This window comes from Protopterus annectens, chromosome 5.part1, assembly GCF_019279795.1.
Source record: "Protopterus annectens isolate FY-2018-M chromosome 5.part1, PAN1.0, whole genome shotgun sequence".
Taxonomy (NCBI): domain Eukaryota; kingdom Metazoa; phylum Chordata; order Ceratodontiformes; family Protopteridae; genus Protopterus; species Protopterus annectens.
The window spans coordinates 247,426,081-247,570,259 of NC_056736.1; the positions used below are offsets into that span (position 1 = coordinate 247,426,081).

The following is a 144,179-nucleotide window of genomic DNA, read 5'->3' on the forward strand; positions in this document are numbered from 1 at the left end:
GGATCAGCTTAAACCTCCGGTCCTTCAGTGCCCTGGGGTTGAACGCCATGCAGATGCAACACCCAGAGGAAAGGTGTTCAACCCCAAGGCACCGCACACACCGAGTGTGGCCATCCGCTGTGGAGAGCTTATGGCCACACTTGGTGCACTTGGAAAAGATGGATTTTGGGAACTCAGACATTGTAAAGAAAAAAACACTCGTTAGGCCCCAAACACACAATACACAGAACGCTACGACCAGCGAAGGAGAGGGAGGGTAAATTTAACTAAAAAGGTATAAACTAAGGTAGTTTAGTCAAAAAAGGGAACCTGACCACACAACACTCACTCGTACACTTAAGGGGATAATAAAAAATTGAAAAACTCTCACAAAAACCCTACAACACCAGGAGCTCAAAAACCTAGCTGCTGACAAGAAGCGCGGCAAACTAGATCTGGGGTCAGTCAGGGTTGGCAGGGGATTATGGGTGAAGGGGAGGAGCTAGGAGCTCGGATCTAAGCTATGAAAGATTGCCAGCTCGGATCCGAGGTCGGATCCGATTCCCAAAGGTTGCCGACAAATGAAGTTAACTACTTCAGATTAAGCATGTGCAGGTGTTAGGGCTAAGCAGAACCATGCCTTGTGGCTGCCCGAATGACTGCATCCCTTGGTTGTAGGAGAGAGTTTGGTATCTAAAAAGGAGTAAGGGCAACAGAGGAAAAAAAAGGATTACTTGGGGAGTTTCAATTTGCCTGCAGTACGTGTGGAGGGAACATTCTGTACTGACAGTGCACTTGCTGGGCTGATGACTGGTGCTGGGAGCTATAACTCTGGATTTTTTGTTCCTGCTGGATTGTTATTTCAAAAAATGTATATTACTTCCCATTCTCTTACTCGGTCAATGACTCAAATTAATTGTAGAAATGTTTTAAGCGCTTCTTATTAATTCTGGATTTGTCAGTGATTCTGCTCAGATTTGTCAAAGCTCCATGGAAATGGTGCATTTTTGATCAGTGCGAAAATAGTATGTTGCATATGTTGTTTGCTAGTCACACATTGCTTGGCTTTGTTTTCCACACTGGCCTCTTAAAAGGTTGAGACCTATACCTCTGCCACACAGTATGTAAATTTGTGTGTGTGTGTGTGTGTGTGTGTGTGTGTGTGTGTGTGTGTGTGTGTGTGTGTGTGTGTGTGTGTGTCTACTCGCAAATGTACTTAAAAGGTATAGTTTTCATCTACCATAACTCACTATGATCTCCCCTTTCAGTAAGAATGAACAAACCAGCTGTTAGACATCAGTGAGTTATTGATGTTGTTTGACAAGAAAGACACGAGTTTTATTTATAAGACAATCACACACATATGTTATTTACTTGCCATGAGTAAACAGCAGAAAATGATGCCCTCATACACTCGTATTACAAGAAATATAGTAAAGAAATTTATTCTCTAAACTAAGGCATAACACACTCTGCTTGTATCCAAACTAACCAGCCAGTGTTAGAAGACAATGTTTAATAGTCAAAGTCAAAGTAAACTTTACTGTCACTTTCATGCATCAGCTCAATTCTTGAGATTACAAAGGATAGCGAAACAACACATAGAAGTAGAGGAATAAACATAACTAACAAATGCAGTACTACTCCCAATACGCACAAGAAAGAGCAGAAACATTTGCCAACATTCATATATGAAAAGAATCCCTCCCCTGAGTTAAATTAACTACCCTACTTAAAGTAATACAAAACACACTACAAATTGAAATACCTAAGTTGTTTGCCTAATATTGCACTTGAGTGAGTTAAATAATACTGACTATGGATATAATAAATAAATATTGCATGTACCTGGAATATATATAAGTATATATTGCACAAATAAATAAAAATTGACTTAAACATTGACTTATGTGTCCAAAGCCCTGAGGCTAGTGCTCAAATTCAGAAGTCTAATCACTGTAAGGTAAAAACTGTTACTGAATCTTGTAGTCCTGCAGTGGATGCTGTGATATCTCCTGCCTGATGCCAGATGCTTAAACAGTTCATGCGTAGGATGCATGTTGTCCTGTATTATTTTGGTGGCCTTTCTGATGCTTTTTGCAGAATAAAGATGTTGTATTGATGGAGGACTGGAACATGTTACCTTCTCTACAACCCTCACCACTCTTTGTAGCACCTTCTTTTCTGTAAATGTGCAGCTTCCAAACCACACTGTGAAACCTCAGGTGAGGATGCTCTCTTTTGCACCTGTACAGAAGGCGGAGAGAATATGCGGAGGAAGCTTAGTTCTTTTCAGTCTTTTTAAAAAGTGGAGGCATTGGAGTGCTTTGTCACATTTGATGGTGTTTCCTGACCATGAGAGATCCTCTGATAATGTGTACACCCAGGAATGTCATACTCTTAACCCTCTACACACTCTCACTATTGACCCTGAGATCTGGGTTGTTTGTTCTCCTTTTCCTGAAGTCGATAATCTCTTTACTCTTGCTTACATTCAGGTCAAGGTTGTTCCCCTCACACCAACTGATCAGAGATGCCACCTCCACTCTGTATGCCCTTTTATCCTCTTTTGTGATGAGCCCCAGGACTGTGGTTTCATCAGCAAACTTGATGATATGGTTGGACTTGTGGTTAGCATAGCAGTCATGGGTCAGAATGGTGAATAACAGTGGGCTGAAAACACATCCCTGTGGAACCCCCATGTTAATAAAATAAAATAATAAAAAAGTAATAGATAAAAAATAATAAAAAGTCAAGAGAATTTGTTACAAAAAATAACCAGAACTTCAAAAGAACAGTTCACAGCATTATTCACTTCATTTAGATAAAAAAAAAGAAAAAAAATAATGGCTGCAATGGTGCAGCGGTTAGCATTGTCACCTCACAGCAAGAGGTTTTTTGGTTCGATTTTTGGTTGCAGTTTCTTCTGTGCAGAGTCTGCATGTCCTTCCTGTGGCTGAATGAGCTTTAAAGACATGCAGGTGTGGGTGTGCTTCCATAGCAACTGGCAACTTGGCACCATAAAAGTCCACTGCCAAACAATCTGTGGACCGGTCATCTGCTGTGGTGACCCAAACTGGGAAAATCTGAAAGACATTGCTTTTTAGATAGCTAAAAAAAATCACATAACAACAATTACCTGACAGCTGCAATACTACAAAAACTGATAAAAAATTGCAATCTACTAAACATCTGTACACACACACATATATATATATCTTTAAAAAATATTAAAGAAACATCATACTATGAAAATTTTTGTATGTATTGTTTAGCATGAATCCATACACATCCCCTTTTCCCATTTTTTTGCACATAGAGTTGGGGAGTCACTTCAATAGTGACAATCATCTAGAGCAAAGGTTTACACCACCTGGTGGGTAGTGCTACCACAGTAGTTCTTCCACACCACACACTCACATGCACATTCATGCCTATGCCCAATATAGAGTGTCCAGTCCACATACTGTATGTCTTTGGAATGGGGAGGAAACCAAAGCAACTGGAGAAAACCCATGCAAACACAGATAGGACATGCAGACTCCACACAGAAGGCATCTCAGCCAAGAATCAAACAGAGGAACCCCTTGCTGTGAGGTAACAACACTATCTGCTCTGCCACTGTGCCACCCATTGTTTAGCATAAATATATTTATAAAATACATTTATAGTACTCCCTATTTTTTTAACACTCTCCTTGAGTAGTAAGCTAAACATATGTACAATAAGGTATTAATCCTTCTAGTGCTCTAGCATGCATCAAAAGGTTTGGCGCTATCAATTAGTTTACATACATTTACATAACTTAGTGTATCATGTTGCACGGTCCTGGTCATTTGATCTTTAATTTCCTTTGTTACATGATTCTATTACCAAGCAGAAGAAATCCAGGGTTCTTGTTATGTGTTCCTTTCTGTTCTGTGTAACATGTTCAGAAAGCAATGTTGTCACTGTATAGATACATTCTTTTCCTTGGAAAAGAATCAATCTTCTGGTCAACATAAGCTGTTCTTCATAATACATTCAGTTACATTCTGAAGATTATTCAGTATTTGCCTATCTCCTAACTGTAGTATATTTCTTTAGTTAAAAAAATGCATGTAAAATCCATTTAAAGAGACAGATACATAATATATATCCACAGAAAAGAATAACATCCATTAATTATTTGACAGGTCCTGTTTTGGACTTGTGTTTTGTTTAATGTTACCACTTTCTTGCCTCAGGAACTATGGCTCAGATACCATAGACAGTTGTAAACAACAGCATATCAATTACAATGAGTTAGACCAAGGTACCCCTGGTCAACTGTGTATCCATTAGCTTATGGAACCAGGGATATAGGCAGAACAAATTAATTATTTATCCATCACAAGCCTTAACACATTCCCTCATGGAACTCTGGAAGTTTGAACAGTAACTTACAATGGATGGAGCCTAAGCGGCTTTATTGAAATATAAGGACCTGATTTGATTCTAACAAATCATCTAGAGCCAAGGTTTACACTGCCAGGTGGCTAGCCCTGCCACAGTAGTGTTTCACCTGCAAAAAAAGGGAAAAAGGGGTTGTGGATGGATAGTTCAAACAAATATACATATAGTTGGAATCATAGGGAGTTACTAAAGTGTAAATGGCAAACTTTTTAGCACAAAATATTTTTGAAGTGATAGTATTCTTTAGTTTCTAGGTTTTAAACTGGATTTTATAAGTCACAGTAAACACAGTAACTATTACATTTGTAATATTTTGTAAACAACTTAACAATATCTCAAAAGCCACTCAAGTTACACACATACTGTCATAGTAGCATTTTGTTCATCCTGCTAATAGCTTTCATATGAGGCCAAGCAGTTCTGTTGAGATGTTTAGAAAACATGAAATGTTTATATAGTATTTATTTATGTTGTCATACAACAATTAATATCTCTTTACCTGCACTAGACACAGGTCAAATATCACAAAGGTATGTTTGAAATTGTGCAAGCTTTAAGATAAAGTTTTTTAATATCTTTCATGTAGAGTGGTTTTGAAATTATTAATGCAAATATGAGGAAGCAATATTTGACACCTAGAGGCATCAGTAGGATGTAACTGCAGAACACCTACAGGCATCACCCAGCTGTAATGAGTTAATGTCAGGCACAAAACACTTCCAAGAAATACATTTGATTCCATATGAAATTCCAAATTATCTAAGTATGGATAGCAAATAGTTGCAGCTTCCACTCGGGTCTATATCAGATCATCGAAACGGCTCATTATTGAATGCCATAACGCCTAACTGCAAAACCCGAACCCTAACAATACTGAAACCTCAAAACAGCAAATTTTTTTCCCAGGGAAAAATTTGCTGTTCCGAGAAACACACACAAACCACAAGCACACTAAAAATCAGCAATCCACACACATACATTTAAAAGTTACATCTAACCCTACACTACACTGCACATACACTACTATCTATCCATATACCTTAACCCAGACCCTAACCCTAAGGTCTGTCTCTATCACACACTCACCTCACCCGCGCCCTAACCCTAACTCACTTAACCTGCCCCAACCCCAAATTCTCACTATCGCACACTCACCTTACCTGTGCCCTATCCCCAACTCACTTAACCTGCCCCTAACCCCAAATTCTGTCACAATCGCACACTTACCTGACCTGCACCCTAACCCTAACACACCCAACCTGCTCCCTAACCCGAATGTCCGCACAATCACACACTTACTTTAACCCATCCAGTAACTTTCCAGCACATCACTGAAAACAGCGAAGCCACAACAACGGCCAACCAAATTCTTTCCCTAGGAAAGAATTTGGTTTTGTGCAGCTTTGCTGTTTTCAGCATTCGTGATACTGGGTTCGATATTAGATCATTCAAAATTCTGCCGTTTCGATGATCTAATATAGACCCCTTCCACTCTGCTAAACAGAATAAGAAGATGTTGATTTATTTTACTGTGTAAAGGATTCTTCATTAAATATACTATTACAACAAAGCATATAGGTGTTGACTGTGTTTTAAGTTGGTAACCTCAGGGATACTTGGAAAAAATACTTGATTTTGCAGAATAGGATTTTATTTTTAAATGAGAGTATTTAATAGAATTACTGGGTCAGGAAATATCATTGCAACTAATATAGAAAGTTATGCAGATTGATAAGATAGTGCTTCCACTTTTCAAACATTAGGTTTTTGTTTGGGTATCCCTAATATTGTTTTGTATAAAGCAACATTATCATCTTCCACTAATCATCTACTGATTGTGACAGTCTGTATGTCAAATTTTGGTGATCTCTGCAGCAAGCTCATGCTATATTTTCATTCAAATGTCCAGATACTTTGAAATAAAATCAGATTTTCCTTGTAGAACTACTAATTATTCTAAATCTGTAAATGACCTCTTCTCTAGACAAACAGTTATGAAGCATGGATATAACAGAAGGAAGGGTTGTACTCCTTGCAAACCAGGATCTCACTTTTTCAAATATAAATCAAATAAGTTCAAGTTCTATCCAGTAAGCAATATAATTACCTGACTGTACTTCAATAATTATCACAAGGTCTATCACCCAACAGTCTGTCCTCAGACTCAATCGATCCAATAACCTCCTCCTCCTCCCGGCCAGCTGGGATTACAGGCACTTGCCATCATATTCCAATGCAATGGCCCCCAACCACCCGGCTGTGGACCAGTAGTGGGCCATGGAGAACTTGGTACTGGGCCATCAGGTAAGAAAGCTAATGCCTGTATGAGTGTGTTTATGTGTCTGTCTGTGTGTGTGAGTGAATGCATGCATGAAAGCAAAAGAATGTGTGTGTGTGTGATCGTACGAGTGAGAGCAGTGTGTGAATGAGGGCATGTATGAATGAGGAAGTGACTGTGTGTGTGTATATGTGTGAGATTGGTGGAGTGAGAGCGATGTATGAATGAATGCATAAGTGGGTGTGTTGCGTGTGGGTGTGACAGTGAGAGTGATGTATGAATGAATGTTTAAGTGGGTGTGTGGCATGTGGATGTGACAGACAAAGTGATGTTTGAATGAATGCAGGTATGAATGAGGAAGTGACTGTGCGTGTGTATGTGTGCGATCGGGAGAGTGAGTACGATATATGAATGAATGTGTAAGTGGGTGTGTGGCATGTGGGTGTGACAGACAGAGTGATGATTGAATGAATGCAGGTATGAATCAGGATGTGACTGAGTGTGTATTTCATTGGGATTGAGTAAGAGTGATGTGTGAGTGAATGCAGTTATGAATGAGGAGTAACTGTATGTGAGAGATCGGAAAACAGTGAGAGCGATGTGTGTGAGTGAATGCATGCATGAATGCAAAAGAGACTGTGTGTGTGTGTGTGTGTGTGTGTGTGTGTGTGTGTGTGTGTGTGTGTGTGTGTGTGTGTGTGTGGTATGGACAAAAGGCTTACCAAGTTTGAGCTTTCCTAAAAGATTTATGCACAATATTCTGTCTGGTCAATTAAAATGGGTATGAACAGTTGATTGGTCCAGGCCGTTCAAGGAAATAAAGTGATCCGTAAGTCCCCAAGACGTGTTCAGAAGCCTTACTATAATACAATACTCCCCCTATGTTTTGTTTTCTTGTATGTTCTGACCTGTGTTTATGAATACTGTTTAAGGCAAAAGTGTTCTCTTTTTGACAGTAAGGTGTTTTAACCAGCATGGCCAAATGCTGAGCTCTTTGGTGGCTCATCTAAAATAAATCATTATTTTAACTTACTGTGACATCAGAGGTCTAATCTTAAAATCTTGCCTTTTTATTGCATCTGAAATGTGTGCAAAAAGGAAATAAATAAAGTCAATTATGTGGTGCCATCAATAGCTCTTCCCAAGTTTATATTACAATGCCTCTTAATTTCTGCCCTCTAATAATAATGACTTGTTGTTAGAAAAACAAGCTACAAATGACATAACCTTTTGGATGACAGTTATTGCACTCTTACCATGCCTGTTCCTCTAAGAATTACAAAACCATACAGCCATACAAGCTGTTGAATTATTTCATTTTAAAGCTTACACAATGTTCAACAAAATTGCATTAATACTTAACTTCTGTCTAATGCAATTAAAAAAGATAGTAAGTGTTGTTCAAATTATGTTTATTAATAATGATGTGATTTTCTTATTTCTCAAAATATTTCAACAACTAAATAACACTGGCAGAAATGCTTAGCTACATATGAACACTTGCACCTGGATGAACAAACTGCTGGTGTCAGTATACGTGTGTAGCTTGAGTGGTCATTCACATATTTAAGTTGTGTGCAAAATATTATAAACATTAATACTTACTTTGTTATTGTGGCTTATAAAATCCAGATTAAGATTAAGAATATAATGAATGTGATCACTATAAAGATTACTTTCTGCTGAACAGTGTGCCATTTACACTTCATTAGTTACATGGTTCTAGGGGTACATATGCACATTTGTTTTGACTGTGAGGATGCAATTTGATTTGTCAGAAGGTGCCGTATACACTCATTGGATGTTGAAGTACAGAGTTTCAGAGTTTCATTTGATGGAACGAGATAATAACTTTACACAAGCCTCACTGCTGCTGCTGCCAACAATCACTCTCACTCTTCACTCACCCCTCCCTCTCTGACAAACACACACACACACACACACACACACACACACACACACACACACACACACACACCATACCTCTCAACCTCTTAGTAGTGCAAGAAATCTGGAAAAAGCCTAACAGAATGGGGGGAAAATTAGGGACAGATTATAAGGAGACATGCGTGAATGGGCGTAACTTTGTTGAAGGTTGTGCATCAGGCCTGGCAAGCTGGTACGTAAAAATCCACTGCCAATCATTAGCGGACTGGAGTTCCGCTGTGGCGACCCCTAACCGGGAAAAGCCGAAAGACACAAATAAACAAGCAAACAGTAATCATAGAAAGATGCTAGAATAACAGGATTTGTCTTATGCATTTTTCTGAAGGCTATGAGGTCTGAAATACAAATGTATATCATTATTTAGTGACTTCAGTCCTCAGATTATCCCAGTGATTTGCCAGCAAATCACAAAAGTTATGAGGAACAGACCAAAACTCAGAGGGAAAAATCTGGATATTCTGCAAAAATCTGTACAGTTGAGAGGTATGAATACCTCTCGGCCTCTTAGTTCAAGAAATCTGGACAAAGCCAAAAATAATGGGGGGACAAAGGCCCAAAATAGGGACCCTTTAAGTACTGCTCTTACAAACTTCAAAAGCTGATAGAAATACAGGTTTTGCATTAGCGTGAATTTTCTGAAGGGTATGAAGTATGAAACTCAACTGCCTTTCATTATTTTCTGACTTCATCCTCAATGATCTGCCAGTGATTTGCCAGAAAACATTTTATGAGAAAAGGGGCAAAAATATGGACATTCTGTGAAAATCTGTACAGTTGAGAGGTATGCTGGACAGAGCCAAATAATAGGTACAGATTTTAAATATTGCTCTTATAAACATAAAATCAGTAAGGTTGCCATTAGGTTTATTTACCTCTCAGCCATGATAGATCAATGTTATGCTGTTAAGCAGAATGTACACCTTTTTTTGGTAATTATTGCCAACTGTCTTTTTATTGTACTTTGGAGCTTTTCTCCCTGTGTCTGGCCTCATCGTTAAACAAATGTCAAATAAATAAATAAATATCTATTTTATTATGCAGGCTGTGAGATGGCCGGTCCGTGGAAAATTGTCTTAAATTGATACCGGTCCTTGGTGCAGAAAAGGTTGGAGACCACTGGTCTAATGGATATGAACATAGATCCAGATGATATTGTGATTCTTCCTCTGAGTTACATTACATGATTGCCAAAACCTGTAAAGACACATTCCTTCTAAACAATAAAGACACATTCCTTATAAACAATTATTGGAACAGTCCATTCAAAATGTAAACTATAAGCAACATGTGGATGCTTGCACTACCCTGTTGGGACATTTAATTTATTTAGTGGTTTACTTTGACCAATCTATCTTTATACCCAGAATAATTCTGAGATCTAGGTGAGCAACAGTTACCCTGTATATTAAGGTGAGTATAAAAGTGTGTAGACAAAGTTTAGTAACCGTGTGTAGAAAAAAGAAGTTATGTACTCACCATAACATTCCATCTGAGTAGGTAACTTCATTTGTCTGCAACCTGTGGGTATCTGATCCGATTCGGATCCGAGCCGGCAGCTTTCCAAGCTTACAGATCTGAGCTCCAAGCTCCTCCCCTTACCCATAATACCCTGCTACCTCCTTGTAACCTTCAGATCAAGTTTGCCAGAGAAGGCAATAGAAAGTTTCTATAACCTAGTAACTCTTATCACTTTGCAATGATGATGACTGAACAAGGTATACACAGGCTCGTAACTAGCAAACCATAGGTCCGGGGGAAAGAGGGAGGGTCGGTTGCAGACAAATGAAGTTACCTACTCAGATGGAACGTTATGGTGAGTACATAACTTCTTTATCTGAAATAGTTAACTTCATTTGGTCTACAACCTGTGGGACAGAGTCCCCAGCTACCAGTAACTTGGGAGGCCCTTATGGAAGGATATTCCGGAGCACTGCAGAGCCAAAAGAAGCGCGTTCTCTGGATATGAGATCCAATTTATAGTGTGAAATGAAGGTATGTAAAGAAGCCCAAGTTGCTGCTGTACAAATGTCATCTAACGAGACCCTTGACCAGAATGCCGCAGAGGTAGCCATAGATCGTGTAGAGTGAGCTTGCATGTGTAGGGGCTCAGGATGACCAGAACTTTTGTAGGCGAGGAGAATACATTGGGAGATCCACCTCGCTAATATAACTTTAGTGACTGGCTTCCCAAAACGTGATTTTGCAAAGGACACAAAAAGTTGATCAGATTTTCTGATATCTGCTGTTCTGTTCAGGTAGAAACGTAGTTGTCTGTGAACATCTAAACAATGGAGTCTGTAGTCTCCTTTATTCTGAAAATTTGGAAAGAAGACCGGTAGATTGATAGACTGATTGATATTGGCCTCTGAGGATACTTTGGGCAGGAAGGAGAGATTGGTCCTGAGGGAGACTCTGTCCTTATGAAAAATTATGTATGGAGGTTTACAGCACAGAGCATGAAGCTCCGAAATTCTACTGGTGGAATTAATGGCAATCAAGAAGATTGTCTTCCAAGATTCATACTTTAATTCCACTGTGGCCACCGGTTCAAATGGGGGCCCAGTTAAAGCTTGAAGAACTATGATAAGATCCCATGGAGGTACTGTATCTCTGATCGGGGGTCGTAACAAGAAGGCTCCTTTCATGAATGATTTACAGATCTTGGATGAAGCCAGGGGTCCTGAATTGTTACCTATAAGATAGTGGGAGATAGCTGCCAGTTGGACTTTAATAGTGGACGCACTAGCTCCCTGCTGAAAAATATGTGAAAAAAAGTCATGGACTGCTGGGACGGGGGCTGTGAAAGGATCTAGATTCATCATCTCTGCCCAGAGGGAAAAACGTTTCCATTTACTCTGGTAGATCTTTCTGGTGGATTGTTTGTGCACGGCCAATAGGATGGCCTTAACAGAGGAGGATAATCTGGGAGTCCTAGCCATTAGGGGAACTGGATCAACCAAGCTGAGAGCTTGAGATGACCCAGGTCGGGGGTCTTGAGCCGCAGTGGATGGGAAATCAGATCCGGACTGGGATCTAGGATCCATGGAGGATGTACTAGATGAGACCATATGTAAGGGAACGAGGTCTAGCGAGGCCAGAATGGGGCTATAAGGATAACTCTGCTCCCCAACCAACGAGCTTTCTGTAGGAACTTTGTTATCAAGGGAAGAGGGGGATAAGCACACAGAAGACCGGATGGCCAAGCATGAACTAGAGCATCTATGGAGGCTTCCCCTGGTGGGGGAATCAGAGCGAAGAACTCGCTGCACTTTGTGTTTGAAGGCGAAGCGAAGAGATTGCAGCAAGGTTGTCCCCAGGCGAGGAATATCTGATTCGCGACTGAGTTCAGAGACCATACGTAAGGTGAGAGAATTGGTCGACTCAACCTGTCTGCCAAGATGTTTAACTGACCCGGAATGTGCATTGCTATGAGAAAGCAGTTGGTGGAGATCGCCCATTCCCACACTCTCATGGCCTCCCTGCAAAGAGGATAGGATATGGTTCCCCCCTGTTTGTTTATGTACCAGACTACAGACATGTTGTCTGACTGAATTGCAATCATACCCAGAGGAAGAAGGTGATGGAGAGCCTGCAACGCTAAAAGCACCGCCCTCATCTCCAGTGCATTGATATGCAGTGAGGTCTCTGTGGGAGTCCACGTGCATTGGATGGATCTGCCCCTGTAATGCCTCCCCACCCGAGGAGAGACGCGTCCGTGGTCACCGTGACTTGTGGGGGAGGTAGGACGAAAGGACGTCCTTCCCGAAGGTCTTTAGAATGAAGCCACCAGAGAAGTGACTCCTTGCACATCCTGCTGAGAGGAATAGGGATAGATAGGGGTTGAAAAGGAATAGACCATTGCAATTGAAGAGTCCATTGAAGGATTCTCATTTTCAGATGGGCGAATGGGGATAGAGAGATGGCAGCTGCAATAGATCCCAGGGCCCTCAGGACCAATACGGCAGGTGGCGCAGGAGACTGTGAGAGGTCCAAGATTTGGAGGCAAAGATTGCGTAGCCTGTCGGTTGTCAAGAAAATTCTGGATTGTGTCGTGTCTATCCTGGCCCCTATGAAATCCAAAATTTGAGTGGGTTGCAGAGATGATTTCCTGAGGTTCATTGAGATCCCTAGTTGGTGAGCTAGTTGTAACAGGTAATCTCTGTTTGAGCAAAGTTGATGCCTGGTGGGGGCGGTAAGGAGCCAGTCGTCCAGGTATGGAAAGACCTGTATGCCCTGAAGTCTCAGGTGGGCCGCTACTACTGCCATGACCTTGGTAAACACCCTGGGGGCTGTGGTGAGACCAAAGGGTAGGACCCTGAACTGGTAATGACTGGTTCCTAGCAGAAAGTGGAGAAACCTCCTGGAACATCTGTCCATAAGAATGTGGTAGTACGCATCTTGGGGGTCTATTGAGCACATCCAGTCGTTCTCCTGTAACAGTGGGAGAATGGATTGAATAGTGAACATCCAGAATTTCTCTTTGGGTACTGACAGGTTCAGCATTGATAGGTCGAGTATGGGTCTTAGGTCCCTCGTCTTTTTTGGCACCAAAAAGTGCCTGGAGTAAAACCCTAATCAGGCCTGCTCTGGGGGGATGGGCTGGATTGCTCTTTTTCTTAGCAGCCCTTGAATTTCTTTAGCTGTTGCATCCCTCTGACCGGGTGGGACATCGGGGATTCCTCTTGATCGAGGAGGGTAGGTTAAGAAGGGGATTGAATATCCTCTGGATACAATTCAGAGCACCCAGCGATCTGCGGTGATGGACTCCCATTTGGCTAGGTGTTCCAAGAAGCGCCCCCCCGACTGCCTCCAGAGAAGAGCAGTTGGGCAACCCCTCAGGGCTGCTGCACAGGTCAGTCCGAGAAAGGTTCTCTCGACCCAAAGTTCTTTGGGCCCTCTCTGCCGGCATCCACCTTGTCCTCCTCTGCCTCTGAAGGATGAGGTCTCCGGAGCGAAACTGGGTTGTTGAGTCTTCCGGAACCACATCTTCTTCTGTCCCTTTTGGTTCCTGGAATAGGACCTCTGGGGAGCCGAGAAGCAGATCCCGATGGTAGACAACGTCTTCCCATCTTTCTCGCTCTGGAGAAGCGTATCACGGACAGTCTTGCCAAAGAGCGTTGAACCGTCATAAGGGGCATTTGCGAAGGAGGCCTTAAAGGGTTCCGCAAAGTCACAAAGATGGAGCCAGGCCTGTTTTCATAAGACGACGCCCGTTCCTCTAGCCCTAGCCACTCCCTCTGTGGCATGGGAGAGGAGCCGCATGCATGTGTTTGTGATCGACTTGAGAGTGGCCATTCGGGACGAGAACATATGCTTGTCCTCGGCCGACATGGACTCTAGGGGTGATCCATTGTACTCCGTAATCAGGTCTCGCTGAAGTCGAATAACATGTGCCATGTAATTCAGAGACCTTACCGAGAAGGTTGCTGAAGAGATCATCTGCTTTCCCAAACAGTTCATCATCCGAGAATCCTTATCTGGAGGATGCACCGAGGAACTCTCCTGTGCTTGTTCCTTCTTGGTGGCTGCCGCCACCACCATAGCATCCACAGGGGGACCCTTACTCCAACGTGCCTTGTCCGAGGGGGGGCTCCACAGTGTCCAGCTCCTTCCACGCCCTGGTAGTAATAAGATCTGCCAGGGGGTCGGCGTGGGTGGTCACCCAAGAGGTAGATAGGCCTGCGTCAAACGCCTCCACAAACACGGACTCATCCGAGGAAGGCTTTTGGGTGGACCACCCTCCCCTGATGTGTAACATTTCCATGATGTCTCCAAAGGAGACGTCTTCGGGGGGTGATCTTGGGGAACCTTCCCCTTCCTCCAGGTCCGTGTCCTCTGTGAGGGATTCAGGTGAGTCTAAGTGCCTCCTCTTGCACTTCCGCTTGTGAGGCACCTCCTCGGGGGGGCTGTCCGAAGAGGCCTCACCAGAGATGTCCTGTTCCTCCAAGGGAACCATCTGGGATGTAAGCGCAGGCTGTCCCTGGGGGGCGGATGATGGAGGATAGGCTCAACTGCATGGGAGCGACGGGCTGGTCCATAGCAAGAACTGGGGATCTTGAGTCCCTTGAGAGGACCCTCTCCACTCTCCACTAGATTGAATGCCAATGGTGAACTGCTCTCCCTTGGAACTGTGAGCAGTTCCCTCGGCTCCGACGTACGGATCGGTGTCGAAGGCGACCCGATCGGATCCGAAAGTGTAGTGTGATCCGACCTGGTTGGAGCCGAAGTTCCACTGGCCCCTCCGGATTCAATGCCCACCCCACGGCTCTGAGAGCTTGGATCCGACAAGAATCCTGGATCCAATAGACCCGAGGGCATGGCCGGTGCCGAAGACGTAAACATTGTCGGTGCCGGCCCCACCCTGGCTCCGAAGCTAACCGGATCCGACAGCTCTAAGACCCAAAAGCAGGACGGAGAAGGAGCAATAGGGGCAAAAAAGGGTGTCAAGCTCCCCCCCAGAGGGGGGGAGGCACGAGCACTCCCAACTGCATTTGAGCCTGCAAAAATCGATGCATCATCTGATCCATATCTGCATCCGACAAACTCCTAATAGACCTACTAGAGGCCACCGAAGGTGGCCGAGACGGTCACCTTGATGACCTAGAAGGAGACCTAGACTCTTCCTCCGGCTCCGGGGAGAAACGAGGGGAGCGGAGCCGAGAGGGGGGTAGACTCGGAGACCTTCAAGGGAGAAGCATTAACTTTAAGTGGCAGAGCCGAGTGAGTCGACTCCGACCGCCTTTTATGGCTCCGGTGTTTCTCTTTTTCTCTCTCCCTGTCTCTCTTATCCTTTTTTCTGCCCTCCCTTTCCTCCTGGGCCAAAGAGGGAGGGTGAGTCCCAGCCAGGGGATCGGGAGTGGTGGGTGGGACAGCCGTGGTGACGGCTGGCACCACAGCATAAGCCGAACAAGATTCTGGTGGCAGAAGGCCTGCCAAAATCAGCTTGGCCTTTCTATCTTTTAATGCTCTGGGATTAAAGGCTGCACAAATAGTGCAGCCTGTGGAAAGGTGTTCCACAAACAGGCATAACACACACCGAGTGTGGCCATCCACTGGGGACAGCTTATAACCACACTCGGTGCATTTAGAAAAAATGGCCTTAGGGCCTTCGGCCATTGTAAAGGAAAAAGGAAGCAGCACATGCCTTCACACACTCTAGTGGGGGAGGGTAACTAGCTGACTAAACAATTAAATAAGCTACAGCCAAAGAAACAGGAACCACTATGATAAACTACCTGAGGTTCACACACACACAAATGGAAATATAGTGAAAAATAAGAATTCTATTATTAAACTACTCACAAACCAACTCGGAGCTCATTCTGAGAAGCTATCTTAAGCCACGGCAAATGAGATCTGAGGGTTACAAGGAGGTAGCAGGGGATTATGGGTAAGGGGAGGAGCTTGGAGCTCAGATCTGTAAGCTTGGAAAGCTGCCGGCTCAGATACGAATCGGATCCGATACCCACAGGTTGTAGACCAAATGAAGTTAACTACTTCAGATTCAACAATTTCTCCCCTAACAGCTGTGGAATGCCACACTTCTAGCATCTAACATACTTCTTTGAACTCAGGAAAACTTCTGAACAATAAAATTAAAAAGCATAAGCAAGGAAAATGTAAACAATTTGAAAACAGTACATGCTATTTAAAAATGTGTAAACATAAGTGTTGTTAAGCAAATGTGCCCTTTGCAATGATAACAGTTAAAGCACTTGTGCAGTTAAAATCAATACTTTAAAATATTAGTATGTAAATAGCAATAATAATAATAATGATGATGATGATAATAAAAATAATAATAATAATAGACCAGAATTATGTACTTTCTCCAAATATTTTTGTTTAAACCAAATTAAACAACCTGCTAATTCTGACATATGGGGTCCTGAGAATTCACAGTCAGGTAGAGAAACTGAAGAGAAAATAAAGACTGGGCTAGATACTCTTCCAAACATTACATCAAGCAATACACCACCGGTCTAATAATCAATTGTTGAACTATTGCATTCTTGTTCTATCAGTGGGTCAAATTAGAATTATTAATCTCACATTACTATCGCAAGAATTTACAACCAGGGAAGCCACAATGTAGCTGTCCCTAGTGCACTCAGCATACCTGAGGAATTCAGTTATTGCCACACTCTACATTAACCTTTCTAGGTCTATTACTATTGGAGACACCTGAGATTTCCAGTACCTTGTAAATGCCATTTTTTTGTTAGCAAGAAAATCAGATATAAAAGGGGACTTTCATGCTGTGTTAATCTATCTCTCTCTCTCTTTAAAAACCCATCAAAAATATAAAAGGAATTAGCATAATTTAAAGGTCTAAAAGGAGAGCTTGCAGCTGTCTCTTATAATGCTCCAATTTGGGACAGTACAAGAAGATATACATTCATATAATACAGTTGCCAGACAGACAACTCTGACAACAGATCATTCATTAGGATACATTGTATTATATGCTGGAAACTGTAAAACATATACATGTAGTAATAGCACCATCTTGTTCAGTCAAAACTGAGATTTCACATGATTGCACAAAATTCATGTGCAGGTATATGACTGATGAAATATTTGCAGACAATGTCCAGTCATATAATTAGCATTCTAAGCAAAATTCATCTCCCAGTCTGTAAAATGTATAATGCACTCATAACTGAATGCCTCTTTCAACACCATTGTTTTTTTTCTGATGTCACACAATACTTTTTAATCAATTTGCTTGGAAAATATTAATGTACCTATGGAAATATTGCTTATATTCATAAATACTTGCAAATAACTACCTATACCTCCAGTACAGCATATTATACATGGATACTGACAGTGTATATTTGCCTCCACCCATGACGTTTTAAACTGTACTTCTCATTAACATGTAGCTTACTAAGCTATAAAAATGGCAATGTAAATGACAAACTATAAATAACAAATAGTTGTAATATCTTTATAGCAGTGCTTCCTAGATTAACAGTCTTTGTGACACTTTGTTTCTTACTATGATTCATGTACTGTTTATTATTAATTGGGAAGTTACACGGTTAAGCAAGTAAGAAACAAAAATGTCATGATGCCATAAGGAAAAATTGGTGTTAGACTAAAATATGAAAAAAATGGTCTGTATGTGGGAATGAATTAACAAAGATGTAAGTAAAATGAAAATAAATGGTTCTTTTGGTGAAGAGGCCATGTATTGGCATATACTAAGACTGGTGGAATAAGTACAATATAAAACAAGTACCACAAATCCCTTTAATACAGCTGTTAAGATCCTTGGCATCCATCATCAAGTCCAGTAATGTCAGTGCTTGGGTAATATATTCTGTATATTAAAATTGCAAAAAGTATAATTGTAAAATAATAAAAAATAGCTTGCCACCTCTAGATCACTTTAAGGATAATTGTTTCATTATCATAATTAATACAATGATGAAATACTTCCCTACATTACATAAAAAAATGCAAATATAACCCAGAATGATACTTCATATTAGCATTTACCCTCCTTCTCATAATGTGACAGACCATAGGAAGCCAAGTCACAGTTTGTTACTATTTGAGGTAAGTAATAATTATTGTTCAGAACAATTGATATCCCTACTTATCCAACAATTTCCAGACATTTAGAAGGAAATGCTTTAAGGTGGAGATTTGTTACTTTTCAGGCTGATTTTGGGGTAACACTAGATAGATCTGTGGGTAATGTCATTAAAATGATGCCTATCTGTGATTTTTTTCAATGATGATTAGAAATGGATTCAGTTCATCTGTGGTAAATCCAAGTTTTGGCAGAAAGCCACACAATGATCACTGTCAAATGTCGGAGGTGTACCCAGTCAGAAAGTGGTAATTTGGGGTGAAGGTTGAGGAGGTAGACAATGTGAAAGTAAAAGATAAAGTTATTTTATAATTATAAAACAACTGGCAGCATGAACTGTCAAAGGACTTTCTGATGGAAGCAACTTGAAATAAATGTCTGCAGCTTCTATTTCTTCATATGATCATATTCAAATACTTGAGTTATACATAGTCAGTAAACTGCTACCTTGGAGTTGTGGTTCCAGGAAGCAGACTATGTTTGAAAACCTTGTAGAGCTACTTGATCAAAGAACACTAATCATATGACTTGAGAGCATAATGTATAAAAGCCTGTGAGAATGCTCAACAAGCAACAAAGGAACTGGGGATGACCTACCGTTTATGATATGTCTACCCAGACTGCCTGTATACTACATCACATACAGTTGCCTCTAGCTTGGCATGAGCATATAAAAAACTATACCATGTACTACATCCTATTTTTTTCTCTTTGCAGAAAAGATTTATATTATACATATTCTATAATGTAGCATGCACTATATTCCACCTATTTTAAATTAGCATTAACTCTGTACTAGCAAGCCAAGGCCCTTTTGTATCAAATTCAAACTTTCATTCACATTAACAGAAGCAACATTTCAGTTTTTGGTATCATGTTCAACACTTAAACTGTCAATTTTTATGTCTAGTTTGTTCAATGATCTTACAAATATAAAATATTTGACAGAGCTGTTATCTTTGAACATCTTATCTTCCTTTTGGAAAGTTCTTAATGCACTATAGGTTTGATTAAAGACAAGACTAAAACACCCCCCCACACACACACACAACTCTTGAGTTCATGGCATCTCTTTCCTTGTGACACTATTGTTTGCAACAAGTTTGGTCACTCATCTTTCTTGAACATTGGCATACTTGTGTTACACAACTATCTACGATTCATTATATATGGCTTTTCATTTTATGGTGAATAACATATAACTATGGTTCAGTAGTTGACCAACTAATTGCGTTTCAGGCTGTGATCTTACCCTGACTTGTTATTGTTTTATCTCCAAAATGCAAAATCTGGTAGTTTATTACAATTTTTTATTATAATACTATTTCTGCCATTTAGTTTCTTTCCAGTGTCTCCATTACTTTATATTAATTTTCTGGCATCAGTATAGTAGTATAAGTCAGTAATTTACCTTTTAATCCTATACACATTAACAACCGAACTGATAAGAGTTAGGACACCTCCAACAGTGTAGTGTGATATTACAACATTGTATAACTGTTGTTTCTGGAGCTACTGCTACTTTCCCATGAGATTGTGACTTGGCTAACTTTCCCTACTTATTTCTGTGTCTCTTATCTTGAGAATATCTGTTTTAAAGCACTAATCACCCTTACATTTGTGTTTGTCACTTTAGTTACTTGCAGATATGTAAAATAATGATTTTCATGAATTAAATAAATGAGTCTTTCAAATGAAACACATCACTGCCCACTCTGTTTCACACTGTCAGGATGGAAATGGGATGTCAGTTTGTATTCTTCTGTAATATTATCATGGTATCCACAGCAAATGTCACAGCTCTTTGCTATTTGTTTAATCTGAGTTGATATAATTCGTTAACTCAGGAAATATGTTGTTTTTTCTTTGCGCTTCTTTATTGCCAGATGTGACAAAGATTTCTTAAAATAATTTGCCTTCTTGGCTGATTAAAAGCTATCATTTTTGTCAAATTTAATTATTATGCCTTGGATGGAATATATTTAATCCTTGGAAAAAGTAAGGCTGAATTTCTTTCTTACAGATTATTCTGAGTTTTATTTCTCCCATAGGCCAGCTTTTCCTAGTAACTTTGTTCAGTAACTGAAATTTTAAGTCAGTGTCACTTCAGCTAATTGTTTCATTTTTTCTTTTGCCATTAGTGATTACAACAGGATCTACTGCAGGTACTTGAATACTAGGAGTTCATTGTGCACTTGCATACTGCCACTTGCTCACTAAAGCAAGTGCTCACACTCTCACCAACCCAGTTTCTACACAGCACTCCCTACACCTGACTCTTTAAAATGGTATAGCCCTACCTGAATATAAACTCTAACCAGAAAACTCCAACCCAGTTCTAAACATGAGTGTTTGCTCCCCTAATCTTAAAGCCCCTGATCACTTACTAAACCTGAAACTCTAACCTCCTCCATAAACCTAATTTCCCCAATCACTTCCTAACCCTAAAACTCCCTTCCTGTTCCCAAACCTTAAACCACCTTACCACTTCCTAACCCTAAGCTCCTTTCCTGCTCTGTAATTTTGAAATGTCCTTACCACTCTAAAATCCTAAAACTCCTTTTCTTTTCCTTAACCATAAAATCCCACGCTGTCACCAACTGTAAGATCCCCTCCTGCTAAACCCACACAGCTGCTTACCCAATTAATTTTAGTGTTCTAGCATAAGCTACAGACTACATGAGCTATAAGACAATTGAGTCCCTTGCTTTGACTCAATTGTTTTTGAGAGCTTGTTCTCCTGTAAAATTGTCCAAAGAACATCTAAGTATAACTCTGAGCAAGTCATATCTGAAAGTGTGTTTGTGTTTAAGTATGTTTATACAGTTAACAAATAAAATGTATAAAAATCATTCCTTGTAGTGTGCAGAAATGTGCCATATTTTACCTTTTCATGTTTCTAAGACAATTTGCTCACAGTGATAGATAAAGTGAATCTCTGGATCTAGAGCTTCTAGTTGTCTACTAAGCTGCTTGCAGATGAAGAATTCATGGTGGTTGTATCTGCAGCTTTTTTACGAAGACTTACATGACAGTAATTCCAAATGCTTAAAGTATTTAGAACCAATGCTTTTCTTCACTTTTGCATGTAACATATTTGTTTGGCAAAATGCTCAGCAAGCAGCATTGCCACTATGGTTGAGTTTTAGCATCCATTACGTGTCTGTTTATATTATCTAAAATAAGAAGTGTGTATTACATGACACACAGCTACCTATTGCTAGTCATTAGGATATTTAAGGTTCATAGGTGAAGATATAAACTCCCAAGTACTACAGTCACAAAGTGCAGGTCCTGTGAGAAAGAAACAATATGGATTATATTGATGGCACCACTATTTCTTTCAGTTGTTTATGCTGAGATATCCAAACTGTACATGGTGAGAAAGTAATTACTTTCGGGTAAGCATGATGAGCCATACTGAGACAGAAACTAAAAAAAAGTTACTTGATCGAACTTAAATAGTAATCCATGTGGTTATTAGTGGAGCAGTGCTGTTGTGAGATAGCAATGCAAAATACATTACTCTGGACATTCCGTTCACTTGATCATAAACATCCAATGTGTACACAATCTGAAAGTGGATATGCTGAGGTTGAGGTGAAGTGTCAGCCTGTGTGTGAAAGCAAATAAAAATGATTTAATCACAACTAAACAGCAGTCAATATGGCTTCCAGGAAGAAAGTGTATCAGCATAAGAAAAACAAGGTGAAATAATGTATTCTAGCAATTATCGCCTTCATTTGATCACATGTAAACAGCTGAACTGCACAGTGAAAAAAATTACTATTTAGGTGAGGGAGTGTGGAGTGGAAAATGTCATGCATCAAAGTGAAACAATTTGAAATTAATAGCTGTGGCATTTATTTCTTTCACAAGATTATAATATAACTTCAGAGTTGTATGCAACAGGAAAGCCATTATTTAGGAAGTTGACATGGAAGGAGGTTGAGTGAAAGCAATGAACATCACATTTCCTTTTACTTGATTACAGTTAAATGATCAGTATAACTTGTTAGGCAAGGGTAGCACTTATGTGTCAGCTAATCTTGTGTTTCAGCATAATCATCAAACATAGTTCTGCCCATGTCTAACAAGCAATATTGACCATTGTTTCTTTCAGTTGATCACAGTCAAACTTTAGAGGGGCACACAGTCGGAAACAGATTATTTGGGGAGGGGGGGGTTAGGCTACAGGTGAAAGAAAAAGAATCTACATTTATCTTATACTATCCATGGAAAGGCACTGCATGAAATACTTTACTTTGATCATTATTTATTTATTTCTAGTCAAAAATTGCTGTTTAGGGTACTGATGGGGTAGGTTGTTAGTAATAGCAAAATTACCACGGACAATGTGAATGTGTTTTGTGGGTGTGCAGGGTGTGTGTGTGTGTGTGTGTGTGTGTGTGTGTGTGTGTGTGTGTGTGTGTGCGCTCACGCGCGCATGTGCGTGGTGCATAATATAATTCTCTTAATCAGCCATCAGAGATTTATCCAGTCAGAGGAAAGTAGAAACTGTGAGGGTGGGTGTGAGAGAGGAGGTGTGTGAAAGCAATCTGTGTATAATAGCAACTGATCATTGATTTGGCATGTTGGGAGAGGAGTATGTATTTATATATGAGTGAGTCTATGTGTGTTTGTGACTGGGGGAGAAAGACAGAGAGAAGGAGAATACGTATGTAATGTATAAAATAAGCTGATTTACATTATTATAACAAAATGGTTTAACTAACTCAATCCTATAGTGTCTTTTTGTATACTTCCAGTTGAGACCCATAGCTCCTTATGGTATCCAAACTGTTTTGGGTCTAGCTTCTTTAACTAAGAGACTTTTCAGCTAATAATAGGCAGTATTAGAAAGGGCAAGAGTTTTTTAACAGAATGACACTTCTTCTTCTTCTTTCGGCTTTTCCCGGTTAGGGGTCACCACAGCGGATCACCTAACATTGTTAATTTAGGATGTACAGCGGTGGAGAAATCAATCACTGTTTGCCACTTATTATTCACATTTTCATATTTATGTTCACACTTTCATAACTGAGAGACCTGCATGCTATAATGAGACATGGTGTGAAATACCATGGTGGCAGACAGGGCAATTTTTTGTCAACTTCCATTTATTTCACACTATACACCAGATATTGCTAGTTATTTGTTATTAATTATGAAAATACACAATATTTGTACATATACTTAATATTTCAAAAAACAAGTGACTTAAAAACTATTGCATGGCATCAAGTGAAGCCCTAGATGTTGTTGAAGAAAACTGCCCTTGATATTTGCACTGTAAGTAGCACATCTTGAGAGATACTCAGTGTTATTTAGAGGGCTAATTAGAAAATTAAACTTATGCTTTCATATTTCTGTAAATATTTCAATAAATATGTAATCAAAGAGGAATTTCTTGCTGTCATGTGTAAACTTACATCTGGGTAAAAACTGCTCTAACAGTATACACACAGGTTGCATATAGGTTGTACAGATCCCAAGATATGAAAGTTTAGCAAAAAATATAATTATAGGTTTGTGTGAATTCTTCATATAGTGTAGTATTTTGGAAAGACTCTGACTAGTATCACTGTAAAGAATAATTTTACTGAAAACATTACTATATGTGCAATCAATTTTAATAGCTTTTATTCTCCATAAATTATTTACATTTATTTATGTTATGCATTTCAAGCTGAATTTTTAGAAAGTCTCTAGAATGCAACGATGTGTGTAGGCTCCTAGAAGTGTGGCATTCCACATTATAGGTATTAATGAGTTAAGCAAAATGTTTTAATTTATTTTAAATATCAGAGGTCAAAAGCAACTAATCATCAAATTATTTTTCCAGTGGAAGTCTGTGTGTGTGTGTGTGTGTGTGTGTGTGTGTGTGTGTGTGTGTGTGTGTGTGTGTGTTTAACATTTTTTTTCATACAAAAAGTACATAGGTATGCATGTGAAGGTGTGGTTATTTAATGCAGGGGCAGTCTCTGTATAAAATAGTTTGTATATTTTATGAACATGTATAATTCGTTTTTGTCTTTTAAATTATTACTTAAATATTATAATTTGACAATATTCTTGTTGCAAAGGGATTTGTAGTCAGTTGACAACAGACAAGACACATTTCCTTATTTTAATAGGGACAAATATATAATGTATAAAATCATAAATATATATGCTTTTATAACAAAATTAAAGTTGCTTTCTATACATACAGAGAGAGAGGCAGATCCCTAACATTTGGTTAAATGCCCATTTTGCTGAATAACAAATCATTGAATCCAAAAGGCTGAAAGTCTATTTTACTGAATGTGACATAGCAACACATATTTCTGTAATACAGAAATAGCAATCTGTAAAAGTATGTGAGGAAGCTCTGTCTAGTACTTGAGGTTACTTATACACAATCCTTGCTGATGTGGTTTCTATTTGAAACCTGCCTGTGATTTCCTGTGCATGGTATTTTCATTTTTCTCCACAGTCATGTAACCATGGAGTTAATATATTTGCAAAAGGCTGTATGGGGGTGCAGAAGGCTAGTCCCCCTTGGGAAAAAAAAAAGCGTTTTTGAAAACTTTATCTTTGGAGTGTGTGTGTGTGTGTGTGTGTGTGTGTGTGTGTGTGTGTGTGTGTGTGTGTGTAGGTAGATATATAGATATAAATTATATAGATAGAGATATATAGATGCAGCTATATTGATAAAGATAATACTAAGCTGGCATTCAGAAATTCAACATGTAGCTATTCCTTTACCTAGCTGTTTAAAGTAACATCCATGCATTGACTCTACCTGAATATTCAGGCTTGTTGTCTGAGAAAGTTACTAGAAAATGTCAAACCCTCTATTCCTAGGCAGCAACAACAGGACTACATGGCAGACAGAATGTGCCAGACTGACAAACTGCACTAAATCAATTATCTGTAAACTGTTGATATATGACTTTAGTTCATGGTGAAGATTATAGTACATGTCCAGCATATATCTGTAATGAGTTGCCATTATACAGGTTTCTGTAAAATTATAAACTCAGTGTTGATACTTGATAATTACAAGATCTGATACTTTTTTAAATTTGCTTTTCTCTGCTCATCAAACTACTGTGATCAAACAGCCCATATTAAGTAAGGGATGAGCAGCTGATATAGGGGATAGTAGAAACAGCTGCCACCATCTTTTCCATTATTAACCATGGCAAAGTGGTGAAGTCAAATTAATCACTGAGCTGTATTTAAATCATTAAAGAAGGAATATCAGCTTTGTGCATTTTTGTACCTGAATATACAAACAACATGTTCTAAATGGCTTACTTAGAACTTCCTAGTAGACAGTAAGCTACCTCCTCCTATTCACAAAAGCTAAATGTAGGCTCTACAGGAATTTGACACTGACAATACTATATGTTGCAGTATAATCAGCATTCAATATGGTGGGTAGATTACTTCAAGGCTGGAATGTAGTGTATGTGGAAAACGTTGCTATATTTATTTTTTCTATATCAGAAGAAATAAATAAGCATTTTTCTTAGGAACAGACAACAGGTTTATTCGTTGACAGGAATCAAGCCACCACCATACCCTCTGTACTGAATGTGGCAATGTGGTAAGATTAAATTCAAGCAATTGACAGACAAGTCAACAACTGAGGTTTGTCTGACTGGCAGTAATGTGAAACAATTTTATTGAAAGCCGCTTTCAGCAAATGTGGAATATGCACTTTTCAACACTGTTGTGCAACTACGGAGTTGGTGTATATAAAAGTTGGGGGGGTTATATCCAGGGATATCACCCCCTGCAAGAAAAAAAGGCTTGCATGTATATTTGCCGAAAGTGGATTTCAGTGAAACTGTTTCACAGCATTTGTGAAAGAGGGGAAACAGTAATCAATACATCATCATCATCTATCCTAATCCTCAAGGGTAAAATGTCAGTCTTAGATGCATTTTATATCTGACCACCCAAGCATAATTTCTTGAATGTTTTGCTAATGTATGGCTTTTTATGCATACATACTGAATGCAGAGTTTTAACCTTGGAGGACAAATCCAAATGTCATAAGATAAAGTAAATTACATTGAAAACAGGTCACATTGCTGTAGTGTGAGAATCGATAGCCTACAAGAAACTGCGCCACACTCAGAAATGAGGGACTGGTAAGATAAAATAATAAATGATGCAATGCTTATACCTACAAATATTTGCACCAAAACAGCAAAAATCGAGGGGATCAGTTGGGTAACAGCAAATTCATAATGTCCAAGCCATATACTAATCAATATGGAATCCTTTTATAAAAAATATATATTTAGTTATTTATGCATGCATATATGTATTCTTTATTACTACTCGATGACTGCGTAGGTGAACAAATCAGCTGGCCCTTTTCAATCATGACCATGGCTCATACAGCAGTAAGCAATATTAAAAACAATTAATAATAGATAGTTCAATATTGGTATTTACATCACACTAATAATCATTATCAGTGCTGATAGAATACATAGATTCATAAGGTTACTAGCCTAATGGCCTTAGAGCCTTTACAGGCCTAACCAGATTTATCCCGAGTGGCCCCAATTGTTAGTGGTTAGGTGAGAAAAGTTCATAGAGATAAGTGTCTATGATAATTAATACCGACTGCCTCTGTTAATGAGGGACATGGGCGCTATCCCTAGAGTGAATCTGCGGTCACCCATCCATTAATCAAAGCTGCATTTGAAGAGGGCCAGGGGGGAGCTCTGTTTCACATGAACTGGAAGCTTGTTCCAGAGAAGTGGCAGTCTCGGGGAGATGTATCTATTTCCCCAGCATGATCTGTTCATGTCAGAGACTAGGTTAAGATCCATGGAGTGAGTGACCCTTGTGCAATTTGATTTACGAATGTGCAGCATTTCCATCAGGACTGGGTCAGAGACTGCCCTGTAATCCAGACACAGGTCACCCCTTAATAGCCTATAGGAGACAGAATATAGTGACAGGGCTTTCAGTCTTACCAAGTACAACTTGTTTTGTGTGTCCTGTATTTTCTTGGCGAGACATTGCTATGTTCTTTCCAACTGTTGCAGGTGTCTGGTGAGGTCATATAGGACAATGATTAAACTACAGCAAGAATAAGAAATATAATACAGAGCTTAAAATACACTGACGATGATATATTACATGCATAGCTGATAGCAACTGACTCTAAAGCATTTTGAAGAAGATTCAGAGGAGATGGAATTTTGCTTTTCTTCTTTTGGAATTTGTAGTTAAATGGTTCTAGATTGTGGGTCCCATTATAAAGAAAACTATCTTATTCAGTACGATATTGTATTTTGGGCAATGGTGAGAAAGTTGCCTTGGGTATTTCATAGTGCACATGTGCTATCAAGAATAGGAAGTTTTATTTTAACAGGTGGGCAGTACCCTTTTTAGGACCTTCAAAATTAATGAGCTTAAGAGAAAGATAGCTGTCTGTCAGCAATAGTCAGTTTGCATTTTTAAGTATCATGCAGTGCTAGAGGAAAGGGTCAGCAAGGAGGATGCATTTACAGATTTTGCTTTTTCTTTTTTGTATTCTGTGTGTATTGTAAGCCAAATGTCAATCTATGAAAGGTAGGTCATGTAAAAGCTAAGGAATTAGTATATTATGTAGCAGAGTTGAAGACATTGAGATATCCTTTGGTTCATAGGTGTTTACTAGGTTAACGATCACAAGGGCCTTTTTAAGCCTAGCCATGCATCCCAAATCTCTGACAACTTCTGATACCCTTGATAAGTGTAAGCATGGGCCTGGGAGATGAACCATTTACAGGTTACCTGTTTGCATCAGAGACATAGGTGCCAAACCAGGGATGAGTTTCCAGTTTCCCATCCAGTTGTCCAAGTTTCACTTGAATTGGATTAGGGAGGAACTCTGCTTCACATAGATGGGGAGTCAGTTCTGTACATGGGGTAGTCTCTGGGATACATACCTATCTGTCCAGCAGGTCCTATTTATATCACAGGCAATGTTTACGTCTTTAGAATGGGTAATTCTGATACTGTTTGTTTTGTGGATATACAGGAGGTCCATCAGAGTGGGGTTTGACAATGCCCTGTATGCCAGGCATAGATATCCCCTCAAAAGCCTGTAGGAGACAAAATACAGGGATAGGGCCTTGAGATGGTCTGCATAAGACATATTACTTACGTCCTGTATTCTTTTAGTGAGGAACCTCTGTGGACATTCCAGTTGTTGGATATGCCTGGTTAGGTACATACCAAATGGGGCATTTTACTTAAGGTTGCGGACATAGCTAAAGAATGCTTTGTGGTTGTCCTTGGCCTAGGAGGCCAAACTTACCTCAAATTTGGCTTTGGTAGACTTTCTTTGTCCTTTGAATTGTTTGTTAAGTTTAATGAGAGTGCTTTTATCCTGCCGGATGCTGCACCTCCTGTTGCCATGATTTTCTTCCTCCTGTTATAGATCTGATTGATCTGGCCGACATTTACCTTTAAATTTTAGAGGACCATTCACCAACACTAAACCATAAAGTTATGTAGACCTTAAAGACTGTTCATCTCTTGTGGTACCACAGCATTGACTGTACACCCACTGGACATGGTGGTACTGAATAATGGAGAAATGGAGTTTTAATTGTAGATCAGGGGTATAGAGATTTCTGAAAAGACAGTATGCACCAAAATAAAAGAACCACTGAAGTGGCCTGGAACACAAAGATTATGAAGAAACTGAGTGGGAAGCAATGAAAGGGAAGAGGACAGAGAAGCACATAAGCTCACAGCTAGACAGTAAAACTGTAAAATCTGAATTTACAAGGGCAAAGGAATTCCCTGCAGAAAAGCTGGACTGACTGCGAAGGAAGGACTGCAGAGATAAGTCAAAACACAAGGCAAGGTTACTGTTCAAAGAAAAATCATTGGATACCCCAGTATTAGGGATAATACCAGGTGCAGCAGGCTGTTTTCTGAAGTAGTAATAAGCACATACAGCAAAGAAGTACATAGGAGGTAGAGACTCTCAAACACTGAGATCAGAAAAGTATGGCAACTCCAATTTCATAGTAGAACATTGCAACAACTAGATCATGGGGTTCCATCACATCATTCTGACTGCTTGACTAGTGCCATGAAAGACAGTGGTCCAACAGTTAAGAGGAATGGACATCAATACAGATATTACTGACAAAAGAGTTCAGTGCAAATGATTACTAATTTAGTTTCTCTTTTCAATAGGCATTTTAGAAGACTTTCAAAGGACTAAGGATTGTGTGATGTTGTGCATTAACAAGTACAGCACCTCAAGACATTATTGGTCCCATGTTATATAGAGTTGAAATGCTTCTTCCACATATGTTTTTCATCCTTACAGACCCATCTATTTTTCTTTCTTGCAGTCCAGCTTTCTCCAGCAGCCCAGTGCAGATTCTTTGATGCAAAATGTATACTCCGGATGTAAAGGAATAGTACTCCTGGTAATGGGCATGACTATCTCAACTCTTTCTGGTAAGGCATCCTGTTGAGTGGGAAGTACACCCAACACCAAGCAGTGTACATGGTGATCAGCAAGGGTCTATGGTGAAAGGAACTTTATTTTACAAAATGCAAACATGCATGCTCAAACTGAGAGGGCTAACATGTAAGAATTAAGAGGAAGAGCTGTAAATGTATTAAATTTTATTAGTATCTTGTTTTTTATACTAGAAGTACAGATATAAAGTTATGTTTACATTGTAAAGGTTTAAGACAAATCTAGCAAAGGAGATGGGGTATCAGAGCAAATTATTAATGGAAACAGGCAAAGGACATTAGGATCATAGAGATGTTCTGTAACTTATAGGAGGGAAATACATCACATAAACTCTAACATTGGATATTATGTTTCATCTGTCTCTCTCTTTCTCTCTCCCTCACTTTCTGTCTATCTAATCTATCTCTTCATCCATCTATATATTTTTATTCATTTCATATCCCTATTTTCATGATGCTAATATAGTGTATCTCCTATGAAACTCATCAGCTGACATTGGATGTTCCCTGTGAAATTCATCAGGTCAATACTACTTCATGAATAAAAGTATTCAATGCATGGTAAAAAAAACATGACCTACAAGTAAACATGCAATTTGCTAATTGCATGGATAGCACGAGTTTTGAAATTCAGTGAACAGTGGGGATGCATGCATGATGCATAGAAGGAATGAAATACACACACACTGCATGAGTATGGAAGATGAAAATAAGTATAGTTTAAAATATGCATCAGCATGGAAAAATACCTATAAAAAGTATAAAACAGGGTAAAGAACTCTGAGGTGCTTATAGAAGTTGAGTTTTAGCTAATTTTAGTTATTTAGTGGTTATAGACTACAGTTAGACAAATGGTGAAAGGTGAAAGAATACTGGGATTAACAAATAAAAGGGACTGTGGTGCTTTTTATAGGGTCATAGGAGGTTACTAAGCTAATGGTCCCAGGGCCCTTACAAGCATAGCCAAGTTCAACTCATGTTCTGTGTTTTTGATGTCTTTTTTCTCCTTTCTCTTACCAGACTTATTTACCTATGCTAGAGGCAGAAAATAAGACTAGAATCAATGTCATTACTAAGAAAAAGCTATACAATCCTCTTATAATTTCCAGCATGGACACAGATATTATGAATATGGTTTTTTTTTCAAATTACATTCATCAAATCTGTATGTCAAGATCTAAGAATATTACTAGTCATTAATGGATGTATTTGAAATACTGCAACATAGGAAAGGAAAAAAATAGGCGGGGAAGGGGGCATATCTAGCCAACTGATTCTTACTCAGTCTAAGTATAGACAAGCTATTGTTGAGAAAGAAGCTTACAACTCATTTATGGGAGGAGGACCTAGAAACATTGTGGGATGATGGGGTCCAGACACAGGCATGCAGAAAAAGGATCTTATAGGGCAAAATGGTGAGTTCAGAGAGGAATATACTAATAGAATCACAGCAGCATGAGAATCTGAGTGCAGATTCATACCATGGAACACAGTGGGAGGAGTGTTATTTACATCTAATTAAAAAAATAAAATTTTCTAGAAAATCAAAAGAAAAAAGGACCATTCCGGAGACTAAACTAAAAGTTAGGGATGTATATAAACTGAAGACCAGAAATTTTGAAGTGGTGTTTATGGACCAGAAACAAGGGCAGAAATAAGAAAGAAAGAAAGAAAGAAAGAAAGAAAGAAAGAGAGAGAAAGGGGAGTTCAAGATGGCCGCTGTTCTGTGAGCACTGCAAGCACCTAGCTCTTTGAAATACCCTGGCTTAGAATAAACCCAGAAGACAGCGCAGACTAAAAAACAAATAAATACGACTGAATATTTAATCCAGACAACAAACAGCATTCAAATGAAGGGGAAAAAAGCAACAGCTTCCTTTTAAAACAAAAGGATTAACTAAGATTCTAGAAATCATCTGTAGCCGTGTGGTGCTGTGGCCCTGCAGTCAAACATAAGTCTGCAAAACTTACCTAAAAGCAAGATGTCGAAAGAAGAAAATACTATGGAGACTTTAACAACTAAAACCAAATTCTTGATACTAGCCTCACCAGACAAAGACACAACTCCAAAAAGACAGAGGACAAATAAGCAATCTGACAATTCTAAGCCTGCAAATAAAACCAAGTCAGAACAGCCAGCTAGCCTGGAAGATATAAAAACAGCTTTATTGCCCATTCAACAAGCAATACAGGACTTATCCACACAGTTTCAAACATTTGGAGACTCATTTAATCAAATTCTAACCAGAACTGAAAAATCTGAAGCAAAAATATTAGAAAATGAAATAAAATTAGACTCTATATTTCAAAGAACTGATTCCCAAGACAAAGAGCTGCAAAGTCTACAAGCAAAAATAATAGATTTAGAAGCAAGAGCTCAGAGAAACAATATTATCATAAGGGGAATCCCTGAAACTGTGTCACACATTGATCTAATACCAACTATCAAACTCATACTAAAATCTTTACTAGATGATTCTGAAGCAACACAACAGATAATAATAGAGAGAGCCCACAGAGCTCTGAGAGAAGCTCAATCATCCTTGAGACCAAGACCTGTGTATGCCAAAATCTTAAACTATCAAGATGTAAATAAAATACTCTTTGCAGCAAAGAAGAAAGGGACACTCACCTGTAATAATAGTGGAATTTCCTTTGCTCAAGATCTGCCTATTCAGATAAGGCAAGCAAGGCAACTTTTATCTCCATACTGCAAGTTTCTGATAGAAAAGAAAATAAAGTTCCAGATGAAATACCCAAACCTTCTAATTTTCAATGTAAAAGATGCTAAATACATGATTGCTAACCCCAAGGAAGCAAAGAGACTTTCTTGTCAGTTTTCAAGCAGATTCCACCTCCAGAAACTAAATAAAATGCCTGAAAATTAAAAATTACCCCTGAGTAAAAATCAAACCGATGTATGAGTGTTTTTGATAGGATACATACCCTGAGAGCTTTCCCTTACTGCCTAGGCCCTTAAATCAATGATAGGAGCGATGAAGAACACAGGAAAGGGAAATGAAAACCGGGTAGGAACTAAAATTCAACTGCCATTTCTGATGTGCATAATATAAGGTGACACCATTTCCCAGGAAACTGGTTTGTTAAAACAGTCCCCCTTCGAGCTCAAAATCTTCACTATAAAACCTAAACGACCAAAAGGGAAGGTACAGCAAGACCAATAAGTGATTTCTAACTCAAAATCACAAAAATTGACATAAAACAATTAATAAGACAACAACCGACTGAAAGATGACTAGTAAAGCCTGCAAACATGCCTTTGAAGAATCAGAAGAATAAGGTACTGTTTTACCAAAACAAAATTGCGACTTTGATTCTCCAATACAAGCTTATTGTAAAGAATCCAGTCTTAATTTCTAGATGTGAGTCTGGTAGAACCAGACCAAGTAAATGGTTCTTGATTGAAATAATGATGTTTAACTGGAATAACTGCAGGAATGAGAGTTTAAGCAGTTTAGAGGAGAGGAATTATATGACAATATGAATATAACCTAATTGACTGCAAAAGTTATAAATATCTAAACATGCAAGACTTAGCAGTATATATACCTGCCTAAGCTTGCAATCTTTTTTTCTTTTCCCTTCATATATCCACTTATATTTAGATGCCAATAATGCAATCTGAGTTTGTTATAGATTGCTACAGAAGAATGCCTGAACACAGAAGCTGGGTAATTTATATATATAAGAAGAGGGAAGGTAAGAGAACTATATGGAGAAGGATCATTTAGATATGACATGTCTGGCTTAAAAATATAGGTTACATTGTTGTATATTTTTCCATATCTAATTGAGAATTTGATCATTAACATTTGTTTAAAAATGCACTTTTAGGAGGAATAGATCATAAACTTATAAGCTGTATGTCTTGTACTTTAACCGCTGCACTCTAATGGTATAATAGTTTAAAGGTTGAGACTAGGGATATGACGCAGCAGTGTTTTTTGTAGAGAACTAGTCTGTTAAGCTTTGTCTGCATTGTATTTAGTAACATAAGGGGGATACCATGTCACAAACTTATATGTAAAGAAAAAAACACAATTTAATACTAGTGGGAATCTTATGGTACATAGTAAAATCACATTGTATTCCCCCGTTTATTCCTGGTCCAGGGGAATAGTGGGTAGGCACAGTGTAGGGACAGAAATAGATGCTTTCCAATGACACACTATAACAACACATACAAAAACCATAAATCTAAATTAACATACAGATCAGTTAAAACAAGCATATCTATCACATAAATGGGGGAAATTGAAATGTGGAACATTAAAGGACTACAAAATAAAGAAAAAAGGAAACTATGTTTGCATTTAGCCCTGAAAAACCAAAGCTAATCTCATCTTAATACAAGAAACGCATTTAACTTCAGAGCAATGGGCAGATATTGGGAAAAAAATGGATACGACAAATTATAGCTTCTGGGGCCAGAAGGTGCAGGGGTTTGATTCTCACATGGGGTAAGTGGCTAGGCTTAAATGAACCTATGGGGACAAAACTAACAGTGCTGGGGTGGCCATAATAATTAAAAAACATTTTCAGGATAAAATACTTGAAACTAAGGCTGACAAAGAGGGAAGGTGGTGCTATGTAACATTTACTAACATGGTATTTCCAAAACCCATACTGGTGTTAAATGTATATGCATCTTGTAGCAATCAACATCTCTTTTTCATGTCACTGTACCCAATTCTAAACCAACTGGAAGATCATTATCTAATAATTGGTGGTGACTGGAACACATATCAAAACCCACGAAAGGATAAATCAAACCTGACCAAACTACATAATAGACAAGCTACAATAGCTTTAAATGAACTTAAACAAGACTTCAAACTATATGACCCCTTTAAATATGAGGATAAAGATAACAAAACTGGGAATTACACATTCTACTCCCAATACCATACAATGTGGGCGAGAATAGACTTATTTTTAATCTCAGACATACTCATTAACATGGACCCTACAATAGTTATACACACTAGATTTCTGTCGGATCATTCCAAAGTTATACTGAGTATCAACTGGGACAAAAAAAGGTTTTTAGACAATAGGGCTAATAACTGATCATTAAATCCTAATCTGCTCTTCAAAACAGATGTAGTAAAAGAGATTGAGGATATATTAAAAACATCTCTTGTAAATATCTTCAATTCCCAAACATCAATGGATATAGAATGGGCATCGACCAAAACACAAATCAGAGGAACTTTCATTAAAAAAGCAGCATATCATAAAAAAATTCAACTGAAAGAGGAACATAAAATAAAGGAGAAAATAGAACAATGTGAGAAAGAATTGATAAATAGCCCTAATAATCAAATGGAAATGGATCTCCTAAAACTACAATGAGAACTATATATGCTCAAAAACAGAAATGTATCTTTTTATGAGACAAGACAGTTGGCTAATTACGCAGAAGAAGCCCAAATTCCTTCCAGAGCATTGGCCAGAATTTATCGCTCAACAAAAATCCACCTCATTTATAGCACAAGTAAATTACCACAGGAAAAACTATACAAGAAATGAGGAAATGATCAAAGTATTTGAACAAATATATACTCAAACATATGGAGAACAAACCCTACAAGCCTCGAAAGGAGGATAGGGATCTTTTTCTTCAAAAACTAAAATTCCCTAAACTAGATTTAGATCAACAAAAAAACTAACGGAGCCCATTTCTATTAACGAGATAACCACAACAATTAAACATCTAAAACCACACAAGGCCCCAGGACCGGATGGTCTTACCTCAGAATTTTATAAATCCTTCAGTCCACTAGTTACCAAATTATTATACCACGTGCTGAGCTATATAATAAATAACAACATACATGATATTCACTTTAACGCCTCTAAAACTATTTTTATATTAAAAGACCAAGCAGACCCTAAAAATCCAGATAGCTATAGACACATCTCTCTTCTAAATATAGACACCAAGATCCTGACCTCAATACTCGCAAACAGAGTCAAAAATCTGATAGAGAAAATCATTTCTCCAGAACAATATGGGTTTACACCACGTAGACAGACCAGTGACAACACACTAACATTAGAAGCGTTAATATCCTTTGCAAATCAGAGAAATACCAACATCTTCACAATGATAGTAGATGCCCACAAGGCTTTTGATAGGGTCAATCTTGAATTATTGCTGCAAACGTTCCCTCACTTTGACATAGCTAAAAATGTTATACAGATCATTCAAATTCTCTATAGCAATCCATATACATCCCTATATATAAACAAAACATGGTCAAACAGAATTTCGATAAAAAATGGAACAAGACAAGACTGCCTGCTATCACCCTTTCTTTTCAACCTTTACCTATAACCCCTATTTCTATATATTAAACAAAATACATACCAAAATTCCCCCTCAATACATAACTTCAAAGTTTATCTCTCAGCATTTGCAGACGATTTAAACATATACCTTACTACACCAAGTTCAGACATGACCAAAATAATAAACACAACTGAACAATTCTCATACATGTCTAACTACAAATTAAACATTAATAAAACTAGTATATTCCCCTTAAGGCCACCTAGACTCATCTCCCTAATACCTCTCTTAGACAAAATAAAAATAAAAGAAGAAACCAATACCTGGGGATAACTTTCTTTCAGAATAACAAGGAGGTCTACCAACATAACGTAACTCTTAAATGGCAAAACATAACACAAGATTGTACAAGATGGAATAACTTTAAGCTACCATTTTTGTCGAAAGTATCAATAATTAAAATGAACATACTACCTAGATTAATATATCTATTTATGACATCTCAGATAACTATACATAATAAATTCTTCAAACAAATTCATACCTTTCTAGCAAAATTTGTATGGGAACCTAAAAAGACCAGAATCTCCTATCAAAAACTAACACTTCCCAATCACAAAGGGGGTCTGAACTTGTCAGATTTCAAAACCTACTACTCTATTATCAACACTAATAGAATACTGAGAATAGCAGAGTATGACCCCTCGGCAAAGACTGGTTCACCGGCCTGGGTAACAATATATTATAGGTACATAAAACACTAGACATCAGTCACAAAGCACTTCCCTTCTTAAATAAAAAATATTTTACAAGCCTATAACAAAATAGAACCACTAAAACATTCTATAAATATAACATAAAAACTTTTTCACTCCTTAAACCTTGGACAAGCTATGTTAATACTACAACCCCTCCATAAAAATCCTAACTTAAAAATAAATAACAAGATGCTAAACCTAGACTCCTTCCCTCAGTTAAAACATAAGAGAATACAAGATATCTACTCATTCCTCAATAGCACAATTCATGAATTAAGAAGTAATCTAAACTTGCCTAAAGTATATATAATAATTTTAAGACAAATCAAAGAGGTGTGTTCCAGTTACCTCCAAAACCTTACCATACTCGAGAAAGTGACATCGAAAACTGTACCCTACTTTGAAAGACTATGTTAATGTCAAGGAAAGCAATAACGAACTCATACAAAATGATAGGGGAAATAAAATTTCAGATAGACCTTCTCTTCTCTAATTAATGGAGAAAATTAAAACCTTATATATGATTTGAATATGGATGACCAGCAAATAGAAAGGGCAATCAACTTAACATTGAAAACTATTCCACTTAAAAAAACTCTCTTACACGCAACTCATGATTAATAATAATGCTTATTTCACCCGAGCAATTCTTCACAAATTCATTGCAACTAAGTCCCCATGCTGTCCACACTGTAAAGACCAGATTGCAGACCTAATACATAAATTCTGGAGTTGTAAATGCATTTTCAAGCTTTGGAATTCCCTTAAGTTACAACTGCAAAAAACGGGGTATCAAGCATCAACACTAGCATGGGAATTTACTCTTTTACACATCCTCCCGGCCAACATCTCAGGAAAACAAGCTAACCCACTTATAACGATTTTCTTATTAATGAAGCTATATATAGCTCGTAAATGGTTAGATCCTGTAAGTATCACTTGGGAGGAATTCAAGAAATCTGCTATTAAACATCTACTAGCACATAAAATAGTACTGGACAAAAGAAACAAAAATATGAAAGCCCGAGCAATCTGGGAACAGTCCTCTAACATCTTATTAGCATAAAGCACCAGGTACACCATATCTTTTGAACTGGAAGTATTCCCAAGAGTACATAGCTTAACTATGGATGAAGTATCATTTTTGTATATGCTGTTTTTAGACTAATGACATTAATTGGGAAAGCATCTTTGTATATATTGTAATTAGGTATGTTGTATGACCTACATGTTTCTACTTTATCTGCAATGTATAACATGCAAATATGGTCATTTTGTAAATATGGAATGGTTATGTTTTTTGTAAATGTAAAACAAAAATAAAAATTATTGAAAAAAAAAAAGAAAGAAAGAAGTGATTTTAATTTCAGCAGAAATGTGGGAGCGTGGGAGCACTGGCGGATGCTGTTAGGAATACATAGCAGAAGAATAACATGGAGAAGATTTTGTAGAACAAAAAAAGTGTCAACAGGCACCATATATTCATCAAATGAAAACAATCCTAGATTTTTTTAAGGACTAGAGAGACATGGTCACAATGGATTATTTAAAAAAATAATGGGGGAGGCAGGTTTTAATGTCCCATTTGACATGCATCTAGATAACGTACATGGGAAAAGGGGAATATAATAGTATGAGCTGAAGAGTGGATAAGCACATACGGATACCTACATGAAGAGCAGGTAATCATATCTCGTCGTTGTGTAGTTATTTCCATGTGTTTATTAATTCCTCTCTTTCCTTCACTAATTTCAGAAACAAAAAGGCACAGGTAAGTACATTAAATTCCTTCTTGTCACATAGAGGGATATGAATAATGTTAGAAAGGTAGCTATTAAAGGACAGGAATAGCTCAGACCAAGCAGTGGTAATTCTGGATACAATGTTAAAAAATGAATGCGCAAGACAAAAGAATTTGTAATGGGTGAATTGCTACTTGTGTGTCAGCATGTGTGTACATGCTATGATGGTCCAGTTTCCAGTCCAGGATTAGTTGTCTGTTTTATGCACAACTGAATAATAAATAGAGACCACACAAGCAAAATACAAATTTAAGGGAAATAATAAAAAGAGTAATCAGGAAAACAAAAATGAAAACAAAGATATAGGGCCAGTTTGGTGCGGGTGGAAATAATAACATTCAAGTTTTAGAGAAAACAAAAATTATATATATATATATATATATATATATATATATATATATATATATATATATATATATATATATATATATATATATATATACACACACACACACACGCACACACACACATACATTAATTTGTGTGTGTGTGTGTGTGCATTGTGTGTACCTATCTACACACATACATGCGTATACATACATACATATATATATATATATATATATATATATATATATATATATATATATATATATATATACATATATATAAAAAATGCAATACACTAAAAATACTGAAATATACAAGTATATCATGGGTGGCACCATATGTTGTGGTTAATGTAGTACTTCTCTGGTTTCCCTGTGTAATCAGTATGTTTCCCTCTGTTTTTCTGAGAGTTCCTCATAGGGTAAATGGTTTACTCCTAAATCATAAATGCATGATAATTAGGTAAATTCTTGACTCACTATGCTATCCATAGGTCTGTTCTATGTATCAGCATGTGTGTGCTGCTGTGATGGACCAGTTTCCAGTCCAGGATTAGTTGCCTGTTTTACGCACAACTGAATAATGAGATAGCATCTCACTTCTGTTAGTAGCATCTCACTTCTGTTAGTCTTGAAAAGGATAAACCAGGCATTGCACAACAAATCCACAGAGGTTCTTCACTAAAGACAGGGCATAAGTAACATGTTCTATGCAGACCGCCTCAGGGCCCTATTCCTGTATTCTGTCTCCGATAGGCTGTTAAGGGAAGATCTATGCCTAGCGTACAGGGCATTGTCAGACCCCACTATGATGGACCCCCTGCATATCCACAAAACAAACAGCACCAGACTTACCCTTTCTAATGACTGGAACCTTCCCTATATTATAAATAGGACCTACTGGAGAAATAGGTATGTATCCCAGAGACTACCCTGTCTCTGGAGCAGACTCCCCATCCATGTGAAGCACAGTTCCTCCCTAACCCAATTCAAGTGTAACTTGGACAACTGGATGAGGAATGGAAAATTCATCCCTTGTTTGGCTCCTATGTCCTGACCGTCTCAGAAAACTCCAGCTTTACTCCGTAGCACATCACCTACTCTGAGGTGATCTCTGCCTAACATATAAAGCTATGTCAAACCCAGAGCTGTTGGACATGCTACACCCCAAGAATTCCCAATCTCTCCGAGCTACACGTTCTAGGGACCTAAACCTTGTCACCACAATAAACAGGACATGCTGGAAGGATAGATTCCTGTCCCAGAGACTTCCCATACTCTGGAATAAGCTACCCATCTATGTCAAGCAAAGTTCCTCATTAGCACTCTTCAAGAAAAATATTGATGAGTGGATGAGAAATAGGAAATATACCCCAGGGATCACTTCTGTGGCTCTGCTCGACAGTGGCACAGGAAAATAACTTTCTTGGGTGGCATAAGCCAGGGAACCTTGTTGGCTAGGCTTACTTAGGCCCTTGGGCCGATAGCCTAGTACCTACCTATGAACCTATGTCTCTAATGGACACAGGCAACCTGGAAATGGTTCATCTCTGAGGTCCCTGCTTGTAAACCTTTAATCTCTCAAGCCCCTGCTTAAACTTATCAGGGGTACCAGAACTTGTCAAGAGATTTGGGATGGAGAGCTAGGCTTAAAAAGGCCTTTGTGGTCATCAGCCTAGTAAACACCTATGGACTGACTAGGTTTAGCAGGAAGAAATACTTTGAGTAGGGTAAAATATAAATTATTATCACTTCATCTTCACTCCCAAGGTTACAATTACTACTACAGGTTTATAATGCTAGAATCTTATCTCATTTTGTCTAGATGCAAAACATCAAAACATTAACATCTACAACTAATAACAGAATAAACCCTACAAATCACACTTAAAATCCTGAAAATCAATAAAATACAATGGCTTTGCATGGGAAGTAAACTCCTGATCTTAAGGCTCTACCTTCACATCTGCGATTTGCATGTATCTTCAAGGCCAATCAGTCTCAAGAGATAAAGTGGGGATAAGAATCACCTTCTCTCCCTCTTCTCTGATGCAACTTCTCACTAAGTTGTAACACTTGCATCAAAGTGAGCTTTGATGTTTTGAAGCATTTACAACAAAAGAAACAGTATCACAAAACTGAAATGTTAGCTTTCAGCAAAGAAGTACACAGTAAATTGCAGTTGTCATTATTACTACACACCTCAACGTTACCTAGTAAAACGTACGTTAGTCATTATTTTTATTTTCTGATACCTACTTAATCCATTTCAGTGTTACACAGGAGACAGAATCCATCTTGGCTCTCAGTGGGTGCAAGACAAAAAAAGTAGCTATGGATAGAAAGCCAGTCCAGGTTCCTCTACAGGTGGTCAAGGTGAAACGCCTCAGGTATCAATATCCCGAGGAAACTATGCTGAAGAAGGAAATCCTTGCCAGAGTGATTTCTAACTGTGCCCTAGCAAAGATTCTTTTTTTTTTTAAGAATTGTCTCTTCTTTCAGTTAGTGCAACTGTGGAGTTGATATATAGTAGTTTGGGGGGAAAGGCTTGCAGGGGGGGGGGGGGGGCATGCCTCCGGCAGAAACATTTACATTTTTCACCTGTATGTTTTGGTGCATTATTTTTACACATTTCTGATACTCACCATCGTGTATATTAGTGATTCAAAGCCGAACCACCTGAACATCACCTGCATGCACTTTGAAGTAATTTGGAGGATCTCTAGTTATTTGGGAAATAGAAAGAAACTGCAGCACCTGACAAAACCCTGTGTAGGCATAAAAAGAACATACTGCCTCTTTACAAAGAGAACCCCCCACCAAGAACCAACTATTTACTATGTCTACTGTGCCCACATGTTGAGAGCGATTGCTCTTTGTATATCTGGCACAGATTCAGTGCACCTAGTACCTAAACCAGCTAGCCTATTTCTCTGAAACAGCTGCACTATGAATGTGAGCTGCCTATACATTTTAGTTCTATTGAAGCCTGAGATCACAGAAAACATATGACATACAGTCATTTACATCAGAGCTCAACACTGATTTCCCAGATGTGGAACAGTGATTCCACAAAGTAGAGCAAAGTGGCAAAATATGGAATAGCTGGGAACAGCAGATCCAGTATGATTAATCTTGAGTCATTAACTCAACACTTTATTAATTGCTACTATCACATTCCTAAAGACTGACGCTACAAACATCACACAAATCTAATACACATGGGGAGAAGTCTGCTGTACTATCTCATGTACTAGCCTATACTATGTAATGTGAAGTTGTACAAACATTGAGTAGAGTTCACCTACCCCCCTTAAAAAGGCAAACGGTGGAAGACAAAAATAAAACCCACCTTTTCACTCTTCTCTAAATCTCACCACTACACCTCTCAACTGTCCAGATTTTTGCCTCATGGTTTTGGTCAATTCCTCCTAAAATTTGTGGTTTTCTGACAAATAACTAGGATGATCTGAAGTTTGAAGTCACTAAATAATGACATATTGAATCCCTATTTTTGGGCCTTTACCCCCCTCCCCATTTTGTCAAGCTTTGTTCAGATTTCTTGCACTAACAGGTTGAGAGGTATGCCACACTTCTCAAGTATACCTCACTATGAGAAACATTCCTCATTTTGAGTCTTAACATGTTCTACACTGTCACTGAACAGGTCTGTCATACCTTCAGTGTTAAGAATATTTCTCATATCCATTGTAAATAATATTGAATCATTCTAATTCAGCAAAATAATATTTTGTACATATAAAGTAGCACATTTTAAACATCCTGTGAACTTTTTTGTTGACGTTGTTAATATGATGTTGGTACGTGTTTCACATTTTGCCCATTTGTTCTTCATTTGGGCGGGGGGGGGGGGGTAGAAGGCTGACAGCAACGTCGACTACAAAAAAGCCATATTTTTTGTTGAAGTTGCAAGAGTTGTCTTTTCAACCGCTAACAACACCAGCTACGAAGCCTGAAATACGGAATTGTAAGTCGACTAATGTTTGCAAAATGCTGAGCTAATAAAGCGCAATTATCTTGCAGTTATGTGCTTAAAACTTTTTAGTGCTTAACATACCTCTCAACTGTACATATTTTCGCTGAATGTCCAGATTTTGGTCCCTTATGTTTGGTTTGTTTCTCATAAAATTGGGGTTTTCTGGCATATCTTTGGCAAAACATGGAGGGCTGAAGTCAGAAAATGACAGAAATTTGAATTTCAGATTTCGTACCCTTCAGAAAATTCACGCTAATGCAGAACCTGTTATTCTGTCAACTAAGTTTGTAAGAGCAATATTTAAAAGTGTACCTATTTCTGGGCCTTTGTCCCTTCTTTACTTATGGCTTTGTCTAGATTTCTTGCTCTTAGAAGTTGAGAGGTATGGCGCTTAATTTACATCAAACCACGATGTGATAACTTTTTTATGAAGCAAAATGAGAACCATTTAATGAATGACTGTGACATCAAATTCATCTGATCGCTATAGTCGATAGTGCACGACGGCACTTTTTTTGACGGGTGCAAGCTACACGTTTTAAAGGGATCAAATAACACTCTCTGATATTCGGCTATATAGTGGTTTTCTATATGTGGTCTTATTCTAAAATGTGACGCGAGAAGAATGAGGATGCTAAACGCAAATAGTGTATAGCCACTGCTGTTATTTACACCTGCCTGGAAAAGAATACAAAATACTTGTTTTGACTGGGTGAAAATATTGTACGCCAGCAAATAAATCAGTGATAGTACACTTTTTCTACACCCAACTTTCTCCACAGAAAATGGCCTCTCCATTGCGTCGCCACCCGAGGCATCAAAATAAATAAATAATAATACTTGTATATTTTTGTTTAAATAGGCCTCCGGGGGCATACAGATTCTGTCAATGCCTGGAAAATTCTCAGAATAGAAAGTACGGACAATAATTACAAGTTCATATTTCCAAAAGCTAAATGCTGTCCAGCTGACTGGAGTATGAGGCTGTCACACGCAAGTAATCCTGGAAACGTAGTCTTAATATTTTAATAACATTTTCTAAGCATCCAACGCTGTTGTCGTCTGTTAATACTAAAACTGTCGTCGCGACTCGCGCCACATCTCGGTACTCTTTGCTTCATTAGTTACCTGGGGTAACTTACCCCCTTGCGTGATGTAAACGTTTCGCCTGGAGCCGCGGCTTCTGTCGGAAATTTAAGTTCAAGTTCAGTGCTGGGTTTCAAAAACAGCGCTTCCTCTTGTTTTACAACAGAAAGGCGAGCGATACACGCGGTGCTTCTGTGTGGCGCCAACAAGTATTTGCCTTTCCTCAGTGTAATGGCGACTTCGGATGTGATATAAAGTACCAGGGCCAAGGGGGTGGGGGCAGCGAGCGGGGGTGCAAAAAGGTTTCAAGTTTTCAGATATCATCTATACTCTGAGTGGAACGCTGTACAGTTAAACCAGAGTATTCAGTTGCTCAATATTTCCGCCAACAGTTAAACCAGAATACTGAATATTTCCGCAAGACTTTAATTCGACCCTCCGCCCTCTCCCCGCTTTACAAGGGCAGTCATTTAAACTGATAACTGACAGGTGAATGCGGAATGGTCGTTGTTGTATATATGACATTTTTAAGCACCCCCTAAACGATGTAGCACGAAGGACAGGATGCTCTGCTGAGAACTACACAGCTTTCAAGCATTTTCAAAAAATGCAAGTGATGGAATTTCCACGCAACTTTTGAGAGGAGAGGGAGAGAGAGAAGGAGACAAGTAAACGTAATAATGCAGATTGTCGTGTTCGCTTTAACTGGGCTCCTAGCAATGTAAAATTAATCCGCCGAGCCGAAGGATATTACGTGAAATGCCTTAGGTTTGTATTAGTTTTGAATTCCATAATTATGCTCTAGCCCAGAGATACGAGATTTCTAGACTCCGCTGAAACTCTGGATTCTCAAAAGGTTAAAACAAACGCGAGTCTTGTTTTTTTAATTGCTGAAACAGTCATTTAAATATTATACGAATTGAATTTGTCTCAAAGAACGGAGGCTACAGAGATGGGGATGACCGCGCAGTATGAAACCGCAGCCTGCAATTGTATTAGTGTGATTATGTGAGTGGGAACGTATTACAAATCAATGGCATGCAGAGTGCTTTGTAAGCAACAGCAGATAGAGCCCACTGTGCAAGTGCGGGTTTTCGGATTCTACCGTCTGCATCATTGTTTTAATTATACAGAGACAACGTGAGCTCAAGTCTGTACCTCACGTAACGGAAACCCACTACCGTAATAAAGCTAACGGGACCAACAATGCAGAGAGGGGTGAGAGCCAAATGTCAAAATTATACTTAATGATACAATACAAAACATGTTGTGGCATATAATTAATTACCTCACATTTCTATTGGCCTGACCGCCAGACAATAACACTGGCCAAACTCCTAACAACAAACATCAGCACCTGATGGCAAATATGCAAAGGGGAAAAATAAAAGCCTAGAAGCCTAAAGTAAATCCGTTTAGGATAAGCGTCTAAACAGATCGACAGTTTTTAATGCCAACGTTTTTAACGCTTGCTCCAGTACGTGGATTGATTTGTTTCCAGCATTCCCTCAGCAGATGGATTTTTGCCACTGCAGCTCAGTAGAGGGTGTCAGATCTTCTAGAGTGCACCAGGCTGGAACGAGCTGAGCTTCTTAGCAACTCTCTGTAATTCGGAAATACAAAAAGGTCAGTAAAATAGGGGGAAGCATAGTGGGGTGAAAAGATGCAGCGATTGCGGAAATCTTGCGGCGCCATTTGATCAGCAGCAAAGCCTTTTGTCTGGGGAGGGATTTCGTTGGCGAGGAAACCGAAGCCGCATTCTAAAGAAAGATGAACACTGGAAGAACCCCGAATTCTGGAAAAAATGTGCAAGGTCAGATACATTTCAAAGGAAAATTGATCGCTTCTGCACAGATCAGTGCATAAGTGTAGCCTTTTTTGTCTAGCTGTTCGATATTACACACAGTGCTACAGGGATCTAGTTAGTGGTCCGCCTTTGGGGAAGATTTCTGCATGCTTTGCACTACGTGCTTGCATAGTTTGAAATAATTGAGCAGCTTCTGTACTGCCGAGGTGGATGAACAGTGCAAAAAATCGCCATTTGGACGCTTAATGTGTAAATTAACTTTCTGTCATGAACTGGGGTACGGACTGCGGTGTCTGAAGATGTTGCTTTGGATTTTGTTTCTGAAGGCGTCTCTTTGTTTGGCTGCTGGAAATGTTACAAGGGACGTTTGCAAACAGGGGATCTGTGCTTGCAACGAGGTTGAGGGGGATATGCATGTTGACTGTGAAAAAAAGGGGCTTTTCCAGCGTACAGCACCTAACAGCCCCAACCTCGCAGTTTTATCATTTATTCCTGCACGGGAATTCCCTAACCAGGCTTTTCCCCCAAGAGTTCTCTAACTTTTATAATGCAGTCAGTCTGCATTTAGAGAATAACGGGTTGCATGAGATTGTTCCCGGTGCTTTTCTTGGTTTACAGCTCGTGAAGCGCCTACACATAAATAACAACAAAATCAAATCATTCAAACCGCAGACGTTTGTGGGTTTAGATGATCTGGAATATCTCCAGGCTGACTTTAACCTATTGCGGGATATTGACCCAGAGGCATTCAGAGACTTGAACAAGCTGGAAGTTTTGATTTTAAATGATAATCTAATCAGTGCTTTGCCAACCTATGTCTTCCAGTATGTACCCATCACCCACTTGGACCTTAGAGGGAACCGATTAAAAACATTGCCTTATGATGGAGTGCTGGATCAGATAATAGGTATTGCCGAAATTCTGCTGGACGACAACCCTTGGGACTGCAGTTGTGATCTAATTCCTCTGAAGGAATGGCTAGAGAGGATCCAGAAAAATGTTTTGATCGGGAGAGTTGTGTGTGAAGCTCCCACTAGGCTACAGGGTATTGACCTGAATGAGACTTCGGTGGAAGATTTGTGTCTTTGGAAAAATGGTGTAGATTCTAGTCTAGCAGCACCTCCAGTCCCAGGGGAGACGCCAGCGCCTGGGCCTAACCCAACGCATTTCAGACTGAATGGTCAGGAAAAGGCCCCCACTTCAGAGGCCAGTCACAAAGGAAATACAAAATTCAGAGAAAATTGGAAGCACAAGATTAGACCCACTGCTAGAATGGTATTGCCAACAGTTAATTCAGTGTTGAACAGACCTTCTAATTCTGTGCTGAATAACCCTTCCAGTGATATCCCTTGCCCAGCGATATGCAGCTGCGATCTGCAAACCCCTGGTTTTGGCTTAAAGGTTAACTGCAATGAAAAGGAAGTGGGGAGTCTCGCTGATTTGAAGCCCAGGCCCCTGAATGTTCAAGAACTATTTCTGAGAGGAAATAAAATACCCAGCATCAAGCGATCACACTTCATGGAATATCGGAGCTTAATCATACTGGATCTGGGGGATAATGACATCCGAATAATAGAAAACAATACTTTTCAGAATCTGTCAGATCTGCGATGGTTGTATTTGGATAACAATTACTTGGATGTACTTAGGCAAGAGTTGTTTGCTGGAATGCACAACCTAGAACTACTCAACCTAGGGTTCAATTTAATACATCTGATCCATCCAGGTACATTTAATCATTTGCCGAATCTTAGGGCCTTGATGCTGAACAACAACGTTTTGAAATCCTTGCCGGTGGATGTGTTTTCAGGAGTTTCACTTTCTAGTCTTAGTCTGCACAACAACTATTTAAGCTACATCCCAGTCGCTGGCGTTTTGGACCAGCTTACGTCTATTATAAAGGTAGATTTACATGACAACCCATGGGAATGCTCCTGCAACATTGTGCCTTTGAAAGAGTGGGTGGAGAAACTTGGCCCTGGGACAATGCAGGGTCAACTGAGTTGTGCTTCGCCAGAGGAGTTTTTAAGAAAGGATTTTAAAACTTTGCCAAATTATTTGATCTGCCCCCAACTTTATACAAAAATGTATCCCACGTCTGCTTCATCCAGAAACAGCAGTGGTTCTACAGAAACGGGCACACATGCCAATTCCTATCTCGATACCAGTCGTGTTTCTATCTCTGTGCTGGTACCGGGACTTCTGCTTGTTTTTGTTACTTCTGCTTTTACAGTGGTTGGTATGTTGGTGTTTATACTGAGAAACAGAAAACGAACAAAGAGGAGAGATGCAAATTCATCTGCGTCTGAAATCAATTCATTGCAGACAGTGTGCGATTCTTCCTATTGGCATAACGGGCCTTACAATACAGATGGAAGCCACAGAGTTTATGACTGTGGCTCTCATTCGCTGACAGACTAATAGCTAGAAAACTATGTAAAAAGGAAAAATAAATATGTAAAAAATAGATTATTTTGAAAGAAGTATATATATCATGTTGGTTTATACATCATTAAACTGTGCACTTACAATTCTTGAGCAAAGTTAAAACACTGCAATTTTCATTCTTAAGAAAGCAGTTAAAATAAAATAAAAAATGCATACTGCAAACAATAAACACTTGTGAACCCAACCCACGTGTGAGCGAAAATGGCAGCTTACTGTGCATTTGACTAGCACTTTAAAAAAGGAATGCGAGTGGCTAGAAATAGACTTTATTATACTTTGAAACAGTTGCCATAATATAAAGAGACATTATCTGGAAGCAAACACTGGCACTGGTATTTTTAAAGGGAGTCAAGTTGCACGAACGCATGAATGTAATGTAAATAAATCACTACAAAAACAAGTGCTGCATGATTCGCATGAATTCCACACACCACTGGGACCCACTAAGCTGGAAGAAACCAACATTCATATTATTGTTAACATCCTTCTTCAGCGCAAAATCCTAGGAAACGCTATGTACAATATAATCAGATTTTCATTCCTCTATTTTTCTGTGAAAAAAAAAAAATAAATGGTACTATTTGTACTTTTATTGCTGAATTGTGAAAACGTTTTATTTAAAATACGCATGGGTGTTCATAGTTTGACATTTTTTTGGGATTTTTGATATTTAATATAGTTATTTCATGTTTTTTGCTTCATTTATTTATGCAGGTACTATGCATTCTCTTCTGAAAGTAAAGTAAGTAGCACCGAGTTCTGTGTTCCACTAGTGAAAACATTTGCAAATTTCAATTTCCGAGGCAGTTTAAGCATGGTTTGTTAACTCATTCCAATCCGTAGGTAGCAGGCAAACATATATAAATATCTTATACGGTATTGTAATGAAACTGTTAAAATGTATACTTAGTGAGACAACAATGAAACGTGCCAATTATATACATATATACATATGAAATACTTTTATAATGGCATATTTTTTCAAAATTAAAATGAAACTTTTCAACTTTTCAAATTTATTTAACTGCAGTTATTTTTGTATAGTTTTTGTGTTTTGGGGTGGGGGTCAGAGGATGGAAGGAAATGAGAAACTAATGATAAATACCTGGAAGGAATGAAGGTGGGTGTCACTGACAGAAAAAAGACCCCATAGTGATTCAGGTCTGTCAGTACAAACAAAAAGTTGTGGTGTGAGAAATGAGTATTATTGGTTGCATTCATAGCTAACCCATTATTAATGCAGTGGAGATTTGTTTGCCCTGTGTCCAGGAAAATACAGTTCAACATAACTGCAAAAAGTGAGACATTGTAAACAAATTCTGCATGCACTATACTATTAGCATGCACATATCTAGTGTAAGGGGTGAGCAGGAATGTTTTAAGGCACTAGTCACAGTTAACAATTTTTGTTCATCTTATAAAACATAGAAACATGGAAGGCAGTCACTGCAGGTAAATTAGAAAAAAATAGCTGATAGACAAATCAAAACTATGTGCATAATGCAGGCATCTGATGCATTGCTATATGGAACCATAAACTCACAAAAGAAGTACAGCTGATCTTAGGAGATTAATAACACTTTTGCAACTCTTTCCTTGCTATTTGTGACCTGTGAGTTGAATTCTGTACATTCATTTGCAAAGTCAAAAGCATTTCACTTATTTGTATATAAGCAGCTTATTACTGTTTTATGAGAAACTTTTTCAGTAGCTGATTTTCAGTTTAAGCTTCTCCAAGAAATGAACTAAAAAATAACACTTTTTTCATTTTATTGCTGTCTTACATTAAAAACTAACAGTATGTTTATAATACCAGAACAAGTCTTTCACAGAAATTGGTGTTTTACATGCGGAGCTTTTTAAATATTCCGTCAAACTGTAATTTGAAAAGGAGAATTTGACCAAAAGGAACACCTGCACTATAAAAGAAACTTAAAGGAGATGGATCCATTGCTTGCATCATTAGGTGGCCACTGACTTTCATCTCAAATAGGGGTGATTCAGTTAGTAATAATTTACCCACCTAAATACTTGCTTTTTTGCTGGCTCTTGCAACACAGCATGGAGAGCTGTACTTTACAAATTAACAGTCCAGGTAGCCATTTTTAATCTTTTCTGTATCTCTATGTCCCTGTATTTCTATCTCTCTATCATTCTGTTTCTGTAGCTCTCTCATTTGTGCCAGATAAGGGTATATCATTATTTTCAGTTTAAGGTTTTCTGTGATGTAAATGGACATTGAAAAGCATTCTAGTTGATAGTTAATTCTAGTAAGTAATGCAAATATTTAATACAAATCTATATTTAAATTGTAGCTATTAAATGTGTGTGTGTGTGTCTCTCTCTCTCTCTATATATATATATATGCGTCTGTATATCTATGTATCTATATACATATATGTATATATATATATATATGTATATATATGTAGATACATATTTAGATATATATATATATATATATATATATATATATATATATATATATATGGTTCTACTACGGTTGATTGAAAACTCACTTGACTGAAAATAAAATTACTAGGACCACTTCACTGAAAGCTCGCTTCACTGAAAACTCATTTCTTTGACACTCATTTCATTGAAAGTCATAAATGGCCTTTTCTGCACTGTAGTGCGACCCTGGAATTAGTATATAAAGTAAGGGGGTGTGTGGGGGGCACAGCCACATTGGGGGGGTGTGAGGGCGTAGCCCCCCACATATTATAAACATTATAAACTATACACAGTGATACTTACAAGTGCAATAAATAACTGTTTCCAAAAGAGAATATATAACCAAGATATATGGGGGGGTTGTGCCCCCCACCCCCCTTACTTATATACTAACTCCAAGGTCGCACTACAGTGGGGAAAAGGCCATTTATTACTTTCAACTAAATGAGTTTCAGTCAAGTGAGTTTTCAGTGAAGTGAGCTTTCAGTGAAGTGGTCCTAGTAATTTCATTTTCAATCAAGTGAGTTTTCAATCAACCGTAGTAGACCCATATATATATATATATATATATATACACACACACACACACACACACACACACACACACACACACACACACCTGTGAGAGCTGGGCAAATATTTATGATAGTGGAATAACACACTTGAAGAGAGCGATACAGTATGGCCACAAAGCTAACTGTAAATTAATTATAAGGATCAAATACTGTCAGAAGTTAGGAAGACTTGACAAAATGAAGTAGATGTCTTCACTAGCTTGTTAAGGAGAGGCTAACATGGTTTGCAGTGTGCAGCATGACATACCTCAGAAGTGTTCTGTGCTTTCTCCTTTGTACTTATAAGGCATTACTACAGATGCTGTGCACCACTACGTATCTTCAGCATGCATAGTTTGCCATTTTGCCTTTCAGATTTACAGTCAAATGTTAAGAACAAAACAAAAGGTTTATTTGTTCAAATACTAGTGGGTAGTTCTTGTTTCAGTCATTTGTTTTATTCTCATATCCTCGCTTTCTCTGTTAGTAATTGAGACAGAATATTAGTGAATTCTAATGTGTATTTCCCCAGAAAGACACTTTAACACTGATCTATTAATAAATTCACTGGGTACACTGCTTGCCATATTCTTCAATGTATTGAGTTTGCAAACATTCCACACTAGGACAAAAAAAAAACAGAAATAGAAGTTTTCATCTGAGTCCCAGTACCTCTTCAGTATGTTGATTGCACATACATGGATATGTGTTTCCCATGTTCCAAGCTTTTAAATCCCCATGCACTCTCTCTCTTTCTTTCACTTGAATACATATACATTCATAGACTTTACAGTAGGTGCATTACTGTGGAAGAATGCTTGCTTGTTGACTAATGAATTAAATTTAAACGGGTGTCCTGCCTCACGGTAGATCTAGCAGCAGCATTTGTACTTGATTTATTCAGCTGCATGCACAGCTCATTCTCGTTAGACGTATTTTGCATTCTACAAGTCAGCACTTCACTCTGAAATGCAGTACAGTTTACTGACACACTTTGTAGCTAACGTTCTTCATCATCTTTTGAAATGCTGAGATGCAGTTGCATTAGCTCCTTTTTTTCAATATAGTATGCAATAATTACTGATTTATTTCTTTATTATAAATGTATAGGTAGGAACAATTGGAATTTCAGACATTTATTTATTTATCTATTTATTCATTCATTCATTTTTTTTAATTTAAATCATTTTGTAAGTAATCATAATTGCTAAGTCTTATCAGTAAACACTGAATGAAGTGTGTATATTTGTCTTGAGAGCTCACACAAAATTGGATCACATTGCAATAACAAGGCTTTTGAAAACCTTTTTAATGGTGTTTTATTTAAAAAAAAGTGGTGGCATATGATTGCCTTGTGAGGAAGTGTTTAAAAATGAAGGCAATGCTTGTCATCTAATTAAAGATTGACAGAAAAGGATGAACATTTAAAGTCAAGTAATTGCATCTAACAACTAATTGGAACTGTCAACTTTATCTGACTGAGTTGTGCAAAAAAATCTTGTATAAATGTATGTGTACACATACATACATTTATACATACATGTAAGTGTAAATACATGCATGCAAACATGTGTATCTATGTACATATCTATTTGCATAATCATTCAGGCAAATGAGTGTCATTACTCCTGGCAGACAACAAATCCTTAATTTTTGAAAATAGATTTTTTTTCCTAGCTTGTCAAAGAAAGGAGGAAGGTAGCTGCTTTGCTTTTTATTGTGGTCACTGAATGACAATTGTCCTAAGCAGCAGGGGTTGAGGGGGCTTGGGGGATGCTCCTCACATGAAACACAAATTTCAGACAGATCAGTTCCCAAATTTTGAATCCCAGTTGTGTGCATTTCAGGCAGACTCTTTAATACATTAGGTAGCTCATTAACAAACATATAAAATATATACCTTTCTATCAATGAATTTTCTGCCTGAATTATATATACCTATGTATATACATATACGTTGTGTTAGGAGGTATACACATATTTCTCTCTCTCACTCTGTGTGTGTGTGTGTGTGTGTGTGTGTGTGTGTGTGTGTGTGTATATATATATATATATATGTGTGTATATATATATATATATATATATATATATATATATATATATATATATATATATATATATTGTGTGTGGGTGCCTATATATATATATATATATATATATATATATATATATATATAGATATATATGTAAAGTTGTACTAGGAGGTATTCAAACTAGGCATTTGCCTTTGGCTGTCCTGACATAGGCCCCCTGCAGTGATATATTCTACTGAAATGCAGTAATGCTAACTGTCCTATACTGGACTGAAGAGGCATATCTACAATATGTTAAAACTACATCAGTAGTGTCTTATACTGTTTTTTGCAACATAGTTGTGAGTATTGTCATATCATTTGTTTGTTATATCATTATGTAGCTGTATTATGTGGGTCCTTACTTGAGTGATATATCCACTTGACTGCATTTCAGCTTGTGCTGTCGTATTTTTTAGTCAGTCATTATAGTTCTAGGCATTGCAGTTTTATTACTGAGTTGAAATTAATTAATCTTGCTTAAATTACTATCAGGTGGTACACTCTCCTGAATTTGCTTGTTGAGCATATTCACATATTTTATATATTTAAATAGTTGATTTCCATATTACTTTTTTGATTCATATCGTAACAAGACTTTTAAGTAAGCTGTTATTTACCTCAGTTCTGTAGGATATTTCTTGGGACATGGTTTCAGAGAGTAAACATGAGCAATATGAATGTGTAGTTATGTAGTCTGTGTTATAGTAAACCCATTTGAGTTTTGCTTTGCACAGTGCATATCACAACTGCTGAATTTGAAAAAAAAAGAAAACATCAGATACTCTATTATAGGTGAATGCAATTTTATTATATTCTTTTCTAAAACATGAATTGCTTGCAAGCAGAGAGTATGTAATGTTAGGGTAGTGCCTACAGAAAAGCTGTAATTATAATTCTGCATCTTGATGACCAAGTTTCATAAATTGCTGTATGCTGCATTCTGCATCGCCATCTTACTTATTGCTGAAGTGCTGTGCAATACTTTAGTATTTACACTACAAATCTTTTCTAGGTCATCCACTATTTATTTATTTATTTATTTTTATTTTTTATTTATTTATTTATCATTTTGTTAACCGGGAAAGTCTGATACTTTTTGATCAACATGTTTTTAGTTTTAGTGATGGAATATGACATACAAATATAATTGTTGAGTTGTTCATGTGTACAAACCAGCCTTTATGTTACGAATGCCTTACTGAGGGTTTAGGAAATTGCGTTTATGGTGGATAAAGAAATTGTGAATGCATGGAGGAATAGTCACATGCAATATGCTGGCAAGACAAAGTATGTTTTTTATATAGACTGTAGTCATGTAAAAATATGTGTGCAGTGCAGACACAAAACAACAGACATTAATCCATAAACAGACTATTTTATATCATCTTCAATAAATCCTGCTAACCTAGCTGTTTATTTCCAAACAGAAACAAAACAATTTGGGAAACAGCTTTAATCCTTATTTCCAGTTACCTGGAATGAAGTGCAAATAAAAATATGCCAAGAGAAAATTATAAAAGATTAAAAGTTTTTGGGAATGCAGCACAGAGAGCTGTTATTTTACTGTCATATTAAGTAATAAGTAATGCTGTTATTTAATAACTTTCTTTATAATCACTTAAGCTGTTTTAAGCATCAAGGCCTGTTGCCTTGAGCGCAGATGTTGTTGTTTGTCTTTTCGGCTTTTCCCAGTTAGGGGGCGCCACAGTGGAACTCCAGTCCACTAATGATTGGCAGTAGATTTTTTATGGTGCCGAGTTGTCAGCCCAACGCCCAACCCTCAGCAAAGGCACACCCATTAAAGCATGTTTTTCGGAGGCCACTTGACCGCAGGGAGGACATGCAGACTCCACACAAAAGGTACTCCAGCTGAGAATCGAACAGGAAAACCTCTTTTTGTGAGGCAACAATGCTACCGTTGTACCACTATGGCTTGTTCTCCCTAATACACGCAAACACACACAGCACACACACATACACACAGTCCTTTTTTTTATTAGGTATACAGTCTCCCCTTTTTTTAAATTTCTGCATCAAGAGCTCTGAATGTATTAGTTACCATTGCCGCCATCTTCAAATTTAGATTTTTTTTTTCCAAAATTAAAATATACATTATGAGTGAACACATCAAGACATAAGACATGGTACATGGTGCTCCATTTTTTTCTGAAAAAAATATATTTTGTATATTTTATGGAATTATTTATTGATTTCATTCTTTGTCAGTATGTGACTAAAGAAGAAAGCTATCATGGTGGGACCATATTCAATGAATTGCATTTCATATAGGCTTGATATTGACAGCCTTTCCATTAATCCAAACATACTTAACTTAGAATACTGAAATGCATGGACTGCAACTTTTGACATATTGTTAAGTTTTTTTGATGAAAGGGGCTAATGTATAGTTTTGCTATTTTGCCCTTCATCTTTTGGGCATTTTTATGATTCCCTTTTTTATGTTTCCTCAGTTGATAAGCCAAGAAGAGAGATAATTGTTCTTATTTTTTATTATGTATGTAGTCAATGAATATGCTATCATATGTTAATACCTTGTACAGTTTGGTGCCTTCAAAGTTATTCTTAAACAATATATCTGCAAATGCACACACATATCCCCAGCCATGTATATAATGTGCATATGTGCAGGTATTTAGAGCTTTTGACCCAAACAGATGTATATGAGTGGGTGTAGATACATATATATATATATATATATAGAGAGAGAGAGAGAGAATGACACAGTGTTTATCATTCCTGCTTTACATCTTGTGGTTTTCCAATTTGTTTTAAAGCTGTGTGCCTTCAGTGAAGAATTTTCACATGTTCCTTGTGTATTGGAGTATTTTTTTTGGGGGGAGTGGTTGTTCCAATTTATTCATACATCACAAATATATGCTGTAGTTGATTGTGCACTCCTTAAGACTGCCCATAGATATGAGTGCTGTCAGTAATATGGTCAAAGAAAGAGAAAGACAGACAAAGAGTGCATGTGCATCTGTGTGCATGCATCTGCCTGCTTCCTATGAAGGGCTGGTGACCTGTCCATCCATGACTAGTTTCTCTCCTTTGTACTCAGTGTGTGCTGTAAGCTCTTCTATTTCATGAACTTGAAGTGGATTAAGTGGGTTAATGGAGAATGTATGTGTCATACATATATATATATATATATATATATATATATATATATATATATATATATATATATATGGGTCTACTTCACATGATCTAAATTTAATTTCTCTGAAATTAATTTGACTGAGACCAAAACAGTGAAAGTTCAAAAGAATGAAAACTCATTTGACTGAAACTCATAACACTGACACATTAAAATAAAAGGTATATGCCCTTTTCCCCACTGTAGTGCGATCCTGGAGTTAGTATATATAGTTAGGGGTGTGGTGGTGAAGCCCCCCACATAGTTTAGGTAAATATTGTTTTCTGCAAAGAGTTATTCATTGCAGCTATAAATATCCATGTGTATGGTTTAAAATGTATAAAGTATGTGGGGGGCTTCACCCCCCCAACTATATATACTAACTCCAGGATCACACTACAGTGGGGAAGAGGGCATATACATTTTACTTTAATGTGTCAGTGTTATGAGTTTCAGTCAAATGAGTTTTCAGTCTTTTGAACTTTCAGTGTTTTGGTCTCAGTCAAATGAATTTCAGTCAAATGAAATTTCGGACATATGAAGTAGACCCATATATAAATATGTAGGTGTGGAACATTTTATTTAGGACAAAATTTATCTACAAAAAGTGTCAAAAATTACTTAATCTCATGTGATAGAAAATTCTCTAAGACTATAGAAAATGATTGACTGCTGATTAAAGAAATTACAATGCAGATTCGTTTTGATCAGTATGTGTGCCATGCTTATGCTCACTGTTATGTTGCATCTCTATCTTTAGAAGTTTGTGTTTTTGCACCTGCAGTAATTTACTGTTTCTAAGTTTTCTTTTTTCTTTGCAGTTGTGCGATTGTGATGTTAGAATATTTAATTAAGGGCGGTGTGGGGGCAACCCCCCCTTCCACATAGGAGGCACAGGGGGTTGCCCCCCTGAAAACAAGAAGTTCTGAAGAAGTATTTGCTGTGTATGAATTTTTAGATGTAATGTGGTTTGACTAAGTGTGATTTACATTAAATGTGTATTAGATTTAGTTTTTTCCTGTTTGATTCTCAGCTAAAGCTTCTTCTGTGTGCAGACATGCGTGAATGGGTTGTGCGTCAGGGCTGGCAACTCGGCACATATAAATGTACTGCCAATCATTAGCGGATGGGAGTTCCGCTGTGGCGACCCATAACTGGGAAAAGCCGAAAGACACAATATTTAGTTTTTTTAGGAAATTTGTGATTACACGAAAAGCAGCTTAGATAAACTCGTGTGTGTGTGTGTGTGTGTGTGTGTGTGTGTGTGTGTGTGTGTGTGTGTGTGTGTGTGTGTATATATATATATATATATATATATATATATACGTATGTATTTTTTTTTGAGACTTTGAACAACTGTACAACTACTTCTAGTTCAAGTCTGATCAGAATCACCGAAAACGCCTTTCAGTACTCATTGATTTTCCCATGTCTTCACTGTTTTGCAGCTCTAGACTTAGTATGTTTTAGTTGTGTTGTGGGAGCCTTCTAGATACACACTGACACACACACACACGCACACGTGTGTATATATATATATATATATATATATATATATATATATATATACATGTGTATAAATGTGTTTGCATGCACACATTGCATACACACACACACACATATATAAAAAAAAAAATATATATATATATATATATCTGTTGTTGTTTTCGGCTTTTCCCAGTAAGGGGTCGCCACAGCGAAACTCCGGTCCGCTAATGATTGGTAGTCGATTTTTTTTTTATGGTGCTGAGCTGCCAGCCCGACGCCCAACCTTCAGCGAAGGCATGCCCATTCACGCATGTCTTTCAGAGGCCACTCGTCCGCGGGAAGAACATGCAGACTCCACACAGAAGGCACTCCAGCCGAGAATCGTCTTGTGTAGTGGTATATTAATAATTTCCCAGTAGAGTAGTTTTGTATTTTAAATACAGCAGCATCACCGTGACCATCATAAGGGATGTGCCTGCTGTGCTACAGCGGGAACGTCATTGTTCCTATTTAGGCCTGCAACATTGTATTTTCTACTTAGGTGTTGCTTTTTGATGAGTTTTCCCCATCAAAGGTTGCTGATGTTTTCTACTCCAAAAGGCTGAGTTCAAAAAGTCACATGCATTTCATTGTCTATTGTGATTCTTTGTCTGAAATTATCTTAGTCTGTGTGTAAAAAGTGGAACACCTGTTGGCTGTGCTTTCTGGGTAATTCAGAAGGATGCTGTTATCCTCTTTTCTTTATGTGACCTATGATGAAATTGTTCCCAAACAGATTAAAGATTTGCAGAGAATCTCTTTAAATCATGTTGATTTGCATTGCTTTGTATTCAGATTCTTCCACTACTGATTTTTATGCTATAATTCTGTTACTGTGTTTTAGACTCATTGAGTTGTGACTTCTGTTTCAGTTTTCCTGTGTGATTTGATGATTAATGTAACATTACAGGAGAAGGGTTTGTGGGAGTTAAAGCACTTGCCAAAATGAATGAGAGGCAGTGAGGACAAATGTGTCTTGAGCAAATATAGTAAACCTGTATTACACACTTCCTTTTAGTGAGTAAAGAACCAAAGATTCAGAAGGTAGCAGGGAAATCACTGTTTTTGGTAACACGCAGGATTCATATCTGTTATCCTGAAACAACACTTGGTGAGTGTTTAGCGTGACAAATGCAGAATGTAATCTTTCTGCTTCTTTGTATTTTCAAATTGCAAAATGCTTTGATATAATACAACATGCAGTCTCCTAATTTGAATGCATACAGTTGTTTTACTCATATCATGGGCTCTGCTTTGGGTAACAGCTTCATATGTGTTCATAGTCTTGAAATGGCGATTTCTGATAAGGTGTTTTTTTGCGTATGGAATGTTAGGGTTTGTGTAATATGAGTGACATAGTGTTATGCAAGCTTCCATATTGTAGTTACACAGTTTCTTTTACTGGTCTCATCTAGTACCTGATTGTCCTAGAAAATGGAAAAGGTTGTTTTACAGGGATTTTCTCCTTAACAGAGAACTCAAGAATGACTTCTGGATACCACTTGTGCCTGAAAATGTACACTCTATAAGCTGGAACTGTCACCATTCAGAAGTGATGTTTACAACTTACTTAATGCAATGCATGAGTTTTTTTGTATATATTTTATTTTTATTAGCTTTTCAGTTATAGTGAATAGTGTTGATGTGATTATGAAGCTTTTTGGTTTCATCATGAAATTTTTGTTAGTGGGAGTCTGTATGTTTTTTGAAAATGCAGTTATAGAAATGTGGTTATTTAATGTAAGAAATTATCCTGTGTATTCCATTTTACATCTGCTCTTTTGTTGATTTCTGCATATAACAAAATACTTTATGCCACATTTCTTTATATTATATATTAATATGAAACCAACCCAGATCTGGTAGTTGTCCTATGTCTTATATACCAGCTACTTCATTATATCACTGAAACACTATTTAAGGAAAAATAATTCCATTCTACATCACATACAGGATTTTATACATCAGTCATGCTCTGGTGTTCTTTTTAGCAGTGTTTACTTTGGCATCTCACCAATGACTATAGTAAGGGGCCTGTAATATTAGCATATGTTTTTACAGCAGGCACTCATTTTTTTCATTGTTTGGGTGATTCCAGGGTACAGCACTCTGGCCAGATTTTAATTTCATGTATAAGGTTTACCTGATAGGAGAGAAATGTGAAACAGATTGGATTAAAAATGTATGAGTTAGCTGTAATTATGTGTTACTGGCCTGAAGCTGTTAATTTACATAATATGCTACAAACTGTTGTGTAGTGATAAGACGTTTGCCACTATATGTAGCCACCGCAAAGCAGGACTATATACTGGTGCTGTCTGTTGATGTTTGGCACATTATAACCTCAGGATAGTTTGCAATAGACCTGGTAATATATTACGTGCACATAGTTTCTTTTTGTCACCATTTCATGTTTAGCATAGGTAAATAATTTGCAGTTGTTTTTAATAACACTTCCAAGTCTTTAGGCATTAATCATATAAAGTACTAAAATGTAATAGTAAGCACAGTATCCACAAGTGACTTATCAGTTTGAGCTCTAATAGCAACCTTTGATTTTGCAAAAGTGCATCATGTGCTTTGCTGTGAATAGTTCCTTTAACATTCTGCAGTGATATGTGGCCAGCTAGTGTAAAACTGCGGATGACGTCATTGATGCAGGCACAGTAGATGAAGCTTTCATTAAACTGAATCAGTGGGTTTGTTTAACTTCTGAGGATAACTTTCTACAAAATAGTTTTATTCTACTTTTAGTTATATGTTTCTATTATTTTTTCTGATATTTTTGATTTGTTTTTATCCTTTTTTATTGTTCATACACTTCCTGTCCTTTAGATATGTACTCAACATCGGTACCCCATCTGAGAATGAAAAAAATCTAGTGATGTTTCAAAAAAATTGTTGAGAACATGAAGTGCAAAAGATTTGTATCAGGTACTAATTGTCTTTTTATTTTGATTTCATAAAATTTGTCTAAAAAAGAACTGATTTGAGGATGGCAATTTTGTTTTATAAGACTGTAGTTTTGAGGTTCTGTAGTTGTATGATTTATCACAACACCTAAAGCTTTCTTATTCATGTCCTGTTTAGCAAACAGAATTGTTTTTTTTTTGTTTTACTTAAGCAGTTTGTTTATTATTAAGACTGTTTAGATGATAAATGAGTTATGTAAGTATGTATAAATGTATTTATTTATTGTTTGCTAACTTGGTGTGCGGACTGGTACACTATTCAGCCACCTCATGTGCTATATAACAAAAGAGTAAGTCTTGTATATTTCAACAATTAACAGTGAAAAGTAGAGAATATAATATGCATGGAGTGTAAGACATGACATTGCAGGTACAATGGTATTTTGCACAGTATGCTAAATGCAAAAGAATCAAGTAATTCATTATTTCTATCTGCAAAAAATTCTAGATGATTTATTTATTTACTTATTTATTTTGCATTTGTTGATTGGGGAAGTCTGGCTATGTGCAAAGGTCCCTTTTCAGCGGAGGCCTGTGGAGAAAAGCTCTAGTAGATGCAGTAGAATGAAAATCTTTTAAGTTATACACTATCAACAATGCCAGCCATAAAGCAATTAAAATAAATTTTACAATGTCAAAATAGGTAAGATAGCAACTATACATAAAAAAGTGTAGGTAGACTCAACATAAATGAACTATATGACAAAAAAATGGAACACTCTAATGTGTTGTAAATTAACCAAGTATCTGTATTCTTCATGTAGATGAAATTTAGTGATTTATTTATTTTTTAGCAGAAACAGATGGTTAAGATCTGCTATATGTTTAAGAAATGTGTTCAACTCGAAGAAGATGTTTTATGGAAGGATCACAAGTTGCTAGGGTGAATATAAGTCTGTTTAGTTTTAGGTTATTGCTGTTACTGTTATGAGGAGAGTAAATTTGCTTATGAACAGATGTGTTTGGGCAATGTCTTTCTTTTAGTAATTTAAATATCAGAGTGCTAATTAGTTACATAGCTATACCAACAATTGGTGGTCATTTAGCCCGAATGTTTTGTGGGTTTGACAAGGTTTAGGAATCTGAGAATCTTACTTTCTATAGTCTGTTACAGGTTATGTTTTGGCTAGACAGGGTGGCTATGATGGAAGAGATGTATACAACACTCTGGATATTAAGGCATTGATAGCAGTAAACTCTCCTGCTTCATGTGTAAGTGTTATGTACTACAGGCTGCTTTGAGCTGTTGTTAAGACTTTATTGATTGTATGTTCTGTATGGCTGTAAAATGATGGAGAACTGTGTATCTGAACTCCACAGTATTTGTACTGCCAGGTATAAATTAAAAGGTATTGTTTCCATTTAAGAATATAATTTGAGATTTGAGTATAAGGATGACCGTGTGCACTATTTGAAATGGAAACCATGGTGTCTACCAGATAGAAGATCATATGTTTGCATACAATTCAGCAGTTGACTATGGCATTTTTAGAGTGCTATAATTTCTAATGGCTTTAGAAATCTAACCTTCAGGTACTTTATCCCCATGCCAAGATTTTACTTTTTTCTGTTTTTTTTTTAATGATACAGAATAAATTCCACTTGTCAGTGCACTGTTCTTCTAAGTAGTTGTTAATGGGATGTACTATAAAAGTTAACTGTACTGCAACACTGTTCCTCGTGTTATGCAGTCTTATTGAGGCAGTCATATTTGAGGCCTCCATATGTGCAGTATATCCACTTATATTGATATAGTAATGTTTCTTAAACTGGTATTACAGATCTTGCAGAATTTAAGTTTTTAAACACTGCACAGGTTTCTTAACTTGACATTGACAACAATGCCATAAATTCATTCTGTTATCCTTCAGGCATATTTCTTATTGTCATAGTTTTTTTTTTTGTTCCATTATGTGCATCTTTTTTTCACTTTGCTGTTTGCTTTCTCAGCCACCTAGCATACTTTATGGCACAAAACAGACCTACTGTGTTTCTGAGTTAGTTCACTTCCTCAGTTTACATCTTTAACTTCCTTCTGTGAACTCTTCTGTTAAATGCCTCTCATTTTCATACCTGCCTTTCTAAACATCCAGTTTATACTTTCATAAATGACACTTGACCTCTGATCTTTGCAAGTCTTCTTCAAAATAATAGTAAATAATCTGATTTCAATTCAAAACTACTTTATGCTTGTCTTACTTATGCTGTCCTCATCTATTATGATAACTACATATCATATTTTACTGCATGCTTTACTTTAAACATGGTGACTGTCATTATCCAGATTAGCATGATTTCTGCCTTATTACTATTTACCTTTTACATTAACCTTAGTAATGCACCAGTCACTGACTGCAGGTGTAATAATGCACCAATCACTGACTGCTGGCCTGTTAAACATGCATCTTAGCATTCCTCCAGTCTTCCTTTTTAGTTTCCAGCACCTCTTCTTAGGCTAATGCTATAACATCCTCATATCTGAAATGTCTCGCTATCAGCAAGGACATTCTTTCCTTTATTTGAGAGGATAACGTATATGTTTTGCTGTGTTATAGGAGACATTATATACAATGTCAAACTGTGCCTTTAAGGATCAGATTTTTTTTACTTCATTGTTAATTTATGTCTTTTTGTTTTGATTGGATTTTCATAAAAAATATTGACTAGTTTTTTTCCATTGCCTTGGACAGTAACTGTACTGCAACTGTGTTGGCTTTTCTGCCTTGTTTACACAGTCTCTGTCAAGAAAGAAATAATTAATTGATTAATTAATTAATTTAATTAATTAATTAATTAACATACATACATGGTAGTAGCTTGTCAGCATGAAACAGTAGCATGTGTTATCATATGTTGTGTTTTCTAGTTTTCTGATATAAATGGGATAGGGATACTAGTAGGTTTGTATGGTAAACTTATTCAAGCTTAGTTTTAGGAAAACAAAACAATTGTAGTAATATGCACAGTAAACTACATCTGCAAATAAAATCATGAATACAATTTGATTGATAGGGTGAATACATTATGGTTTTAACTAAACACAACTACAACCAGAAATGCTTTTGCATAAGAACTATTTAATGGCCATGACTACTGATTCTCTGTGTTTACAGAACCTTTTATTTCCATTACAATTAATAGTATTTTCCTGAAGAATAATGGAGAACTTCAAGTCTCATTCTTAAACACTATGTTAGTTATACTGTCATCACTTATAGTTCCCTACGTTAGCAATGTGAAGTCAGAGTTTAGGCATTCCCAATAACAATATGTCTAAAATTACAAATACTGTATTTATTTGCTTTCTGTATATTCAGAACAAAGTTGAAATACTAAATGCAGTGTCTTGTTTTGCCCCTTCTTCCTAATTTATTTATTATTTATTTATTTATTTATTTATTTCAGTTTGATTACCGGGGAAGTCCACTGGGCCAAGAAGTACCCATTTTCAGTGGAGGCCCGGGGAGAAAAGCTCCAAAGGCAGTACAATCAAATAATACAAATCTCTATTAGTTCATTTACTTTTTGGTGTTTTATTTTTATTTGGGTTGGTACACAGTGGTGGGGTGATACAATGGTACAGCAGATAGCATTGTTGCCTCACACGGTTTGATTCTTGGCTGGGATGCCTTCTGTGTGCACTGGTTCTTCTGGGTGCTTAGGTTTCCTTCCATATTCCAAGGACAAGCAGTTGGTGGATACAGCATTCTAAATTGGCCATATTGACACATTGACTGTGTGTGCAACTGTGTGGTGTGGAAGAGCTACCACTCAGCCACCCAGTGGTGTAATCCTTGGCTGTTTATGATTGTCACTCTTGAAGTGACATCCTGATTCCATGTGCCAAATGGGAAAAAGGGGTTGTGGATGGATGGATGGTACAATTAGTATATAGAGATTTGAAGAGATAACTGTAGAGAAGGATGATATGTGAAGTAAGGCAGTATTAAACAAGGGGTGACAGACTGAAGTGGGATACGTGGTCAGAAAAGCTAAAATCTTAACCAGAATAGAAGAGTAGATAGTAGAATTCTAAAGTCATTAGAAATTATGGAATTTGATTTATAAAAGAGTAATTTATTTAGTTAAGCAGTTCTTTGGATACAGACTTTTTCTGTTATCCATAACATCAACTGATTAAACACTTCCAAAATTTGGTAGACATTCTCTAGATTTTTAAAAATACTGATTTTCTGTCTTATTCCCATTGCTGCCAAGTATAGACTTTGGACACCTGCATCCCTGAATATAATAACCTACAAATCAGAAAACGACTAAATAAATCTCAGACGTTTTGCCATGGAGGCCATACATGGTATTACTAAGGAAAATGCCTTTTGCTTTCAAATGTATATTGCTTTTTTCTGTTTTTTTTTTAAGCAATACTATATTACATTATGGACTTTGAAAGTACTAGTAATGCATTATGTGCAAGGAATGTTACAAAAGCAGAAAGGAAAAGAAAATGTATCCTTTCTTCAAACACAGACATAAAGTCTTGCAACTTGTTTTCCTTTAATTTTGTCCGTAAAAATAACACAAATTAGAAGATCACACCTTTATTTATTTATTTTTTCATTGAGTCATAGCCTTGAAAGGCAAAATAAGATCATTCACTAGGTTCATATGTTAATATTTGGTTGTTGACCCTGGACCATTAGAAGCCTAGTTATAATATCCCAAATTGTAGGTACCCACTGACATGCCTAATTTATACCCAGTTTCAACCTCTTTCAGTGACAGCTTTAGGGGCAGACCTGGGATGTATTTGCAAATGCCCATCTATTCTTCCAGGCTATGTTTAAAGAGGGTCAGGGAACTACTGTGCTTTGTATCCGAAGGAAGCCTATTCCATAAAAGAGAGATTCTCTGGGATAAACGTCTGTCTCTATAACTGGCGCTCATTATCATTCTGAGAAAGTTATGATCTCTTGAGCAGGTGTTTAGGGTATTATTAGTTTTGTGGATGAGAAAGGTCAAACAGGACTGGATCCTTCAAAGCTCTTTCAGCTAGACAGATGTCATCCCCCAAGAGTCTGTAGGAAACAGAAGAGAGAGAGAGAGAGAGATAGCTTTAATGTGGTCTGGGTAGCTCACGAAAGAGATGCTCTTGATTATCTTAGTAAGGAGACACTAAGGTCTCTCAAGCAGAGTCATATGCTTAGACTAATGCATACCAGAGTGGGCAGTATAATCTATTATGGGCCTGGAAGAAAAATAGGGAATTGTTGTAGGGCTAGCTTTATAGGCCCTAGGGCTGATAGCCTAGTACTAACCTATGAACCTATGAACCTATGAAGGAAAAGTAGAGAGGGATGATAACTTCTTTAGATCTAGAAGAAATACACATGGTGATTAGTTAATACTTGGTGATTAAAGGATACTTTGCTGTCAGTGAAAATGCCAGGTCACTAATGACTGGGTCAACTTTCAAAGGGGTGTCACGTGTGTGGTAGGTGCATGGGTACATAGTTTTGCCAAATGACATAGTGCTGCTTTTGGGGCATTTAGCTTTAATCCGTGGTCCAGGCAGCACTTAATTGGTGCATGTTAGCTTCTCTTAAAGAAGCTTGAAGTCAGATGGAGAGTTAATGACAGGTCTGAATCTGCAGTCATCTGCAATGTGGACAATATCCAGTATTACAGAGCTTATAAATAAGAATGTTAATCAGTAGCTCATTTCTTGCTGAAACTGTAGGCCATCTAGCATTCCTTATTGTAGTGCAGTGATGTTCTCTGTTGTTAGCTAGGTTGATGAAGTGTAGTATTTTAGTCTTGGTTTTTGTAATAATGTGGTATAAGCAACTGAATTTGCAACAATAAGGACAGTCTGTTTTCCATCCCAGAAATGAGTACATTGATGGCTGTGTAGCATCTGGCTTTTAGTGTTAGAAGACAAGGTATTGCATAGGCTGCTTTAAGTTGTCTTACTACTTTGTTAACCTTACTGTCTATGTGAAGAGTGAAAGAGAGACAAGGGTCTAACACAGTTCCTAAATATCTTTGAGAGGTGGTTGTAGGCACAATGTCAGAAGAGAGATCAGTGATAACACGCATAGTTACACATTTAATCTTCTGAACTGTAACAAACAGCATGATAGAAGTCTTACTTTTGAAGAATTTTATTTTGTTAACAATAACCTTGTTTAGACCAACAGGGTTGTTAAAAAAGAAAGTGGTATAGCATAAATCATGGTATAGATATGAATGTTGCTGACTGGTGTTAATAAGTTGCTATCTTAAATTGTAGAGGGAAAGGTTGTATTAAAAGTAATTCTTAGGGTTTGCTTTTCAGTAACATGCAAAGCATAGTGTAATTGCTAGCTGATGCATTTCTACAGAAATATTCACAAAGCTATAATTTCTAATATAGATCTGTATCAGGGCCAGAAATTTTTAGCATTTTCCACTAGTTTAAGGAAATTGTCTTTGTGTGTGTGTGTGTGTGTGTGTGTGTGTGTGTGTGTGTGTGTGTGTGTGTGTGTGTGTGTGTGTGTGTGTGTGTGTGTGTGTGTGTGTGTGTGTGTGTGTGTGTGTGTGTGTGTGTGTGTATGTGTGTATATAAATATGAGTCTAGGACACATACTCGACTAGCATATGTCCGAATCACAAAACATTGAACACACATACACAAAATCGCTTAACATCAACAAGTGCTTCCGTGTATGTGTAGTTCAAAAAAAAAATCTACGTTTCTGCAGGGGGGCTTCACCCCCCACACACCCCCTACTTTATTATTCTCACTCTGAGATCGCACTACAGTGGGGAAAAGGGAATTTTCCCTTACCCGCACTGTAGTCTGATCTACGAAACAGGCACACATACACGGAAGAGTTTGTCGATGTTAAGCGCTTTCGTGTATGTGTGTTCGATGTTTTGTGATTTGGACATATGCTAGTCGAGCATGTGTCCAGATCCCATAAATATGTATATGTATACATATATATATGTGTGTGTGTGTATATTGTCACCAACAAAGGTGTTGTGATGTTCATTGTAATCGAGAAGATGCATTTATTCATGGCAGAAAAGAGCACAAAATACATTCCCACGTGGAAGAAAGTCTTAACTGACATTGACATCATATTAAGGACTTTACATTTATGTCATTTTTAGAAATGGCATGCAGCACAAGTGTCATAGCTGCAAAGTGAGGTGTCTAAAAATTTGTAGCAGATGAATGTATTATATTGTACTATGTATAGCTTAAAAGCTGATAAAGTAAAAATGTTATTAAAATTTTTGGGAGATCCCCATTAGAAACATGGCAATACACATACCTGTTTTACTTTGATATAAACCATCCTTTTTGTAATGTGCAATCATGACATTTTTATAACATCATACTGTTTCTTGCTTGCATATTTTGAATGTCAGTGCTTTGAGCAGAACAAGTTATTACTACATTGATACTCACCACATTCAAGTTACATTTTAAATTATATTGCTTTATTAGCTACTGTATAGTTTGTAATCATATTTTACTAGCACTTGTTTTATTATAACGATGAAAAATTTAAAACTACAAAGCAGGTGGATTTGTGGATTTATTTGCATGTATGTTTTGCTTTAACATAATTTTTGGAGTCGAAACATTTTTGAAGTTAGCCATTTTATATTAAGACAAATGTGTTGCAGTGATATGGCATTGTTGTTAAGCATAAGTGACCTTCATATGGAAAAAGAGAAGGGTCAGCTGTTATTTCTTTCGGGTTTTTTTTGATGAATGCTGATTCTATGGTAGAAACAGAGACATAAGGCACACGGATTTACTGTCTTGACTGCTCTTGCATGTTGACAAGGACTGTAGCATATCCTTGGAGGTCATACTGAGTTGATTGATATCACATTTTGGAATAAGAAGTTTGCTGTGCTAAAGACAGCAACCAAATGCTTTTCTTTCCTGTTTGTTTTCTATCTTGAAACTAATTTAGAACTAATATACTGGATATGTACACAACAAAATATTAATTTGGCTTACAGTTTACATAATTCTGTGATGTCATTGCTTTCCTTATTATGCATTTTGTGTTGGAATGCAAGCAGTCATTTTACACTATACAGTGTGTATATTGTTTTTGTTAATTTTGTGATTGCTGTTGCTTTGTTCTAATTAAATAGCTTCCATGAATTAGCATTTTTATATGCATAGGTTTCCTAGTAACTTTATTTTATTTAATTTAGATTAAAATATGACTGTACATAAATGATTAACTCAAATGTCATCTCAGGTCAGTAATTCCTGATTCACGATATAAATAAGCTTTGCATCTATTAGAGAAAAGCAGTACAGAGTAACAGTAACATGTTTTAGTGTTGTTTTTGGATAATGTTCTTTTCATGTTCAGAGATGGTGGGATAAACAAGCTGTCCTGGGGGAGTGGAGGGTCATAAACAGGGATTTTTTTATCAGGTTACAGTATGACATGATTTTAGTAGGGTATATCTATGGGGCGGTAACACCTAGCTGCCTGAATGTCATTTTTCAGAGGTACACGATGCCATGCAACAGAATGCTGGTAACGTTTTTTCATAATAAATCACTGCCAGTGAGATTGCTATGTGCCTGCAGTAGGCTTTGTGTTTCTGGAACTGTGAACTGGGTATATATAAGTTTGTGAATTATAGGTGTATAGATGCCTGCAGGGAGGGTGGAGGGGGGCTTGCCATCCTTGTGGAAAAAATACGATCAGAAGTTTTTTTTTAGGGGATGCTTAGGGCACTTAGGGTGTTTGCTGTTTTGGTTCCTGTGCATCTTGACATTCAAACTTTCATAACAGAACATTTTATGAGGTATTGGTGTTTAACATAAGAGCAGTGTTCACATTATGTCTCAGTGCTGGCAACAGAAAGCTGTTTTAGTGGATTCTGTTAACAGTATGCTGCTTTGACTGTATTTCACCAGTTTTATTTACTTATTTTTTACTCCTATGAAGTAGGGCAGCTGCACAGACTCTACATTGTGTCCTGTAGGGGAAATAGTAGTATAGACCAGCTGCATTGGGCATCTACTCTTTTGTGCAGTATCCTTGATATTGGACAATAAGGATCACAGACTGCAGCCATGGCAGGGCCACTCGGTGTAAAATATGGCTGTAGGTGATTTGGTCATGTTAATTAATGTCGCCAAATGGGCATAGGTATCTGCCTGAGATAAGTAGGTTGAGGACATGCCCTACTACAACCTATGCCAGGGACCCATGCTAACAGAGTGAGGGTTATATGTGTTCTTATTAACCACTGTATGACTGTCATTAAGCCCAGCAGCCCTGCATCAGTAAGCTACTGGTTTGCCATGTGTAGTTGTCCAGCTTGTGTTACATGGGATGTTTCTGTTGAGTGAAAGTTGGACAGAAACCCAATCAACCTGTCAAACGTGAACTAAGAATTAAATTAAAAAAATAAGACTCCCTTCATATTAAGTGTTTTGAATGAAAGTGCTAACCATTAAAAGTGTGTTCTGTTGACTTGCCTTGGGAGCTTTGTTTTTCTTGTTGGATGAACTAATAATTACTACACTCAATGTAGGTTCACTGACAGTACAGAGCTTGGAAGTGGATGACATGACTGTAAGGAGGAGGCTGGATATCCTCTATTTCCAGGCAGCAAAATGTAAGGGCAGTGCAGCAAAGCCACTTGGCATGGAATCCAAAGTCTTCTCTTCAGGAGGAAGACAAGTTAGAAATAGTGTGGGAATTGTGGAGAGGGAGAGGCTTCAGAAGACAGTGAGGGATGTTATCAGAATTAGTGACAGCCTTGTGGCAGTCAGACTCCAGTGTAATGATAGGGCAGTATTAATAATCTCAGCCTATGCCCCATAGTGAGGAAAAGAGTGCATTCAGACAGCAGTTGTAGGACCTTCTATATAAAGCAGGACAACATGAATTGGTGTTAATAATGGGTGCATTGAATGCACATATCGGGACAGACAGAACAGGATATGAGGACTGCCTGGGCCCACATGGGTGGGTTAACAGTAATAAGGAAGAGGCCATTCTAGACTTCTGTCTGGCAAATGGCTTGATGTTGGCCAATGCATGGTTCAGCAAGATAAATGGTCACAAGATCACATACAAGCATGGCCAACATATAACTCAGGTAGACTTCCTTCCAGTAAGGAAAGGGTAGTGGGGTAGAATCAACGCTTGCAAAGTCACCCCCAGTGAAACAGTCATCCCACAGCACAAACCACTGGTTGCCACAATCAGCTGCAAGCAGTGGTCAGAGAAGGCTTTAAGGGCGACAGAGACCAGGATAAGCATCTGGAAGTTGACTAGAAACAAAGCACAAAAATTCAAGGAATTACTGAGGGTTCTAGCACCTCAAGAAGAAAAAAAGGAAATAAGTGGAGTTGAAGAAGAATGTCAGCACCTCAAAACAGCATATGTGAGGACTACCAAACAGATATGTGGCTGAGCCAGGTATGGAAATAAGGTACATAGGGAAAGCTGGTCTTGGAATTTAGAAGTCCAGGAAATCATCAAAAGAAAGAAGGAGTGCATGAAAAAGTGGGGGACAGAGAAGATGGACCAGGCTAGCAAGAAATATTGGTTGGCTAATAAAGAGGCTAAGAGAGGAGCTGCAATAAGTATCAGAGGCACCCTACCAACTTCTGGAAAGTGATTAAGCAGGTGGAACAAAGAAACTATATCAGGTGGCAAGGCAAAGACAGAAAGATAAAGAAGATAGTCAAACACCCTTCATAAGGGATGCCAGCAATAACCTGCTCACCAGTCTACATGACATCAAAGGCAGACGGAAGGAGTATTTCCAGTAGCTGCTGAATGAAAAAAACCCACAGAAACTGTACTGCCCCAGACACAGCCTATGATGAAAGAAGAGAAGGAGTCACTGTGATAGAAGTAACAACAGCACCAAGGAAAATGAAGTCAGGGAAAGCAGCAGGTCAGATGTTTATTTCCAGGGACACATATCCCTTATGTGGGTATTGGTAGATGATATTTTCATATAAATTATATGTATAGCTACAACAAACTGTTTAATTTATCACCAACTTCATTAAGTACGTGTAGCCTGGCAATCAGTTGTGTGTTCTGTGTTGTGTAGCATTTATTTATCATTGTGCTTCTGACAACCCCCCCCCCTCCCCACACACACACACACACACACACATACACACAGTCATTCCCAGCAAAATAACCTACCATACTGTGGTCTTTCTTTGTTATAGAAGTGAAATAAATGCATATATTTACTTGTTTATAGTTTCTTAAACAGGAATAGGCAAATGGGAAGATTCACTTTCAGTGGAATCCCAGGGAGAAAAGCTCAAATAAAAACCCATCCATTAGATATTTATTCATTAGGTATAACAAACAGCAAGTGTATTTTACAACAGAGTAAGTAGGCAACGGGAAATATTATAATCCATAAAGCATATAATTCTTAGTATACAACATAGAATAGTATCAGCTTGCCAACAGAAGATATAAACCCTGCTGAAGTCAGTACTACACTGAGTATTTATCAAGTATACAAGGTTATCACACAAATAATTTATCATTAAATGCAAAATAGTACTGTCAGATAATTGAGACTATGCCAAGCTCCATGTACGTATTAAATACAGAATTTCAGTTGATTACATACAGTAATTCACCCATGTTAGAATTAAGTATGTTAAGTATAAAATAATAGATAAATTCTTTTTAGTACTTTGTGATATGTGGATAAACAAACAACAGAAACAGACATATAAAGACACATAAGAAGGGTAAGTCATTAGGATAGGTGAGATAAGCAAAATTAGTTGTATCTGGTATTAAATGTATGTGATACTGCCTTCACTGATCCTCTGTGCTGGTATATATTTGCTGCAGTCTTAAAGTCTTTTTTGGAATAAACCTCAATTTGTAGGGGAGCTTATTCAGTGAGCAGAGTACCAAGAGTCACCATGTCCGTTTCCTAATTTGGGGCCATTAATCATCCTGCTAACAGAGGTCCTATATTCATGCTGAATTTCCCACCAAGTAATAATATTTGATAGGCTGAGCAGTATGATGGATAGAGATGTTCAAAAATAAAATTCAGTTGAATGTGGATCAGTTGATGACTAAACTAGACCCAGCATAGGCTTTGCAAGAATTAAGATTTGTGATTTCTACCACTGGGGAACAGATGAAGGCTAGTTTCCGAAAGCGCTTATCGGATTTGAAAGGACTCATTTTATTGTTTTGTTTTATCTGTTCTTAAACATTAAAACTTTGTTTTTATTTGCAATTCGTACTGGAATTTTTGCTGTGTTGGTTTACCGCAGGTTTATTCTGCTTCATAGTACTTAGGTAAAGGTCAAACATTCTAATGTTTTTGCAAAACAGTACCTTAACACATTATTACTTTTGTTGCTTCTCCAGCTATCAGAAGTAGAAGCAGATCTCTAAATGGACTCTGTCATGATACCAGGTAGAGCAGTGTGTTTAGGGTAGTTGTAAAGACCAGTTCTATGGTGTGCTATCATGCTTAGATATTTTATCTGTTTTAGTCTGAGAGTAATCATCTGGGTGAAGCCATACAGCTGAACTGATGGATGATTAAATTCCTTTATTCAGAATTTCCAGTCAATACTGAGGTCACTTGTAAAGCAGAGCCCTGTTTTCATACTGATAGGGATCTAGTGAATGTTCTTTTCAACCACTGTGTCATCACTTCCTGAAAGAGTATATAAGCAAACTGTCACTAATAACTTTACCGTCTAGCTTGTATTCGTGCCAGCATAGACTATCTTGTTTAGAGTATGATTAAAACATTTGAAACAAAAAAAGAAGAAATGCTGTCATGGCAAATAACACCCACATCTTTGTTCATTCTGTCTGTTCCAACTATATTTTAACATGGGGGGGGGGTTACCTTTGAATATTTAATTTTATTTTTAACTGTGTTTCAGAGGCAATTAGTGTATCAGTTTGCTACAGTTTCTGCCAGAAGTGAATAAGTTAATGTTTATTTTTCATGTCTCTCTGTCTTTAGCATTAGGAAGGGAATCCAGATTTCTTAGTATAACTGATGATATTTTCTTCCTGAGGTTATGTGCTTTGATAGCTGTTACCCAGTAGAAGAATAACAGTTGTCCAATGTGGATAACAGTGGAGATATATATTAGTTTTCTGAATTTTAAATATTTTAGTAATGAACATATAGTAAGACCGAATCACTGACAAATGATTTTGAGTTCAGCTATTTTGGTTTACCTCATCATCATCATCATCATCATCAGCCCCCTTTTTCCCATTTCTCTACATGGGGTTGGGGTATCATGTTAACTGCTGCCAATTCCCTCAATTCAGTACCATACTCCTGCCTTCTTCAACAGTGATGCCTGACTGTTGCAGATCTTCTTTCACACAATCCATCCTCCTCTTTGCTGGACGTCCTTACTTCCTCTTATCTTCTTCCTGTCTGTTTCAAATCTTCCTCACCAAATTGTCTTCTGCTTTTCTACATATGTGCCCAAACCACCATAATCTGTTCTCTTTGATTTTTTCTACAATTGGAGCTACTTTGTATTCTGATCTTATGTCCTCATTTCTTCGTCTGTCCCACAGTGTGCGTCCTGTCACCTTTCTCAGGCACTTCATTTCCATCACCTCTAGCTTCTTCAACTATTTTGCCTTTACTTCCCAGGTTTCTGTACCATACAATAGTATTGGTCACACCACTATCTTGTACACTGTCTTGGTTTACCTATCACATTAAATTCCTTCAGTCTGTAATACAGAACACTTCTTGTAAGGTGTATATGGGAACAGAGGTATTCTGTAAGTCCTGTGTTCAAAATTCTGACAGGGCAGGTGATCAACCAGCAGGAGTGAAATCATCAGACAGATATTGTAGTGTTAGGTAATTTTCTCATTGGTTTATGAAGCCTGAGTTCCGATTGGCTGCAAAGTATTTTGTGGACCTATATTGGATACATGAGGCAACTTAAATGGGAGGATAGGGGATAGTTCGAGTGTTTGGGATGTGGAATCATCAAGGCATCCTTGCTAAGGCATGTATGTATACCACACATTTTTTCTCAGTCTTCACTAGGGCACAAAAAGTGTATATGATGTTCATGGTGGCTGGCCAGTGATGATCAGTATTGTGTGTGACACATGATGTGGAGACAGGACAGGTGGTAGTGGAAGAATCCTGTAACCTAATGAGATCCAGGGGTGTCATTTTGCTAGATTGTTTACTCATGGAAGAGGTAAAACATTCCATAAAATGAAAGGCAGTAACTGAATCTGACTCTAAAACTTTGTTATCAAGGATGGTCTAATTGTACAACTCAGTGTTGTCCTTTTGCAAAAGCTATGTCAGCCATTTTCTGTGTAATAACATCTACCCTGTCCCAAATGGTTATTACTTCCTTTAAAAAAAAAAAAAACTGTCCATAGGTAGTATTGCTTATGGCTTTTATAACAGGAATTATTGCTGCTAGAAGTAAACGTAACCGTGACTGAGTATACTGTCATCTGGTAGAACACATATATGCTAATGTGTATGTATTATATATAGGGTCATCCACTAACTACAATGTCAAGCAGACCATAGTTATAACTATGATTTATATTCATATTTATTTTGAGGCATTACTTTAAAATGTGTATTAAGTATTGTAACAGTATGTGGAGGAAATGGATATTGTCTGCACAAGAGAAGTCTGATTATGAGTAAACAAATGTAATGTGTTTTAACAAATATTCACTATTATTTTTGGTCAGATGGAGAAAGTCATAAATGAGCTATCATCAGCCTTAGATTGACAGTGCTCAGCTTATTGGAGCAATGCAGGCATTTCCACTGTCTCATCAGTGGCACTCCTCTTGTGACATACTGAGAAGTTATAATTTGGGCAGCAGTAAGACATCCCAGTTTATTGGCCTCAGCCAAAAGAATGAAGTTGACGGCATATGTTTTCCTACTCTGAGCTCCAGAAGAGAGCCCATCTGCATGACTAAATTGCATTATCTTTGGAAATAAGTTGACAGTAGATTTTAACTTGTGTCGACTTGTGAGAATGGGAAAAGTGAATCTGTATCCAGAATGTGAGGAGGTATGTTTTTCCCCACTGTTTGATGCTTGCTGCTTTTAAGATTACATTAGCTAAAATGTAGTCATATTGTACATTTCACAGTCATGTAAAGCTGAATAGCAGATAGGGTTAATGTTGAAATGTGTACAAGAAAGAAGTAGTAATGATTCACAGAAGCTACTAAATATAGCTGATCAGTCTAAAAATAGCCTGTACTCAGACTAAGTGGTGAAGGACAGGAACATTTCTATACTTATGAATAATCTGCAGAAGATTGATAAGTGTGTTACATAGCATCATCACAGATTGTTAAAAGGTATGTGGTTCAGGAGACCACTGAGGACCCTAACCCAATTCCAAATTGCCCCACAGCACTGTTTGTGACTGCTCAGAATCACATGATAAGCAAATGGCAGCAGAGGGAAAGCAGCTCATTGACAGCTTGCAGCTTTAATCCTCATGCTGATCTTCATACTACCAACATTCATACTGTTAGGGGGTTAGTATAGTAACAGCTGCTTAGACAGGTATATAAGGCTTAGTAGGTAAACCTGCATGCTGATGCAGTTGTGTTAAGGCTTTGTGCCTGCCTATGCTCCAACTAAAGAGGAAGGGGTTCTCCTACCTTACGGCAGCTTACTTCCTTACAGAGTAGGAGTGTAACCCCATGCCTACTAGACTGCTTCCTGATTGAGATCTGTTGGCACAGCAGTGACAGTTAACAAAAGGCAGGATTGGAATGATGTCAGCTTCCCATGGATAGGAAGGATTGCACTAGCATTTGTCATCACAGTGTGTCTGCCCTTCTGCACGGACTCACAAATGGAAGAAAAGCCCCCTACATGCGTGCTGAAACCAATATGATGTGTAATCACTGACCTGTTATCCATTTTTCTTAGAGTGGTCCTCCTGTTGGTTTGCTGCTTATTCAGTCTTCTGTGTACTAATTATAACAGTGCTCCAAGAAAGTAAATTACACACCAACTGACCTTGTCAAAAACAACTCATCTGTCAGAAGTATCAAACATAAGGCAGAAAAGGCTAATCCTTAGAGAACTATGGACCTGACCAGTCTTAAGCAGGACAACAGTGACTCAGCTGAGGTTGACAGGTTCTGTCTTGTGAAGGCAGGCACATCAAGGTATGGCTGTGAAACAGCATGAGAAGGATCAGAGTATTTGATACCCTTGGTGAAAGAGAAAGGGAGAACAGAACAGAGTCTTGGAGGAAAAAAATGCACCTTAATACTAGTTCTTACACAATGGATAAAGAAATATTTATTAGTTATTTTGGTACTTACATACTATCACAACCAGATTTCCATATATATATATATATATATATATATATATATATATATATATATATATATATATATATATATATATATATATAAAGTATAACATCTCTAGGAAAGAGCTGTGGATTGCTGCTTGCAAATATAAGATGTGGATGCCGAGTGTAATACTTAATCATTTTGCAGTATCCAGAAGAGCAGTTTATATTTTCTCTGACTTCTTTGTGCATTTACCTTTTTTAACTAGAGTATATTGGTATTTACCTGTTAAGTAGCTTACATGTTATATATCTAAGAGATGGAGAGCTTCTGCATTCTTGGGCTTGATAACAAATGTTTTTCAAAAAGTGCTAGGTGCGGCGGTGGGGGGATCAGTCCGTGAAGTAATGTTTTGAAGCAGTAGAGGGAAAGGTGCAGGATGTGAATTTATGCACAAGAAGGCCAAAGACAAAGTTAAATTGCTGTTCATAACAAAGATAAGGGAAGAGTAAAGGAACAGGCTCTAGTTCACATTTAAAGGAATGTAGTAATGTATAGTCATGATTTTATGTATAAATACAGTCAATCAGATATGAACCCAGTGATGCTAAAACAGTGCCAAGCCATATGTGACGAATAAGAAAACATTTGTTGAAGACTGCTCTAGACTGTCCTATGAAGAATGTGCTTTATAAAGATATAGCAAGTGTGTCTTAAAGAAAAAAAAAGCAATTGTTGAAAAACCTTATAGCAATTATCTTTATCTTACACTGATTTTGCTCCCAGTGACAGTACTGTAAAAAACACACTACCCAAGGGGGCAGTACTGCTAACAATGAACATGATATTGATATGGAAGTAACACAAAACATGCACACTGAAATCACATAGCTTATTCCAAATGACACAAACATGCACACTGAAATCACAGAATAGCTAATTCTGAAATGCAGATTCGTTTCATCTTAAAATTCTAAAATCACATATACATCAATAAGTTTGAATTAGACTTTTTTATCATGTTTTTTGTTTATTTTTTAGTTTGTTTGCTTGGTATGTGATCTTTTTAGCTAACCATTTTCATTCACAACCTGGGTGTAAAGCAAAAACAGATTAAACATATGATTGATTCATTGAGGAAAACAAATGCAAAACTACATGCAACCAATTATCTTGCAAGTAGTTGCTGAGAATACATTGAAAACTTAAAGTATGAAAGGTTAAAATTAATACCTACACTATACAAAGAAGATACTGTACATTTAAACAAGTAGTATATTGTTATGTAAGGAGAAAACAGTTCAGATCTGTGCTATGCCGTAAGATTAGGATTTAAAATGTTCATAGGTTAATAGGTAATTACTGGACCATTGATATGTGAAGATCTTTATTGTCTCAAAAGCTATGGATAAGTCAACAAAAAGTCTTTGTGAAATTTGTCCTTCATTTATGCTACTGTATTCTTTATGGCAGTAAGTGGGGTGGATAAGATGCTGAAGAAGCATTAAAGAAATGTTACAGTAATATGAAATGTTATCCTAATAGGCTAACACTGGATTTATTAAAATTTCTTCAGTATCATGAAGGGATGGCATACAAAAGGATATAAACTTTTCCCTTGTTTTAGAATCCATTAACCTTGTTGCTGAAGCATGTATTATTATAGCAATAACCCACGCCTGGGTGTGGGTAATGCTGGATTTACCCACGGTTGGCGTGGTTTGGTCCCGAGGGCGAAGCCCGAGGTACCAAACAAAGCCAACCGTGGGTAAATACAGCATTACCCACACCCAGAAGTGGGTTATTGCTATTATACCATGACATTATTTAAGAAAAGAAACTATTTTCTTAAATAATGGCATAGTATAATGCCTGTTTACTGCCCTTCCGCAGATGTCTGGCATCCGCAGCAGTTCTGATGTACTGCGCGCCTGCGCAGTACATCAGAGTTGTGCAAAGCAACGGAGAAAGCAAGTTCTCCATTGCTTTTTTACTGTTTCGCTATGTTAAATGGGTTTAACATAGCGAGACAGTTTTAAAATAAGCAACGGAGATGTCCGTTGCTTATTTTAACTGTCTCGCCATGTTAAACCCATTTAACATAGCAACAGTAAAAGCAACGGAGATCTTGCTTTCTCGTTGCTTTTTAAAACCTGTCTGCTATGTTAGATGGGTTTAGCATAGCGAGACAGCTTTAAAATAAGCAACGGAGATCTCCGTTGCTTATTTTAAAGCTGTCTCGCTATGTTAAACCCATTTAACATAGAGAGACAGTGTTTTAAAAGTAGAGTTATACTAATGGAAAAAAGTCCGGGTGACCGGACCTTTTTCCATTAGTATAACTCGATTTACAATGTGCACGCTGGCCAATCAGCGTGCATGTTTTGGGGGGGTCATGGTATAATTACACAATGATTTTAACTGAAAGAAATTAGGTTACCTTTAGAGTGGTTGCAAGTATGCCCTTATTTGCCAAGAATCAAAAGCATTATAGCGTCAGATAGTTATATTTATAATGAAACATATAAATAATCTAAATAATAATATTAACACATCTAACAAATGTTGAATATTGAACATGTGACAGCTGTTGAAATATGCAGCCCGAGATTTGTAATGGAAAGAGATAAATGACTACATTCCAAAAACTGAACAAATAATTATTTCAGAGTACATATATTTTTTTAAAAAATAATTTGTTAAGAAACTGTACTGGTTATACACAAATGCGGTGCAGCCACATGGAAGAAATCAGCAGGTTTCATGAAGGTGAAATGGAACTTTAAAAGTAAGCATGAAATAAATGTTATCCTACTAGGCAAACACTGGATTTGTTAATTTTTTTCAGTGGCATGAATGGACAGCATGCAGCAAGACAGCACATTTTCTCTAGTTTCAGTTCAGAAGGATTAGAAAATGTCTGACAATGCAGATAACATAGACATCTTCAAATTAATAGATGTATAGGGGTGGAGAGAGAAAGACAGAGGGACCTTTGTAACCATGGAGGAATGATTAAGAACGTGGCAGTTTAAATGCTGAGGAAGTAAAAGTTGAATAGTTTCCGTATCTGTTTGTGTAGAGGGATAAAGTCGTGACTGGATCTCAGTTGATGAAAGTTTAATTATTGGCTTCATCTGTTAGAACTGGTATGGGGAAAGGAAGTAGTGAAAAAAGGTTAGCCTACTTTCCTGTCTTCAGATGGTAAGGTGAGAGCTACATGTCTATGGGAAACAAATATGCTTTTCCTGAAGGAGACAAAAGAATGCAGTGAAAGTGCCTTGACTTATAATGGAGGTGATAGTGCTGGGATGGCTTAATCCCCCATGCCAGTGAATGGTATGTAGTTGCTAATGTCCACTGCACAGCCCTCATTGGAGAAATACAGGGGCAGGTGCAGACAAGTGGGGCTTATTGAAGAAAAAAACTCTGATGCACCAGAAATGAAGGCACCATTTCCAGCATATAGCTCTCACTATGATGGGAAAGACTACACAGAAAGGTAATAGGGCATACCATGTGGAAGGTTTGATGGTCAAAAAGGAAGGAGTAAAAAAATGTGAAGAGTTCAGCTAAGAAAGAAAAGTCTGAGAGCTATCTGTGGAATGGGGTGTCGGTGCAAAAAAATGCTACAAGGGTAGTTAGTTACATGAGATGATTTGAGATGTGTGGCTGAAGTGAAAAAAATAACACAGGAGGAATCTGAGGCAAAAAACACATATATCTAAGAAGAGGAAGACACTAAAAATGAAAAAAAAAATGTTATTAAGTGTATTTCAGACATTGTCAGAAGTAAAACAACACAATCAAAACTGTATAAATGTGAACATTAGAAAATACAGCAACATAAATTAACATTGTCCAGTACTTTAATAAAAATACACAACAGAAGTATTCAGAATATGTAGCGTATTTAGCAAATGCATGTATTATTTATTCGTGTGATATAAGATGTCCTCCCTGCAGTCATGTGGGTTTCCTTTGGGAACTCCAGTTTCCTCCCACATTCCAAAGACATGCAGTAGTTAGATTGGACACTGTAAATTGGCTCTAGGTGACAGTGTGCGAGTGAGTAGTATGAGTGAACTACCGCGGCAGGGCTAGCCACCCGATGGTGTAAACTTTGGCTTGCGATGATTGTCACTGCTGAAGTGACACCCCGACCCCATGTGCAGAAATGGGAAACAGGGGTTATGGATGGATGGATAAGATGCCTTGAAAACAGTCTTGATGTAGAACTAAACTTCTTAAGATGGATTTTACTACAAAGCATCATTAGTAAGTAAAACAACTTTCTTGAGAAAGTGATGGTATCAAAAACAGTGGGTGACTCAGAATAAACAAGACAGAGATAAGACAACTGGCAAATATTGATGAATGTAAAGCAAAGTATTTAGTTAAGTAGGATTGGTAGATTATCAGGTACATTGACAGACTGATATCTATAAAATAGGACAAGTGGTGCTTACTTGATTGTGTTTATAGTAGGATTTGCAGATTATTGAGTATGCTGACAAACTTGTACAGAAGGTAACACAGGCGGTCCTTACTTGATTGTGTTTATAGTAGGATTTGCAGATTATTGAGTATGCTGACAAACTTGTACAGAAGGTAACACAGGCGGTCCTTACTTGATTGTGTTTATAGTAGGATTTGCAGATTATTGAGTATGCTGACAAACTTGTACAGAAGGTAACACAGGTGGTCCTTACTTGATTGTGTTTATAGTAGGATTTGCAGATTATTGAGTATGCTGACAAACTTGTACAGAAGGTAACACAGGCGGTCCTTACTTGATTGGGTTTATAGTAGGATTTGCAGATTATTGAGTATGCTGACAAACTTGTACAGAAGGTAACACAGGTGGTCCTTACTTGATTGTGTTTATAGTAGGATTTGCAGATTATTGAGTATGCTGACAAACTTGTACAGAAGGTAACACAGGCGGTCCTTACTTGATTGTGTTTATAGTAGGATTTGCAGATTATTGAGTATGCTGACAAACTTGTACAGAAGGTAACACAGGTGGTGCTTACTTGATTGTGTTTATAGTAGGATTTGCAGATTATTGAGTATGCTGACAAACTTGTACAGAAGGTAACACAGGTGGTGCTTACTTGATTGTGTTTATAGTAGGATTTGCAGATTATTGAGTATGCTGACAAACTTGTACAGAAGGTAACACAGGCGGTCCTTACTTGATTGTGTTTATAGTAGGATTTGCAGATTATTGAGTATGCTGACAAACTTGTACAGAAGGTAACACAGGTGGTGCTTACTTGATTGTGTTTATAGCAGGATTTGCAGATTATTGAGTATGCTGACAAACTTGTACAGAAGGTAACACAGGCGGTCCTTACTTGATTGTGTTTATAGTAGGATTTGCAGATTATTGAGTATGCTGACAAACTTGTACAGAAGGTAACACAGGCGGTCCTTACTTGATTGTGTTTATAGTAGGATTTGCAGATTATTGAGTATGCTGACAAACTTGTACAGAAGGTAACACAGACGGTCCTTACTTGATTGTGTTTATAGTAGGATTTGCAGATTATCGAGTATGCTGACAAACTTGTACAGAAGGTAACACAGGCGGTCCTTACTTGATTGTGTTTATAGTAGGATTTGCAGATTATTGAGTATGCTGACAAACTTGTACAGAAGGTAACACAGGCGGTCCTTACTTGATTGTGTTTATAGTAGGATTTGCAGATTAATGAGTATGCTGACAAAATTGTACAGAAGGTAACACAGGTGGTGCTTACTTGATTGTGTTTATAGTAGGATTTGCAGATTATTGAGTATGCTGACAAACTTGTACAGAAGGTAACACAGGTGGTGCTTACTTGATTGTGTTTATAGTAGGATTTGCAGATTATTGAGTATGTTGACAAACTTGTACAGAAGGTAACACAGGCGGTCCTTACTTGATTGTGTTTATAGTAGGATTTGCAGATTATTGAGTATGCTGACAAACTTGTACAGAAGGTAACACAGGCGGTGCTTACTTGATTGTGTTTATAGTAGGATTTGCTGATTATTGAGTATGCTGACAGACTTGTACAGAAGGTAACACAGGCGGTCCTTACTTGATTGTGTTTATAGTAGGATTTGCTGATTATTGAGTATGCTGACAGACTTGTACAGAAGGTAACACAGGCGGTCCTTACTTGATTGTGTTTATAGTAGGATTTGCAGATTATTGAGTATGCTGACAAACTTGTACAGAAGGTAACACAGGCGGTCCTTACTTGATTGTGTTTATAGTAGGATTTGCAGATTATTGAGTATGCTGACAAACTTGTACAGAAGGTAACGCAGGTGGTGCTTACTTGATTGTGTTTATAGTAGGATTTGCAGATTATTGAGTATGTTGACAAACTTGTACAGAAGGTAACACAGGCGGTCCTTACTTGATTGTGTTTATAGTAGGATTTGCAGATTATTGAGTATGATGACAAACTTGTACAGAAGGTAACACAGGCGGTCCTTACTTGATTGTGTTTATAGTAGGATTTGCAGATTATTGAGTATGTTGACAAACTTGTGCAGAAGGTAACACAGGTGGTGCTTACTTGATTGTGTTTATAGTAGGATTTGCAGATTATTGAGTATGCTGACAAACTTGTACAGAAGGTAACACAGACGGTCCTTACTTGATTGTGTTTATAGTAGGATTTGCAGATTATTGAGTATGCTGACAAACTTGTACAGAAGGTAACACAGACGGTCCTTACTTGATTGTGTTTATAGTAGGATTTGCAGATTATCGAGTATGCTGACAAACTTGTACAGAAGGTAACACAGGCGGTCCTTACTTGATTGTGTTTATAGTAGGATTTGCAGATTAATGAGTATGCTGACAAACTTGTACAGAAGGTAACACAGGCGGTCCTTACTTGATTGTGTTTATAGTAGGATTTGCAGATTATCGAGTATGCTGACAAACTTGTACAGAAGGTAACACAGGCGGTGCTTACTTGATTGTGTTTATAGTAGGATTTGCAGATTATCGGGTATGCTGACAAACTTGTACAGAAGGTAACACAGGCGGTCCTTACTTGATTGTGTTTATAGTAGGATTTGCAGATTATTGAGTATGCTGACAAACTTGTACAGAAGGTAACACAGGCGGTCCTTACTTGATTGTGTTTATAGTAGGATTTGCAGATTATCGAGTATGCTGACAAACTTGTACAGAAGGTAACACAGGCGGCCCTTACTTGATTGTGTTTATAGTAGGATTTGCAGATTATCGAGTATGCTGACAAACTTGTACAGAAGGTAACACAGACGGTCCTTACTTGATTGTGTTTATAGTAGGATTTGCAGATTATTGAGTATGCTGACAAACTTTTACAGAAGGTAACACAGGCGGTCCTTACTTGATTGTGTTTATAGTAGGATTTGCAGATTATTGAGTATGCTGACAAACTTGTACAGAAGGTAACACAGGCGGTCCTTACTTGATTGTGTTTATAGTAGGATTTGCCGATTATTGAGTATGCTGACAAACTTGTACAGAAGGTAACACAGGTGGTGCTTACTTGATTGTGTTTATAGTAGGATTTGCAGATTATTGAGTATGCTGACAAACTTGTACAGAAGGTAACACAGGCGGTCCTTACTTGATTGTGTTTATAGTAGGATTTGCAGATTATTGAGTATGCTGACAGACTTGTACAGAAGGTAACACAGGCGGTCCTTACTTGATTGTGTTTATAGTAGGATTTGCAGATTATTGAGTATGCTGACAAACTTGTACAGAAGGTAACACAGGCGGTCCTTACTTGATTGTGTTTATAGTAGGATTTGCAGATTATTGAGTATGCTGACAAACTTGTACAGAAGGTAACACAGGCGGTCCTTACTTGATTGTGTTTATAGTAGGATTTGCAGGTTATTGAGTATGTTGACAAACTTGTACAGAAGGTAACACAGGCGGTCCTTACTTGATTGTGTTTATAGTAGGATTTGCAGATTATTGAGTATGCTGACAAACTTGTACAGAAGGTAACACAGGCGGTCCTTACTTGATTGTGTTTATAGTAGGATTTGCAGATTATTGAGTATGCTGACAAACTTGTACAGAAGGTAACACAGGCGGTCCTTACTTGATTGTGTTTATAGTAGGATTTGCAGATTATTGAGTATGCTAACAAACTTGTACAGAAGGTAACACAGGCGGTCCTTACTTGATTGTGTTTATAGTAGGATTTGCAGATTATTGAGTATGCTGACAAACTTGTACAGAAGGTAACACAGGCGGTCCTTACTTGATTGTGTTTATAGTAGGATTTGCAGATTATTGAGTATGCTGACAAACTTGTACAGAAGGTAACACAGGCGGTCCTTACTTGATTGTGTTTATAGTAGGATTTGCAGATTATTGAGTATGCTGACAAACTTGTACAGAAGGTAACACAGGCGGTCCTTACTTGATTGTGTTTATAGTAGGATTTGCAGATTATTGAGTATGCTGACAAATTTGTACAAAAGGTAACACAGGTGGTCCTTACTTGATTCTCTTTATGCATCGTCCTACTATGCTACAAAACAGACTCCTCAGCTCTAACATGTCATTAATACAGCACAACCCTTTCTCCTACCACAACAACCATCTCATATAAACACTCGCTGGCTCTTCAGTGCACTGCAGCATTAAAATCAGTCTCCTTCCCCTTTTGTACCATCATAAAGCCCTTGTCTTCTGACCATCCCATTATGATGTTAGCTCTGAGAAATTTCACATTCACTTGACTGTTTCCCTGCTTCTCATATTAATTACTATCACCACACAGTTTCTCCACTGTGCTTCAGTTCTTTACACATACATCTGTTCTCATCCTCTTCTTTGGTGTGGATGTAACATAACTTACACTGACACTGTGCCTCAAAAGTCAATAAAACTTCTTTTCATTAGTGATTGATATTCCCATTCTGACCACATTTTATGAATCTATGGAACTATGCAATGTAATCTGAGATTAATGCAGCCTTTTTTGTTGAAAATCTTTCTTTATTAAGTAGCATTGTCAGACCACACTGTATAAAAACTTAAAATTATTACTTTGCTGCTAAGTCTGAACGTATGCATATTGTTTTTAATTCTGTAATAGATATTATTCAATTTAGTGATTCACATTGCTATTGCAGTTTTCTTTTTTGAGCTCCTCTCTTTCCTGGGTTTCCACTGTCCATGGACCCAGCCAAATTTGAGTAATCTTTATAGCAAAGTAAATTAATTAAATGAAATAAATTTTGGCTTTGTAAGATACCATAGAAATTATGTTTTTTGCTGGGCCTCTGTAATGAAAACCTTACTTGAGATTTCGTATCAGAGTGAATCCATTCCCTAAAATGCATACAGAAAGTTGATCAAACTGTTTGTTAAAAGAGATGTACTGCCATACACATTCCTCTGAAAAGGTCAGTGAAGCAATGTTGTGGACAGAAGAGAGTCACTAGTGTTGCTAATGAGTAAAAGGCAAAGTTTTTAGCTCACTACTATACATATAATTATGAAAACAACCCTATGAATGAGAAGTAAACAGTTAAGCAAAATGAGCTTTTGGGATTATTACGCAAATTGTAATTCACTGAATTATGTTATAGTAACAATGCTTATTCCCTGTGTATTTCCCAGTTTCATCTAGTATTATGTTCTGTATACATTTTAAATATGTAACTGGCACCTTATAACAAAGTTACTCTGACCTGCAAATTTTGTGTCCAACCAACATACATATATATATATATATATATATATATATATATATAGATATATATATATTTTTTTTGTCTGTACAGAATATGAATGTGATGTTTTCACATACTCCAGAAATCTGTAATGAAAGTAAATTACGGCACGGTGACTCTCTCTCTTTGAGCACTGGATATAAATATTAGATACTTTACTGACCAGTACCTGTCAGTGACGTTTTTCATAAATACTACTGTATTATGAGAATGGACAGGTTATACTAGTATCCTTTATAAATTTCACCATATATGACCATAGTAAAATCTGCTGTATCATCTAGATAACAATATTCTACTTTTGCAGCTATATTTAAACAACATAATTATTAATACATGACATTTTTAGGCAAGAAAGATACAGGAATAAGTTATATGGAAAGAAACGTCGTACAGACAAAAAGAAATTGACCTTGACATTTTCTCTGCAGCGATAAAGATGCACAAGAAAACATAGAAAAGGTAGATGGGTATGTAAACTACCTAGTAGTTGTGATTGTGAAAAAAGTCTTCAGAGATGTGCACAGGATAAACAATTGGGAAAAGACACATGCAAGTAAGACAACTGGAAGATAAACTCAAGCACATAACTTACAGAAAGCACTCTGAGAATGAGATTCTAGCACTGTGAAGAAACCTGTACAGATGTAAACAGATGGCTGTATAGACAATGACAGATGGATATGTGGAAAGGTTTGAACTGTGCTACAGCTTAGTACAGAAAATAATTCCTTAGCTCATGTTTAAAGGGAATGAATCACCACATTTGCATGTGTAAGGAAAAAAAAAACTGTTGTGGACCAAGCTGTTAAGCTAAAATAAAAGGAAGTATATGTGAGTGGGTGGATAGATGCTGACTTTGCTCAGAAACAGCATAAAATCTAAAATAGTGAGTGCTCTGTTTTGCACTCAGAAAAATGACAACCGAAAAGCACAGAAGATAAACTCATGGAAAAAAAAAGTTTGCTGGGACAAAGTTGAGATATTTGATTTGTTTGTGGATTATGGTATCTAAGAGAAACCAGCAAAATCACATAGAGGTGAAATGAATAGTAGATGTTATCTATGTAAAAAATAGAATGAAACAGGCAGTATCACAGCAGTTCTGCTGAATTCTGTAATAAAAACATCACTTGATCAAAAAGTCCAAAAGCAAGTTATCATGTTTTCTGAGCCTGAAATTTAGTGTTAGGAAAAGGGCTATATCTGCATGCCAGATGAATGAAATTATTGGTTAAAAAGTAACCATATCACTATTAAGTCAACTGAAAGTGCAAAATGTGATACTTCTGAATTCACATTTACTCCCAAGTCCAAGGTAGCATGATTTCAGAGCAATAAAATAATTTTAAAAAGTTCATAGTTCTTTAAATGGATGATAGTAGCAGTGGAATTGAAGTAACACAAAAACATAGAATATGATGGCAGGCAAGTAGTATTTAGAATTAGTATAAATAATATAATGACAGTGTTTATAAACAGTAGAGGGTGGCAAAGTGGGCAATGAGTAGTGTCATCACCTCACAGCAAGAGGTTTACAGGTTTGAGTCTCACCTGTGGTGCCTTCTATTTGCAGTATACATCTCCTCCCTACCTTTGTGTGGGTATTTATGAGCTGCTCCAGATTCTTGTCATATCCTAAAGAAATGCTGTAAGTGGACTGGACACTCAAAACTGGACATAGATTTGAGTGTGTGCACTTGTATTTGTGGTATGGAAGAACAACAGCAGCAGAGCTGGTACCTAGCAACGTGAACACTGGCACTAGAGGAATGCCACTGAAGAAATGACATACCAACCCCATATGCAAAAATAGGGAACAAAGGGTTGTGGAAGGATAGTAAGCTCTTCAAGATTCTCCTTATATGGATCTTAATATAGGCTTTGCCCCAATTTTAATGCCTTTGTCTTGTCTAAATCCTTACAATGATAAGATTCATAGGTGCCAAACTCCAGTCATGAAAACGAGGCAATCTCCTCAAAAATCAGGGACATTCGACCAAAATAAGGAACACCTGATTTGCTTGAAAACTGCTTCCAGTAGGCTTATGTGATTTTGTATAAGAATGTGTTGCAGTAGATGAAACTGAAGGGCACACATCCGCAAGGAATTTATTGCTTGCAGCTGTTCCTCCAGCCATGACATGAAAGGCTTTCTTGACCTCTCTCACCCTTGTAGAAAATCTACACTTTATAACTCTTAAAGTGCTTTCTATAGTAAAGAGAGGGACCCCATTCAAAGAAGGTATATCTTGTGATATGACAAACTGAGTAAAAGAAAAGGAAAGATGGTTGGAATACATTTAAATGGTGTGAGAGCCGAACAGTTTAAAAGAAGAAAAAAAAAACAGAATGCATCCTTCTTATGTGACATTTGACAGAGGTGAAGGATGCAGTATCTGAAATGTTAATTTCAAACTAGCCAGTACAGTATTGTCAGGCAGCAGTGATGCACAAAGGATGGTGGCAGCCTTGATTCATGAAAAAACAAAGGACAGCACAAAGAAGTGGGCTTATTTTTACAGTTGGAGGTTATGGTTATAAAGGTATTTGAGCAGTAAAAATAATGACTAGTGAAGAACAGTAATTAAAAAAGTTGAAACTGCAACCATCAGACTTCCACTGCAAATAATCTGTCACCTGTTCTGCTTTGAATATATTTCATGGTAATTCTGCCTGCTTGGAAAATGCATACATGAAGCTGCACTGTAGAAGTGGCAGATGCAAGCAACAGGGCAGTGAGATCTCAGTCTGTGAACGCTTATTTGATCCATTTTTTTTTTTTTTTTTTTGCATTTCCTTTGAGGTGAGGGGATCAGCAGTCATGAAGGTGTATACCATAAGCAATTAAGAAAGTACAGTCAAACATTGAGAAAGATCAGAGAGAGTAAAATACAGAAATAGACACTGCATTGCAATATGCATACTTTTTAACCTTCAGACAAATAACAAAAACACTTTGTCTTAATATTGTTAGGAGTTCTAAGTGAGATCTATAAAAAACACATTAATGGCCTCATAATAAAAATAAGGTTTGCATCCTCATTCAGTTTGAAAGACAAGCACTGAAAAGCATTGTAAATAGTGGAAACAATGATGATTGCATCAGAAGAGTTTAGATTTTGGTTTTGCATTTTATGATGAGTATTTCTGCCTTGCTAGCTAAATTTTTCATCTTTTAGCACCATAAAGTAAAACTAAAATACCTCAACTTTAGTGAAAATTCTCTTGCCAACTCAGCCACAGCATTTCAAGGGTTCAAAACACAATAAAAAGGTTAATGATGAATAGAAATGAATACCGATAACGAAATACAACATATTTGATGATTATGATGTCATTAATGATTATGATGTCATGGCAACAAATTGGGAAATTCAGAAGAAGCTGAAATAACTAAACAGAAATAAAACTAGTGGAATAGGTTAGCAACTTCAAGTAACTTGTTGGGTGGTTGAGGAGAAGGGAATTCTGAATGAGGCAATCAAAGCTAGAATTATATGGGCTGCAGCTAACTGGCACAGAGTGTCAGGGGTAGTATGTATGTGACAGCAGAATAACAAATAAGCTGAAAAATAAGGTGTGCAACCAGTGCTTCTTTATGGCATAGAAACCTAGGCAGTGAAGGCAGAGAAGTTGAAGAAGCTAGAAATGATGGAGATGAAGTGCCTGAGATGGAAGGTGGGATGCATACCATGGTATAGTTGAAGAAGTGAGTTTATCAGAGCAAAAGTCCAAGTAGCTCTGATTGCAGAGAAGGTCAAAGATACAGTGGCTCAGGCACAGGTGCAGGAAAGTAGAAGATTATTTGATGAATAATATTTAGAACAGACAGGAATAAGGCAAGAGGAATTGAGGGTGTCCAGTAAAGAAATTGATAGATTGTGATACAGAAATCTGTGCCAGGCATGACAGTCATAGCAGGTGAGAGAGTGATACTGAATCAAGAGTGGTGGTGACAATTGATGTAACACCCCAGCCCCATGTAGAAAAATGGTAAAAAGTGGGGTTAATTACAATGAAGATTATGATGAATCACAGTCTAGGTTTAATCTGTGAGACATTTGGGCTTTAATAGTCATTTCATACTGGGCTTCATTCTGTACCTCTTCACACCCCATGGACAATGCATGTTTGCTCACTTTTTCGAGAAATACTTAACATTAATGCATTTAGGCTGAAGTCTCTTAAACAATATGATGCAGTACTGAAAGAATGATAAATGATTGGTAATTTCTTTTTTAGTCTTTATAGAAGAACCAAAGAAATTCATAAGTATGCTTCAGGAGCATTTCAGAAATGTCAGATCAAAGGTTTGTCAGTCCTATAGTTGGACACTTTGTCATTTTTTTTATTTCTGGAAACAGAAGTGCTTTAGAAGTAAATAGTTTAAAAACAATTAAGTTAGTTAACAGAAAAGGAAGACAAAATAAATAAGGAAGGGATTGTTTATTTATTTGGTTTATTTAGTATTTCAGCAAGAAATTAAGTGTCTTTTGCCTCCCAAGGACTCAGAAACCAAAAAAGAAAAAGTAAATTATAGATGTATAAGTTGTAGAGTCTTCCACGAAACACACCAAATTCTCGATAAAACACAGGTTTATTGAAGATAAAGAGATAGCTGGACTGCACGCTTCATCAGATCTAACACAATGAATTATTCTGAAGCTTATATACAAAAATATAAGGATCAACTGATGCAATTAGTCAATTAAATGATTGTATAATTAGATGGTTAACCAGCTGTTAAACAATCTTTGAAAATTCATTTAAAGTGCTAGTGCAACTTTGCTTAACTCATTCTGCTTAAAAACTCATACATAAAACAAATAATAAAACAAATGATACATTCAGATAACATTTTATGACAAATTTAAAAATAGAAATATTAAATAGCTAAATAACATATATAGATGTAAAAGTTCATAATAATCTATACATGACACCCATATAAGAATGAAATATAAAATATGTGGTATGCAATAGTGTGTGAACTAATATAAATTCATTCATGTCCTTAGTAAATGGATATTGATACATGTTTGAGATATATAAAAATGTACAAAAAATGTGTAGAATGCATAAAAATGTTAAATAAAATACAATATGTAAAAACATTAGAATGATTAAATATGCTATGACTTATTATTAGTAATGTAAAATGGAAATTACACATGAAACCATATTCAATGGTCTGAACAAAATGAATTAATAAATGGAATGAAGAAACTTATACCAAAAACATATGAGTATTAATACAAAGTATGAAATGTAGAGTACAAAACTAATCTATTGCATGTCAATAAACATAGGATGTATCATGGCACCCTAGCTTGAGTATGGAATTAGAGTGAAACATAGCAATAAATGTGCATCAAAATGACAGGAAAAAGTGGATAGACAAAACCATCTAGAAAATGTTAAGTATAATAATCTATACTAATCAATGAAACTGATAGCAACATTAAAGTACCGTTTCTAATTAAATAGATTGTATAACTAAATAGCCTCCAGTACTGGTTTCAAGGAAATATGGAGGTTTAGGCCAGGTGGTACATGTGCCCTGGTTCTAAAAATCCAACTTAATTCCAACCTCGCTAGAGAGTTCATATTATCTCCTTGTCTTATACTGGGTATGATAACTTGTAATACTCTAAAACTAAAGCTATGTTCTGAGTGAGTATTAATATGTTTGGCAAGTGCATTTTGATCATTCTTTTTTCTAATGTCGTAGACATGGTTGTATATTCTCTCTTTGAATTTTCTTTTGGTTAAACCAACGTAGAATGCATCACAAAAGTCACAAGTAGCCAAATATACTAAGTTCATTGTGTTGCAGTCAGCAAAAATCTTAGGGACAAATCTAAGATGACCAGATGGAAAATTATATACTTGTGTATGTGTAATGTATTTACACATGTTACATTTCATACATGGGTATGTCCCTCTGTTATCTGAAGGCAAATTTGGAATATGACTAATCTTGTTATCATTAAAATTAAAAATTAGTTTAAGATTATTACAGTTCTTAAACAAGAAATGAGGTTTTGTGCCCAACAAACGTTTAACGTAATCATCACTGGTTAGCACGTTCCAATGTTTGGTGATGATTTTCTTTAAATCTATAATGTCATTTGTGTATTTTGTTACATAACTTAATTTATTGTCTTTGGGTAATGTCCTCATGTTATGTATAGTATTACTAGATGTACCAGCAATATCCAAACTTGTATCTATACCCAAAGTTTTATTCGTAATAGATCGAACTAGGTTAGCATCATAGCCTCTATCTAAAAATAGGGCCTCTAGATGATCTGCTTCTTCAATTAACACATCATTACTTTTGCATAACCTAGATAACCGGACATACTGGCTCTTAACAATTCCTGAAAAAACAAACCTGGGATGCATGCTATTGTAGCTTAATATATTGTTCTTCCAACACTGCTTTCTGTAAAGTGATGAAACCAATCTTTTATTGCCATCAAACGTAAGAGTAACATCTAAAAAGTTTATGGCAACATCAGAATGTTCTGCTGTAAATCTCAGGAAATCTGTGGTGGACTCAAGCTAAACTAACAATTCCTGAAATAAAGTAAAGGTCCCTTCCCATATTATTACCATGTCATCAACAAACCTTCTATAGAACTTAATTCTATGTGCCCAAGCATTATTAAACATGTATTGTTGTTCCCAAAAATGCATCACTAAATTTGACACCCCATGTTTGAAGAAAATGTTTTTTGTTAAATAAAAAGACATTGTTGTACAAAACTAAATCTAGTAGTTGGCATATAAGGGTTTGCCTATTGGTTGTGAAAGTAGTTTCATGAGACATTATTTCTCTAACTGCCTGTATACCATACTCATTAGGTATACAGGTGAAGAGGTTTTTGACATCTAATGAAATTAATAGGGTATCATCTGTGCCTACCCAATCCTGTTGTAACAACTCTATATCATTGAGTAATTGGTAGGTATCCTTAAGAATAAATGTTATGCTATCAACTACCGGTCTCAAAATTTTTTCAATAAAAATTGAAACTGTAGACGTGGACCATCCCTTGCCAGATACGATGGGACGCATGGGGACAGGATGTATATTCTTGTGAAGCTTAGGTAGTCCCTTTAAACAAGGAACCAAAGGATTTTCAATAAGCAAAAACTCATACATCTCATAGCTGATTTGCATACACATCAATAGATCATATAGTCTATCATGTATATTAGTAACAATATTATTCACATCATCTATACTTATTGGTTTGTAAGTGTTGCTGTCTTCCAATAATAATTCCATGGCTTTGATGTAATCAACGGTATCAAATAAAATAATTAATGTAGAAGTCTCTTTCACACAATCTTATGAAACAATCTACAACAGGAGGCATTGCAGGCGTAAAGGAACTTTTCTTTCTAAACATGATGGACGACAACGCTCCGTTGTTAATTTTGTCATTATCTTTAAAAAATAACTTGAGAGCAATTTTACGTCCAAACAAACGTAAGTCAATGAGAGTTTCATTTAATTTGCTAGATTGTGAAGGTATGAAACTCAGACTCTTATTGAACAAAGCAATGTCAGACTCAGACAAAGTAAAACTAGAAAAGTTAAATACCAGATTATTCAGTCCCAGGCCATCCGTTTGTTGATCTAATACTTTCTTTTCCTTGGCCCCCTGCTGTGCGAACGTCCTCTTGCGAACCTGTCAGTCTCAGAGAATGTCAAAAGCAAAAGTAATCACTACAGTTAATTGCAAAGTCATACAAAAAATCCTGAGGTAGTAGTCATAGCTGTCTGGGAGGATGGGGGTTACTCTTGGCGTTAGCTGAGACTAGTCAGAGAAAGAGAGAGTATATAGCAAACACAATTATATTTAAGTGGACATCAAATGTTTCTGTATACACACTGTGTACAATGTGTAAGTATTGTGGAAAAGACATTATAGGTTGATTTAATATGGTACATGTTATGAAGGAGAAGTTGATATGAAGGAGTAGAGAGCATTTTTCTATGTACACTATGTGTACTTATAACATGCCAGCTGTTTACTAAACACAGATAGTTATGTCATATGTAACTTGTTGTGTCTTTCAGCTTTTCCCGGTTAGGGATCACCACAGCGGAACTCCAGTCCGCTAATGATTGGCAGTAGATTTTTACATGCCGAGTTGCCGGCCCTGACGCACAACCTTCAAGGAAGGTACGCCCATTCACGCATGTTCCCACACAGAAAATGCTCTAGCTTAGAATCGAACCGGACAACGTCTTACTGTGAGGCGACAGCGCTAGTTATGTCATATGTAACACACTGTAAATATTGTTAGCCATTGTATCTAAAGTATTTACACATGGCTTTGCTGATTGCTGATGAGGTGAGTACGTAATGATTTCTAAAATTCCTGCAATTTGGTGAGGGGCGTGGTTTCAGGTGGTAAATATTTATAAGTGTCTGATCCTGTTTGAGAGAGTATTTTTTTCACCAGTAGGTGTTTTCAGATTTGGTCTGTTATGTATTACATTAGTTTCTTGACTATTCTTTCAAGAATATGACTGTTCTTTTGTATACACTTTTGTTCTCAGTAAGTTTATAATTTTTAACAGTAAATAGCCTAAAATAAATGAGGCTCTTTGAGGCTCTGTCTATTACTGAGAGACATTTTTAGTTATGAATCAAGTCAGCAAGGATAGCAAACCTGAATATTTTATTTTATGTTACTTGTAGTTTGTGTTATGTGATGAGTATAGGACAAGAAGAGGCAGGCAGCATTCCAGCTTAGGGAGAAGTATGATTTTGGCTATTGCTGGTTATAGGAATGTAAGAAGTTTTGTAACCTAGCTATAGTTTGGAAAGTACCTTGCATGTAATGTTATCAGTGTGAGTTGTAAATGTAAGACCTGGGTCTTGTTTAAGTCTAAGGTATTTGCATTCTGAGACACTGGTGATGGTGTTAACCTGTAAATTCTTAATATATATTATTGGTTGTAGTGGTACTTTTTTGAAGGGAAGCAAATAACAATACAATTAGTTTTCTTAGTGTTGATGTTAAGCTTATTGTTATTACAACATAGGCAAAGATTAGAGGATTCCTTCAGTTTTGACTGCAGCCTTGAATGTGACCTGTTGGATTCTATTAGTAGGATGTCATCTGCACAAAGTAGAAGGTTATGGCCTAGTAGACTATCGCTGATATAATCAATAAAGAGTGAAAAAGAGTAGGGGATCTAGTACACAGCTTTGTTGTTGGTGTATAGAGGCCAACATGTGCGTATGTCACTCTCCCATGCTGCTGTATGTGACAACCAGTGTGGATCACTGAAAATGAACACAAAATAATTTAATAGCACATTAGTATATAACTTTGGCATCTGGTATTTCCATGGGTATGTGGCATGTTTTAATGCATAAATCAAAAAAGCATCTTAGAAGGTCATAGTGTCTACCACTATCTACACAGCGTAGGCATATGTCATTTTGCATACTAACTGCCATAAAAAGACATTCTATAGCAATAAGCAATATAACTGTCTGTCAGGGGCCTGGAACTAGTTTTGCCTCTTCTGTATGAAGCAAATCAGATATATTAATATAGAAAGATTAATATATGACTGAGCTTAACAGTAGCATCATAAATGGTAGCATTAAATGGCAATTGCTAATATAAAATAAAGCTAAACCCCTAAATTGTCACTTAGTGTGTTCAGCACAGTGACTGTTTTTATTTCTTATAAACAGTCTGGCTGACAGTGTTAAAAACATCTAGGAATATATAACCAGGAATGCAGAAGTAACGCCTGCAATATAAATTAATACTTAAAATGTTAAAGAAAGACTGCTCAGCTAAAACCAACCTTTTTATGATGCGGGGGACAGCTAAAGATAATATGTATGCCTGTCAGGTGAGCATGGAGCAATATTTAGAGGTTTCCACTGCTGAAACCCAAATGCCAAAAATCCAGCATCACACAACATTGAATACTAGTACCTGAAACACACAATGGCAAAAATTAAACTGTAAGTATTGGGGGTCCCCACATCCACACCCTTGAACTTAACCATATCAACTCCATGGTCACACAAATATGAAGAAGAAAAATTCAAAAAAGATCAAAATGCAGAGCAGCACAAACCAAGAATCCAAAAGCACATAGCAGCACTGTTCCACAGATGCAAAATCATAGGACTTTATTTACAAAACTCAAGTTAGGTGCTTTTGTCTCTGTCAATGAAAGACTTCATCACAATTACACATCCGGAGGGTAAATACACTTAAAGTTGGGATAATTGCACATTTATAGCTAAAGGCTATTATATTTGTTCTAAAAGGTTGTGGTGTGTGCTGCACTGTGTGAGACATGCACAAGCTTTTGTACAGAGAAGACCTAAAGGACCGTTCAAGGGCATAATACAGAACATTTATATGACATTAAAAGGGTTTGTTTAAAAAATGCATCGTACAGGCATTCATTTGTTTGTGTTGGTTTTAAGGATTTTTTTTATTTATAGGTTAATAGAGACCCTAGGGGTGGCCAGTGAGGTTATGATGAGCTGTCATGGCAGTTAAAAGCTGATGCTACTGCCTGACAAGGAATGAAGGAAGGTGTTTCATTAACTGGTTTATTTAAACTGTGTGCAGGTAAGCTTTATTTTAAATTTATGTACAAATATTTGTTTTAAGTAACTATGGTTTATGAGTTCTTTAAATTATTAACTGTCTTTCCTTAGTTCATATGACTATTTGCTATTTAATTGTGTTTACCCTCTTGCTAATTAAATCTTTCATTGATAATGACAAAATAGCTTAACTTGAGTTTTGTAAGTCCTGTAGTTTTGTGTCTGTGGAATTGCATTGCAGTATGCTTTGAATGAAGAAGAGAAAAATCTCCAAAATCAAAGGAATCACTTACACTTCAAAATTGCACCAACAGCGATTTTCTATAGGAACAGTAATCAGTGTTCTGTTCCTCTGCATTTTGTGGCCCAAGGAAAAATAAATTGCTTGATGTGTACAGAAGCCACATTTAAACAGACATTCATTTTTAAGTGTTACACAGCTGATAAGGGATACCAATATGATGCTATGAGTGTAAAATGGGCATTTCTGTTCAGACCCATTACTTTAGTATCTACCATCCATGGTTTATGTGAATCTTCTGATCCTGATCATTATCCAAACTCAAAAAGAGAACATGAATTTCTTTTCAGTCAGACTCAACCTGCAAAAATACAGTTTTGCCTAAATCCATTAACTGCCATCATTTACTGAATGTGAAAGGTTACAGCTAGTATTGACTTTTGTAAGGAATCAAGTAGCTAGGGAAGCACTAAATGTCAGACCACTGACAGCTGTTAAGTTGGACTTCAAGCAGTCAGTCAGTATGCGAGCTAGCCAGTCAGTGCCTACTAGTCATACTGACCCAGTTGTTCCCCAGATGTTGGTTGTGACTAAACTAAGTAAACAAAATTACATTTTAGCAAACCGACAGAGGTTATTGTCAGACTTCCCCATCCTGGTTTCTACTAGAGATTCAGATTTGTCCACGCTGTTATTTTTAGGACTGTCTTGTTTCTTCTCTTAAAAAAAAGAGGATCCTAGAGGCTGCAACAACTGAAAAAAAAAAACACTGTCATTGTGCCTTGAAGCTGTGTGGGCTGGGTGCCTCCTAGTCTTAATCAGGCGTAGGTTCAGGGATTGAGGACTGGCAGCATGAGCAGTATACTGGTTTGCCATTATGTCCGGGATCTCCAAGCCAAATCATGGCATTTAAGAGGACTAATAAAGCATCTGCAGTTTGAGAAGTATGGCTGATATGGAGTCATACCAAGTGCTTGTATACAGAGATTAAAATGTAATTTCTACTGTTTGATTACACTTGTCTGATTGCCTTCTTTGCTTCTCTCTCACATTGCTTATCTAGATCCATGTCATCAATTATGATTATTTACTTCTTTTACTTTGTTAACCAGGTGGTAGTGCTGGTCGCCAGCCCTTTTTCAGCCACAAGCCAAGCCATTTGGCATTTACAAACTTAGATATATACAAAATACTAGCATTTAACACCAAGGTGAGTTCATATATACAAACTATATACATTTTATCACACAACGTATATTGGCATTAGGGAAAAGATAAGTATAGAAAGAAGAAATGAACATCTGTTACTTAACAAATAACCAATCTTAATGAAAAGGGACAGTGTAAAATCAGTGAGTTAAAACACAGCAATAAAGCGTGTTGCATAAACCTGGATTTCATGGAAGATGAAAGCATAGCAAATTAAGTAGATCTATATAATAATTACATGACAGCTCTATGAATTATGTTTAGAGAAAGTACTGTTCACTTTCAGCTGAGAAGATGATAGAGACAGAGAGTGGACCAAAGAAGTAAAAGAGGGAGAAGGAAAATACATCACAGTATTTATGGAGAGCAGAGATTTCAGAAGAGGAGATTATGACTCAGTTAAGTTTATAGGAACTGTGAAAACACAGCCAGAACAAAGTCAGAGGCTAAATCTAGTAACATAACAAGAAATAACTGTAACTCAGTTAAAACTGTGCATTTTTAGTCACATGGGTAGTTATCCTCTGTCCACATAGCATACACATTTGGATTCTTCTCTCAGGTTTGCAAATAATTTTTCTTGAATTTTGCAAACTTAATTAAAGATATTTTGTACCTATGAAGAGAGTTCCATGCTGCTGGGCTAATTTTTGAGAAAGACTTTTGCCCTAATGAAAGGAAGGCATACCAGTAATTGATCATCTGCATAAGATCTGAGTGAGTATATGTTGTCTTTTGGCAACGGTAAAGGGGTAAGTAGAGGATAGTATTTGTTGAAGAGTCATTTAAATTGTTGAGGACTGAGATTAAAAATTGCATAAACTATGACAGGTAACCATTTAACTTTGTGTAATGTAAGAGTGATGCTCTCTGTTGCGTGAGAAAGTTTGAAATGTCGAATCTTGTTGGTAATGGTTTGTAGAGTATAGCTGTACTAGAGGCTGAACGCAAGATGTGTTTAGGCAAACAATGGTCCAGTTTAGGAATCAGCATATTGATGCTATGTGCCTTTTTGTGGCTTCAGAAGTTAGTATGTGGGAGAATCTGTAAATAAATTGTAGCTGTTGAAATGTTTCACTTACTGTGCTGTCATTGTGAAGTATGAAAGGGAGCTGTTGGCCTGGAGTGTAGTCTAGGTAATTTTGTAGGATGTTGCTAGGCATAATTGGAGTGGAATGAGATGAATGTGGATATATTTCATATGCATTCCAAACAGCACTTTAGATAACAGAAACAAATAATAAGTGGTAAAGGTAAGCTGTGCTTCCAAAAACCAGTCTAATATCATAAAAAAACACTAGAAGCAAAAGGCCACGGCTTATTGAAGTAAAACCAACAATTTATTTCCACAACAGACATATGGTGAGCGCTTTCATGGACCAAGCCACTTCATCAGCTCTGATGAAGTGGCTTGGTCCATGAAAGCACTCACCATCTGTTTGTTGTGGAAATAAATTGTTGGTTTTACTTCAATAAGCCGTGGCCTGTTGCTTATAGCACTGTAGATAAGTTGTCGGTGCATAAGATTAGTCCATGATTCAGAAGCAAATTATAGAGCAGATTGAAGTAGTTTTCTAATTTTTCTTGTAATGTGATAAAAAAGGATTTGAGGCTACTATTGTATTGTTATATCTGCATGAAGTGGGCAGTTGATATCAGGTAAATTAGTTGGTAAACTCTGTATAATTGGTGAATATAAAAATGTAAACAGAACTTATCCCTGAGGGACCTTGAGCAGGAGTGTTCCACTACTTAGAATGCATTTCCAGAAGATATATTAAAGTTCTTCCTGAAAAATACAAATATAAACAATGCATTTGTGGAGTTGTTAAAACCCTGCTGTGTTAAGGTCCCAAGAAGGTGAGAGTGTTTTTCTCATTCAAACAAACTCTTAACATCAATGCAAACTGCATTTAACAATTAATTGTTTTCCACAGCTTTATAAATTTGGTGGTTAACTGTGTATATAATTATCATAATATTATATCTTCTTATGAAGCTATGCTTTTTATTGCTGAAGAAGTTGTATTTGGTAATATGCCCGACTAAATGCTGATAAAGAAATCATTTTATTACCTTTGGAAGGGATGAAAGAATTGAGATAGGTCTTTAAAACAGTAATACACCATTCAGTCTTAGGGAATGGTACTTTAGGTATTGGTGTTAAGGTAGTGTGTTTCTAGCAGTGAGGTATAGCTGAGGTTGCTGATACTTGGTTGAAAATGTGTGCAAGTGATTTAACAATAAGGGAAGAGGCCATATAGAGGAAATTGGGGCATATAATAATATGCACCTGTTACCTTTTTTTTAGTTTGACTGAGAGCTTGGGCTATTTCAGTCATGGGTGCAGTGGCTTTTGCTGCTTGTGCTACTAGTGTGCTGGTCATGAGAGTCTTCATACCTTATATAATACAACATGGTAGAATCTGAGGGTTGTCGATAAAGACTTATGGATTTCCAAAATGATCTTATATTCCCATCAGATACCTTTGCTGTTGTCTAATATGTGTGTTTTGGAGAATTGGTTGCTGTCATAATTTTTCTTTAAGTTGCTTGTGTTTTTTTTTTTTTGTTTTTGTTTTTACTTCTTTAGAAGGTCTGCTTTCCATTCTTTCTATCCTAGCTCCCTTTGTTTAAACTGTATTCTGGTGTCTGAAGTAACCAAAGGGCAGGAAGCTCCTCATAATTATAGAAGCTTGTGTGAAAATAGCCTATTTGAATAGATTCTAGGAAGTTTTAAATAATTATAGAGCTGTGATGCGGTTGCTGACTGAATTGACTTGATTCCAATTAACTGATCTGAGTTCCATGCGCATTTTCTTTTTCTCTTGGAATTAGGTATAGCATAGGAGTATTTTCTGACTGGGTAGATTATTATTGTTTTAAAAGACCAACTGTGGTAATGATCACTTAATTTGTTAAGCAGAAAAGAGTGTCAGTGTATTTATCAGAAAATGTTATAATAAAATATCCAGTAGAGAGGAATAGGTTGTATGAGGTGTTAGTTATTTGTTTAGCTGGTATGTTAATTACACAATTTACTTTATCGCTGTTGTTGTTATTTCCATTGCTTATGTATTCCTTTCATGGTCTTCTACTCCTCAGGTGTAGACCTCTGCATCTGTATACTACAAGTACCCTGACCTAGTTTATTGCTTGTTAGTTAGCGCATATAAAAAGTTGTATTTATTTTATGCAGGCAAGTTCAAAGCCAACAGTTTAGCAGCACAGAGTTATCCTTATAGTTGGAGGTTTTGGTTCAGATGGTATTTGAATAGAAAAAGTTAATGACTGGTAGAGAGCATTTATTAAAAACTGAAAATAACAACCATCAGACTTCCCCAGCAACTGATCAAGGTGCTTGTTCTCTTCAAAGCCTTCATAATGGAATGAAATCCCTAATGTGATAGAGAAAAATATGTTCTTTACAAATGATACTAAATGACATCTCGACCTGCCTTTCCCTTTAATTCATCCTTATTTTTTATGTCCTACTATTGCAGTGTTATTTGGCTAAACACTAATAGATCACTCATTACATGTTAATTTACCCATTTCCCATAATAGGAATTAGCAGTCAGAAGTATTAAGTCATTATATATTGGAATTTGATTCAATATGCATGATATAGGTAGGTCAGTAGTCCAGAGAGGTTAAGAAAAAGCTAAAGAAAGTCTAGCAAATTAGGTTTGCAAGCACAAACTGTTAGTCACAGATGTCTGAGTAAGTTATCCAGGGGTATGAGACAATGCATTGTGGGACATGGTGAAGGAAGTTTATTTATTGACATTTGATTACAGGGAAAGCCCGAATGGATAGAAGCCCATTTTCAGTGGAGACCTGGGAAGAAAATGAACAAATTATTATAGAACATTTTAAAAATGATAATTTTACAATCTTCAAAAATAAAACAAAACCATCTGCAGTTTAAATAATTATAACTAATTAGACATAATATAATAACATTAGTAAAGAACTGATACAAGTTATATGACAATCGTTTAATATTTATTGAAATTTCAGACAGTTTGTAGAGAAATTAAAGGTAAGTTATTTTAATACAAACAGAGATTGCAATGTGATGTGATGGAAAATCAGTTAGTATGAACTACACTCAGTAATTCATGGTTTACCATCAACATATTGAAGTCAAAATATTTTTTAAGTAAAACACAGAACTACAGTGTCAAAAACAAAAACAACATCTAGCCTAAATGTCGAACATCAGAAACACGATGATCAACATTCGACATACCAGACTTCTGGTTTAGAAAATCCATATGTCCTTTTACGTTTTAAGAGGGGGTAAGCCCCCCTGCACCCCCTACACCCCTTACAAATTATATATACCAACTCTGAGATCGCACTACAGTGAGGAAAAGGGTAAATTCCCCATTCCTCAGTGTACCACGGTCTCCATTCACAATTCCAGACTCATAATCATGAATCAAACTTTACTTTTGTTATTAAGATTTCGTATTATTTCAGTTTGGCATTGTGAGACTTTGAAAATGTACTTTTGGCCACACTCTGTTCAAGAACAAGGCTTTGAAATATTGATAGCCAACCGTAATTCACAGTAATCAGAAGCTACTATGAATTACAATCAGTAAGCATAAGCTATACCTGTAATTTAACCATTTTATCTGGAAGAGCATTTAAATGTACCACTGAAGGCATCTTAACAGCTCATAGTTAGCAAAAATTAGTGAAAAGGTAACACTGATGCTATATCTAAGGACAGACTGAGAAGACAGATATTTGCAGAACTACAATTATAAGTCAATATAGAGACAAATAACCTGAAGTGGTGTAGGCTAGGCTTTTTCATAACATGGAAACACAAAGTGCTTTGTGAAAAAAATAAGTTATAGGTATAGCTAAGCATGTGTATATGTATGTGTGTGTGAGTATCTTAGCCAAGAGCAAAATTCAAAAAGAGTTGTGAAAAAGCATTAATCTAAAAAGATTTAACAGGCAAAAAAAAAAAAATACGGTATTTGCACAGGGTGAAGCCCCCTGCACCCCCCTTGTGAGGGTCTGCGACCCCATACCACCTGCTAATTATATATACCAGCTTTGAAATTACACTACAGCAGGAAAAGAACAAATTCCCACATCCTGCTAGTGCACAATCTTACAAGAAAAGCTGTCAGCAGGCAGAAAAATAGCTGAAAACTTTTGCTCTTATGAGCATTTGCTAATGGCCATTACACCCATGTTTGTATAGATAGGTAGGTAGATAGACAGAGATAGATAGAGATGTACAGTTGGATGTATATATAATATATATCTGTAGCTATCTCTAGCTACTTTTATCTACCTATATATGTATATGAGCAGATACAGAAATATATTTATTAGGTGTTTGTGGGATGGGTGAGCCAACAACATGAGGTTTCAGTGAGAACTGTACGTTTATGACTGCACATTTGAAAATAGGATAAAAAAATAAATAACACCAAAATGCAAGCTCTTATAAAATTATCAGGCGATATTTGGATACAAGAAATCATAAAGTAATACTGACCCCCTAAATTTAACATGAATGCCCCTGTTTCCCTTCCTGATTTTGTGCTGCTGTCTGTCATGCATTTATTTAGACATTTCCTAGGATTCTGATGTTCTTCGTCTCACATTGCTGCAGTCATAACCTGTGGGTAGTCCGCTGTCCTGTCATGGTCGCCAGAGCTGACGGCATGACCGACACCATATCCTCAGTCTTTCTTGCAGCGTTTTTCAATTTTCGAGTTTCAGACCGAAGACCAAGTTGGGCATTCGTTGGGGAATATTTTGTCTTTTCTGGATGTCAGAAAAGTTAATAATTGTATTTTGTGGGAAACAGATACCTCAGGGACTATCACTCTCTCTGTATTCCTTGCTTGGGGGATTTAATAAGCGCACCATTAAATGCAGATTAGACTGTGCTAGGGATAAATCTTTAAAGTCTAAACGGATGAGATCCAGCCGAGGTCTCGGCTGAATCCCAAGGGAACCTTACTATTACAGGAGTTGGCCTCTCAGGAGTTAGGTCAGGCCGAGGGGCTTCTCAGGTTTCTGTGGTTCCATCCTTACAAAAGGTTATTAGGCCTTCTACTTGTCTAAAGGCCCTGCGGCTAGACCTGGTCTTTCTGGTACAGGCCACAACCCTAGTTCTTCGGCTCTGTTCCTAAAAACATATGTTGAAAATGGCAGAGGATTTGATTACTTTGATCAGCGGTTCTATGCTCCCTCCAGAGAAGAGGCCTAGGGTAGAGACAGATTTAGAGGGATTGGAGCATTCCTCAGATTACTCTGAGTCCTCAGCTGAGGATATCCAGGATTTTCCTCCCTATTCTGATTCGGATGCAGAGGATTCCTGTCCTTCTGCTTCTCCTCCAGAGGATTTTTCCTTTTCTGAAACCTTGCACTCCATGGGAAGGTCAGTTTTCAGATTCTCGTAAGAGGCTTAGGGAATTTTTGTTTTGCCACAACATAGACCTTGGCTATTCCCCTGTTTTAGATGTTGTTCAGGATGTTTTAATCCTGATTCTTTGTCAAGCCAGACAGGTATTACAGAGTTCCAGAGGCACATAAATATTTGTATAAGAGTCCTAGAGCTGACCCGAAACTATTATTCAAGGGCCTATGTCAGGGCTTGTAGTTAAGAATCCAGTTCCTCTGGATAAAGATTCTAGAGCTTTGGATAGGTGGGGTAAAACGTTAGCTATGAGGGCTTTAAATTGCCAGTTTCATATGCTGAAATATCAGAACTTTCTGTTAGAAATCTAAGGTAGATGCTTTATCTGAGGGTATAGAGTGTAAGGAATTGCAGGACTTAGTTCATGCTTCAGATCAAGTGTAAGCACTCCTTGCAGTGTGGCTCTCAGGCTTCTTCCAGGGTGGCTGCTACTGGTTCAAGGATCAAAATTTGTCAGAGCATGTTAATGGATGCTCCTCTTCAATCTGAAGTTGAAAAGATGGAAGACATTTAGTAGGAATTGCCAGCAAAGAGGATGGTCTTTACCCTCTTCGGATTTTCAGTCTAAGGGCAGGTCTAGACGGTAGGGGCAGGGCTCACGCCAGGGTTCTTTCAGACCTAGGACTTGGAGTTCTCCTGCACAATCTCCAGATTCTTCAGGAAAGTTGGCACAAGGTGCCAAAGAAAGGAAACACTTGGAGGCCAATTTACATACCTAGACATTCCAAAGTTCCAAAGATCACTGGATGGTAAAGACAAAGACAAGTTACTTCAACATCTACAGTATGTAAAAGTCCAGTCTAGTACCTCTCAAGACATGTGTTTTCTGGGTGTGAGACTGAATACAGCTTCTCAGATGGCTTTTTGACCCGACAAACAAAGAAATCTTCACCTATACTTCCAGCAATTATCAGTACTGTCCAGGCTGACTGCAAGGACAGTCAATGCCAAACTGCATATGAGGAAGCTCAATGGTATCTCAAAAGTGTATGGACTCAACACTGCCAGGATTTGGACACTGTCATTCAGATAATACCTTCACCTAAACAAGGGACTCTGTTAGATCTATGGATTCAAGACACGTGGCCTCCCAGACTACAGCATGCATATCAACATGAAGGAGATGTTAGCAGTCCAATTTGCCTGATGGCCTTCAAGGACGACAGGTGTTGAACAGACAACACAACAGTCATGTGGTACATCAACAAGCAGGGGAACCTTTGCAGACAAATATTGTGGGAGACTGCTCTGAGTTTGCACATCGATGTATTGAGGATCCCCACAAGTGGAAATTAACAGTTGACAGTGGCTTGGGCCATCTGCCAAAATTTTGCACAAAGGCATGGAAAGTGGATGCTCTATCTTCAGTTGGAACATACCTTACTGAATTACTAGACAAGGACCCTTTGTTTAAACAATTTCTTAGAGGGCAAAAACATAAGATACTCCTTCCTGGGATCTCAATTTTGTGTTGGAAAAGCTTACTTCCTTTAGGGTATCTGAATTACAAGCTCTCATGGCAGTTGAACCCTTCCTGATATTCCATAAGGATAGGGTGTCCTGCGCATTAACCCCTACTTTATGCCTAAAGTTATTTCTAATGTGGCTTTAAACCAGTCTATTCATTTGCCTACTTTTTATGCTGATCCCCAAAATAAAGGGGAAAAAGTCTTGCATTCTTTGATATTCATATTATTTGAGCAGAACTAAAGAGTTCAGGCAGACTCAACAGTTATTTATTTCCTTTGCTTTGGGTTCATAAGGGAAAGCTGTTTCAAAGCAAACTATTTCTAAGTGGATTGGCCATTGTATTGCCTTTTATTATTCTCATCATGGAAAGGATGTTCCTGCTGGGATCAGACCTCATTCCACTAGGGCTACTGCCACATCTACTGCCTTTTTAAGGGTAGCTACTAAGGATATTTTGGAGGCATCTACTTGGAGTTCAGTACTTTTACTAAACATTACCATCTCCCTTTATTCCAAGTCTAGGGCTGGGTTTGCCACTGCAGTTTTACAGGGCATGTTAGCAGCTCTTAATGCTTTTTGTTGGGTATTTTCTATTTTTGCCTTTTCCTTTTAGGCCTTCTGACATCTGGGGCAAGAAAGACTGAGGATATGGCGTCGCCGGTCATGCTTTAAGTACTACTTTGACTGCAGCGCCAGCTCTGAGCGACCATGACCGACGCCAGCCTAACACTTTGGTATTCGACCGACCGAGGCGGGGACTACCCACAGGTTATGACTGCAGCAATGTGGATCCTCGAACATCTACATTTATGGTAGGTACAAAACTGTACTTTTCTAAACTGATTTATGTTACAATGCTCTCAGAGGATTTAAGCTGCCTCATCTAGGATTATTGCTTTGATTTTACAAATTAAGTCTGTGGTGTAGACTCTTTTTTTCCTGCTCTGCGAGGGGTTTTCAGGTGGCTTATGGCTTTAAGTAAGCTTTAGTTAATGCCTGGTCATAGGGCTCTCAAAGTCATTTTTAGTGGCAGCAAAGTCATTCATCAATGGCAGCTACTGGCTCACGACTATTGGAGGGTAAGTGGATGGCTTGGATTTATTAGATTTTTCCAGTGTAATTTTTCATTCAGTCTTCCTTATGATTAGTTTGATTAGTTTTCTGTCTGCCGCGGTGGTATGGTGGTAGCATTGTTACCTCACAGCAAGAGGTTCTCCCGTTTGATTCTTGGCTTGGCTTGGGAGTGCCTTCTGTGTGTAGTCTGCATGTCCTCCCTGCGGTTGGGTAGAGTTCGAAAGACAAGCATACATAAATGGGCGTGCCTTCGTTGAAGGTTGGGCATCGAGCTGGCACCTCGGCGTTTCGTAAAAAAAAAAAAGTCTACTGCCAAATATTAGCGGACCGGAGTTTCCACTGTGGTGACCCCTTACTGGGAAAAAGCCGAAAGACAAACAACAACTTCCTTATGATTAGTTTTCCATTTTGTTGACTGGTATTCTCTGCTTCCATCAGGCTTTTGTGATTGTTTGTTAAGTACCAGATTCAAGTTACAAGGCAGCTTGATATATGGTTGTTTTATTGTAGTTTGACAATTCCTACTGTTATCTAGTGTTATAGTGTATGATGTCCTTACATTCACTGCTGCTTTATTCATTACAAATGGGGATTTCTTGCAGTGAAGCCCACCATCTGGACAGTTTACTAAAGTTTACTGTTACTTTAAGGTACGGTGAACGTCATCTACACACTCCTTGTGTAGCATAGGGCATAAAGGTGACATTCAGGCGTACCATCCTCAGAACTTCTTTGCCACCAGTCCAAATGCTGTTATTAACCGTCAGTCTATTTCCTCTTGTCTGTTTTTTGCTGTTTTTCTGCTTGTTGGCATTCTGGTGATTATTCCTGTTTGCTGAGTTCCTCACTATTGCAGATAAGTACCCAGTTGTTTTTTTTTTTTTTCTTTGATTGTTTTGTGCTGTTGGGGGGGGTTCATGTCATCTAGGAAGCATAAATGCCAGTGTGGGAGACTGATTCCCAGTGTCTTTTTTGCCTAGGTGCTGCTGACGACCATACATATTGTTCAATTTGTCAGACGTTTGTCCCTAAAACTCTTCATAGTAGGCTATTTTCCCTTTCATTGTATCTTGAGAACCAGCATCTTAAGCTTCTTGCTAAAGATACTATGGATGAAACTTCCTGCCTGGAGGGTCAGCCGTCAGGGAAGAAGAAGGTGCATAAGGTAAGAATGGAAACATCCGCTGTCCAGCCTCTGCCAGGAGTTTCTCCTGAGGTTATTACAAACCTGGAGTCTTGCCTGGCTGTATTGTCAGATTCCACTACCACATCTGGGTTGGAGGCCAGTGAGGATCTGGCGGGCAGCACATCCGACAAAGCTTTGCAGGTGTCTGTTTTGAGTGTTCATGGGGAACCACGGTTGATTGTTTCCGAGGGGTTTAGAGGGGTACCACAGTTTCTCTTTAGGGAAGAAATTCCTACTACAGTTATGGAATGCCATCCTGAGTCAGGTTCTTCTCAGGTTTCTAGGACAGACTTCCCCTTAAAAAGAAAGAGAAAACTAATCATGTTTCTTCTGCTCCTAGCGATCCACAAAGTGAGTGGCAGGCCTTTACCCAGGGGTTATTTAATGCTGTAGTGTTGTTAAGGCCTCATCAAGGATTTTTGGTTCCTGATCCTCCTTGGTCCTCTTCTGTCCCTAAAAGTCCCAGGGAATTGAATTCTTGTGAGGAAGAGTTGGATTCTGATGATGAATCCCTTGCTTTTTCTACCCAGATTCCTTCTCTTTTAGACTGTAGGTCTGAGGAGGAGGACTGTCATACTCTAGATAATCCTTCTGATGAAATTTCCTTTGGGAACACAATCTCTAGGATGATGGAATTTTTTAAGTGGGATTGTGCCCGACAGGATTGGTTAAGAACTCAGAATTACATTTAGAACTGATACAAATGTTTAACAGGCATGGATGTGAACTTCTGGACTGTCTTGTCAAAGATAACGACAAGAAAACGGTAAACCTTAATGAGAAAATCAAGCATGTAAATAATAGTATTGAATCAGATTTACTATTTAATTTTTATAAAGTGCAGTATGATAATATATTTAAGAATGTTGACCAATACATTATCGGGTTAAAAAATAAAAAAGAAAAAAAGTTAAAAAGAGATGAAAAGGATTATGCTGAACATAGAGCATATCCTCCGCCCCCCCAAGTCAAAACAGGCCTAACAATTATTGTGATGCAACTGATGGAGAATTTAGTGGTGACAATTATCAAACAACTGATACAAGGGATTCTGACATTAACCCTTTAGAATTCCCCCCTCTGAGGAGGTCAGAGAGGCTAAAGAACCAGAGAGGGGGAATGGGACAACACAATTACAACTACAGGGGAGGGGGAGGATTTATTAGAACTTATGAATTTATTAGAACAAATGAATGTATTGGGACAAACATTTTTGGAAAATTAATTTGAGGAAGTAAATGTGGAAAATGTTTTATGTGATGTTAACAATACAGAGGAGAGTCCTTTTCAGATTATTTGGAACAAAATTTGTGATTTTAAGGTATACAATTATAGTGAGTGCACTTTAAGTAATGATATTGCTGATATTTTTGAAAAAGGCCTTTCTTTTGTTCCAAGTAAAAAAGGAGGTCTGGATGAAGCTTTGATAGATTTAAAACTTTATACAAGAAAGCTAAATTTTCAATTTTGCTTTAAAGAAAGTGTTTCTGACAACAGCAGTGTAGATGTATGTAAAAAATCAAGTTCTTTCAATCCCCCTTTGTGTCCCATTGTGCAGACTTTTGAAAAGATGTGTGAATACGATATCCATATGATGTTTAAGGATAATGGTAGGTTGTCACAGGTAGGAAATAATTTGAGTGTAAATGAGATGGAATTATTACAGGAAATATGTGGAAATAAATTAATAAGGATCATGAAACCAGACAAGGGGGGTGGGTAACTAATTATGGATAAAAACACTTATATTAATAAGATGTTTGGGATTCTTTATACTGACACTTATTGTCAGATTAGTATTAATGAGAAAAACATTTTATATAGGAAAGTGGATATAATGTTGGAAGAACTTCTTCTAAATAGACAAATTACATTAGACGAATGGTCCTATATGGAAGTAAAATGTCCAAAGATTTCCACCTCTTTTGGTATACCAAAATTGCATAAAGATTTGAATACCCCCCCCTCCCCCGACCCATAGTTGATGCAAAAGAGTCAAAAACTTATTTTATAGCTAAATTTATAGATGCCCAATTGAAAAATATACTATCCAACTGTAACTGGATTGTAAAGGATTCATGGGATCTATTGAAAAATCAATAAAAGTATGTACAATCACAACCTTATTTTTGTAACTATAGACGTCAGGGATTTGTCTTCTGTCATCCCTCACGACATTGGTATTGAATGGTTTTACTCATACCTATGTCGTTTTACTGAAATGATTCATGACAAAATACTTATGATTAGGAGCCTCATGGAAATTATTCTGGACACCAACATCATTGTTGTTGAAGAACAACTATTTAAACAATATAAATGTGTAGCTATGGGGGCTACTTGTGCACCCATTTTTGCTAACTTAGTTCTAGCATTTTGGGAGAAAGAATACATTTTTACTAGTCCTTATGAAAAGCTTTGGAAATATTATGGGCGGTACCTAGACGATATAGTCATTTTATGGAATGGCAGTGAAGATATACTAAATGAATTTCTTGGCTTCATTAAAGAAAGTACAACTTTTCTAGAATTTTCACACACCATCTCATATGATAAAATAGACTATTTGGACATCACCATTAGTAAAAATAGATTCAATAATTGTTTTGAGACTACCATCTTCAGAAAACCTACATATTCTAATTCACTTTTGCATTTTACCAGTTTTCACCCCCTCCATCAGAAAAAGGCATTAGTGAAAGGGCAGGGAGTGAGACTGGCAAGGATGGTGTCTAACCACCATGAGTTTTTAGATCAAATATACACCTTAAAAGGAATGTTGGCAAACAGGGGGTATCCCCAAGGGTTTGTCAACAATATTTTAAAAGAGGTAGTAACCACGAGGGAACAAGGAATATTTGTTCCTTTATTAGGAAAAGGTTCTGACACTCCTTTTGAAGGGGAACATAGAATGGAGAATAAGACATTTAATAGAGCTGCTATTTTTAAATATAACCAGCAGTTCACAAATATTAGTAATATAATACAACATAATTGGAATTTATTTAACACCAATAAGGAATATTTGGACATTGTAGGAACAAGTCCTAATATAGTATACAAAAAGAACACGACTATTAAAAATATGCTAGAAAGAGCGCAAGAAGTCTACTCTGGGACTGGGGGTATGTACAAATGTGGGTTTTGTTCACAATGTAAGCACATTTTGGAAGGAATGGAACTATATATTCCAAATTATGGGAAATATACCTACAAAAAGAAATACACTTGTAGTAGTAAGGCTGTTGTGTATATAGGGATGTGCACTGAGTGTCCCTGTTTTTATATTGGTAAGACAGTTAACACACTCAGGAGTAGAATGTATCAACACTTCTACGATATCAACAAGCAGGATATGAAAAATGTATTGTCTAGCCATATTAAGATCAACACAGGACATAATTTTAGATTTTCAGTCCTTGAACAAGTTACACTGGGGGACAGAGGGCGTCCCCTGAATGACTATTTGGAAAATAGGGAACTTAGATGGCAGTTAAAAACCAATGCAGCACAATTCCCAGGGTTAAACACTAGTATTTCTATCAGCTCTGTCCTTAGACTAAAAATGGAAGGTTATTTATAAAATTGCCATATAAAAGAAAACAAAGGAAAAAAAAAATTTCACATAACATATCACTACATACACATCTTTTACATACATAGACTCTAAGAATTTTGTAAGTTAGTTTTGATAAAGAGTATAACTATTTTAGCCTTTTTAGGGTATATAAATATGTTTTTTAATGTATGAAAGGGTTACTTAATTAATTATGATGTCATTAATTAATGAATTTGTTGGGTGTGGGATATAAAAAGGGTCAGTTTTGTCTTGTTTGTTCGTCATTCTGAAGAAGTTTTTATTAAAAATCAAAAGCGCTAAATATATATACAGTGTGGATCCTATCTTTCTTTCCTTGTGGCCTACAGTTTGTTACAGGTTTTGGATTTTTGGACTTTTGCTTATTCTACCCAGATTCCTTCTCTTTTAGACTGTAGGTCTGAGGAGGAGGACTGTCATACTCTAGATAATCCTTCTGATGAAATTTCCTTTGGGAACACAATCTCTAGGATGATGGAATTTTTTAAGTGGGATTGTGCCCAGATTTCAGATAGCCATAAGAGGCATTATGAGTTACTGCAGGTGGAATCTTCTAAACCTGCAGCCATTCCTCCTGTCTTGACTGCTTTATTGGATGTTTTTTCCAATTCCTCTAAAGCACCAGATTCTCTGCTCCCAAGAAGTCTAATAGGTTTTATAGGGTGCCTGAGGATCATTTATTTTTGTTTAAATGTTCTGCTGTTGACCCTTCTGTGGTGACTAAAGTCTCTGACAATTCATCTCAATTGCTTCCTTTGTCCAAGTTACTGCCTTCTGATAAAGACAGTAGAACCATGGATAGGCTGGGTGCGAAGGATTATACTTATACTTTGGCTACTGTAGCGTTTCGGGCTATTAACTATCAGACTCATATCTCTAGGTGTGCGTTTGCTCTCTTTCTCAGGCTTGGTAGCTTTTTTCTGATCTTCCAAACTCTGAGTAAATCTTCTACTCTTTCCTTGCTAGGGACTTCCTCTCAAGTAGTTTGTCATTCTATTGAAAGTAGTTATGATGCGGCAGATGCCTCTTCTAGGGCTGTTGCTTTTAGTTCAGTTCTGAGGAGGTATTATTGGCTTAGGCTTCAACCTTTACCCAATGATGTTAAGGCTAAGTTGATGGATGCTCCTCTGGATAATAAACTTTTGTTTGGGGAAGTGGCTGCTGGTTTATTTAAGTCTCTTCAGGGAAAGGAGAAGGCTTTACAGGAACTTAAACATGTCTTTATTACTCCTGTGCCTAAATTTCAGTGAGACTGCTCTTCTAAGCCAGCCTTTGTTCGTAAGCAATCTCACCCTCCTTCTCAAGGTAAAAAGGGTGATAAATGGACTCCTCCTACTAAGGCCACTCAGACTGAAGGGATTCTAAAGCCTTCCTTTCCTGACAAACCAAGTGCTGTCTGACTATCCACCTGTTCCCAGCCACATTCCTCTTTCTCTTAGCCTTTCTCGTTCTCTTCCTGGCTTTGAATCACCCAGGATTCTTGGGTTCTGTCAATCATCCAGCAAGGGTACTTCATGGTCTGGATTTTCCATCCTCTTTTTATGGGCATTCTTCAGCCTGCTTGGGAACAACTTCCTTTTTCCTCAGGGTACAATCCCAAGAGATGCATGTGTCCTAAAGAGGGAGAGGGTTTTATTCAAGAATGTTTCTTGTGAACAGAAAAGAAGGTACTTGGAGACCTATTCTAGACCGCTGTCATCTAAACACCTTTCTGAAGGTGCCTTCCTTTCAGATGTTGTACCTTCAGACCCTTTTTCCTCTCTTGCTCCCTCAGGCCTTTTCCGGTGTCTCTGGATCTCAAAGATGTTTATCTCCATATTCCAATCCATCCTGTTTTCTGGAGTTTTTGCATTTCTCTGTTGCTTCCTGGAATTTTCTGTTCTGGGCTTTGCCCTTTGGCCTTTCAACTGCCCCAAGGGTATTCACCAAATGCTTTGCTCCTGTGATTGCTTTTTGCAGGCTTTAAGGGATCCAAATATTTCCTTATTTATATGACCTGCTGATTCAGGTATCCTCTCCAGAGGCCCTTTTTGCAAAATCCTCGTTTTACCATTTTTCTTCTTCAGAGCCTGGGGTTCACGAGAAACTTCAAAACGTCTTCCCTGACTCCTTCTCAGGATCACATCTTTCTGGGTTGCAGGATTCAAATGGTGCCAATACTGGCATCCCTGCCTCCTCCAAAGGCCTTAACTCTCATTTCTTTCTTTTAAACTCTTCTTCTTCTGGTCTCCATTACAACCAGGGAGTTTGTGGCTTCCACCATTTTGACACTCCCTCTGACAAAATTCCACATAAGGAAGTTCCAGTGGTTTCTGAAGTTGGTGTGGCTTCAGCATGCACATCCTCTAGACTTTCCAGTTCCTCGTTTCCTGTGTCTGAAGAAAGAACTTCTGTGGTGGATTCAGCAGTTGTCTCTGAATCCAGGGCTCCCTTTTCAACCTCCTCTTCCCTTGCAGGATCTGTTCACAGATGCTTCATACGTGGGATGAGGAGCAACGTTTCACTTCTTGATGGTTCAGGGAGAGTGGTCACCTCATCAGCAGAGCACATCAACATCAAAGAGATGAGAGCTCTTATGCTGGCTCTTCAGGCCTTTCATCCTCTCTTCTCTCTGGGGCCTTTCAAGGTATTCACAGACAATACCACAGTTATGTGGAATAACAACACACAGTTGGGTACAGGATCTCACTCTATTTGCCAGCTGGCACTTCTGGTATGGGACCAAATATCAAGTGACTCTTCAGGTGGTTTATTTCCTTCAGATCAGAACATTGTGGCAGAAAATTTGAGCATGTCCTTCACCCACTCCCATGAATGGATGCTTCACAGGAATGTGTTTCTGGACATTGTTCACCAGTGGGTACTCCTCAAGTAGATCTCTTTGCCTCCCCTCTGAACAGACAACTTCCTCTGTTTTGTGTCAGAGTCCCAGGTCCTCTGGTATGGAAGCTGGACACCCTCTCATTTTCATAGAAGGGGATGTTTCTTTATACATTCCCTCTCTTTCCTCTCATTCTGAGAGTCCTGTTCAAGATTCAACAGGATACTCCCAAAATCTTGTTGGTGACTTCCTTTTGGCCATGACAGCACTGGTTCCCTCTATGTCTCCCTCTAGCCAAGGGCAGTCATCACAAGTTACCTCACAGGGTGGATCTCCTCACACAGGACAAGGAGTCTCTCTTCCATTCCCACCTGTCCACACTTCAACTGACACTGTGGGTGATAGTATTTTGATCCCTTGTAGACACCTTTTTTCTGAGGACTTGCTGCAGGTCCTGCAGGAGGCCAGGAAACCTACTACTAGGAAATCCTACTTGTCTAAATGGAAGAGGTTTTCTGTTTAGTGTCTTTCCCCTGACCTGGACCCACTTTCTGTGGATGTTGCTTTGGTTCTCTTTTATTTGTATGAGTTGCTCAATGTAGGTTTGGCATGTTCTTTTATTAAGGCCCAGTTATCAGCTCTTTCTGCTTGTCTGCCTTTAACTAACCCATTAGCTTCTTGATTTGAAGCTAAGCAAATTCTTAAAGGCTTCCTCCCTGGGATCTTAATTTCATTCTGGAATTCTGGAAAAAATGACGTGGGCTCCTTTTGAGCCTGCTGTTTCAGCTTCCTTGCAACATTGTTCTTGGAAGACAGTTATTTTGTTACCTCTTACTTCTTCCAGATGGGTGTCTGAGTTGCAAGCCCTTATGGCTTGTCCACCTTTTTTGATATTTCATGAGGACAGGATGTCCTTGCGTACTAATCCTTCTTTCATGCCAAAGGTGGTTAATGAATTGTCACTTAATCAGTCTATTAATTTGCCTACTTTTTCTCCTCTCCACAATCTAACAATGAGAGGGTGCTGCATACCTTAGATGTGCATAGACAGCTCAGATTTTATTTGGATAAAACTAAAGCGATGAGAAAATCTGACCAGTTCTTTGTTTCATATCATCCTAGGTATTTAGGTTTGAATGTTTCCAAGCAAACTATTTCCACTTGGATTTCAAGGCCATTTCATTTTGTTCCACGTTTCATGGCGAGAGCCTTCCTTCTTCTGTAAAGGCTCATTCTACTAGAGATGTGGCTTCTTCTGGTGCTTTTTTCAAAGGGTTAGACACTAATTCTATTATTGAAGCTGCTATCTAGACTTCTGTGCATACCTTTACCCAACATTATTAGCTGGATGGTATCTCTAGAGTTAGAGCTGGTTTTGCTGATGCCATTCTTCATGGCTTCTAAGAGGGCTTTGCTGCTGTTTCCTCCTCCCAAGTTTAGATTCCCTTGCCTTCACCACTGCAGTATTCACTCCCTTCCTCCATCCCCCCTAGTCTTTTTTCCTTCCTGGGTGTGCAGGTTCTCCTTGGTTTTCCTTGGACTGCTGTTCCAACTGGGGCAATTAGTTCTGAGGATGGTACACCTGAATGTCACCTTTATGCCCTACGCTACACAAGGAGTGTGTAGGTGATGTTCAGCATACCTTAAAGCATTGGTAAACTTTGGTAAACTGGCTGGGCAGTGCGCTTCATGGCAGGGAATCCCCATTTGTAATGAATACTTCAGCATTGAAGGCAAGGACATCTACCATTATGGAAAGATTTTACACAACTGTACTTTTTTAGGGTTCCTTTAATAATTCACAGGTGTTTTTTCTGGTGTTTTCATTGGAGATTTGTTTCTCCAGTTATTCCCCTTTGTCTTCAGTTATGTTTTTTTAATATTTGTTTCTCCAGTTATTCCCCTTGTTTTCAGTTACATTTTTTTTAGTATTGTGATAATCCTGACTGGATGTTTCCCGTAGGTAGGCTGTTTTCTCCTAGATTTTATCTTGATAGGACTTGTTTGCAGTGGTGAGATATTGATTTTCTTAACTCATAATTGTCTCAGATGTTTTCATTCATTGATTGTTTGCTTAGTCATTTGTTATGTAAAGTGTCAATCCCCTTTTAATGAAAAATAAAATATTTGTTCTCTGGGAGTAGCTTCTCATTTATTTTAAGACAATTCATTTCCAGGCATTAGTGGCTTAATAACCACATTTTCTAGACAAAAGTCTGTAGTGTAGACAAAGGCAGAATGAATTAAAAAAATTAACTATTTATACAGATGCACCAGAAAGCATATGTTTTCAGCGGGATAGAGCAGAATGCGAATAAAACAGGATACTATGCAAAATCCTATGTATCTGAGTGGAATTTTGGGTGAAGTGGTAGTTTTTGATATCCCCACCCATTTAATCTTCTGAAGAACATACAGTAAAAACATACTACTACTACTACTACTACTACTACTACTACTACTACTACTAATAATAATAAATAGAAGATAAGTGAAGAACTGTATAAGTTAGCAGTGTTAAACAGTGACTACTTTTATAAATTTCAATATTTCAATTTACGACTCTTATTTGCTGCAGAAAAATAGTCTTCTTCTGTAGAATGATTTGACGAGTTGTAAGATGTTAAATATGGGTGCTCATGGTACTAGGCTTATTTCCAGCAGGGTCAAGAATTTAAAGTTGCCATTTTGTCACCTTTCAGGTTAAATTGATTAATTGTTAAGATTTTCTTGTTAATTATTATTATTATTTTATTAATTCTTGTTTATAAAGATTATAAAATAAAAAATACTAATGCGTATAATAATATTATATGTTATTTAACATTACTATGCATAGGCAGTTACAGATTTTGATTTGGGTGGGGTTGTAAGTTTAATCTTACAGTTATGGTATTATTTAGCAGTATTAAAATAAGGGCCTATACCACATAGTCAAAGTTTTATAACTTCGAAAACGGAATGTTTGAACCATTCCGTTCGAAGTTACAAAACTTCAACTAGAGATAAAAAAAAAAAAAGAAGTAAAAACAAAATAAACTGTTGTAAGCAGGGGGAAATGCCCCTGCATCCCCCACGTGGGGGGCTGCACCCCCACACCCACCACTACTTAAATATACCAACTCCAAGATCGCACCACATTGAAATGAATGGAAACCTCCCCTTATGGAGATTTCCGTTTAAATGCTTGAACTTGTACAAGTTCGAACTTATAGTCCCGACCATATGGGGTTCGAACTTGTACAAGTTCAACTATGTGATAGGAACCCTTAAAATAAGTATTGTTTTTTATTGTTAGTTATCACATAGATATGAAAATATTTAGTGTATTTTAATTCTGTAGTAATTTGAAAGTTATGGGCATTAATTTTAAGGAACATTTATTCAAGTTTATCTATTCCTTGACCACCAAGCTAATTATGATTTAGTCCTAATGTTTAAGATTCTAGGTATACCCCCCTTTTTATTTTGCTAATAAATTAACTCCCATGTTCATTCCTGCTAATGCTTACTTTTTTTTCTTTCAGGAGAATGAGTTCAATTCAATAGTTAAGAGAGGTGGCACAGAATATTATAGGTGACTAGTGTCTTTTTTCAGTAGTTATCCTCAAGTACTTCAGTGGAATATTTGGGTGAGTCTCCACATCCCAATTCAAAAAGGAGCAGTCACCAGTTGTTTGTGGCAGTAGGATTGGCAACTATTGGGCATGCACTTTGAAGATAGCTATTACTTCAACATGGTCATGCCCATGGGCTGTTCGCTGGCGTGCTCCACCTGTGAAACATTTATCATTGACTTGACAGTGATGTTGGAAGCTGAGGCCCCTTTATATTGTAATGTGAATTACAAAGGTGATTTCAAACTGTGGATGAAGCAGACTCTGGTACCATGGAACGTCTGTGCACATTTTAGGATTTATGTCAACAGATTTGGGTGCCCACATTTTAGGACCAAATAGAAGGCCCTGCTATGAGCTTTGCATTTCTGAAGATTGAAGTGGCTGTGATTTACGCTTCTTTTTGATTACTGCATGACAGGTTGTTAACTCATATGTCTTGCATTAGGTTTTTGCATGCAGTCAAAGAAGTCAAGATTGGGAAAGGTTATGGAGCTATGTTGTCTTTTAAATTTTCATATGCAGGGCTGTAGTTCTAGGAAGGCCATATACCATATCATTGGTTAACCTTTTGCCAGGACAATGGTTCTCTGCTCCATGGCCTTCCTCCTGGTCTAGTGAAGAAAGACGACATAACTGCTTTGGAGTTGATGCTCATTTGGGTTGCTGTAGTCATTTGGCAAGAAGATTTATGAAACAAAACAGTAGAGTTTTAGTTAGACAATAAAGCTGTTGTGCAATTTTTTTTTACTTAATGGTTGTCCAGATTTGTGTTTTTTCAGTCAATATTAAGGCTTTTAGTGCTTCATTGTGTTTTCACTGTGATGCGCATTCCAAGTACTCATAGTGTGCTTGCTGATGCTGTTTCTTGTCTGCAGGTCTCTAAGTTTTGGCTGTTGGCTCCAGAGGCAGAAGAGTTGCCCACTATAATTCCAGATGAAGTATGGCTGATTGGAGAAGACTAGCTCATTTCCTCTGTTAAAATTCTTGGACATCCAATATCAAAAAGGCATATGGGAGCAGCTGTCAGTGCTTGCAGGTGTTTTTGTTTGACCGTTCCTGAAGAAGAGAGAATGTGTTCTCTCCAATTAATTTTCCAGTATTTAACATTTTGTTGGTTTAAAGGTGAAGCTGCTAATACTGCTGCATCTGTCATTTCTCAGCCTATTTGCCAGAATGTATGGATTTCATAATGTAACAAAACATTGAATGGTGGTGAGATTATTAAAAGGCTGGGAGAGTTTCAAAAGCATTCTTTCTGATTTAAGTTGCCCGATATGGAAATATCTGTTGAAGTCCATTTTAAGAAGCATTCACACCATATCACCCTAGTTGTAAGATTTATGAAACTTGGGCTACCTTATTCACTTGGTTGTATGATGGGGCATTTCATATTACTGAAATACTAGGGTCATGAAATAAAATCATATATCATTGGTTGATGATGCTCTTATAGGATGGATTCCCAGGACAGACACCAATAAAACAGGTCAAGGTTATCAGGTGATACTGGATTCCCTTAGTTTGGACTGCACCAGTCTAACACCCTCTATAGCCTTACTTGGGCCCTTCTGCCCTGGGGGGGGTCTGATATTTACTTTTCCTAGTGGGTCTCAGGACCTCAATATCCACTTACACAAGGCCCTATTTTGCCAAGGTTTGCCATCCATTGGTTAAATCTCTCAATCATTTAGGATGGGTTGAGCCTCAGATTTGGCTATTGAGGATAGAGCTGATTAAGAGGACAGGTAGATGGGTCTCACATGCTTATTTGGATGGTATTTGTTAATGTTAATTCTGTCAGGGGGTTGGGGTGGTACCATTGTATTTATTTATTTATTTGTTTGTTTTTCTTTACTGGGAAAGTCTGTCTGGAAACTGAAATGCCCATTTTCAGTGGAAGTCCAGGGAGAAAAGATTTAAAACAAGAACAAAGAAAAACAGTCAGCAGAGCATTACTTACAAAGTATTTCAAAGCAAGCAGTCAACAAACATTATTTACAAAGCATATCAGACTAAGACAACACACATTTTTAAGATATTGTAAGAATAATCAAAAATACGGTATTAATACACTTATACAGTATCAGTAGTGGACAGAGTTAGGATTGCATACTTCAAACTGTAGGTGTGGTAAAGTTGCTTATTTTGTTAGTTGCCATGTAATATTTTTGGGCAGATTTGAATTGTTGCAGCTTATTTTAAAGCATGATGTGCTTTGGAAGTTTGTTCCATGCCTTGTAGGTGATGACAGAGAATAGTGAGTCACCTTAATAAGTATTTGATTTAGTAGCAACAGTTTGTTTAAGTCTTGACAATCTTAGGGTTCTATTTAGTACATGCCATTGGATTAGATATGAGAGAGAGGGTGTTTAAAATGGATGGTGAAGTATTTTATGTGCTGTGAGTAGCTTGGACAGGGTAATGTGTTGAGGAAGTTGAAGACAGTTGAAGGTATTCAGCAACATGCAGTGGTGGGAGTGATTTGGGAGGCTGCAGGCAAATTTGCTAATTTTGTTTTAGGTGCTTTCTAGTTTCTGTCTGGTATAAGAGTTGAGATTTGTGAATATTGTTAAGGCATGCAAAAGGGGAGGAGGGAGAATGGAAGTCGGAACTATTTTTACTATGATCTCTTAGCAGGTGCTTTGCTGTGCAAAGAGAGCCTAGTTTGAACTGTGTTTTTTTTCCTGCAGTGTCAATGTGCAGATCAAATTTAACTTGTTATCAGTGATAAATCCTAGTTATTTTGTCTTGGTGAAGTTTTAAAGTTTGTTGTTGTTTAAGGAAATAATATTAAGGTTAGTGTTGTTTTGATTTATGTTTTTTGGAAGGAATATGACCAGTTTGGTTTTGTTTGGGTTTAAGTGTAATTGAGATTTAGTTAACCAATTTTCTGTAGAGATGAAAGCTTCCTGTGTGATGATTTCTAAGGTATGGCACTGAGCAAAAAAAAAAAAAAGTCATGAGCATATTGTATTATACTGGCGAGTTTTAATTCCTTGTGCATGTCATTAATGAAAATATTGAAAAGTATTGACCCAAGTATGGAGCCTTGGTGGACTCCTACAGTAATTGAAGGAAGGTGGGGTGGGAGTCATTCCATTTTACAGTCTATATATGATTGTTTAGATAGGTGGCGAACCACCTAGTTAAGAGAGTTATGTAGCCTATAAGATTTAGTCTTTGGAGGAGTACTTGGTTTTAGACCATGTTGAAGGCTTTTGACAAGTCTATGAAAAGGGTGGTGACAAAATTACCTATGTTTTTGCTTTGATTAATGGTATCTAGGAAATGTAGTAGGGCAGTTTTGGTGCTGTGATGAGGTTGAATGCCACTCTGAGTAGGAGAATATAATTAATTATCAAATAGAAAGGCTAGGAGTTGCAGATGTTTGCATTTCTCAAGTACTTGGAGGGGGGGTTGCTACAGGAAGATATTTTGACAGTTTGGTGGTTGTGCCACCATTATATAATGGAATTATGAAGGAAACTTTCCATAGGGCTGTGATGTAGTTTTCTGTAATGTATTTTTGTATTGCATTTGTTTGATTGGTTGTTAGATTGAGACGGGGTGTGGAGCTGTGGTCTGGTGGGGTTAGCTGATGAGGGTATATGGTATTATTTGTGTAAAGTATAGTAGTGGATATGAAGTGTTTGTTAAATTTCTCTGCAATGTCCTTGCTGAATTATGATGGGAAAGGATTTGGGGTGAGTTTTCTGCCTGTTATTTAGGAAGTCATTTATATTTTGCCAAAATATTTGGGATTTATTTGTATGTGTGGTCTGGTTTGTGGAAAAGAAGTTCTTTTTATCATAGGTTCATAGGTTCATAAGTATGTACTAGGCTATCGACCCTAGAGCGTATATAAGCCTAGCCAAACGAGGTTCCCTGGCTTTCACCACCCGAGAAAATTATTTTCCTGTGCCCCTGTCGAGCAGCACCACAGCAGTGATCCCCAGGGTGAATTTGCTGTTTCTCATCCAGTTGTCAAGATTTCTCTTAAAGAAGGCTAGTGAGGAGCTCTGCTTGACATGACTGGGGAAGCCTATTCCAGAGCATGGGAAGTCTCTGAGACAGGAACCTATCCCTCCAGCATGTTCTGTTTATTGTGGTGACAAGGTTTAGGTCCCTGGAGCATGTGGTTCGGAGAGACTGGGATTTCTTTAAGTATAGCATGTCCATCAAATTTGGGTTAGACATGGCTTTGTATGTTAGGCAGAGGTCGCCTCTGAGTAGGTGGTATGCGACAGAGTAGAGCTGGAGTTTTTTGAGAAGGTTTGCATATGGCATCTGTTTGAGGCTGGTAATCCTCCTAGTGAGGTATTTCTGTGGCCTTTCTAGCTATTGTAGATGTCTTGCGAGGTACATGCCAAATGGGACATTGTACTCTATAATGGGTCTGATGAGGGATGAGTAGAGAGGAATGATGACCTCTCTTTTTCTGGAGGCAAACCCTTTGTGATGAGGTGTGCCACATAGAAGGATTTCCTGACTACTGTGGTGACATGATTATCAAAGGAGAGACTGCTGTCCACCTGTGTCCCAAGGTCTCTTATCACACTTTTGGTGTTTAGTAGGCTACCGCTTATGTGGTAGTTCATGGGTATGGTATTTTTCCCAAAGGGTATGACAGTGCACTTCTTGGCATTCAGCTTTAGGCCATGACTTTGACACCAAGCATCAGTCTCAGTGAGGCCTCTTTGTAGAATGTCCACATTCAAATATATTCATGCAAATCTATTATGGCTCCTAGTTTGCGGTTGTCTGTGAATTTCGTTAGCCAGAGACCAGCTGTATTAGCCTGGACTTCAGAGAAGTACATATCTAACAGGAGAGGACCCAGGACCAAACCCTGTGGTACTCTGCTTGTCAATGGCATAAAGTCGGATTTGGAGTCGACTACTTTCACTGAGTGAGTTCTGTCAGTGAGCCTTTTGGCCACCCATCTTGTGACATATGGATGTATGTCCAGTCCAGTCAGTTTATCTATAATACCAGAGTGGGGATGGTGTTGAAGGCCTTGGCGAGGTCAAGGTAGGCTGTGTGCACCACCTTACCCTCATCGATGGCTCTGGTGACTGCTTTGAAAAAGTCAATCAGGTTTAGGAGGCATGATCTACCTTTTACAAACCCAAACTGAGTGGGGTCCAGAGTTTGGAGGTTACCTATGTCTTTGTTTATAAGCTGCAGGATGATGCGTTCCATGGCCTTGCAGACCAGGCTCATCAGACTAATTGGGCGGTAGTTCCCGGGGTCAGTGGTGGCACCCCCTTTGTGGAGTGGGATAACAGTCGCTGCGCACCATTCCATAGGCACAAAGCCTGAAGTGAGGCTATGATTGAACATGGTACTTAGGTGGAGTGCCAGTTCCTTCTATAGTTCATGCAGAATGCAGCCTGGGATGTTGTCCTTTCCCATGGATGCTGTGTTCTTGCCTTTGGAGTGTCTGGTCTTTACTTGTGTGTCCATGATTACAGGGGCTTTGCAATCCTCTGGTATGGAGATGGGCCCTTTGGGGAGTGAGGGGGGTAAAGTTTGCACTGAACCTGTCTGCCAGGATGTTGGCAATATCAGTTGGCTCAATAAATATAGTGCCATTGTGCAGTAGTTCTGAGCAGATGTGAGTTTTACCATTGAGATTCTTGACATAGCTGTAGAAAGCTTTGTGGTTGTCTTTAGAATCCATGGCAATTTTATTTTCATGACTAGCTTTGGAGGATTTGATTAGGGATCTCAGCAAAGCTTTGGAGGATTTGATTAGGGATCTTAGCTTCTTGTTGAGGCTGACCAGGGAGTTCCAGCAATCATGGGCTTTTACTCTTTGTTACAACAGTTTCTTCCTTCTGTTGCAGAGTTTGTTTATGGCAGGGGACCACCAGACTGACTTCCTTTTTTTGGAGGATAGCATCTTGGTTCTGTTTTGATGGCACGATCCATGCAGTCTTGTATGTGCTTATGCAGTGCTTTTGTTTGTGATTCAGCAGTCATGTCTCCATTTTACATCTGTGTGGGTGACATGAAGTTGGTCACTTCTGACTTAAGAAGCATGAAGTTGGCTTTGGAGAATGTTTTTATGGTGGTTTCCTTAATGGGGGGGGTGGGGGCGGGTTATGGATGTCTAGAGTGATTAGCTTGTGGTCGGACCTGACCAGCGAGGAGTTGACCTCTGGCATGTAGCATCTGTTACCCATATTGGTAATGACCAGGTCCAGGATGTTGCTGCCCTTGGTAGGGGTATGGACAAGCTGATCCAGAGTGTTGGAATTGACAAATTTCAGAAAACATTGGGCATATGAGTTAGTACATGAGTAATTTTCCCAGCTGGTGGTGGGGTAGTTGAAATCTCTCAATATTAGGGTATTGGGCTGTACCTTAATATTATCCAATATATCAAGAAACATGGAGTGGGTGTCCTGGGGCATGGCAGGGGATCTGTAAGAAGCTACAACCTGAATTGCAGGCTTGCCCAGTGTTAATTGTACTTGGATAATTTTGGAAGAATTATGTTGAGCAACTAGCCTGGAGGTGTGGATATCCTCTATGAATATAGACACGTCTCCTCCTTTAGTGTTTCGGTCCAGGTTAGCTGGCCGAAAGGTGTGATAAGTATTGTAACCTGGTATTGCAGGGGTGCTCTCTGGAGCCTTTAGTCAGGTCTCTGTCACTGCACAGATGTCGATGTTCTCCATCTTAAGGAGTGCCATGAGTGAGTGCATTTTGAGGTTTAGATGTCTAGGATTGAGTAGCATTACCCTTAGATTTTGCTTCTTTGCATCTACTATGGTGGTGCGTTTGATGTTTGAGCCTTGCCTAAAAAAGGCACTATAGGAGTGGAAAGAACCTTAGCCAGTATCCAGAATCCCAAAGGTGATAGTTGCAGGCCATCTCTGGCAAAGCATCATGACCTGCCGATCAAGTTGTCCCAGGCAGACAGATAATGGATCCCCTTGGAATGACACCAGAAGCTTAGCCAATTGTTGAAGTCAATCATTTTGTCCTTCTACTGTGGTATCATTCTGGGTGATGGCAGGATGCTACTCAGGGCTAGTGCCATACCTGCCTGGGCTACATGGTCAGAGAGCTCCTCCATGTCTCTTTTCATGTAGTCCAGGGAGGTACATCTCATGTCATTCACTCCAACATGGACAATGACAGAGTCATACTTGTACTTGTTGTGGAGTGACCTGAGTGTGTGCATTATATGGCGGATCCTGGCACCTGACAGGAAGCTGATAGTAACTTTCTCCTTGTTTAGCCTGGTGAGGGGGACATCAGTGTGCTGACTATAAAGTCGCCAATGGCTAGCGTGTTGGGTATGTTGTTTTGCCTTATGGGCTGAGGTTGAGAGGCACACTGATTTTGTGGGCTATGTGTCATTCAGATAGTGTTGGGGGGTGGTGGTTGCTTGCGTTTCAGCTTTGGAGGTCTCTGTTGTTTGGGCAGATTTTTATTGAAACCCTCCACAAATGTAAGTGTGCATTTTATGTTACTATGTGTGGGTTTGGGTGGTGCAGGTTTTGATGGATTATATGTAGAGTGCAGTGTGGTGTTTACCTTTTCCTCTTGACTGTCTAGTCTAGTCTTGGCTGGAGAGAGCTTGGCTTCCAGTTTGGCTATATAAGTGCATCTCTCACAGGTTGTAGTGTTGAGTGATAGGAGGAGAGAGTTGTCAGTGTACATGAGGCAAGTGCTACATTGCCTCAAGATGCCCAGATTCATCAGGTGGACAGGAGAAAACACCAGGAGCTGACCCTTAGACATGCCTGGTTAGTGCTTATTAATTTATGTACTAAGAATTTATTTCCTGTTGATAAGTGAGGAAAGTTGAGTGCTGCAGTAATTTGTAGATTATTTAGTGCTTGCAACTAGATTTGGACAGTGCTGAGCACAAAGAAACAGTTTTGAGTGCTAAAACTAGAAAAATGTCTAGTTCTAAGGGAACAGAAACAGTTTTGTGTGCTAAACTAGAAAACTGTCTAGTTCTAAGGGAAAATCTGAAAAGCAGACTTTCTGGCACTGGGAATAGTTTAACCGTAGTTAAACACCGCTGTGCAATGCAGAAAACTGCATAAACATGGGTTTTTTAAACAGAAAGATGAAAGGGATAGAAATAGGCCAAAATGGCCAATAAAACTACAGATTCTGAGCTGAAACCACTCCTCCAGTGACAGATAGGCTGTTTGAAGCTCACCACTCTCACTGGTTAACAGAGAAGCTTCCCTGTATCTTAGAAAGGTCTGGGCAACACAGAAACTTACAAACAGCCCAGAATTCAGCAAAATATGAAAAGCGGACTCTACTGGCTCTAGAAAGGTAGGAAATGAATACAGAGAGAGATTTTTTTTTTGTTTGCTTTTTTCAAAAGTTAAAGCAGATACAGGAATACAAACTTTTAAAGCAGATAAATGGCTATCACACTTGAGTGTGTAGCCCTTAACAGTTAAGCAGTTGAAAAACACTTAAAAACAATAGGTTAAAGTGCAAACAGTGTAAGAATTCAAAAAGCAGCTCAAATAAGTAACAAAGTTAATAACAAACAGTCAGAATAATGCAGCTAGCAAAAATAAGAAAAATTATCATAACAAGCTTGTGTCTTTGTGTGATTTCTGAGGCACAGAAATGTGTCTAGGTAAGAATGTGAACTAGTTTTGTGCCATTGTTTCCAGGAATTGTGTGTGTCTCTCATGAGTTATTTTGACAGATTAGCCTTGGGGCAAAATTTCTTTTCACTCATTTATGTCTCAATGCGGCTCGTTGGTTTGGTATGGTTACAAATGAGATACTGAAGTGGTAGACAGCTTCATCTAATGGCAGATATTTGAGGGTTTGCCAGTCACATTGTGTAAGTGTGCCATTAAATATGAATTTATCAAAATCGGTTAAGTTTCTCACAGAGCTGAAGTATAAGGGTTTGGGCGGCTTGTGACATTCTCTGTTCTTGTGGGTGTGATGATGGTTGTTTAGAGAGTCTGGGAGGATAATGGTCAGCTTAATTTTTCAGGGTTGGTTGAGAGTATGCAGTCTAGCAATGATTTTTTTGGGATACTTTTCCATTGCTGGATCCGCTGAATGAAATGATAAAGGTTAATATTAATAGGGAGTGGGAGTAGAGCTAGGTTTGTTAGAAGTCCAATCTATGTTAAGGTGACCAAGCAGGATGTTTTCTTGGTTGAAGGTAGATGATAAATAGCTGTGTGTGTTTTCTGTAGTCTTGGCATTTTGGGGAGGGAGGATGTAGGCAGCTACAAGGATTATAGAGTTCTGATTGTTAAGGTGGAGTATTTCTTCATTGCTGTATTGTTGAATAGTTGGTAAGTGAGTGTGGATTTGAAAGATGGCTTGAACGATGATGGCCATGCTCCCCAGCCCAGTTTAACTATGAGGTCTTTCCTAATGATGGTGTGACTGGGAGGAATAATTTCTTCATCATTAATTTCAGGACTTAACCAGATTTCACCAATAACTAGGATGGTGGATTGATGGAATTCAATCTATGTTTGAATGACAGATATCTTGTTGCAAATGCTGCAGGTATAAAAAATAAATATTTGTAGGCTGGAGGAAGAAATTGGGATTTGCTGTGTTTTAGAGGATTGCTGATGAGGGGAGTTTTTATGCAGAGAGTTTAGGTGGGTTGGGTGTTGGGTTTGTTTAGGTGGGGATAGTGTTGGGCCAGGGTTGGGGTGTACATCTCAATTCTCTATTAGTTCATTGGTGTTGGTGGTAGAGTTTTTAATGTTATGGAGCAGCAGTTTTGGTACTTTTTTGCACTGGAGTGTGGTGGTTTGTATTTCATATAAGTTAGTAATATATGTTTTGAGTAGGATTTTTTTCTATGCTGGAGAGGGATGGCCAGATTAGAGTTGTGTCTGTGGACAGGGATTAAGTAGGTTTTTGTGGATGACTTAGTTTGAGTGTTGGTAGGGCACGATTCATAAGTAAGTAATAGGGTTAGGATGGTTAAAGTTCCTATTAGGGGAAGTAGATGTTTATGCATACTGGGAGAGGTGAAATAGTTGTATAAAGAGTATATAGAGTAAATGGGAGGAAGGAAACTATAAAATAATCTAAGGAGCCACCTACTGGGACTGTGGAGGTGATAACAAAAGGATGGTGAAAAATGTTGTTTTCTGGTTTTAATTGATTATTTATTGGGTTTTAATTGGTGGGTTATACTGACACTTATGGGTAGTGAAAAGTCAGGTGATATATTTGGCTAACAGTTTATGATGGGGGGTTAAGTGTAGGTGAGGTGATATGTTTTGGTCAATTAATTTAATGATATGGGGGTGGGTGGGGAGAGTAGCGAAGCTGCACATAATGGAGCTGAGTGGAGTTGATGTTTTATTGCCCTTTTTCTTTCAGGTTACCTATGAGTTCTTATCTTGGAATGTTCATTCATTAGACAATCAGCCAGCAGAATAAATGTATGCCAAGTAGGATCAGATTTGGGCATGGATCGTCGTTCTTGTGAGATTATTTGGAAAAGGGTTTTCTGGCATTATCTGGGATTGTTATCATCATTTCAGGTTATTGTGGAAGTAGGCCAAGTTCAAGTTCTAATAGTACATGTAGTTAGGAATGATGTTGGCAGGATCCCTAAACATAAATTATTAACTAATATTTTTGGAATATTTAAATACTTGACAGCAATTAATTCCTGACCTGCCGGTTGTTTTGTTCCCCATTGCGCCCAGACCTTTTCTGGTACAGAGACTTTAACCCTGCAACATTAGAAACCACTCACACATTTGTGATTCATTGGATGGTACATGTTTCTTCGTGATTAGGTTTTTCAGTCTCTTATCATTGAGATTCTCCAAACAGAGAACCTGTTTGGTTTAACAAAGATGATATACACCTCTCTGATATAGGTTTTGATCTATTTAATTTCAGCTTATCCTTTCACTTGCAAAGACTATATTTAAACCTGTAGTTTATTACCCATCATAGCATAAAGTACTTTGCCCAAGAAGTAATGTTGTGTTTTGTAAAACTTGTGTCTGTTTAGTTATTCTTTAATGTTTAACTGTCTAAAGCTTTTACAGAAGTGGGGGTACAGGCTTTGTTATGGCAGCGTAGTGGACAGTCGTTTTGTGACCCTTCCCATTGTCATTCTCCCATACCTTTCCTGGACCGTTTGAAGATTTGGAATATGTGAGCAAGCAGTGTACTCTGCTGCACATGGCCAATGGCCAATTTGCTGAGGGAGCACCCTGGGTACACCACTCAGCTGGAAGGGAACAGGCTGGATTGACAGGGCCATTGGTCATACGACACCCCTTCAGCTGGGCCTTTCAAATAATTGGGTTATTATACTGTTCAGATTTATGCAGTTTGCCGGTTTGACAAATGATGAGTTATCCAAAACAAAAGATATGTATTTATCAATAAAATTGTTGGAAGGTCTAGGATGTGTTATTCTTTCTGAGAAACAGAACTATGGACAGACTCTGTTGTCATTCTTCTCTAGGATCATTGCTTTGTTTTTACAAGCTGTCTTATCATCCTTTTTCTAATTTTCAGAATATTGCCTTTGTCACTTAAATTTATAGAATTAGAATCAGGCAGACTTTTTGCAATGTCATTTTAAAGACACACAAAGAACCAGCTCAATGTATAAAAAAAATGCCACCCTTTTTGTTCTTATCATTTCTTCTTCCTGACTGCATGTAGTATTACTCTGTCTAGAACTGAACTGATTAGTCAATCGCTCTCTTCTCTCTCTCTCTCTCTCTATATATATATATATATATTTCTATAATTAATTTGCTCATTAACCTGTATCATGGTAATGAACCAGACACCTTGATGAAGTTTAAATAGATCATATCCACAGCCGCTTTTGACCTGATATTTGACTCCTCAGTCAAAGAATGCTTTTACATTTTTTTATATACTGTAGATTGTAAATGGTACAGTGAATGGAGGAACAGGACTTCATAAAAGAAAAGCAAAAAGAACAGTACTGGTTTAGTTCCATAATGTTTATCTAAGGTCCACACACCTCTGGCATCCTGTCCTGGAACGCTAGTAGTTTACACATCTGAAAAAATATATGTGCTAACAGAACATAACCTGATAGGTATGATTAAGCAGTTATGTTCTTACCCAGGGGATTCGTAGCAATTGCCGAAATATCTTAGGAATTTTGTCTGCATGTCAGGTTTAGTCTGGTGGTCATTGCACTTTGGTTGATAGTAAACTTGGTTTACAAACTGTACATTATTTTTTGCTTAATGAAAAAGTTCAGAATTTCAGTTAAAGTTTTTGGAATTTAGCCTCACGTGAAACTTTTGAGCTTTATTTGAAAGAGTATATATATTTAAGTGAGGGCTACTATAGTGCAAATGTCTGCCCCAGTTATTGCATTTTGGCAATAGAATTTTTGAAAGAAAAATGTTTCTGTCCTCATTTATTTTTCAGCAAGGTAAAGATATATCAGTGTTTTTGAGATTACCTTATTTTGGATTTCAATTTTGGTTTTTGCTTTGCTAGACATGAAGATGCTTTGATAGGAATATAATGCTATGTTATGACAGTACTGAAATAATTTGTTTCCCAGAGACTGAATGATATGCTGAGGTCGATTGTGTCATGATTGGGTAGAAAATAATGACTGCATTATGTTATTGCATTATGATGGCTTCCTTCCTGACCATTAAAAAAACAGGTCTTGCTCTATAGCCTGGCAGGTAGCACAGGGGATTAAAACCATGATCTGGTTCCTGTGGAACATAGTTTAATTCCTTCAGTATGCTGTGTGACACTGAGCAAGTCACTTAACCAAACAGTGATTTGGGGTAATTGGGAAATTGGACTAAACTTCTCAATGGTCTCCTGGACTGGATGCTAAATAACTAGCTATGGACTTATAATGAATTCTTAAGGACTCAGTGGCTGTGAGGTATGCAGCAGCATTTTGGTGAAGTGTTTCTGAGAATGAGGTTTAGAAGTTTAGAGAAGTAGTGTCAATATGAGGTGCTGGAAAAAGGAAACATGAAGACCACTGTGATGGAAGGACTGGAAAAGTTAAGAAAAAATGCAGGCTTAATGACAATGCATATTTTGTTACTGCTTTTTTCCCATTTGTAAAGCAGGTAGTTCAAGTGCTTCAGAAGTATTGACTGTTGTTAATTCAGGATCCATGTCTTTCACAGGCTGTTCTCAGCACAGTGTTTCTTACATAAACAATCATCTTATGTCATACTATTGAATTTCAGCTGTGCTAAAACTAAGTCATGTACTTTTAAGTTCAGGGATCTTCAATATCATATTATATGTAGCCGAATGTCTTATAAATTCAAAGTTATAAAACTCAAGTGGTTGCCATCAGGCACATTACTGGGGGAGGAACACCATTTGAAGCATCCCTGGTCCTCTTTCTTGTTGCACATAGGTAAGTGCATAAAAGAAATCCAAGTCAGAAAAGCAGAGATGTTCATGTTGTTGAAATAATAACTTAATAAACCAGTAGTTAAATACTTTTTGAAATGTTATGGTACTAGTGATTATTCTTGGTCAATGTTTGTGGCTTTGCATCAGCTTTCTTCAGTAGAAATTGTTCAAACTACTAAGAAATTATAAATAATTGAGGCAAGATTTGCACTATGTATAGCACCTTATGCCTCAAAGGACTGCAAAAAAATTACAACATGGAAGACTTTTTCTATAAGTATGTATATGAATGAAATGGATTATCTGTACGTTAAAAGGGTTAGATTATTTCAGTTACTGTGAAGGTGGTTTCTTTGCGGTGGTGGTGCTGTGGTAGCATTGTCACCTCATAGCAAGACGTTGTCCCATTCGATTCTCAGCTAGAGTGTCTTCTGTGTGGAGGCATACGTGAATGGGGCGTGCCTTCGTTGAAGGTTGTCTGTCAGGGCTGGTAACCCGGTATGTAAAAATCCAGTACCAATCATTAGCGGACCGGAGTTCCGCTGTGGCAACCCTTAACCGGGAAAAGCCGAAAGACACGAACAAACAAACTGTGAAGGTGGTTTCTTTAAAAACTTAATGACATTATTATTCACTTAATAGTTTGTCATTTGATCTTTGTGGATATTAGCTCCTTTGTAAAAAAGTTACTGAGTTTTCTGATTATGTAATGTTTTAAAATGAAAAGGCATTTGGTCTAAGATACTATTTAGCTGGGATAAAAATAACAGCACAAGCTCTTCTGTCATGGTTTTATGTGCTGTGTTTAAAAGAGCTTGTTAAAATAAGCAGCAGTGTTGTTTGCAGAGAAGTATAGTTGTCCATAACAATCATCTAGTGTGACATTCCTCTTGTAAATTTGTGTTGCCACCCCCCCCGAATTGCCCCAGTTCCAAACTTCTTTTAGCTGCCCATTGATTCTGTGTGAATCTCCCTCCACTTCTAATCATACCAATAATTCACTAATTTTCAGCCTCTGGCTTGCTTCTCCCCTCAGTAGTGGGAATCATATCTACAAGACTTGGTTATTGTGAACTTTGATATCCTTGCATGAGTTATTATTCATTTTTGAAAGCATTATTACTGGTTCCCCCACTCAGTTATCTAATAAAGCAACATGAGTCCCAGCAGGCACATCTGTTAAGTTTTTAATGAGACATTCTTACGTAAATCATTAGAAATCCCACCCACCCCAATTGTTTTTTTGAGAGTAAGTGATAAATTTATTTTATTTATTTATTTTATTTTACATTTGTTGACCGGGCTAGTCCAGCTGGATATATGTCCATTTTCAGTGGAGGCCCGGGGAGAAAAGCCCCAACGATATTACAAGTAATTCACAGAAACAGTCAATACAAGGTAAAAATTATTAACACATTGAGTCAGAACATGAGATATACATGCAGACAGGCATAGTCATAGCAGGAAATTACATAAACAAAGTTTAGTAGATATTTGCTATACAAATTCTAAAAATATAAGTATATAATATGGAAAAAGGTGAAAAAGAAAATAATTAAAATATTTAAAAAAAAATATATATATTTTTTTTACATATGTCTATAGGATGTTGTGTGAGGAGGAATTAAGGAGGAAAGGAAAAAGAAAGGTTAATCTGGGTTGTTACAGGAACAAAGCCAGTGTTTATTGAGATGTGTTTTCAGCTGTTTTTTAAAGAGTGGAAGACTAGACAAAGATGAGATATCAGATGGCAGTTTGTTCCACATTTTTCCAACAGAGTTAGAAAAAAGGCTGTCACCTGCAGAGTTATTGGGCATGGTAATATTAACCAGTAGTTTGTTTGAAGAGCGTAGGTGTTTCAAGTTATTATAAGGTGTAATGAGGTTAGAGAGAATTGGTGTTTTAGAAGGCTGATATAGAATTTTGTGAGCAGTTAAGAGCTGTTGATAAATCAGCCTGTTAGGAAGTTCAAGCCAGCCTAGTTGTTTTAGGTTATGACAGTGATGGGTTCTGAAGAGGGATCCTGTGGCAAATCGAGCAATATTATGGTAAGATGTAGCAAGTTTCTTGAGGTTATTTTTAGAGTGATTAGTATAAATAGTGGAAGCATATAGAAGGGTAGAGATAAGGTGAGAACTAGCTAAGGTGGTCCGAGCTTCAGGTGTAAGGAATGGTTTGATTCTATAAAGGGAACCAATCTTTTTGTTTATTACTTTTATTGTGTTGTTTGTGAACAAATGACCAATCCCTTCCTTCATCAGATCTGAAGAAAAATATTTCTTTAGCAGCTTTGCATTTTAAGAATCATTTCTAACCATTTTATTAGAATTTATTTTATCCTTTCACCTTTCTTTCTTCCGTTATTTATTTATAATTAAGTTTAAATTCCATGTCAACTTATTAGTTGTTCTATGCTCTGTTAAGGTCTTTGTTTTTAGACTGCACTTTGTGCGTCTTCCTAGTTTAAGTTGTGCTGTTCTCTGTCCTCTATATTTTGTGTTTCTTTATGCTTGCTAAATACTATGTGGTCTTCCTTAATGACTGATGCCACCTGCTTTGACATAGCTGTTTCCCAAAATGCCTTTTTGTTTCTGTGACAATTTGTTATATGAAATCCAGAGGAGGCACAAGGACTCAAAAAGCAAGTTTAATGAAAATTGTAATACAAATGCAGTCAAGCGCTTTCATCTTGTAAAAAGACTTCTTCAGAACTTCTAATAGACTTAAAACCATACCTTATATAAGACAATAATTTGTCATGTGATGAAGGCTAACCAATAAATACAACTTATTGCACACCTATATATTTTCTAAAAAAATTATTAAAAATGGCAGAAAAAACAAATACATATAAATGACTATGATTGTGTAAAACTAACATTAAAAAGGAAGGATGGAAACCCAAAAATGTATGTTAGCAAGAAGTACAAAACTTTTTGCATTACCCCTCCAAACTTTTTAACTTTAAAATAGGGGTAATAGAACAAGAGTTATTCAAACCAGGTGTATTGAGAGCATCACACAGCAAGATCCAAATCAATTCTTTTTTGCTTAGATGGTCATCTGTAAAAAAAACCTCTAGGGTCATGTTCAATGTAGTCAATAACAACAAACTTGAAATAATGGACTGCACAAATTGCAATGTGTCTGTAAAGTGCATTTGCTGTTCTTCCTTTTCTAATTTCATTCATATGCTCATATATTCATTCTTTAAATCTTCAACAGGTCTTACCTATATAAAATGCTTTACAACACTGGCCTAAAGCCCCATATACCACCACCTTAGAGGCATAGTTGAAATGTTTTTTTGACTGCCAATGTTTTACCATTAATTAGAAATGACTCACACACTAATATGTGTTGACATTGGTTGCATGATTGACGTTTGAACATACCCTTGGGCCTGCTCATTTTGTCTCTCACCCCCTTCATCTCTAGTAAATTCTTAAAAGTTTTCCCCTTTCTAAACACTATCCTTGGTTTATCCCCAAACAATTCTTGGCCTGTCTCAGTGCTCATAAAATTGGCCAAAATGTATTGACTACATCCGCAATGCTAGAACTATCAGTGGAAAAAGTCACAATTAAGGAACGCTTGTAAGATACAAATGGTATCACAGTACTATTGTAACCGACAAATTTTGCTCCAGGGACTGATTTGAACATGCTTTGAATGGTAATAAAGGCCTAAACTTAACTTAGTCAGGCATTTTGGGAGAGGCGATTTGTGTTGAACAGTACCTTTGCCAACTTTTGGACCTTGTAAACCAGGTTCCTGGATGATATTTTTACTATCTGGGTGGATTAGGTGGTTAATCTGATAGAATTTTTTGATTATGTAAATGGAAGTGTGCTTTTTTGAAATTCACCCATATGGTTGACAAAGATAAGTTAGCATACTTAGATATAGTCATCTCTAAAGACTACAATAATGAATGTTTTTGTTCTAGCATATATCGGAAAAATACTTTTTCCAACTTCTATCTCCATTGCGATAGTTGGCATCCCATCTTTCAAAAAAGAACTGTTGTTAATGGACAATTAGTCCAGTTGGCCAGTATGATTTCTAAGGATGACATCTTTATTATGGAGGTAGAGAAATTGTTAGACATGTTTTCCAAAAGGGGATATCCTATGAACATGATAAAAATCTGTTAAAGACGAAGTTTTGGAAAAAAGGGAAAGGAGCATTTTTAGGCCTTTATTACCATTCAAAGCATGTTCAAATCAGTCCCTGGAGCAAAATGTGTCTGTTACCAATAGTACTGTGATACCATTTGTGTCTTATGTGCGTTCCTTAATTGTGACTTTTTTCACTGATAGTTCTAGCATTGTGGATGTAGTCACTACATTTTGGCCAATTATTAACATTGAGACAGGCCAAGAATTGTTTGGGGATAAACCAAGGATAGTGTTTAGAAAGGGGGAAACTTTTAAGAATTTACTAGAGATGAAGGGGGTGAGAGACAACATGAGCAGGCCCAAGGGTATGTTCAAATGTCAGTTATGCAACCAATGTCAACACATATTAGTGTGTGAGTCATTTCTAATTAGTGGTAAAAAGTTGGCAGTCAAAAAAACATTTCAACTGTGCCTCTAAGGGGGTGGTATATGGGGCTTTGTGCCAGTGTAAAGCATTTTATACAGGCAAGACTTATCGAAGATTAAAAGAAAGAATATATGAGCATATTAATGAAATTAGAAAAGGAAGAACAACAAATACACTTTACAGACACATTTCACTTTGTGCAGTCCATTATTTCAAGTTTGTTGTTATTGACTACATTGAACATGTCCCTAGTATTTTTTTTTTACAGATGACCATCTAAGCAAAAAAGAATCGATTTGGATCTTGTTGTGTGATGCTCTCAATACACCTGGTTTGAATGACTCTTGTTCTATTACCCCTATTTTAAAGTTAAAAAGTTTGGAGGAATAATGCAAAACGTTTTGCATTTCTTATTAACATACATTTTTGGGGTTTCTATCTTTACTTTTAATGTTAGTTTTATACAATCATAGTCATTTATATGTATTTGTTTTTTTGCAATTTTTAATAATTTTTTTTTAGAAAATATATAGGTGTGCAATAAGTTGTATTTATTGGCTGGCCTTCATCACATGATGAAATTCTTGTCTTATATAAGCTGTGGTATTAAGTCTATTAGCAGTTCTGAAGAAGTCTTTTTACAAGACAAAAGCACTTGACTACATTTGTATTACATTTTTCATTAAAGTGGTCTTTTGGGTCCTTGTGCCTCCTCTGGATTCCTTTTTCTTGGTTCTTGGGTCACTGGTTTTACAATTTGTTATATCATTATATTTTTCCAGATTGCCTTTTTGGCTGTTTCTTTAACCTTCATTCTAGCACTGTCCAACTGTATAAGGACATTTGATGTCCTGAACCTGGTGACCATTTGAAATGCTGAGGCCTGCTAGACTAAATCTCAAAACATGGAGAGTGAATGGACAAAAAGTCCAAGGTAGCAAATTTCTCAGAATATTCCATTTTCTCTGAGGTACTGTGTTCTTAGAGTTAATGTATATATATATATATATATATATATATATATATATATATATATATATATATATATATATTCCGGGAGGAGGGTTGCCCCTCACATCTGGGTTGCAAGGGGGCTTGCCTCTTGGAAAACAGCTTAACGGAGGAGGGTAATGTTCGAGATTCACTCTTTTCCTGCATTTCCAATCTTTTTTCACTGCATATTGGTACTTGGAATTTTGAGTGCTGATATTTCAATACGGATCTACTGAACCCTCATGTATAACTTTTTTGATGATTTAGTTTTGTTGATATTCATATACATGAGTTGTAGCTGCCCATTTTCAGATTATATTTTACTAAGTTTGGGTATATAAGGTTAAAGTCTGTTCCTTCATTGGTATGTTTTAGTATGTCTTGCGTGAGACAATGCAGATCATCATAGATGTGTGTCTTTAATTGCTACAGTGAAGTAAGTGCTTCAGTTATCGTCGGGTATTTTAAAGAGCTCCTGAACAATGAAGCACTTTATGAATCATTTCAAGAATAATAAATAATCTTATGTTTATTTTTTACTTTTTATGAAGGATCTGTGTGATCCATTATGGATATTGTGCCATTTTCAACATCTGGTGTTACAATATTATCTTCTTGTCTTCCTCTTTACTAGTATGTTCAGTTGCCTTATTTGTTTTCTTATGCAAATCTATGCCTTTTTTTCCCCCTATCTGTCTAATAAGCTGTGTTGCCTGATTTCTTTATATCCCAGTCAAAGCTCTTAATATGACGATGTTCTTCATCTCACATTGCTGCAGTCCTTACTTATGGGTAGTCCGCTGTCCTCGGTCGGCCCGAATACCAAGCCGGTCATGGCGCACAGCCCTGACATCAGAGTGTCAGGGTATAAAAGCGCATGACCGACGTCATATCCTCAGTCTTTTTTGCCGCATGGTCCGATGCAGAAGCAGCGTTGCAAGTGCCGTTCGGCTTTCTGAAATTTTTCGCTGGAGTTTCAGACATACCAAGTTGGGCTAAGTACCCGTTGGAGCATTTTGTTTTTCTTGCCTCAGTTATTTACCGGATGTCAGAAAAAGTGAATAATTGTATTTCTTGTGGGAAACAGATACTGCATAGGGATTACCACTCGCTTTGTATCCCTTGCTTGGGACAGTTGGGTGTCGGTTTGTGCTAGGTTTAATAAGCGCACTATTAAGAGAAGGCTAGATTGCGCTAGGTTAGTCTTTGGCAAACGGTGTAATTATAATATGCCGTCGGATCCTCCGACGCCCGCTTCCACGAAGAAGCGCAAAGACAAATCTGTAAAGCCTAGACAGGGTGATTCGTCCATTTCGGACGCCGGTCCTTTAGAGACTGCAGTGGAACAGGTGGATCCGGCTGAAGTTTCTGTTGAGTCTCAGGGGGAAACCTTGATTTTACAGGATGTGGCCTCACAGGAGTCAGGTCAGGCTGAAGGGGCCTCTCAGGTTACTATTCTCCCTTCTTTGCCTAATGGGGTTAGGCCTTCTGCTACTGTTTCTAGGGCTCCTTCTAAGGGCAGGTCTGTTTTGCCTTCTTCTGGAGTTAGTTCTGGTTCTTCAGGGTCTGTACCTAAGAAGCATATGCTTAAAATGGCAGAAGATTTGATTACTTTAATTAGAGGTTCCATGCCCCCTCCTGATAAGAGGCCCAGGGTAGAGCCAGAGTTGGAAATTTTGGAGCAGGCCTCAGATGATTCTGAGTCTTCTGCTGAAGATATTCCAGATTTTCCTCCTTATTCGGATTCCGATGCAGAGGATTCTACTCCTTCTGCTTCCCCTCCAGAGGATTTTTCATTTTCAGAAACCTTACACTCTATGAGGGAACATTTTAAGTGGGAAGGACAGGATTACTCAGATTCCAGAAAGAGGCTTAGGGAGTTCTTGTTTTTACCACAGCACAGACCCTTAGCTATTCCTCCTGTTTTGGATGTTGTTCAGGATGTTTTTTCGGAGGCTTCATTTAATCCAGATTCTATGCCTCCTGCACCAGTTAAACCGGACAGGTATTATAGGGTACCTGAGGCTCATAAATACCTATATAAGAGTCCTAGGGTGGACCCAGAAACTATTAGTCAGGGGCCTAAGGGTGTTAGGGCTGCTGTTGTGAAGAATCCGGTTCCTCTAGATAAGGAAGCTAGAGCTTTGGACAGATGGGGTAAGAAGGTGTACACCTCTTCTACTTTAGCAATGAGGGCTTTAAATTGCCAGTTTCATATGTTGAAATATCAGAATTTCCTCCTTTCTCAGCTAAAATCTAAAGGGGATGCTTTGGCAGAGGGCATAGAGTGTAAAGAATTGCAAGATTTGGTGCATGTTTCTGAACAGGTGGGGAAACATTCTTTGCAGTGTGGCTTTGATGCTTTGCAGGCTTCTTCTAGAGTGGCTGCCACTGGTTCAGTTCTTCGTAGGCATGCCTGGCTTAAGGATCAGAATTTATCTGAGCATGTTAAGTCTAGAATTCTGGATGCCCCTTTACAGTCCGAAGTTTTGTTTGGTCCTCCTGTGGAGTCTGTTTTGAAGAAAATGGAGGACAAAGCTAAGTCTATGCAGACTGTTAAAGATTTTTGCAGGTTCAACCTCCTAAGTTTAGTAGAAATTGGCCTGCTAAGGGGTGGACGTACCTTCTTCTGATTCCCAGTCTAGGGGTAGATCTAGGCGTGGTAGGGGCAGAGCTCAGAGTACCTTTAGGCCTAGAACATGGAGTTCGCCTGCTCAATCTGCTGGTGAGGGTAGGGGCCAGTCCTTTCGTAAACAGGCCCAATGACCTGCATTTTCAGCTGCCAGATTCTTCTTGCCTGGCAGCTCATTTGGGAGGAAAGCTAGCTCTCTTCAAGCAAAATTGGTTTTTAATCACCCAAGACAAATGGGTGTTGGACATTATAAACAAAGGTTACAAGTTTTATTTCCATACATTGCCTCCTTTCAAGGGTATGCCAGACATTCCTCCTCGGCAAAGGATGGAGGCTCACAAACAGATTTCATTACTTCTTCACATGGGAGCCATACAGCCAGTACCTCCTTCAGAAGTGGGTCTAGGTTTTTATTCCCGCCTGTTTCTAGTACCAAAGAAAGGGAACACGTGGAGACCGATTTTGGATTTATCTCTCCTCAACACTTATTTGGACATTCCAAAGTTCAAAATGTTGACATTACAACAGCTTTTGCCTCTGCTGGGAAAAGATCACTGGATGGTAACTCTGGATCTAAAAGAGGCTTATCTTCATGTTCCTATCAGGCCCAGTTGCAGGAAGTACCTGCATTTTCGAGCTGGAAATTTACATTATCAGTTCTCTGCATTGCCCTTTGGCTTATCTACTGCGCCCAGAGTGTTCACAAAGGTCCTGGCTCCAGTGATAGCCTTTTCAGGATGGAAGGAATACAAATTTATCCTTATTTGGACGATTGCCTGATTATTGCACAAGACAAGGACGAGCTCCTTCAGCATCTACAGTATGTGATGGTAGTGTTAAGATGCCTAGGGTATTCTGTGAATGAAACAAAGTCCAGTCTAGTACCCTCTCAGGACATGTGCTTTCTGGGTGTGAGACTGAATACAGCTTCCCAGATGGCCTTTTTGACCCCGGACAAACAGAAAAGTCTTTCACTTTATTTCCATCAAATGTCTCTACAGTCCAGGCTGACTGCAAGGACAGTCCTTCAAGCCTTGGGGTTCATGGCATCTATTCTGGTGCTTCCAATGCCAAATTGCATATGAGGAAGCTTCAATGGTATCTCAAAATCTATGGACACAACACTGCCAGGATCTAGACACTGTCATTCAGATAATACCTTGCATTCAGAAGGAATTTTTGTGGTGGGCTCAGGAATGTCACCTAAACAAGGGACTCTCTGTGACCCGACCAGAGCCGAGTCAGATTCTAACGACGGATGCCTCGGACAAGGCTTGGGGAGCACACCTCAATGGAAAATGGGTGCAAGACACGTGGCCTGCCAGACTTCAACATTTGCATATCAACTTGAAGGAGATGTTAGCAGTACAATTTGCATTGATGGCTTTCAAGGATTTACTTCACCCAGGGCAGGTGTTGATTCTAACAGACAACACAACTGTCATGTGGTACATCAACAAGCAAGGGAACTCATTGTACCCTCTTTGCAGACAAGCGATGATTTTGTGGGAGACAGCTCTCAGTTACAACCTCAATCTTCAGGCAAGATTTCTACCAGGAGCACAGAACTCCTTAGCAGATGTATTGAGCAGACAAATAGTGGATCCTCACGAGTGGAAATTGGATCCTCAGGTATTTCAAAAGTTGACAGTGTCATGGGGAACTCCAGACATAGATCTGTTCGCTTCTCCACTAAATTACCAGTTGCCAAAGTTTTGCACAAAAGGTTTCATCCCACAGCTTGGAAGGTGGGCTCTGTCATTCAGTTGGAACAATCTTCATGTATATGCCTTTCCACCTCTACCTCTTCTGCCCAAGGTTCTCTTGAAGGCCAGACAAGACAAGCCATCCATGATCCTGATAGCACCGGATTGGCCTCGACAACACTGGTACCCACTACTGAGGAGTTTGGTCCGAGAGCCTCCATGGCCTCTGCCTTTGATTCCACACCTTTTGTCTCAGGAGGGCAATCACTTTCTCAATGTCAGAATTCAGTCTCTGCATCTAACAGCCTGGCATATTCTGTTGTAGATTCTGGAGGTTCTCAGCTTCCACAACAAGTTTTGAATGTTATTTTGGAGGCCAGGAGGCCTAGTACAAGGAAAGTTTATGCTGATAAATGGAGGAGATTTTTATTTGGAGCAAAGGAAGGACTTTGATGTTTCCAAGCCTAATTTGAGTGCTTCCTTACAATATCTTACTGAGTTATTAGACAAAGGTTTGTCCTTCTCCTCCATAAAGGTTCATGCTGCAGCCATTTCGCTAATTATGACTGTGACCCTCCTTTATTCTCTCATCCTTTGTTTAAGCAGTTTCTCAGAGGGCAAAGAACATAAGACCCCGAGCTCCTACTCCTGCTTGGGATCTCAATTTTGTGTTGGAAAAGCTTACTCTACAACCTTTTGAGCCTGCAGCTACTGCCGAGTTAAAGTATTTGTCATGGAAAACTGCTTTTTTGTTGGCCATTACTTCTGCAAGAAGGGTTTCTGAATTACAGGCCCTTATGGCAGTGGAGCCTTTCTTGATTTTTCATAAGGATAGGGTATCTTTGCGTACTAATCCTTCCTTTATGCCTAAAGTGGTTTCTAGTGTGGCCTTAAACCAAACTATTCATTTGCCTACTTTTTATGCAAATCCTCAAAATAAAGGGGAGAAGATTTTGCATACTTTGGATATTCACAGGCAGTTGCGTTATTATTTGAGCAGAACCAAGGAGTTCAGACAGTCTCAGCAGTTGTTTGTTTCTTTTGCTTTGGGTTCACAGGGTAGACCTGTTTCAAAACAAACTATTTCTAAATGGATTGGGTTTTGTATTTCTTTTGTTATTCCCATCATGGTAAAGAGATTCCGACTGGAATCAGACCTCATTCCACTAGAGCTACTGCAACTTCTACTGCCTTTCTAAGGGGTAGCTACAAAGGATATTTTGGAAGCAGCCACTTGGAGTTCAGTACATACTTTTCTAAACAGTACCACCTTCCTCTTTATTCTAAGTCTAGGGCTGGATTTGCCACTGCAATATTACAGGGCATTTTAGCAGCCCCTAATGCTTTATGATTTTTCCAACCTCCCTTTCCGTTGCTTTGGGATTCTACCCATAAGTAAGGACTGCAGCAATGTGAGATGAAGAACATAGTACAGTTTTGTACCTACCATAAATGTAGATGTTCGAAGATCCACATTGCTGCAGTCCCTCCCTCCTTCCCTCTGTAGCT

General features: G+C 37.7%; 1 protein-coding gene and 1 long non-coding RNA gene across 2 annotated transcripts; both read left to right on the plus strand.

Annotated features, from left to right (window-relative positions):
* Positions 1-43,828: 43,828 nt before the first annotated feature.
* Positions 43,829-120,618, plus strand: LOC122803351. Its single transcript, XR_006365109.1, has 3 exons — positions 43,829-44,803; positions 60,893-60,991; positions 120,272-120,618. It is a non-coding gene; the product is annotated as an uncharacterized LOC122803351 (long non-coding RNA).
* SLITRK1 (SLIT and NTRK like family member 1) lies at positions 44,796-48,890 on the plus strand. Its single transcript, XM_044072925.1, is given in 2 exon segments — positions 44,796-46,276; positions 46,278-48,890. Coding segments are annotated over 2 exon segments (2,175 nt in total). The 5' UTR covers positions 44,796-46,087; the 3' UTR covers positions 48,264-48,890.
* Positions 120,619-144,179: the final 23,561 nt, after the last annotated feature.